This window comes from Xiphophorus couchianus, chromosome 21 (genome assembly GCF_001444195.1).
Source record: "Xiphophorus couchianus chromosome 21, X_couchianus-1.0, whole genome shotgun sequence".
NCBI classification, from domain to species: domain Eukaryota; kingdom Metazoa; phylum Chordata; class Actinopteri; order Cyprinodontiformes; family Poeciliidae; genus Xiphophorus; species Xiphophorus couchianus.
In genome coordinates, this window is record NC_040248.1 from 11429211 (window position 1) to 11551106 (window position 121896).

The 121896-nt window shown below is 40.3% G+C and overlaps 7 protein-coding genes across 10 annotated transcripts; 6 read left to right on the top strand and 1 right to left on the bottom strand.

The window, feature by feature from the left end:
* Window positions 1-3659: 3659 nt before the first annotated feature.
* Window positions 3660-13349, bottom strand: ythdf3 (YTH N6-methyladenosine RNA binding protein F3). 3 transcript variants are annotated; one of them, XM_028005432.1, is made up of 6 exons: window positions 13163-13349; window positions 12821-13084; window positions 12458-12482; window positions 12153-12232; window positions 9598-11256; window positions 3660-4645 (listed from the first exon to the last, which is right to left on the bottom strand). In XM_028005432.1, the coding sequence occupies exons 2-6, from the start codon at window positions 12842-12844 to the stop codon at window positions 4622-4624; spliced, it is 1812 nt and encodes a 603-aa protein (XP_027861233.1). In that variant the 5' UTR covers window positions 12845-13084; window positions 13163-13349; the 3' UTR covers window positions 3660-4621. The 3 variants fall into 3 exon arrangements, with proteins under 3 accessions (XP_027861233.1, XP_027861232.1, XP_027861234.1); XM_028005431.1 differs by having other exon boundaries at window positions 12821-13087; XM_028005433.1 differs by lacking the exons at window positions 12821-13084; window positions 13163-13349 and adding an exon at window positions 12700-12813.
* Window positions 13350-15704: 2355 nt separating this feature from the next.
* abhd10b (abhydrolase domain containing 10, depalmitoylase b) lies at window positions 15705-19558 on the top strand. Its single transcript, XM_028005640.1, has 5 exons — window positions 15705-15859; window positions 16287-16473; window positions 17847-17958; window positions 18595-18732; window positions 18838-19558. Exons 1-5 carry the CDS (start codon window positions 15766-15768, stop codon window positions 19177-19179), a joined length of 873 nt encoding a protein of 290 aa, XP_027861441.1. The 5' UTR covers window positions 15705-15765; the 3' UTR covers window positions 19180-19558.
* Window positions 19559-22330: 2772 nt separating this feature from the next.
* tagln3b (transgelin 3b) lies at window positions 22331-27797 on the top strand. Its single transcript, XM_028005865.1, has 5 exons — window positions 22331-22624; window positions 24250-24481; window positions 25347-25521; window positions 26612-26714; window positions 26807-27797. Exons 2-5 carry the CDS (start codon window positions 24302-24304, stop codon window positions 26946-26948), a joined length of 600 nt encoding a protein of 199 aa, XP_027861666.1. The 5' UTR covers window positions 22331-22624; window positions 24250-24301; the 3' UTR covers window positions 26949-27797.
* A 1531-nt stretch (window positions 27798-29328) lies between these two features.
* On the top strand, window positions 29329-32265 carry c1qtnf9 (C1q and TNF related 9). Its single transcript, XM_028004527.1, has 3 exons — window positions 29329-29694; window positions 29844-29906; window positions 30905-32265. The coding sequence occupies exons 1-3, from the start codon at window positions 29508-29510 to the stop codon at window positions 31672-31674; spliced, it is 1020 nt and encodes a 339-aa protein (XP_027860328.1). The 5' UTR covers window positions 29329-29507; the 3' UTR covers window positions 31675-32265.
* Window positions 32266-33736: 1471 nt separating this feature from the next.
* Window positions 33737-61945, top strand: spata13 (spermatogenesis associated 13). 2 transcript variants are annotated; one of them, XM_028005096.1, is made up of 13 exons: window positions 33737-34201; window positions 44660-46198; window positions 50243-50692; window positions 56852-56996; window positions 57170-57303; window positions 57474-57653; window positions 58076-58255; window positions 59312-59491; window positions 59584-59816; window positions 60457-60586; window positions 60685-61060; window positions 61150-61224; window positions 61318-61945. In XM_028005096.1, the coding sequence occupies exons 1-13, from the start codon at window positions 34193-34195 to the stop codon at window positions 61494-61496; spliced, it is 3810 nt and encodes a 1269-aa protein (XP_027860897.1). In that variant the 5' UTR covers window positions 33737-34192; the 3' UTR covers window positions 61497-61945. The 2 variants fall into 2 exon arrangements, with proteins under 2 accessions (XP_027860897.1, XP_027860898.1); XM_028005097.1 differs by lacking the exons at window positions 33737-34201; window positions 44660-46198 and adding an exon at window positions 46228-48837.
* A 246-nt stretch (window positions 61946-62191) lies between these two features.
* LOC114137198 (uncharacterized) lies at window positions 62192-82094 on the top strand. Its single transcript, XM_028005818.1, has 36 exons — window positions 62192-62315; window positions 64331-64535; window positions 65033-65163; window positions 65240-65307; window positions 65396-65589; window positions 65667-65702; window positions 66365-66593; window positions 67054-67178; window positions 67845-67957; window positions 68052-68158; window positions 68248-68384; window positions 68500-68607; window positions 68741-68848; window positions 68936-69052; window positions 69975-70170; window positions 70280-70548; window positions 71904-72040; window positions 72130-72288; window positions 74249-74438; window positions 74549-74673; window positions 75552-75619; window positions 75710-75903; window positions 75982-76077; window positions 76248-76467; window positions 76549-76691; window positions 76841-76938; window positions 77096-77205; window positions 77941-78074; window positions 78285-78389; window positions 78677-78787; window positions 78877-78990; window positions 79062-79181; window positions 79269-79452; window positions 79541-79812; window positions 79909-80045; window positions 80756-82094. Exons 1-36 carry the CDS (start codon window positions 62241-62243, stop codon window positions 80921-80923), a joined length of 5103 nt encoding a protein of 1700 aa, XP_027861619.1. The 5' UTR covers window positions 62192-62240; the 3' UTR covers window positions 80924-82094.
* A 2358-nt stretch (window positions 82095-84452) lies between these two features.
* Window positions 84453-121562, top strand: flt1 (fms related receptor tyrosine kinase 1). The gene is made up of 30 exons (XM_028005311.1): window positions 84453-84752; window positions 86924-87020; window positions 88626-88831; window positions 91530-91654; window positions 95082-95247; window positions 95339-95475; window positions 96440-96611; window positions 96770-96887; window positions 98288-98457; window positions 98562-98709; window positions 106281-106401; window positions 107095-107203; window positions 108106-108408; window positions 111735-111881; window positions 111958-112089; window positions 113016-113122; window positions 113465-113600; window positions 114026-114130; window positions 114235-114348; window positions 114456-114544; window positions 114840-114942; window positions 115024-115124; window positions 116254-116376; window positions 117242-117353; window positions 117457-117556; window positions 119174-119279; window positions 119373-119464; window positions 119691-119760; window positions 119852-119934; window positions 120610-121562. The coding sequence occupies exons 1-30, from the start codon at window positions 84695-84697 to the stop codon at window positions 120776-120778; spliced, it is 3819 nt and encodes a 1272-aa protein (XP_027861112.1). The 5' UTR covers window positions 84453-84694; the 3' UTR covers window positions 120779-121562.
* The last annotated feature ends 334 nt before the right edge of the window (window positions 121563-121896 follow it).

The following is a 121896-nucleotide window of genomic DNA, read 5'->3' on the forward strand; positions in this document are numbered from 1 at the left end:
GGCTGGATTTTAGTAGTTCCTTATTATGTTTCAAAAATGTGTTGAAATGCCTTCAGGTAATTCAAACAGCCAAAACTCTAATGAAAAATTAAAGGAGGGATCATATTTCTTCAATTTGAACTTTCATGCAATTTCTCGCTTTTAAACCCATAAAAGAATAAGGAATGATTCTTTTGACACATAGAGATATAAATGTCAACGCTGCATTTTTTATTAAAGAACTCCTGGTTGCACTCAGTTCCTTGCGAAAGTGTTCCAATTAAACCTTTTCATTTTTTTTCCCCCAAGGAAAATCATACATGCTATTCAAAATGATGCACAATCAAATATGTGAAGTGTGTGACATGCACTTTGCATTTAGTTCCATGCAAGTTGAAGATTTTTGGAGTATGTCTCCATCAGATTTAGGCAAAGTTACATTTTTGTCAATTTTCCTTTACAACAAAGGTTGAACTTTGTCAGATTTGTAAAGTAGCTCCTGTCAATATAATTTCTTACATATTGGCTGAAATTTTCACTTGGATTTAAATGAAGGTTTGTGTTGATCCAGAACTTAAAATTCCTGAAAAATGCCTTTCTAGCCGTAACATAATAAAATAGGAAAAATATTCATTTAAGCACTTTGGCTCTTTATGTCGTTGCCTCAGATAGAAGAACTAAAAAATATATATTTTCATTGAAACTCTAAGTTTCTACTGTTGAAATCTGCTGTGAATGAGAACCTGAAGCAACTTTATCCATACATTGCAGTGCTTGTTTTCCTCACACATGAAATGACTCCTATATGCCAGTGCACTGAACACCCCCATCACACATTAATGTGACATTTTAGACTTGCAGTATTACCCTGAGTCTGTCTGTGTCATCATAAAGTGGCTTTGTGAGATTGAGCCAAAGCAGCTATAGTTGGAGTAATAATTTACAACATTGCTTTAGCTAAAATATCCACTCAGACACATTTATTTTGTTGAGTAATTTAAATTAAAATGAATTCATATTTAAATGGGAAAGCAAAAAAGTTGGGAAATCTAAATATATTTAATACTTAGACCTGGAAAATAAATGAATTACATAAAGGCTGATAAACACAGCCAATTATGTTAAATTGTTTATGTACAAGCTAATCTTGAGAGCTAAGCTGTCCTGACAGGAAGTCAGGACTGTGAAAGACTAGTTTGGACCGTCCCCAAAGCGTTCCCCGAAACACTTGGCCTGTCCGCGGAGAGCATTTTAAAATTCGTCCGACTTGCCACCCGTCAGTTAACATGGTCATCAATCGCATTAACGTTCAGAGGGACTTCCTGAGTGACAAGGCCCAGAGAGCGAAAGCCTTGCAAACATGGAGGAAGTGCCAGCCCAGAGACTGGAGCTCACCTTGCCTTGAGCCAGAGAGTTGATACGTCTTCACTGTGACTGAAACTTCAAAGGCATTTCATCTCCACATGGAAGATGCTTCTTCTCTCATCTTGACAAAATCTGTCTCAAGAAGGACATGTTGATGCTTTGGAGAGGGTGAGGAGGGGAACAAAAAAAGTTTCCATGAACTCTCTTGAAACAAGCTTGACCACATTAATGATACGGAGGCTGTTAAAACATTAATGAGCTCCTTTCATTCCTAAATGTTAAGAAAAAAAAGGAGAGTAAAAAAAAAAAAAAACGGATCAGCAGTGCGTACAACAAAACAACAAACCTTTCTCTGTAGCACTTCTTTTTACATCAATGCACAAGGTCAAATCTACATCACATCAAAGGTCTCTAATTAAATTACTGTTTTGCACATTTGAGAATGAGTGCATTTTCTCAGGATCACACACAACCAGTAATTGCCACGGCATTGTAAGGCGAATAAATGCCAAGTTTCCTTCCCGGTCTCTCGCTCTTGTGTTCACAGACAAATGAAAGCGGGAGGAGAGTGGTCTTTTCAAAGGGCGCCCGTCGGAAAAGAAAGAAACAGACCTGACAGATGCACAAATTAACACACAGGAGGGGAAAAGTTGTAATCCAAAGCCTCCGATGTTATAATTACAGCTCTTTCTTGCTCCTTGAGACACATAAAGGAGGATTTCTCTTACTCCCCGCTTGCATTTTCTTTTTTTCATCTCCCCTCCACCTCTCACAGCACAGCTTGGCGAGCTGGTATTAATTGCTCCAAAAAAGCTGTGGAAGAACAACAAGTGCTTCTCATCCTGGTATAATTGTGTCTGTAGGAGTTGGGGGGAGTGGAAGGGGTGCTTGAGAAGAAAGAAGGCTTCATTGCTTACAGGAAGAAAAAAAAAAGATTTGTACCAGGTCTGTGGTTTGGCAGGAAAGAAGAGGAGCATTTGGTACAATGTGATATAATGGCGCACTCTAGTGGACAGACAGTGAAGGTCTGTTATTAACAAGTTAAATGAACGCATGTTACGTAACTTCTGAAAGCATCTCTTGTGTATTTAGCTGATGCTCTTGAGTAGAAATTAAGATATTCTACTTTTCAGAAAATCTAGCCACCACTAACACACAGAATAATTTTTACCTACAATCATGTTCAATAAATTATAAGTTCAGATGAGGCCCGTTTGGCATATTAAAAGTACCCTTCAGAATAAACTTTTAAGTAGGCGTTGAGCCTATTGTTTTCCATTAAACCCATATTTCCGTATTATATACGGTAATTGTTTTTTGTTGGTCGGATGTTATATTCTGAATTTAGACGTCATGTTTTCAATGTATGCAAGTGGAAAATTAAAGCATCTTAGCTTTATTACTGAAATAAATTTACAACCTTATTCTGTAATGTGAAAGAAAAAAGATCCACCAACAAAAGTAAAACACCTCCAAAACTTCTAAGTATTATTTTTGATGTGAATGAGATCAAATTTCTCAAGATGTCATCAAACATGGTTAAAGTTTTGAGTATTGATTCAGGAATAATAAATGTACATGTAATCACTTTTTTTTTATTTTGAAAAGAAAAATAGGTCAGTTATTTATCCATCCATCCATCCATTTTCTAACACCCTTGTCCTAGTGGGGTCAGGAGGGATGCTGGTGCCTATCTCCAGCTAATGTTCCGGGCAAGAGGTGGGGTCACCCTGGACAGGTCGCCAGTCTGTCGCAGTCAGTTATTTAGATAATTCTCAATTATGAAAGGAAAAAAAAAAAATCTTTATTGGCATTAGAGCGATCAAATCCTTAGAATTAATGACCAACATTTTAGGATGTTTTCACTCTTATTGTGATGATTTATCTTTGGTGACACTGTGACGTGTTTGAGGCTGGAAGGAATCTTTGCCATCACCCTTATCAGACCGTATTAAATACAGGTTCAGACTCTGCCAGGGCTGCTTCAAAGTGTTAACTTTGCAATAAACATTTTGGTAACTATAAAAGATTAGCTTAAACCTAAATCTGCCACGAGAGTGAATAACTTAAGCCTCAACTACATCCAAGTTCTGTATTTACAGCATGGGGCTTTCCAGACTTGGAGGGTTTTACAGTCTTCCTCTAAAACTCTGGGGTGAGTCAGTTCCAGTAAGTAAGTCGTTTATTTACAGGCACTTACACAAATTGAAATGTATGGATCTGAACTGCAAGGAACTAAAATGTGATACCCTCAGAAAGTACACTGTGTAAAAGTCTAAAGTCTGATGAAAGGAAGTCACAACACAAAGACATTATCAGCGCTAAACTTAGTTCATTTTTTTATTTAGCTAGTGAGTTACCAATAGGAGAAAATAATCACATATTTGCATTTGATGGTTCTTTCTCTTCCTTTTTTTTATTTTTTTGGCTGAATTTCCATCCGGTCGATTAGCTGACCGTGGAGGTTCTCCCAAAAGTTCAACGGGTCATTTAGCACGATCGAACCTGGGGTACAGTTAGAGTACATCCACATCAGAGCAACGACAGTCAACAAGTCTAACTCTGGCAAAGCAGCGGGTTTTCTCCTCGGACAAATGCACTTCAGAATGACAGAACCACAAGAAAGAAAAAAAAAAGAAAAAAGGTGCGTAAGCCGGCGGTTCACCAGCCAGCTGCATAATCATAAGCGTTTTGTACACAGAAAAAGATGCAGAAAGAAAGGGGAAAGGTAGGATAGACCCTACGATTGGTATGATTGTGGCCGCTTCCTATTTATCTCATCCCACACCCATCAATTTCCAGCCCTCAATCTGGCAGATTGAGTCAATTTTCACATCATTAATTCTCTTCGAGGCCAGATGAAGCTCACCAATATCCCAACCATTTGAGGCAGACAGTAAAAATAAAAATAATACAAAGTAAAATCGGTGAAATCAATGTCTTCTCTGGTTAATCTGTTAGAAGCTCACAAACAAACAGAAAATATTCAAAGAACAGAGTTAGATAGTCAAGGGTATTGGCAGAGGCTGCTTAGAAGGACTGAAAATGCTTAAAAAGAGAGAGTTTCGAACAGATTACACTCTTTTTCTTGTGAGACAGGAATACGGGGTCTGATGCACCAATCAATGGATACAGGTTGAGTCCACCGAATGTCGCTTTTCTTCAGATGCATTGTTGTCTCGGGAGGACAGACCGCAACAGTCGCTCCACCGTGGGGTTAGGCTAATTTGATTTAAAGGTCCTTCATCGTTAGTGTTGCAGAGGGTCTGCCTCAAGGTCACTGCTTATTCCTGCTGCGCTCCTGGAGGACGAAACACACACAGATGAGCAGTTAGCGAGAGCGGAGAAAGTAATGTTTCAAAGTCAGCATCATCAGTGAGATTGACACTTTCTACCTCATTTCATCCAATTAGAATTATTCACAAAGGTAATCACTGAGAAATGACACATTCGTTAAACACAGTGATGTGTTTGAAGCAATATCCTGTTAGTTTCAGTGATTCTGACTTACAGCTAATAAAAACCCAAAATACATGTTCTCAGACACTTGGGAGACCAACAAAACAGGATTTTTAATACATAAACAACAGCCTACTGAATGTATGTTCATGTACTGTACAGTTTATGCATTCAATTATAAATTGGGCTCATTGTGCATTAATTTTTTATCATTAAGGTGTGACATGGAGACCCAAAGTTCATGCTGTTTTAATAGTAACCTTCAGCTCATATCTTTGATGTAGAAGCTCTCCACACTTAGTGAAAATCCCCCACAAACTTCTGAAAAGACTGCTTCAAAAACCAATCAAAACAACCAATCAGCAAACTTTTCTTCAACACTTTTTTCTTCCACTTAATTTTCCATCATGCTGCAATAAAGCGCTCTTCGGACAGCTAACTTCTTTAGCAATGACTGTTTCAGATTTACCTTACGGTGAGTGTTAGCAACTGTCTGCTGGACATCTGTCATATCAGACGTCTTTCCCATGATTCTACAGACAATAACCTTTCTGTACTAAAAATCTTATTTTTTGATTAGTTTTTTTGTAATATTGAAACTTTCTGAGAAGCAGAATTTTGGGTTAACCGTAAGCCAGAGACATTGGTATTAAGAAAGACAAAACCTATAAACAACACATGCAAAGAACGTATATAATAAATATATTGTACTTTTAAACTCAATTACTAAAATAAACTAATATTTAAATCATATTTTAGCTTACTGAGAAGCATCTGTAATTTTGGCATTGCTTAAATGTTCAGAAATTATATTATATATATAATTTTTTATATAATTTTATATATATAATTTTTAATTTGTAAACATATCACCTAAACTAGAAGTAATGAAAAGGTAGCTCTTCGTTCCATACCCATGTAAAAATAATAAAAACGCAATTAAGAAGAGAATCAATACTGCTAATAGCAAGGAAAGCACCAAATGGAAGTCTGTAATGGCTTAATGTCTCTTTGCGTGGCTCATAATGCCTTGTATTACTTCAAGACGTACATTTATGAGTCTGTCTTTTTCCTGGGTGCCATTTTTAGGCCGATCTATTTGCAGAAATAAATTTCAATCTTCAATCAAAATGGTTTTCATTTGTTTTGAGATGCATCAAAAAACATATTACAATTTTATTAGCATGCAGGGAGCACTTTCTATTCATCAGACAGCTTTTGCTATATATTGCTCTGGAACAGAAAACTGCTGTTCTTGTTTATTAGGTGTAGGTGGAGTTTAATCAGGCGGGTGTAATTTACACAGCAAGATTTTACTTCATCAAATACACAGCAAATTAGTGTGAGAATTGGACATTCAGCAGGTTGACTAAGATATATTGCTAACTGCAAGTTTTGGTTATGTCTACATAGGATTTTTTTAATACCTTAAAGAGCAATAAGAGTGTTTGCATGTAGCCTTCCAGGGAAATATGTTAATATATAAATTCGATAAGCCACAACATCAAAAGAACTTACAGGTGAAGGGAATTAAACTGCTCATCTTGTTTCCGTCTAAAAATTCATACAGGGAAATGTTGGCTCCATGCATTCATGTGGTTATTACCGCGACACATGCCAGCCAACCAACCAACCAAGCTACACCCCCTCCATGGCAACAGTCTCCCCCGACTTGAGTCTGCAGCATTGCAAAAACTATTCAGGAATGCATGCAGGGAACACAACTACCAGCCCAAGGCGTGGACAGCAACAGATGCACTGGAAGAAGCCAAATCCATGGAGATCCTGAACTGGAACCCAGTGGACCCAGCAGGTCCAATGTCAGCAATTTTCAACGGATCACTACAGGACGTATGAAGATGCCTTCATCTTGAAAATGTGGCACTTAAATTATTTTTATTTTGGTTGGGTTCACACTTGTATTTTATTTTGTTTTGTTTTTTTGACATTTTAATGTTTCAAAAAAACAAAACACCACCAGGACACTCCAGGTGTCATACGCCACTGCAATTTTCAGTGGCGTATTTAAAGGACACATATGGTGTTGATGTTGAGACTAGTCGGAATAAATCTGGCATTTAAAACGAGCTCATGTACATCTGAGATAAAGAAGCCTTTCTTTCACAAAGCATCACAAAAATACGATATTTTGCATACAACTTCACATCAAAAACATCACAAAATTTTCTATAAACTCAGAACACAATTCATAACTATTAAGAAGCATTTTCTCTTAAATATCAAGTTAAAAAAAAACAGCTTAAAAAAATACTTCAATTCCCTACACTTTCTACATGTTTTATTAACATTTTTTTAAGATGAAAGCAGCATATGCATGATACAACCATCACCATGTTTCACCATGGAGATGGTGTGTTCAGGGTGGTGAGCAGTTTGGACTCTTAACTATTTAGGTGAGTTCTGAAGGCTATTGGTAGCTGGATTGTATTAAGTGGTATAAGACAAATGAATGCCACAACTCTCAGTTAATTTTCAAATTACCTTTTGCAATTGTACATCACATTACATGAAGACTCCACAAAACCTACTAAAGTTTATGGTTGCCAACATGACAGAATGTGAAAAAGCACAAGGAATTCTGTACTCTATATTTTATGTTAATTCCAAGTAGTAAGATAAAAATACAAAGTGCATGTTTTAAGTTAAAACAACCATAGAAAAAAACTGACTAGAAAACAGGAGAAAAGAGTTAGATCCCAAGGAATGCACTGACTAAATATTCAGCCATGTTTACACTGTTAGGAAACTGCTGCCACTCCTTTCTGCTCGTAGCCCGAAGTCTCACGTAGTCAGGGATAAAAGGAGGCGGATATTCTAAACAAAACATCATGCCGTTCCTACAATGTCAAATATTCAATGGCTTGCTATAGATTAAAAGAAGATGAATGCCGTGAGTGTCATGTGAAGAACAGCACAGGTACAAAACATTTTTTTCCCTCCCATTTCTCAGATGAAACAGTGCTCTCTTTGAGGTTGACCATATCAGTTCCCTGGGAAAAACGCAGAGAGACCCAGGCCCCAGCAGTAACTCAATCCCCAGATGGCCTGTGACTCGGGACAAAAAGCCTCATGATATTTAGTCTATACAAGGCCTGCAGCTCAAATCAATGTAGTTCTTCGAGTTAAAATATAACCTGACTGAGCAATTCATCACAAAACAAATTATGCAATTCATCTCCTCAAACTAATGAGAAAAATGTTTGTGTAAAGTTATTTTTTAACATTTTTTCAATTCTGAAATTGTGCAAAGAAGCTGCACAGTACCAGCTATGGACATATTAAAAATGGACAAATCGACATTCAATAAAAGCCCCAAATAAAATTTAGACGCAAGGTTATCTTTCCAATCAAAAACAATCACAAAAAGAAGAAGAAAATGAAAAAAAAACACACCTTGAGATGGTGTTAGGAAAAGGTGTTGTTGCACAAGCCTGACATCTCTGAAAGGCTGGGTAGGACAGGCCAAACAACAGGCAACGATTAACCTTGTCAGGTGAAGAAGGGCGAGGCCTCGACCTGCGGCGATCCCGTCATGTAATGAGGGTCAGGGATACAAAAGTAGCGCGGCTCTACGCCTGCGCGACGCGGGATGAAGCTGGCTTCCTACTGACAGTTTGTTTTCAGGAGCCTGAAAACATTGACTTGAAATATTTATGAGAAAGGAGCTGAGTGCATATTAACAAGGTCAACAACAAGGAGTCAATACAGCATCAGTGCAGCACCAACAGTTGGAGAACCAGAGAGGGAGGGGGTCGTGTGGATGTGTTTTATGAATATAGGAATGGATGCAGAAGGACACGACTAGAGATATAATTCACTGTTGTTTTTTTTAAACTTCCATTTGTATTACACCATTACCACTATTGGGATATAATTAAATTTCCCCTCTGATGATGTTAAACCAAGGGTGTTTTTCAGAATGACAGCTCAATGTGATTAAAGAGCTTCATAATATATTATGCAGAACAAAATATAAAAAAACAAACTCTGCTTACTGTGCCAGGGCACAATTTAACCACTTTGGAGCCTGGGAGCTTATGTTGTTAAAAGGCTAATAAAGCATGAGGAGTCTGTGGATGCCTGGGAAAGCTTGTGGTTCAAAAGTAGATCCAACTTTATGTCTGCCTTTGTCTGGAAAAACAGAATGCCAGGAATGTGGGTTATTTCAGGAAACACGACAGTCACCTAACTCCACTTGGGTGACTCTTAGCAATCTTAACAACGCCAGATGGCTGACGCAGGTTCAGGGTTTCCTGAACTTGCTCATGAGTAACGGCGAAGCGTCAATCTGCAGACGGGCCTCGGGGAACTTCCATTTATTCCAGACTGTCGATGCAACCGCTGATGTTACAACCTCACATCAAGTTGAACGACATCAGCTGATTATATTTACAAAAACCAGCAGAAATTCAGAAATACTTGGCCAGTTTGTTTGTTTTTTATAAAATGGCCAACAATTTATATCAAGAATGTGAAGGAGCTGTTTATAAAAAGAAACACAGTGAAGACCATCAAAAGTTTTCTACTACAACCTACAATGGCGGCGTCTGGTCAGCAGCTGATGCTCCATGCCATGGCGCCCAGATATTGTTTTGGGAAATAAACGACTGTTTAAAAATACCCATGACTGAAGTCCAGTAATTGATCCCACCTCGTCACACTTTGCCAGATGGAACCAATCTGTGTTTGAGGTGTCGTTAGAGACATGGAAAATGACAAGACCCACCAGAAGTGTGTTCCCTTTTAGGCTCAATACAAGGTAATTTATCTCACCTTTCTCAAAGCCTCCTCTTCTTCCTGACGTTTCTCATAATGTGCAAAGTCATCAAAGATTGAGGTGGTATGCTTGTAAGTGGCAATAACTTTAAGCACTTGTTTGGCCTTCTCCAGAGGCACTTCCTGAGTGTCCCTGGAGTTGGTCACTGGCTTGTTGTCATTGTTCTCCAACCGGATGTGACGCAGCTGGTTGTTGGGCACATCCTTGATGAAAATCCACTTCACCTCAAACTTGCCCTTCCACTTGTCCTGAGACCAGACGCCTGCATAGGCGTTGTAGTCCACTGGCGATCGCATTTCGGCCACACCGCAGAAGTGCCCACTACCGTTGACGCTGAACAACAGGTACAAAGGGCCCTTGTTGCATAGCGAACGGTAAGCACTATCCAGGCGCTTGTTTCCATGTTCTGTACTGCACCAGATAGAATACTTGATTGAACGGTGGATGTCATCTTCTGAGTAGCTCTTGATAATGAAAACACGTCCATTTTTCAAGTTCCAGTCAAAGTCTTTGGGGTTGTAGTTGTTGACGGTACGGAGTTTCTCCAACACGGGGTGCAATTCTCCAGAGCAAGGGGAGGCACTCAATGGAACTCCACCACCCAGACTAAAACCCTCACCACGGTTCCTTGGGGCAATCCAGCGATTGGGGGGTGGGCCAAGCTGCTGAGGTTGTTGTTGATGAAGGTGCTGTGGGAGGCCAGGTTGGGAGGGGAGGTGCAGGTGAGGAGGGCCATGGGGCAGAGCCTGGGGGTGCTGGGGTGATTGTATAGACTGGAGCTGGAAAGGCTGGTGTTGATGCTGGGGTTGGTGTGGAGGGTGAGAGGGCAAGGGGTTCTGCAGTAAGGGTTGATGCTGAGAAAGGAGTGGGGGCTGCACCAGAGGTTGTGGGGGCATCATAGGCTGAGCTAACGGCGGTTTGTTTAAAGAGCCCTTATCGTCCCAGGTACCAATGTTCAAATTGTGCTTAATTGGGGGTGGGGGAATGGCACCACCTCCCCCCATCCCCATGTTGGCTTTGGTTTTGACCTTGGGCTGGGATTTGGCCGGTTTCTTGGCGATTGCTGCCCAAGTGGCAGATTTAGGTGCAGACGAGTTGACAGATGGAGGGAGATTATTGGCCACTGTGCTGTTCATGCCCACTGTACCCCCTAAAGGTGAGCCAACGGTTTTGGTGACAGCTGCCACCATGTCCGTACCCAGCTTTAGCCCTGTCATACCCTGCTCAATGCTGTTCAGCATTGGGACCTTACTGAGTTGGGTGTCACTTCCAAAGCCCGCCTGTCCATCTGTGATTGCCCGGCCCAGTGAGCTGGGAGCGTAGCCATAGCTGTTACTGTAAACTGAGCTCTGAGTTGACTGACCCTGAGAGACACTGGTACCCCAGGTGGAAAAGTCTGCACTGCCAGGAAAGAAGTTGAAGCCATGTTGCCCGAGAAAGGGAGGAGTGTTTCCAAGGGCTCCTGGCTGGCTGAAAACACCATCAGGGATAAAGTGCGGCTCCCCATTGCTCATTTGTCCATAAGTGGTAAGGTAGGGCATAGGCGGATCTCCAGCTGTGGACCAAGCAGCCTCTCCCAGAGAATAAGGAAACCCAATGGATGGAGCATAGTAGCTGGGCATGTAAGGATCAGACATTGGTGAATAGCTGTTATTCTGCATGGCACAGAAAGACAAGAGAGTGAATATATTATTCCAAAAGGCAGATGCTTTTGCATTTTATTACTGTTTAAGTAAGTTCTATGTAATAAAATTACATTTTAATAAATTTCCTTTTCAACAACTCAGTTTTGTTGTACTCCCTTAGTTTAATGAAAAGCGCTGTTCATATGAATGCATCATAGCATCTGAGTTCACATTGGAAAACATTTCAAAGAGCATCTATTAATATTACCCCGTCAGATTTATATGTAAGGCAAACATCATAGTTTCACCAGTCTTTGTATGGTTTTTTTCTTATTTTATTTTTTATTTTATTCACTGTAACTGAGTTTAAGGTATTCTGCAATGGGTAATGGGCAAAATTTTCTAATTCTAAATTTTACAAATCTGGTTGAAGATGCTACCCCTGAAACCCGTCCCCGGATAAGAGGAAGAAGGTGGATGGATGGAAAGCTGAGGGATGCTCCAAAAGAATTGCAGCTTTAGTTCCAAAAAGCATTGACTCAGGGGACTGATTACTGATTCATTTTTGGTTTAAAAAGATCTTCTTTCCACTTCACAATTACATACTACTTTGTCCTAGACTCGGAGGATATGAATAATATCTAATTGAACTGTATGCTAGCCATGTACAACAGAAGCTAATAACAACATATGATGAGACATTGGAAAATAAAACTCTGAACTTGGAAATAAGCATACAGAAGGCACTTTAATTGAAATACAAAAAGGGAACTCACGAGTTGGCTTGTGAGTTTGATTTTTCTTTTGTTTTTCAGAATTGTGGCAAAATTATTTTGTGAGTTAGGTGTAAAAAACTACTAATTAAAAATGATTGTGGCAATCCTTATCCTAATTTAAGTATTGTGTATTTTAAAAAAGTACATTACCTGATTTGTCTGGCCGCTTAGGTAAGGCTCAAAATCATCATCATTCACACCATCTTTTTGATGCATGGATCCGTTTTGCACTAAATATAAAAAGGAAAAATCTAATATAAGTAATTAGAAGAAGCTGTAATCCCCAAGCAGCCATGATGTCAGATGGCTACATTTTGATCACAGGTACGCTCTGCTGTGTTGTGTCAACAGTGCCCCAGACTGCAGTTTGGACTACAGTTCAACAACACTGTCAGCAAGTAATAGCACAGAATATCATAACCTGCAGTGGCTAAAACTCACAGTCAAAGCCTTACCTTTATTTCCTTGTCCTTTGGTTCTCTGAAACAACAAGTGATACGATATTAAAACACACTGGCAGAGCAGACAGACACGGTCCTACAAATATAACACCTAAGTGAGAGCTTCTGCCCGGATGTTAGCATTTACAGGTTTCTTGGTCTTACTAACCGGATGTCAAACGCTCTGACAACCAGTAAACGGTGCCGCATTGGCAACCGGCTGCAGCCGGTGTAGGTTGGCAGTACAGTTGGCCTACCTTTCAGCTAACAACCACCACATATCAAGTACTTTGTAGCCTGTTTGATTTGGCACAGCAAGCCCGTCAAACAGTGGTCCGTAAAGTCCTCAAAGCTAGCATACAGCGCAGCTACACGAACCTGATCGACTGTGGTCGCAGACATCCTCCAGGAACCGAAACTGCTCGCTGTTTGTCAGACTGTCCGCGGCTTCTCTCCCCTCCCACCCCCCGTGCTTGCTCGTCTCTCTGTTTCTGCACTTCGGTGCTGCTTTCCTGATTCGTCTCTCCTTCTCGTCCAATCACTCCGTGAACGTTACAAGGCGGCGTTTTTTTTTTTCCCCCCCTGCTGGGCTGAGCTCGGACGACGACCAGCCTCTTCCAGCTGCTTGGGGCGACTCGGTGTCTGCTGATGAGAAGGCGTCAGTGTGACCGAGAATGGTGTTTAATCAGTCAATCTGAAAGTGATTGGAATATCCCTTACTATTCCACAATGGCGGATAGGCTCTTTACTCCCGCTTCCGTTCCGTCTTGCTGCTCCGTGACCTTCCGCCTGTGACGCTCTGAGTCATGTTACAAACTAACGCTTCACATGACAGTCACAAACACACAGCAACTTTTCTGCTTATTTTCTTTCCTTTACTGTTTCATGCACTCAGTCTATATCTGTTTCCCAACCCTCTTGAGAGATTCTGCAATAAAACAGTACAAAACTACAGTATTGTATGGAAAGCCAAAAGTGCCAGAATCCAATAAATGATTAGATCATCAAAAGCATCTTAATCTATAAATATCTCACTTTAAACAAGGCCGGAGAAAAGTGCATGAAGAAAGTAAGCACATTTACTCAGAATTATTTTTGTTCAAATTAAAGTTGAGAATTATTAAATTTACCAAAAGAATTAACAAATTGTATTTAGTCAGAATAGAGTGCATTCACCGCTCAAAGTAGCAGTAGATTAGCATAAGTAGCACTAGTTCATTCATATCGTTTTATATAAATAATGTAGCTATATTTACAGATCTCAGACAAACGTTCACAAAGCAGTGCATAAAAAAGTAATAGTTTCTCAACAAACAGACTGAAATATATTTATGGTGGCAAAAGTTGTATTTTGGTTACATACATAGTTGTGGCAATTTATTCCATGTCCAAAGATACGACTACATATAGTCGTTGATTTTTGTTATTTAATGTGTTATTTTTAGTGTATATACATATATATACACATTTATCTTTGCAGGGTCGCAAAAGAGGTGATGTCGCTCTCCAGCGGTAATTGGGCGACAAGCAATGCAACCTGGATATGTCGCCAGTCCTTGTCTGGGCAACACAGGGACACTCAGGATAGGCAACCATGCACATACTTATGCCCAAGGGCAATTTAAAGTAACCAATTAGCCTAGTATGTTTTTGAGCTGTGGGAGGAACCCAGAGTACCCAGAGGACTAATACACACACATGGACTAAATGGCATGCAAACTTCATTCAGAAACTCCATTCTTATGGAGAAGCATACATACATACACAGGTATACTCAGACACACACAGTGTTTAGAATCAGGTGTTTTCAGACATTCTTGATGTTGGGCTGCAGTTGCCACTTTTTATATGTACAAGAATAGTCTACTGTGGATGGCACAATGAAGATGGGAGAAAACCTCTTTCAATTTCACTTTAAATCAGCCTACTAATAACTCCTTGTTCCCCAAGTCAAAGGGAACAAGAGGTTAACCGTAAAATGTCACAAAACGTATGACATTTTGCTACTACAATAAAAAACAGATTAAGGTATCATAGGCATAATTATCAGGGTTATAGTTAGAGTGCTATATTTAGGACATTGAACTGAAACGTGATACACTTGACAGTTTCATTACCCTCTCTATTGGTTATTTATTGGTCATCACACTGGCACATGTTTACAGAAATAGATGGACAACTAACAAACTGTCTAACCACAAACTCTTGCCTTAAAGCATACTCGTGGTTAAAGCAGCAAAAAGCTAAGGGACAAGCTTCCCGCATGCGGCCTCAGAGCCATGGGGTTACAGACCCCCCAGTAGTGATGTTTCGGTCGCGAACGATCCGGCTCTAAGAGCCGGCTCTTTGAAGTGAACGATTGGAACCGGCTCCACAATGGGAGCCGTTTTAGGATCCTATTTGGGAGCCGGGTTTTTTTCTACAGTATATCTCTGTCTCTCCGCCTCCCTGTCGTTGTGCTTGTGCTCTGCAAGTGCCAGAGCCGATAGTTTTTCCCCACATCGTTTTTTTTTTTTTGTCCTGCGGTGCCTCGCTGTCTCTCCTCCCCCTTCTCCCTCTCCTTCGCGTTTTGCTCTTCTGTCAGTGCTAGAGCGGAGAGTTTTTTTTCCCTCGGTCGGTCCACTGCCCTCATGTCAAGCGTGTGCTCCACACATCTGACCAATCACACATAGTTTCAATTAATAATGTGGCGGGAAAACACTGAAAAAAAGTTTATCTCCACTTTTTTTGTGGAAACGGCAGGCAATTGGCCAAGCTGTATAGCGTTCGTCGGCAGGTGTTCATGTACAGACACTCACTCAGCGGTCAAGAAGCACAGAAAGAAGGGGAGTCAGTGTGAGAACTGAATAGGTGAAAATAAATGAGTGACAGAAAACGGAGCAAGATTTGGACTCATTTTAATGCTACATCAAGCTCCAGGGCAGAGTGCAGACTGTGCAAAGTCAGCATTTCCTATCGTGCAGGCTCGACAAACAACCTGCACAGGCACATGCGGACATCACACGCATCGGTATTGCTATAGCATTGTTATGCGTCATTTTTACTCATCATAAGTGCTTAACAATGTCAATAATGAAACAAAATATTATAAAATTAGGTTTAAGCTATTAATTAATTAATAATGTCAAAAATATATATGGGGAGCCGTTTGGGAGCCGAAAGAGCCGGCTCTCCACAGTAAGAAGAGCCATTAGAGCCGCATCTCAAAAAGGAGCCGAAAATCCCATCACTACCCCCCATTACTGTTAAGTTAACCACTCTCTTAGCAAACGAGAGTTGCTGCAGCTTTTCTCGCGATACTTCGTTAGTGTTCGTGGAACAGTATGGCAGCCGTGTCGCTGAGGTCTTGTAGCAGAGGACTTTCACTAATGTTAAGAAATGCAAGAGTCGCAGCTCTGCCTTCTCAACACCTGCAAGGTTTGTGCAATTCCTTTCTACTTGTAGTATTAAATTTACATCGCTCAAGCGTCCGTCAAATTGAATAAATAAACAAGAGGGGGTGTGGCGACTGTGACGTCCTTAAAAATGTAGGGAATCTGAACTAAAGGCGTGTAATATACCGTACCTTCCAACCATAATCACTGCTATTCTTCATTCTGATAACAGCTTTTAACGTCATCTGAAATTATTGTAGTGTTTTTGAACACGTTGTGCATTAATTAACTTCGACTGGGCGTGATAACGTGTTGAAATGCTGCCATGCTTTAACTAATTTTCATAAAATGTCTGCCAGCTTACGCTTTATCCAACACAGTTTCGTCTTTATGCCTTCTTTGTTGCCTTTTGTGTTGACATTTGATTATAAAACGCATTCTTAGGTAACTAATAACATTGTGTTGTACAGCGGACAGAAGACACAAATCAACAGTTCAGTATGCATCCAGACCAGACCTTCCAAAGCTAGCTTACACAAGGGTGAAGGGGAAGAGCCCAGGAGTGGTGTTTCTGCCAGGCTATGGCTCCAACATGAATGGCAAGAAAGCTGAGGCTCTGGGAGAGTTTTGCAAGTCGTTAGGGCACTCGTTCCTCAGGTAAGTCACCCAAACCCATCACAGAAGACGACACTTCGACTACTGAACAGATCTGAACAAAATACATCTGGAACACTCTCGGATTTAGCACAGCATAATTGGTTTTACAGCATTTACTTTTGAACACTTTTGTGCAAAGGTTTCCTGGGCACATTTCACAAGGAGGAGGCCCCTTAGAAGAGCCAGAACTTGCTGGAGGGACTATACACCCCTTTTGACTTGGGGATGTCTAATACATTAAATTAGAAGTTTGTTATTGAGGAAAAGTGTGTTTCGTCTCCGGTGGTCATTGGACAAGACACGGGGTACACACTGGGCAGGCTGCCGGTCCATCGCAGGGAAATGTAGAGACAACCATAAACTAAGGACAATTAAGAGAGGTCAATTAACCTAACAGTCATTATGTTATGGACTTTGGGAGGATTCAGAGTACCCAGGGAGAACCCATGCATGCACAGGGAGAACATGCACAAAGACATCAGGCCTGAAGTATCTTCTTGCTGCAAGGCAACAGTGCTACCAAGTGCACTATAGTATGAGTTCTTTTGTGATGAACTACATATATTTTTCAAAGATAAACATGCTGATTCATTCTTTTTTCCATTACCTTGCTTAACACTCACACCAGTTTGTCTGACTTACCTTGTGTGCTTTCTACATGTCCAATCATGGCCAAAAGCTTTGGAAGTGACACACAATTTGTGTTGTTTTAACAGCTTTACAGTTAATTGTCTCTGTAGACACTGAGGAAAAAATACTATTTATGTAAATATGAAACATTTATTTGAAGAATTAATATTTAGCATCGAGCCTTCTTCTGAAATTCACTTTTACATGCTGAAATTCTAATGAGTTCAGTTCTTGGGCTTGATCACAATTTTGTTAGTGTCTGTAATACACATGGCTTCTCACAGATACATCTGGGAATTTTCTTCTTCTAGTTGTTCTCAGATGATCTTCCCATTCGTTTTTCTTCCCAAAGATGTTGTAGGCTATAAAATAACATTTCTGTTTTGAAAATCTTCATTTTGTCTTTTTTATTGTCTTAATTTTATGGGAAACTAAATTTTAATTGACTAGCTGTAAGCCATCATCATAAAAAATAACAGAAATAAAATATGCAAGATGAAATAAATGTGTTTCACTTTTTAAATAGATTTACTGATATTAAGTTTTTTAGATACATTTGTAAGGCCTGTGACTAGAACTATCCTAGCTGATAGTTATTTTCAACTGATGTTCAAGCATCTGATCACTAATTATTTAAAATAAATATGAGGCATGAGGAAAAAAATGTCCATCTACAAATGGTTTGCCATGTGCTTACAGTCTACTTCTCACAGGCATCTCTTGTTCTGCTTCTGTTCTTTCAGGTTTGACTACACAGGACATGGTGCTTCAGAGGGGACGCTAGCTGACGGAACAGTTGGTATCTGGAAAAAAGATGTTCTTTATGTGTTAGATGAGTTAACAGAAGGACCACAGGTACATATTTTTCATCCTTTGATTTTTTTATTTTATTTTTCCTTTCGAACAATTTAAGCAACATCTAGCGTCATATGTTTTATTTGACACTTGACAAAACAATATGGTAAGGATCTCAAACAGCTGTAGACTCATAAAGGAAAACTCTGCTGTCTTCTAACTGTAGGTTACATCTCAACACAAATACCTTTCAAATTGTAAACTTTTCAGCTTACCCTTTAAATGGAAACTGTATTTTTAAGTTGGGTAATGGGGATTATTGGTCTGAAAGACCGTCTGAAAGCAAGGAAAAGCATAAAAAACACACATAAAACAAAGTGAAATCTAATACAAAATCCTCACACATCTTGAACTTTTCCTAATTTTGCCATTTTACAACCACAAATAATGTTTTTTTGTGGGAGATTTTATGTCATAGTCTAAAAAAGCTAGTGAGATCTTTTTATAAAAATCTTTTGTTGTTTTTGCCATTTCTCCAGAAGATGGCGCTGTGTGGTCACATATTGTATTAGGATTCTGTCACCATTGGCTTCTGTTTGTCTTCTTTGCCTAATTTATTTAATTTTACTTTGTGTTTTCAGATGGGTTTTTTTCTCATATAACTCATTTTGTGGTGTTTTTGCTTCTTCTTTGCAGATCCTGGTGGGATCCAGTTTGGGCGGTTGGCTCATGCTGCTGGCAGCCATCGCAAGACCAGAGAAAATCGCTGCACTGGTCGGCATCGCTTCTGCTGCTGATCACTTTGTCACGGCGTTTAACTCTCTTCCATTAGAGGTGAGACCATGTTGGATCACGCTGTATGTCAGATGTGTTTCACAATCAGTTTTTTTTTTTTTTTTCTTTTAATGTTTTGTGTGATCTCCATATTTAAACCCACAGACTCGCAAGGAGCTAGAGGCAAAAGGGGAGTGGTCACTGCCCAGCAAATACACAGAGGAAGGTTCGTACAAGTTCAGCATGGACTTCTTGCGTGAGGCGGAAAACCACTGTGTCCTTCATAGCCCCATTCCCATCACCTGCCCTGTACGGCTCATTCACGGCCTCAAAGACGAGGACGTCCCCTGGCACATCTCCATGCAGGTCGCAGAGCGCGTCCTCAGCCCCGACGTGGACATCATTCTGAGGCGGAACGGCCAGCACCGCATGTCCGAGAAGGACGACATCAAGCTCATGGTCTACACTATTGACGATCTGATAGACAAGCTGACCACCATGGTCTGAAGAACGGATAGAAGAGATGTTCAGAATATGACTGCAAACTGGGAAGTCTGCCCTCCAGGAAAAATAACCAAACAACGGCATGTTGCTCTGCCAAACGTCACCTATGATGCATCAGTTTTTTTTGTCCTATATTTTGTCTGTCATCACTAGCATCTCGTTATGTTGCAAGCGATAATGAACCCTAAAATTTTCAGGTTGCATTTGTATGTTTCTGGTTGTTGTATTGAGAATTATGATTAGCCATCTTTATTGTCATTCTTACTGTTACACTGTCTTCCCTCTGTCCTAGCATACACAGTTTCCCTGTGCCTTTTTATCCAGTTTTCACCTATTTTTGGCCAATAAAACCTCTGCACACCAGAGTACAGGTCTTAAGCTTCTGAAAGTCGACACACTCTTCATGTAGCTGAGTTAAAGCAGGGTAAACATCATTTACAGAAGGAGCATTTTACAAACTTTGACCTCTATTGTAGAAAGAATAATGGGAATATTCATTTGATTCTATATTTTGGATACTACGCCAAGAGCATGTTTCCATTAGGTCTAAAATTTTAAACGAAGTAGATGAACAATAATTTCTGACCAATTACAGTTTGATACCGTTAAACAGAATAAATGCAGGTTGAAAGAGGGCAAGGACCCAAACTTGTTAAACTATGGTTTATTTTTCTTATGAAATGATAAATAACTTTTGTTTTTTTTTACATGCAAACTGAGCCTTATAGAGTCTGACATTAATAATGCAGGTTGGAAGTTTACATACATTCATCAGTGGTATGAATATCATTAATCTGGAGATTTTGTAGATGCATATTGTTGCATATGATACACCTTAAATGTATGCTAATAACTAATATCAGCTGAATATAAACATTTATTTGCAGAAATAATAGAACTCTTAAATTATTGGGATATCAACGTGAACCTGGCTTTTAGCTGTAATTATAACTTTCTTCGGAAGGTCTTGGTAGGGCATACTCCAAAGGTTCGATCTCACTCTGCTACATCCATTCCCATACTAGTTCTGTTTCGGGTTTTGAATCATTGTCCAATTGGAAAACTTGTGTTCAAATAGCTATATTTAATGTTCATTTCTGAGAACATCAGCTCCTAAGACGGTTATCAGATGTTAACAATGTTTCCTGCACATGCTGTCGCTTACAGATGATCAGTTTATCGTGCGATACACAACTATTGCCTCTTCACTCTCATTTTAAAACTTGTAGAAGCAGCACAAATGAAGTTGCAGTAATCATTTTGGATTAGTTATGTTTCAGATTTCCCATGAACCTTTTAATCTCAGTTGTATTTCGGATCATATGACCAGTGCTTTTGTTGTTTTTTACTTCATCCTTATGAGAAATGAAACAGAATTTAGAAATCTCATACTGTTACTGGAGAAACACAACAAAACCTGATGGGATCTCACCCCAAAACACTGTTTCTGCAAAAACAACTAAATCAGGACATTTTTGTGTCATTTACATCATCACTGAACAATAACATAAAGTGCAAAGTATTTATCCTGACAGCCCTGTGAATCTTGGCTCTGAGATTTTACTATTTGTGGTTTTTTTGTTGTGGCCATCACAGGTTTATTTCTTTTTCTCCACATCCTTCTGAATCCTGCTGTCCTTTAGTCACTGAACGGAGCAGCTGAACAGTTGATTATTAACATGTAATTGTCCACTAGCTGCTCTGTGTTTAATGGAGCAAATCAACCACTTTCTCTCAGCTCCTCTAAACTGCACCGCTGACCTTTAAGTTATGACTGAACTCTGTAGTCGGTCATTTTTTATGCTTATGTCTAACTGTCATTTTACAGAAGGAAGCTAAGGGAAAGGATGAGAGTGTTTTTGGGAAGAAGCTACTGTGCCATCCTCATGGACTGGAACTCCTGGTAAAGATGTGTAAATTCTTTAAAATAAAAAATATATATTTTACTTAAACAGCATATTAAACAGACATCCCATGATGAGAAATAACTTTTACAAAAACAGTTATTGGAAACTCAAACCATTCCTCTAAATTGAAAACAATACAAGCATTTGTAGTCAAACTTTTTTACATTGCTCCTAATTTATTTTGGGGAACTTCTAATTATTAATCTTTAAGGATCAAGGTTTGTCTTGCCTCGGTGACAAAGATGCCAAGGGGAGTAAAAACACTCACAAAGCTCAGAATTAAAGAACTCAGCAAAGAAGGGCATCCTGGAGTCAAATTTCCTTAACAACCATAAGGAGTTGTCTACATGACAACCAGTTGTTTGTGGTTGGAAGAAAATGCCTTCACAAGGAGTTTGCTAAACTCTGCTGGTACTGTGGTTTGAACCGTGTGCTTTGGTCATTTAAGACAAACACTCCATTTTGGCTCAGAGTCAAACAAAAAATGAATATTTAGAAAAAGATGTTACCGCTTCTTTTGAGTATGGTGGCGGATGCTGTGATGCAGTGGGCCTGTTGAGTGCATTCATCATGACGTCTTTTCAAGTATCAAGACGTTCAAAGAAAAAGGTCTGGTGGGTTCTACTAAAGAACTACAACAGAATCTTTCAGTGAGATATCCAAAACTACATGATAAAACTGGCACAAGATTGTGGGGTTGGCGAAAGAGAAGACTGTGGAAAAGACAACCCAGAACTCTTAACAATGTAGAGATTGTCAACAGGAGAAGTGATCAAAATCTTTCTCTCTGCTTTGACTAAGTGAAATGTTATAAGGCGTGGTGTGGGTGTGCCATCTGTGACTCTGTTCTTACGAACAACTTTTTTCACATAATACTTCTTTGTATCATTCCTTCCTTCCTTCCGACTCTGAAAGGCTTGGACTGGAAAAGTTTAGATATTTTTACATTAAAAAATGTGTTCCGAGTTTTTCAGTTTACTGCAATAAAAGAAACATTTCTTACAATCATTTTTTTTACACGTTTTTTTTTGTTTGTTTTTATTTTACCAGTTGTGCAAATAAATGGGAGTGAGGAGCCAGTGATCAAATCACTGAACTGAATTTAGCTGACTCTGAGGATAAGATAATATTGTGGGGGTTGTTTTGGACACAGAGCTGATCAGTATTGGCTTGCAGACAATTGATTTGACGCATTCATGTGGCCTCTGCTTGCTGAGGGCTGAGGGTTGGAGGGGGTCACTTTGCACACAGCTGAGCAGGCACTAACACACTGACCGCCATCCGGGACAGAGGAGTCACGTCGCATTCCGCTGCTGAGCGTCCGCAGGGAGCCCCCCACCTCTCAGCCCCATCTTGGTGGAACTGGTGCATATAAAAACCCAGAGAGTCGCCCCTCCCGGACTGAGTGAGGTCCAGCCTGGCCCGGAGGCGCGCTCGTCCTGCGCTTTATGGATGCTTCAGCACCTCAGCATCATCGCCCTCTGCTCTGAATAAGCTCAGTGTTGGGATACGGGACATCAGTGATCGCTCTTTCCTTTCCAGTAAGTGACACATTTCATTCTTGAAAACTACTGACAGCGTGCTTACCATATGTGAGGCGTCATGTTTACGCAATCGATGCAATATGCCTCAGCTTTGTGTGCGCAGCAGTTTTATATATATATATATTTTCAAACAGTTCGAAGAAACAGCAAAATGCGTTGCAAAGGCTAAAACCGGAAGGTGAAACATTTTAGAAGAAAATCTTTTTTAACTTGGAAAAGCTGCTCATTTCGAAAGATGCAGAAAAGATAACATTTACGTCACAGCGGATCTGACATGATTTTGCACAACACAGTTGCACGTTGTGATGCATATGATCAGCTGTGAACATGGCTGTTCTGTGCGATTGTGAAGTTTCTGCATACATTCAGTGATTTAATTTGCGTCACTGTAGGTCATCTGAAGCAGCATCACTGCGCCCAGCCAGCCGGAAGCAGGTTAGATTGTTGTCATGGCGATAAGAGGGCTTGTCCTCGCTCGGGACGGCAGCCAAGAGACCACACCCTTCTTTTTTCACTGCCTCCACAGATTTGATGGTTTGTGCAGCAGATTTCGTGAAAGTCATAGACATAAAATATTCAATTCAAAGAATTACACGTGTGATAATTAATCACTGCAGTGATTGCTAAATTATTCACTACTTTCATTTAGTTTTATTACAGTCATAAATTCGAGGTTTTCTAGTGGGATTTTAAGTGATAGAACAACATAAAATAGAGAAATGAATATGAATTCAAAGGAAAATTATACGTGGTTTTCAGTTTAACAAAATAAATAAATCCAGTGCAACCAGTAGCATTTAGAATTAGAAATACATTCTCCTGTGAAATCTTATTTCAGTATGAATATAGCTGTTCTGTTCTGTGGCGGGCTCAGAGATTTCTGCACACCATCCCCATGATGAAGCATGGTGGGGGCATCATCATGCTCTGGGTAAGCTTTTCTTCTTCAGTATGGAAAGGGAGGCTGGAAGATCAGGAAGATAAGAAAACCTGTTGGATGATGCAAAAAAGTGAGACTTGGTTCAGAGGTCCACCTTCTAGCAGGACAACCTGAAACATGCAGCCACAGCTCCAATATAATTGTAATGGTCCAGTCAAAGTCCAGACATTCTAGAAATTCTCAAACAGCACTATGTAAAAACTTTTGTCCACAATCTTTATGCAATCTGATGGACTTTGAGCTATTTTTTTCAATTTTTTTCTTAATTTTAGTCTCTTGATTTGTAAAGCTAGTACAGACAAACCCACACAACAAAAGATAAGCAAAGTGGCAGCCAGATTAAAAACACAAGGATACGCATAAAAACAAGTGATGATGCTAAAGACAAACTAGGAAGTGCAGGTCATACAAAATGTACATTTACTGCTGAATAAATGTACCGCATATTTCTAGATTTTTATTTGTAAGAAATATTAAATATTACTCATCACTTTCCTCCACTTCCTATGCACTGCTTTCTGTTGGTTTTGTTCATAATATCTCAGTAAAGTTTCTGTAACAAGACAAAATGGGAAATTTTTTACAACGCATTGTGTGTGAGAAATAACACACAATGCCTTGCATAAGTTTGTTTTTGTTTTTATTCTCACTTAACTCAGTCTGTCACATCTACTTCCTTCAGGACAGCTGGACGTCCACACATTGTTCACTATAGATTCTAAGGAAGGCCTGCCATGGCGAACCGAGGGCCCAGTTACGGACTGAGCCGGGAGGTGCAGGAGAAGATCGAACAGAAGTACGATCCTGACCTGGAGCAGCGCCTGGTGGACTGGATAGTCGCACAGTGTGGAGGAAACCTGGAGAAACCGCAGCCGGGCAAGCAGAACTTCCAGACGTGGCTGATGGACGGAACGGTGAGCGGCTGCAGTCCCTAAAATAGATATACTTTGAATTATTTAAGATACAACATAATAGCGCTGCCACATGATGGCCAATTTATGTGCCCTCTTACTTATTACGCTTAATAAAAATTGTTCTCAAGGTAGAGATTTAGAAAAACTGTTTTACTCACTAAAGGTTTATTCAAAAAATAGAAAACCAAACATATAAAATTTTAACCTGCAATCTGCTAAGTCTTTCTGAGCACATATTTAGGGATTTTCAGAAGTGAAAAACATTATTGTTGTTAAGACTTAATTTTTCTGAACTTCACAACAGGCTGTGTGCTGCTGTGTCTTTTAGATAAATACTGCAGATTGACCTGTTAAAACAAATTTTTCAGAAAAATTAATGAAAGCAAAAAACAGGGGGAAATTGGTTGATTTCTTCACAAAAAAGCAGTCGCTTAAAAAAGCATCCTTCTTGCAAGTTAATTTAAGGTAGCATTATTATTTCTTTTAATTATTGGAGAATTTTAAATAAATTTCTGTTTTAAAAGCCAAATTCAATTTCCTTTTGTGCTCCTCCCTGAGGAGCAGTAAGTAAGTAAGTAAAACTTTATTTATATAGCACCTTTCAGGATAAGATTCACAAAATAACAAATCCAAATTTATGCAAAAGTAGATTTAAAAATATAGGTTTTTAGCTGGCCTTTATATGTGTGTTGTTCTGGCAGAGATTTTAAATTTTAAGTAGCAAAAGTAGAAACTCTGTAGAACAACTGAAACCCTGTGAATTACATTAGATACCAGCAAATACTAAGAGTCTCATCGTGCCTTGGCGCCGAAGGTTCTGTTCGCAGGATGACTAAGGCAGACTTCTGTCCTTCCTCCGTAACAGATTCTCTGTCGACTCATAAACAGTCTTTATCCGCGGGGCAAAGAACCCATCAAAAAGATTGCTGAGACTCAAATGGCCTTCAAACAGATGGAGAAGATCTCCCAGTTTCTGCAAGCAGCAGAAGCTTATGGAGTCACAACCACAGATATTTTTCAAACCGTGGACCTCTGGGAAGGTGAGGAGATGGATGAATGGATGGATGGATGGATGAATGGATGGATGGATGGATGGATGGATGGATGGATGGATCTGTAAACTGCAATTTTCAAGATTTTCCACCGATCTAAATTTGGATTTTATTGGAACTTTATGTAACAGATCAGCACAAAGTTATGTGTAAGTTTGAAGTTGAAGAAAAAGTAGCATATCATCTTTTACAAATGAAATCTGAAAAGTTTTCTGTGCATTTGTATTCAGTCTCTAGTAGAGGGACCCTTTATTGCAGTAACAAATGCAGTCACAAACGCAGCCCTTTAGATGCATGTTTCACATATGTAGCTTGATATTTTTCCATTAATCTTTACAAAATAGCCCAATTTCACTCAGATTGGATGGAGAGGTTCAAACTTTAACTGGGCCACTTTAATACAGTGAGCTGTCCTGCTGGAAGGCGGATCTCTATTCCTATCAGTTGCCTGGTTTTCCTACCAGGACTGTCCTGCATTTAGCTTCATCCAACCTTCTAACAGGTTGGGTCAGCTTTCCTGACCCTGCAGAAAAGAAACATCCCCAAATCATGATGCTGCCACCACCATATTCCACAGTGGAGATGGAATTTTCAAATATCTAAGGCCTTCACAGAACAGGTGTATTTATGATAATATTACATTACACAGACTAAGAGACTTATGGTCTCTTATAATATACTAATTGGGTGACTTCTGAAGGAAGCTGTTTGGAAAGAATCCAAATGCATGCAACATTTTTCATTACTGAAAATCTGAAAACTCTTCCTCCATTTCCTTCATTCAGCTTGGCTCATCTTTGTGTTGGTCTGTCATGTAAAGACTCAACAAAATACACTGAACATGTTTAAAAAATATCAGTACCTATGGATCCAATTTCCCCCAAAACTCTGATCATCTTCTCTATTTCTACTAAAGAAAATCATTCCCACATGATGTCGCTGCAACCATATTTTATTATGTACATTTTCTGTTAATTTATCTTCACATTTGGTGTTTTGAATGTTGGGTAATTTCTTCTTATTTAGCTTTTCTATTATCTGACCCGAACATTTTCTTCCGCATATTTGCTGGTTATAGGAAAAGACCTGGCAGCAGTGCAAAGAACCCTGATGGCTCTGGGGAGTTTGGCTGTCACAAAGGATGACGGCCAATACAAAGGTGACCGTGACTGGTTCCACAGGTACAAAAAAAAAAAAAAACTCTGAAAACATCAAAAACCCACATTCAGAGTCCTCACACACACCCACTAACCCTCTTGATGTACATACGCAGGAAAGCCCAGGGGTACAGACGAGAGTTTACTGAAGAGCAGCTGCGCCAAGGGCAGAGTTTGATCAGCCTGCAGATGGGCAGCAACCGCGGCGCTTCCCAGGCTGGCATGACGGGCTATGGTATGCATCGTCAGATCATGTAGACCCCCTCTCTAATCCTTGATCTCAGACTTTGTTTTTCTACTAATCCCACAAATGCTGTAGCCCTAAAATAAAACTCTCCTAAGCTTTGCCACGCCTGCCATCTTAACCTCAACTTCCCTGTAATTGCTGCTTTTGCCCAACACGGTTTTTCTTCACTTCTTAATAAAATGATGTCAGTTACACTGCAGATTTATGTCTTCATGCTTCTTCTCCTTTTTTGCCTTCTTACCTCTGTATTATACTATTTGGTTACACAATGTGTATTTTGGTTTTATTTAACTAAATACAATAAGAGCCATCTGTACTGTACACTTGTTTACAGAGATACTCAAAGTGACTGTTAAGGCATGGCGTATTGTTATTTATATATTTCCTATATTTTAGTGATCATAGATTATTTTGTTCCTGTGTGATTCTTTAGCCTTAATCCTAGCAAGGCTCAATCAGTGACAAAGTCTCTGCAGTTTTGCCTGAAGACTTGTTGCTGTTTCTTCTGTAACCAAATCAACCTCACGTTGTGCCTGGTTATAGGACTTCAAAGGCTGGGTCCTTGATCTGCTGGTATTAAATTATAGATGAGCGTCATTTGTTCTGAGCCATGCCCTCGTTTGTTATCTGTTACATATTTGTTCATGCTGGGTCTAATATGTGCACGGTGTAACATGTGAATGTGCAGTAGCCAACAGGTTTGACAATAAAAGGTTCATGGTGCCAGGTAAACATGTTGCTTGATTGTGCACTCTTTATGTGTGTTCTGTTTGTATTTTGGAAATCTATTTATATGTGGATGTGTGTAAGAAGGATTACTGGAAAAATAAAGTATGAATACGCATTTTTGTCTTCCCTGAGGTGAGGTGAATGCTGTGTGCTCACTGCAAGCACTGGGTGCTTTTTTTCATATCTTGGCTTTATGTTCCCACTCCTCCTTTGCTGCCATCCTTTTTGTCTCTGCTCACCATGCACAATCTAATAAAGTGTCTGCAGTACAGCACAATTATTTGGATGCTGGTTTCTGATTCGAGCCAGAGTAACAGTAACCTTTTGTTTAGCAGCATGAGTAAGAAATAAAATCTTTCAATGCTTTTTTAATGATGTTGAAGGCTCATCTTTCCTTAATGAAGGGGAAGGAATTGAATCATTTGAGTGTATATGTTGCCAAAATCCAAATTACAATGATCAAAGACCTGGTTTCCAGTTTTTTAAAATTAATTTATAGAACTAGATGCTTTAATTGCAGGCCCCCGAGCTTAATAGGTATACAAACATGTAATTCTAATTTGGAGAAAGAAAAGGAAAGATGTTGTCCAAAAAAAAAACTCAACTTACAGGGGTTAGCAACCAAATATCTTAATCAGTCATTCATAAATCAGCATCATAAATACCAAGGAACACAGCAGACAGGTCAGGGTTTAAAGCACCTTTAGGTTATAAAACAATATCTTATCTCAGAAGATCTGGAAATGTAACAGGTATGGCACAAATACAAAGAACGTGGAAATATTTCAGCTTGTACAAAGATAGTAGAGATATAATATACCCTGAAGTACTATCAGCTGTGAAAGCAGGATGTGGTATTTCTATACATGGCATTGGCTCAGAGGGGCTGAATAGAGGTGCAGGCCACACTTTTCAGATTTTAGGTATAAAAAAGTATAAAAATCATGCATCATTTTTCTTTCATCACCTCTATACAGGACATAAAATTAAGGTTTGTGGTTGTAATGTGAAAAAAACTGAAACATTTTAAGTGCATACGTATTTTTGTACACCCTGCAAACACATGAATTGAACAACACCATAATTAAACGTAATTGGGAGAAGGTGAAAACAAAATAAGCAAAACCCATTGACGCAAGCTGCCATGATTGTTCGATATCAACAGGGAAAAACAGTTTTAAATTAATTAGAAAAGCAGGTGGATTCAGGATGTTTTGACCACAGCTATTCATAGTTGAATGCCTCTGATCCCATTCATGCCAGCTGATCTTTGTGTTGCTCTTTCTTAATGGCACATATGAAGCCAAAACCCTGTTAACACTGGACAAGTAAACAAAGTCTAATTAATGTGGGCCATCAAACCAAAAGGCAACAGCTTTTTAATCTAAAGGTCACTTCATACATCAGATTATTTTTACTGTACAATAAATTAATATGAAATCTGCCAGTGAGATGACAAAGCATGTAACTACTTGCCCAGGGTTAATGTCTTATTTTCTCCTCTGCACAGACAGGCAGCTCAAGTGAAACTATTTGGTCCTCTCTACCTTCCTATTCTCAGACACTGTAACTATGAGCTTATTATTAGCCTCAGACGAACTAAAGAAGCATCTGAAGGGACACAGGCCACGCATAACTAATGGAGCACAGTCAATAACTAAACCATAAACAGTGACCAATGAGGATGCATTTGTTAAGCTTTGCCCAGCCTGTAAATCGTTGGCTTCTCTCATGCACTTTGCCACTGTTGCATGGAGGATCTCGGGGTCAGCCTTTTGGGGAATAGAAGTTACTCTGTGCCATGCTTGAGCTTCTAAAAGTCTAAAAGTACAGTATGTGCAATGTCGCAGATAAGCTTTAGGGTTGCTCTCCTGCTCCTGCTCTTGGTCGTCAGATGTGTGGCAGAGGAAGAAACACCAAGTAAAGGCTGCATTTGTGGGTATCCTGGAATACCAGGAGATCCTGGTCACAATGGCTCACCAGGGAGAGACGGTAGAGACGGACTCAGAGGGGACAAAGGAGACCCAGGCAAGTTCAGAAGAAGACTGTTTAAAGGCTTGACTGTAATGTGACTTGAGCCATATTTAATAAAGTGGAATATGTGTTTCAATATGTTATCGTCAAAGTGTTGATTGCAAACATTTAAAAACAATTTTGTAATGATGTTTCGTGTAAAGGTGAAGTTGGCCCTTCGGGACCATCTGGTACCGATGGCCTAAAAGGAGCCAAAGGAGACACTGGTATGTACTAAAAATAACAACATTGCAAAAGAATAAAACCCAATATATTTCTGTTGGTGTTAAATTATCTGTTTACTTTAAAGCATTACATTGAAGTACCTACCATTTACAATGTCTTCCAAAAGTATTCATGTCCCTTGAAGAACAATTAGAAACTTTACAATGACGAATGTATGTCATCGTACTTTTATGTGTCAGACCATTATGAAGCAGGGTCTAAATTTGTAGAGGAAAAGAAATATCTCATGGCTTTTAACATTTCTCATTATAAAAATCTAAAAGTGTGTCATCAACACCGTCACAACATTTACTATAGAGTTAGCCTGATTAGTGAACTGCCAATACTTTAAAGTACTGCCTTTCACTGAAATTACAGATCTATGTTTCTAACCAGTTTTGAACACCTAAAGATGTCTGCCAACAGAACCTTGCAAGTTTTGAAACAGATTCGCAGTGAGAGTAAAGTCTGGACTTTGGGCCGGTCTAACACATGCACTTGCAGTGATCCACACCCATGTTTAGTTTTTTATAACCTCAAACAGCTTTTACAGGATTGTTTCGTATTTAGCTAACATGCATCTTCTTTTTATCTGCTGATGAAAGATGCCAACATGCATCTTTTATCAGCAGAGACCACCTTTTTTTGTCTCTGCTGACAGAAACCCCCCCCCCCATAAAACATCCCCCCATGACACAGCCACCACCATTTTCCACATGGTGTACTCAGGGTGATGTGCTATGCTTTTCTGCCATAAACAGTATCTCCTCTTGCCACTCTACCCTGAAGTCCAGATTAGTAAGGTTCATGGCTAATGATTGTCCACAAATTCTTCCACCAGAACTGGTGTAAAAATGTTGAAAACGATGCTCCTTTTTAAAAGTTACATACGGCATTGTATTGATTTGTCATGTAAAATGATTAAAAAATACACGCAGGCTTGTAATGAGTGTCAGTTTTCACTCCTATTTTTATTTATTTCTTTATTCATTCTCTCCAGGTGCTATTGGTAATGTTGGGCCTAAAGGGAAAAAAGGAGAAAATGGAGAAAAGGGGTCTCCTGGAAAAATGGGGCCCCAAGGAATACAGGGACCAATTGGCATAAAAGGAAGCAAGGGAGAACTTGGCTTGCCAGGACCCCAAGGACTTAAAGGAGATTTAGGCCCACCAGGACCACATGGTCCAAAGGGGGAAATTGGCCTAAGAGGCGACAGAGGTATTCAGGGGCCACTGGGACCCCCTGGTAAGTCAGGGCCTAAGGGAGAATTGGGTGTGCCGGGTCACAAAGGAAACATTGGTTACCGTGGCGAAAGGGGTGCTCGGGGTGAGAAGGGTGACAGCGGCGAAAAGGGAGAGTCTCCTGTCATCCCCAAAAGCGCCTTCTCCGTGGGACTCACAGCACGTAGTAAACTTCCACCAGCCAACTTGCCGATCCGGTTCGACAAGATTATTTACAATCAACAGAACCACTACGACTCACAGACAGGGAGATACACGTGCCCCGTAGCTGGCGCCTACTTCTTCACCTACCACATCACCGTCTTCTCCAGAAACGTGAAAGTGGCCCTAATGAAGAATGGGGTAAAAATTATCCACACCACGGACAACTACCAGACCAGCGAGGACCAGGCAGCAGGGGGCGCTGTGCTGCACCTGGATGTGGGGGACAAAGTGTGGCTGCAGGTGGTTGGAGGAGAGCTGTTCAATGGGCTGTTTGCTGATGAAGATGATGACACCATCTTCTCCGGGTTCATAATCTTTGGATCCTAATTAAAGATTTTCAACAAAAATCTAAGATCAAGCAAAATTTATTTTTACTTCTATCTAACTATGATCCAATTAAATTAATTTAATTCAAAATTGGGTTGTTATATTTCAAAGTAATTACATTAAAATTAATTTGTATTTTGTTTTCATTATTTCAGACATATACTGATACTTTATCAGTATATCTTCTGCTAAATAAAGTTGAAATGATTTTTCAAATAAGATAAAAGTTATATACAAGTGTAACTATTGGTAATTGTCTCATCTGAAGTTGCAAGTAAAATATTTCCATTGTACAGAAAGGTATATGTATGTATGTAAAATATGTATTTAATTAATTACCAAACTGAGTTTTCATTAAGTCATGATCTGTTAAATCATACTAAATTACATCAATCTGTCCAGGAACTGTAGGTGGAAATTGCCATTTTTGCTATAACCTGGTACCATGCATCTATCCTTTTAAAAGGTTAATGAAGTGTTGTACATTGTCTCTGTGTAAATAAATAAAAAAATGTATAAAGAGTTTACACATTTATTTCAGAAATGTGATAAAATACAAAGCCTATAAAATTCCCAAATTGAAATCTTTAATATTGTCCTGTCATTGTTTTAAGAATTGCTTTGATGTCCCCAGGACAAGAAGGTACTCTCAAAAAATGTATTCAGAATCCACCAAAAAGATGTTGGACTTGTGGCCAGATCGGTCATATGCTGCCTGTTGAACTAAGCTAGGCACCAGTGTTGCAAAAATTACACAAAAGTTTTTATTTTATTTTTATTATTCTAAGTAAAATAGAGATAAGTCACAATCTCTAACAATGATTTTTGGACCTTGGAAACCAAAACAAAGCTGGTTGGGAAGGCAAACATTACATGTACATTATGAAATTAAACCCATAAGGAACAGAACATGCTGACTGTGTGGATTTAATGCCTCTGCTAACAGTGTTACTGTATAAAGAACAGTGAAATTTTGTATTTTCACTGTTGTATGGAAAACTTTTGAATTAAATGAGTTATATCTGGGTCATGGCTGGATCACAATACTGGAACTTTATATGTTATTTTTGCTAGCAAAGAAATAGACAGAGTAGCTATGTTAAGCCATCTGTATCACATATAATCACATCCTATACATTTATTTATTTGCATTTGTTTGTTAAAATTTTATTAGTTTTCATTTTGGTGCCAGTGATGTCTCCTTTTGGTTCTTTATCCAACTATTTACAGTGGAATTGTTTAATACAGTTTTTCTCATCTTGCAATGAACCTAGATTTGGAGTTTAAAAAAGTAAACATGAGTTTATTGAATGATTAATCAGACGACAGGAATGTCTGGATGCTATCTTTTATCTCACCTGTTTGTTGTCTTACAATATAGAACAATCGCCTTGTTTCTCTCTGTGGAATTTTGGGATGGGCATGGAACAGATATATCCATGAATTTAAATTCCACTGGTGTGATTCAGTGACATGACGCGAGAAAGCCAGGACAAAACCAACTGGAAAGCCCAGTCTTTTTTTGTCCTACTCATGTGCAGGAATTGTGGAGTACCAAACGTGCCCCAGTTTAATAAATTGGTAAATTGGCAAACAGTTTAATTTATTAATTTTTGTTTAAATACACTTATAGTGTGACACAAATCTAATTCTGTGAAACATGCAATTGGTGTTTTACAATTTTGTCTGTGAAATCAGTTTCCAAAATCAAAATAAAGAAAAAAAAACAAACAACAAAAAACAAAGAGTTTTTTTATATTATCGTTTGAACTATTACATATATATATATATATATATATATATATATATATATGTGTGTGTGTGTGTGTGTGTGTGTGTGTGTGTAATTTTTGAATTTCTTGAATTGTGGCACTTTTGGTCTTCCACAAGTAAGGCAGCATTGTGCTTCGAAGTGGGCGTGGCTTACAACTTCAAGGGCTTGATTGTCTGATTTACTATTGGCTGTCAGCCGGACGGTCGCACTGTGGTCAACCAGTAACCTCCATCGTAACCTCTCGACGCCCCGCCCACTGCAAACACAGCAACAAGTGCACTGAGGATGCTCTCGAGCTCAAATCCTCTAAAGACTCATTGGAGCTGGACTCCCCACTGAAATAACGAGCTACATCTCAGTAACGTCTCGCTTTAACACGCCGTATGATTCTCACCAGTGCCCACCACTGTTTTACTTTGTTCCGAACGAGTTTTACCGGTTCGCGAAAGTGAAATTAGAAACTGCGTCGCTTACGCAACTCTGAAGAAGTTTATGAGTTAGTTAGCTTCAACTGCTAGCTCAAGAAGTCAAGGAGCCGTTTTTCCTCGGTCTGCTGCAGGGTGACTGAAGAGAGGGGAGGAGAAGAGGGAGAGCGCTTGTTGGGCTTTTTCTGTGCCCGACATGAGCCTGGCAGAAGCCAGCCACCAACCCGCTAGGAGATACAATCTGCTTCGGTATGGATAAATAGCAAAACAGCTGCTCTGTCTTATGTGAGAAGAAGAAAGGTGGAGGACATCAGCGACTATGAGCAGGGTATGTTTTTATTGTTTCTATTCACCAAATCTTTTCAACAGCGTTGAGGCTGAAACACTTTAATTGAAAGTGTCTGTATTGTTTCACCCCTCGGCTGCAGTGATTTCACCCTCTTTGACTGAAATGGGACCTGTGGGGGTTATTGTGGTGCATTACAGGGGTGGTTGTTATAGTGATGTGGGAGATGCCAGGGTGTGCTGGGAGTTAGTGAGGAAAGGAGGGAGGGGGCTGAGGGCCTGCTAATACAAAGAACTCAACCGTTCAAGTCTGTAAATCAATTCACATGTAAAAAAGAGGAAAAAATGCACTTAGGCTCTGAATTTTTATAAGCTTGAGGAAACTTTTCAGTGTAATCCACACTCATGCTTCCAAGACTTTACGTTTATAATTCATTGGACATTTTGATCAGTAAGTTAACTTTTGTAGTTTGGTGTATTTGACAAGTTAGATTAAAAAACAACAACAAACAAACAAACAAAAAAACATTTTTATGCATGCATGTTTATATGTAATTCTTCCATCTTCATCTGGATTACAACCTGATACTTCTATTAAAAAAAACTTTTTTTTTAAGAAAAGAAAGTGGAAATTGTAACCCCATCTCCAGTTAACCTTTTAGACATAAACATCAAAAATAAATCCCTTCTTCTGAAATATTATAACATAACTGTTAAAGTTACAATACAGTTACTGTAAATATGTGACTTATTGTTATTTCATTTGAACTTCATACAAAAACTCAGGAGAAATTATTGAATAAAAGCATGCTAAGTATAGTGGTATTTTGCAGGAGCTTATTGTGCAAAATATTATTCATTTTAGTTGTAGCAATTAAAATTCAATGGCAAAAATTGCTTTGACCTGCAAGCAAAGATTTTACTGATTCCGATTCAGTTTTGAAAAATAATGTCAAAAGATATTGGAACAACATTCAGATATTTTTCCGAGCTTTCTGATGGAGTAGTCACTATGAAACAGTAACAATGTCCGCAGCAAAAACTCTTGCTTTCAACACAAACAGGTAACACTAAGTGTAATGCATTCAATAATAATAAAAAAAAGAAAATTAAACTTGAGGGGTTTTTTGGTTCACCTAGCCAAGAATCAGGGCAAATCAACTTGAAAATTGTCTAATTTCTGGGACTTCTTTACCTTTTTTGACAACATACTCTTTATAGAATAACAGAATACAACAGCTAATATTAGCATGCAATGTTTTTAACAGATAAACTAGTTTGCAAATTATCATTTTGGGCTGGTGTTGTCCTATCAAGAGACATGGGTGGCGCTACTTTAGTTTCCCTTGTGTTATCGTGTTTTTTGCAACCAGAAAACCACATTTGTCTTTCTTATAGGCGAGGAAAAGTGTAGTAGCCTTCTTTAGGCCAGCTGACCTGTAGTGTTCAGCAAGAAGTCGGAGAGGGAGCCATGCACTACTCTGTGCCTTCTACAGTACTTTCTGGCACTTTTATTAAAAGAACTTTGAACCTTATGAATGTTATCAAACAGTGTTTTTGTGGTCTTTAAACCACAGCAACTCAAAACCTTGGTTTAGTTTGACACTAAAAACCATCCCTCCCCTAATAAAATTCAGCAAAATGCTATAAAAACTCAAAATAAAAGGCAAATTTAAATGGACAAACACACGATCAGGTGTAGAACTCTACTAGAATCAAATGTCAATAAAAAAGGGTGGATTTTCAGTGGCTCTTTCAGACTTTCCAATTCAGTAAAGTTGTTTCATAGAATGGGAGTGACCACTACAAAGGATCAGTCACTTCTATTTTCATTGAGTTTGACTCATGGAGCATTTAAAAGCCTTTCATATTTGACACAGGAGTTCTTACTGGAGGATATGAAAAGTTCCTTTAGATAAACTGAGATTAGCCTGATCTCTATGAACTATCAATAAACCCTTTATACCAGTAAAATCAAAGGTCAAAGTCCTTATGCCATGTGTTTTAATACAAAACTTAACAACTACAATATAATTTTAGTGTGGGCTGCTTCCTATTTTTGTAATTTAGCAATAACTAATCAAAAATGAAATGTCAATCAGTCTTTCAGTTGTTTACTCATCAGAAACATTTTGTCTGAAACGCTTTCATGGAGCTACTGTCAGGTTTCTCTTCTGGCCAATGATAAGAAGGCTTGGTGGGGTTTTCTCCTCTCCAAGCCCTGTACATTGTGTGGTTTTGGATTTCTGGTTGTCTGTCTCTGTGACAGTCCTCTGCGGATCAGGTGAAGTGTTTGGCTCCCTAAATGAGAGTGGAGGCACTCCCTGGTTTGACCTCCACCTGTACTTCCCACGCTATAGAAGAAGAGGCGTGGTGTCTCTTGAGCTACGGGGGTTTGCCAGATCAAAACTAAGAAACTGGGTCATGTACAAATATGACACTGTTATTTGTGGTAAATTGATGTTGAGTGATCCAGACGGAACATATTTTAGGATCATATTTCTGTAGATTGTAATAAAAATGTGCAAGTCTGCCTACATATTTGGCCCCCAAATGAAAATCAGAAGTCAAATGGGTTATCTTGTAGCCTTGATCTCCTTCTTTTATTATTATTTTATCGCCGTAGAAAGCACACAGGCCAAGTCGCCCCCTGCAGTCAAGCCCTTTTAGCTCATTCAAGATCCTTGGGTTGCACTAAATAACTAAGTGATTCACCTGATTACACCATCGTGTCGATCAAACAAGGCCTGCACACACACTGGTAAAGCTTCTCTAATGAGATTCAGTGGAATAGAGAAGGATGAGGATAGACACACTCCCAGCTGTGTACACTGCATGCTCACATGGTCGATTTCTACTCGCTGACACATCTCATTCCAACTAGAGGCGGGCTTAAAGGTTGATTTCTAAGCATGAATGCTAAAAAGATTTTAATGTGGATTCACATCAGCACTCAGAGTAATACAGTGTTGCCTAATCCATCAGGACACTTGAGCAATCCAAAAATGTGAACTCATGCGCTTGGAAGATGAAATAAAGCATTTCTTTCTTTCTACTCAGAATACTGTAAAAGCATCTTAACTCACACCAACTACTGTTTACACACAGTGATTAGCTAATCATCGAGTCTGCTGAGGCGACTGTCTTCCTCACTGCTTTGATTCATTATGACAAACATAATGGAGACAGGAATGTTGACATCTGACCAGAAAATGCTGGTGCTCCAGGGTGGTTGTGTCTGTCTGAGAGTTAAGACGGCAATGAAAAGTCCTAAGTGTCCCTTAATGCCTAGCGTCTGGTGTATTTTTTTTTCTCTCTCTAACTCTGTAGCTCAGTTAATTTTGACTTAATGAGTTTGAGTCTCTCCTGAAGCGAGACATACCTCTGCAGAGCTGAACTTTGTTTTAACAGGGTCACTTCACGTTACGCATTTATGATTCCTTACATAACTGCCTGCCTGGATCCTCTGGTCAAACAGGAAGGGAGGAGAGTCTTTCTAAACGCTTTCCTCCCACAGCTACATGGGTGTAGGCAGCACCACACGACTCAAGGAGATGCTCTGAGTAATTGCTTATCTGTTTTTTTGGAATGCAGTTTTAGCTTTTCGGCTTCTGTGTGTATGTTTACATTTCTGTGTACATGTTCTTCCTCTTCTCTGAGAGTCTAATCTCAGGGTGGCTCCAGCTGGTTCCTGCCGTGTGGGTGTTTGTATGTGAGGAGAGATGTGGTGGTGGGGGCTGGGGGGATCCTCCCTGAGCTCTTAATTAACTCTGGACCCGGGCCTGCAGCGTACCGCTCCCATCGGCAGATTAGGGAGGAGAGCCAAGAGAAGCATGTTAGCATTGCTGGAAAGTAATGTAGAAATAGATGTTGGCTTATACATGAGAACAGTGCCTTGCAAAAGTATTCGTACCCATGAGCAACCACAAGTTTCAATGTGTTTCATGATTTGCCCATTTTTCTTAGTCAGATTGGATGAAATGCATCATTTTAAAGAATCTGAAAAGTGTTTAGGTTTGGGGTTTGAGGGGACCGTTTTAAGTCATGTGTACTGTACTTTTATTTCTAAATCCTTTCTCTGTAGCTCTGGGTGCATGTTCAGAGTTTGTATTGCACTGGAAGGAGAACCCCCACCCAATCTCCAGTTTCTGAGCTTTTGCTTCCCTGCAGCAGAAAAGTTTCCTGCAGCATGATGCTGCCAGCACCATGTTTCTGTACTGCAATGGTTCCCAAAGTATGGGGCGCGCCCCCTAGGGATGGGGGGCGCAGGAAGCGGTATAGATGAATGGAAAAAAAAGAAAAGAAAACAAAAAAACAGTTACACAAAAGTGTTTCACTGTAAAGATGGTTTGTAGTCTGTTTTGTTGCAACCTGAAATGTGAAGTAAACTTCAGTGGAGTTTGAAAACAAAATATGTGTATAGGTTTATGTCTGCTTAAACGATGTCTGTGCCTAGTTGATTTTTTTTCTTTTTTGGGGGAAATTTTATTGTAATCCATATTGTAAGGCCCAGAAAATCTTTGGGAACCACTGCTCTACTGCGATGGTGCTTCCTGAGTTATGTAGAGTTTTACTTTTGCTTCAGACAACGTCTTTGCTCGTAGGCCAGAAAGGTTAACTGTACTCTCACCTGAGCAGAGCTTCTGTAAACAAACTGTAAATAATGTATTTTATGACTTTCTTTCAACAATGACTTACTTTTTGCTATTAATGCCAGGTGTGGGGCTGAAATTATTAATTGGATTAATTGTGATTAATTGAATACTGAAATAATCTTCAACTAATTAAGTAATCAAATAATTGTTAACTTTTGTAATGCAAAAAAGGCCATTTGCTGAATGAACAACACACTCAGAACAGTAATTAGGCCAAAACTGTACAATTTGTTTTTACATTTTGCATTCACAATAAAAAAGTTTCTTTGTCTATAAATATGCTCTAGCCATTAATCCTCAAGTGGCATTTTAGCTTCACCTGGTATAAATTCAGTTAAAAAATATTTTCTCTTCAATTATTAATCTTAAATTGAATAATTGAAAAAAAAATAGTAAGCAGGTACTGTACTGATGTAATACAGGAAGAAAGGGCTGAGCTTTCCACATGTTGTTAGAAGTATTTTTAGCTCCAGAGTCATCCTTTGCTACAAATGATCAAGCGTTCACTGAAGGAATACTTTATTGCATTTTAGCCATATTTTAAAAATGAATTTAATTATTTGTTTATTTGTATTTTTTTAATGTTTTTCTAAAATTGTATAAAATATATTGTAGGGAGAATCTGTTGACAATTTTGTTTGATTAACTGACTAATAATTAAATAGCGAAAGGTTCTTGAATTAAGTGAAGCTAAAACTATGCCATTAGAAGAGTTATGAGTAGGACATATTTACAGACTAAGTAGGATTTAAGAAAAAAAAACCTATGATGCAAAATGTATCTGTATATACATGTTCAGTTTTGGCTTAATTACTGTTTTTCTTTCAACAACAGGCATCTTTTTGTGTTTGTTTACTCCAGTTAACAATTAATTCATTGCTAAGTTAGTTGACAATTACAGTATGTCTATAATTCATTCATTATGATTAATCCGATTAATTGTTTCAGCTCTACATGAAAGTAACAAAATCAGACAACTTGCAGGATGAGTTTGATAGAAAACCATCTTGTTTTTTTTGTATTATTATTATTATTAAAAGGTGACCACCTGTCTCACCTTCATTCCTCTAAGCAACGCTGCCAAGAATTAGTGGATGCCAGCTGGTGTGTGACAGTTGGCGCCTGCCGCAGGAAAAAAAGCATCACAGGCACTGCAGGACAGAGCATGTGGTAGAACGGCTGAGTTCTCAAAACAAAAACATGCTACTCAAGCTGTGGGCATTCTTTCCCTATCTTCCCACTATCTTTCAGCTTGGGAGCCATATGGACGTATTGATCCTCTATTTTTCCAGTTGCAACTCAGCATGATTCCTTTGCAGACTGAGTGGGTGAGTGAGAGCACAAGGAGACAATTCAGCGTAGTTTTGAAAGCAGTACATTGTTGGTGGAGGGTGTTCAGTGTCTGTCAGCAGCAGTGCTTGGCAGCGGTGGCTCTGTGTTTACATAAGTGTTCAGTGTGATGGGGCAACTTGGTTGAAGTGACAGCAGATTCCACAGAGAGGTTGCTTGAGAAAGCTCATCTGCTGCTAAACATGCAGAGGAATGCAACTATGAAACGACACACGGAAAAGATTAAATCTGTTTTTTTCCTCCAAATCTGACAGAGTTTGGTTGTTTACATGAACACCATTTTAAAGATCCCTTCTACAATAAACAACTCTCTCCTGTTTCAGTATCTTTAAAAGTTCAGACTTTGATTATGCTGATAAATTTGCATAGTTTGTAGCTCAAGATGTATTTCAACATATCTCTTCTAGGAGATAAACATCCCTAAAATCTGAGATTAACTTTCTTTAGATGCAAGTCAAAGACAGCTCAGCTACATGCTACTTGGCTCTTTTGAATGTGTTTAACTGAGCTAATAGCTAATCTACAGAAGGAGGTATTACACTCATTCACAGTGTCTGTGCTGTCACAAGGTGCTGGCTAATTCTAGATCCCTGCAGAGACCCATCTGTGCTAAACTAGAGCTTTTACTAGAGCCGGTTCTTAGCTCATCCATTAAAATAAACAATTTAGAAAGGTTTGGATGTTCCCCAGTCAGAGACCCAACAAAGAGCCATGTTGTTACATCCCTAAAACATTTAGGTGATGTAATGGCATGTCTCTGACCTGCTTCTCTTGATTCTGACAAAGGATGCAATTTAGCTATTTTGCTAATTAATGTGCACTGTCCTATTCAAATAATTTAAATGATGAATCAAACTTATTCTTAAATGTCTTATAAAAAGCAGCTAAGCACCTATTCTTGCTCTGGAACTTCTTATTTTGGGTGTTGGAGGTGATCTCCATTCCGTCCTGAAACCACTTTTTTACAGTGACCATGTAAAGGGTATGTTTCATAGTGGGATCACAACACACTGCTAGAGCCAATAGGGACATAACTGCTAATTAAGCATTTGCACTTTTTAAAAGGGCACACATCTTTATACCCCGCAGTCAACTTGGGGTTAAGTGTATTGCCATGTGACAGGAGGAAGCTGAAATCAAACCTACAACCTTCTGATCACAAGACGACGACTATACAGAGCCACAGTCATCCCTGAGGACCCACCATCAGTCATGAATCACCAAGCAGTTGTGTTGAAATAATGATTAGCAGTAAAATTATATTAGATCTAAACTGCGGACAGTATATTATTGGCATAACTTATAAAGGATGTAAGAGCCGTGGTAATTAAAAGTTAAAAATAGTCTTATGGTAAATGTGCTACTTGTGTTTCATTAATCCTTTGTTTAGCTGGTTTGTTAAGTGTCTGCATTCCTCAGTATTAGTCGGTCGACTGATGAATAAACTGTTTGCTACAAACTTCTTAAGCATTTCCTCGTACAGCCAGCTCAGCGCTTCCACTTTAGAAGAGCAGGTTCTAAAGTTTTACTTATACTAATGCTGGTATAATTAACACACATGTCTTAGAATTTAAGTATATTAGAAAGTAAACAAGTGACAATCGGAGGCATTGATAAATGCTTTCTAGTGTGATGTGGTTATAAACACGTCAGCAACTTCTAGCTAACATAAGAAATGGGCAATATTCAAAAGTAGGGCTATTTACCATTTTTATAAAAATGGGAACTGTATGTGCATGTAGAAGTATTCATTCCCCTTAAATGTTTTTACATAAACCAAAGTACTTTATTGCAATTTATGATAGAACTGAACAAAGTATTGCTTAATTGTAAAGGAGATTGAAAATTATACCTAATATTCAAAATGTTTTACAGATTCTTACAAAGATCTATAACATGATACTGTTCTCAGAGTAATGTACAGTGTACACCTCTTTTCACTTTGCATTTTTGTCAAAAAGTGTTCAGAGCACCTGAACCAAATATCTGAAGTACTTTGACAGCACGCCATTCAGGTCTGCAGAGGCCTGGTAACGAGCCATTCATTTGATTTACATTGTAGAAGATCTTCCTCTAAAAGTTGCAGGATATTTTCTCTCGCTGACTGCAGTCTAGCAACGGATGGCCCTGTCTTAGTAGGTCTGGTCCTGATGATGTTTTTTTCACTAACAATCTCTTACCAACCTTGGGTTAATGCAGTGCATTGTGGATGTTCTTATGCCGGTCTCTGTAGTCAATCTAACAATCTTTTTATTCCCTGAGTTTTGTTTTCTTTTTTTTTTTACTCATGATATGAAACATTAATTATTGGAGAAAACATATTCTTGCTTTAAAATTATAGTACGGCGTCTTTATTCCTGGGGTCAATATAACTTGTTTTTGTAAATGTTTATTTATTGATACTGCAAGCATTTGTTTTTATTTTTTAATTAATCAATATGTGGTTGTAGATGGTGGTGGGATGTTAAGGTATAAGAATGGTCGCTGGAACAGATTGTGAAATTATTCCATTGGGTTAATTAATCCCTCACTAGTAACACACCCTGCTATTTCATTAGAAAAAGCTTTAAATAGTTGAACACCATGTAGGAAACACAAACCATGGTGTTGATAGGAGAAGTGAAGAAACGTATAAAAACCTTTTTAAAAACTTAGTTTTGAGGACCATTCAACCTTTCGCTTCACCTTTACCTAATCTTCTGTGAAATCTGGAGCAAAAAAAATGGGCAATTTATTGCATTAATCACAATGGATTAGCAGTTTTCATTGCTTAGTCACGCTGCACTTCAAAGCCTCAGCAGCATTAGATTAGCCACTGCCCTGAATCAGACACATGTAAAGCTGTACAACCCCCCAGCCTGGGCCTCTGCTCTCCTGGGACATTGAAATGCAGCACCAAGGACAAATCCATGTTGTGTTCTTAGTAAAATGGCTTTTACTTCTGGAGCCTGTCCTCACTGTGGGACACTCACCCCTCTGTCTCTCTGTTTCTCCTCATCTCTACTCATCCGTGACAAATGAGGAAGATTCCAGACAAATTTTTATGCTGCAGTTAGGGTGACATTATTTCAGTAATATTTTTTCATTGCATGTGGCTATTTCAATCGTAACAATTGTCAGTCACTTTAGATGGCTATAACATCAAACATGGATAATTACTTATCAATAAATGCATATTTTATCTGAAGCCTGACTCAAACATTTCCATGGAGGTTTTAGCATTTGTACTCCTTAATGGAGGAGAAGAAATTGTTTTTAGTGTTTCAGATTTGCCATATTTTCCTGACTATAAACTGCATCAGTCAAACAGTACGTTCATGGAGAGGAAAAAAATCTGAAGTCCCAGGTCAACAATGTATGTATCTGAAAAAATAAATACATAGAATCCAACAGCAAGTAAAGATTATTGGGAGAAATGTCACATTTACTATTTATTAGAGTCTACCTTTAAATAAATAAAATAAAACAAGTCTAAAACAAATAAGCTAACAATAAACATAGTAAGCAAAACACTAGACACTGGGGGAAGACTGAGTTCTTGCTCTCTCTAGAAGTATTAATTCATTGAATGCCTAACTAGGATATTTAATGACCTAACAGTGACTTCAAAGGAGAACTGGGAACAGGAAAGAAAAGGCAGAGATTTACTCAAAAATAAAGAACTTGGGATATGATGCGGAGTGTATGATGGTAAACAAATAAAGGTGTTAGCAGGACTGCTCACACTTTCTGCTGTAGTGCTGTCTGTATGCACCATGCCCGTATTGCAAAAGACTTGTTGAAATTGAACAAGTTGAATAATTGCCGGAATAATATGTCGCCACTAACATTTCCTTTGCCGTATTTTCTCATTTCCTGGAGCCCTCGTTAACACGGTTGGGTTCAGCTTTATTGTGTGATGAAGGCTTTCTTCCTTTTTTATTGCTCTGCTTTGAGGAACACCTTTCCTTGCAGCTGGGCTCACACTTCCACTCACACCATGCCATTGTGCCCTAATCAACCAAAGGGAAACAGTGTTGCATAGATGTTTAGGCAAAGCATAAAAGGGAGTCTAAAGTTAGGCAGTAAAAAAGACTTCAGAGATTAGACCCTTAAAAATGTTTCTTTTTTACCCCAAACTCTGGCTGTTAACAGTTGCTTGGCATTTAAAAAATATTCATCACTGAACATTACAGAAGAAGAGTTACAGAAGAAAGTGCTCCAAATAATGTTCTTTCCTCTAAAAGGAGTCCAATGCATCTTTAGGTTCATTTATATAAAGACATTCTAAAGTGCAATATTCTGAGTACGATAATGTACTACATCTCTAGACTATGGGTTAATTTTAGCTCCATAATCAAAATCTATCAAGATCTTTGGGTATGAAAATGGTCAAGTTTAAGGATCAATTTATGCTACACAAGTTTTTCTCATGTGCTTTAGTTGGCGAGAAAATACAATTGGTGTTTTTTCATTTTCCAGTGTCCCTCAGTTGATAACTTTTGTTTGTTTTGTAGGCAGAACAGAAGGACAAGGTCTTGTCCCGAAGTGAAGACCCTCTCCAGTGTCTGCACCACCCAAACCCTGATCCGCTGATCCGGAGCAGACCTCTGAGTGACGTTTATCCATCGCAGGTCGTCGCTGACAGGAGCTCTGTCCCCTACCTGCTGTCTGGGTGTGGTGCCCAGGTACAGCCGGTGGGTGCTGCTCTGATCTCCGACGAGAACAGAATAAACGGCATCAATCCCTCTGCCTGGTCCAACCCTGTGATAGGTCAAGCTGAAAGCAGACCTCATAACTCAAGAATTATGAGGCTCTTTTCAAACTCCAGGAAGGTTGTCACCCCTCCTAGCAGTCCTGCTGCCGACTGTCCAAACAATGACAGCAACGGCAGCCCCCAGCCGTGGACAGGGTTTTCAGGGCTGGGTGTGGTGGACTCCTTCAAAAAGCTACGATCGTCTGTACTGCAAGGAATTCAGAGTAAAGGGGCAGCAACCAGCAACTTCGGACAGAATGTACCATTGGCGGATGTGGAAATGCCAAATGGATCAGCTGGGAGCAGCTCAGAACGTGAGCCAGCTGACGCTGTTCATCATTTAACGACTGCAGAAGGAAATCTTCTATCAAATGGAAGTTTAGCTGACCAAAAATCAGCAACGGTTGAGCAGTACGGCTCAGATATTGAGGACTATGATGATGAGGAAGCTGAAAGTGGTCTCACACGCAATTCCCGGTTTTCCAGAAGCATGAGGAAAGCATACGGGGCAGGAAGAATCACGTTACTTGATACAAACAATGGAAGAAGTGTAGGAAGTGACAAAAATGACACTAGAAGCACACAAATGTCAAATCACACATCACAGGTGGACGTCCAGACAGAGACCCAGAAGGAAAACATTAATGTGAATGTTCTGAGCAGACTCAGTAAAAGTGCAGAGAACCTGCATATATTTAGACGTAAAAGCCATTGTCCAGGAACTCCATCTCCACAGGAAGACCCTCAGAGGATCACATTGTCAAATGGGACCCCAAGCATTCAAAGGACCGCCAGCACTTCCTCAGTGGACCTCCGAGGTAGGAGGAGCCCAATGAAGAACAAGGGGCCAATGGTCAAGCTAATCGGCAGCATGACTGACCTAACCAGCCGACGAAAGCAAAGTCTGTCCCCAAGTCCCACGTCTCCATCTCCCATGTCCCCCTTGTGCCGTCTCCACGACGACTACTCTCGCCGTTTGCCTTGCCTGCAGAGCAGCGAGCGACAGCGCCGGCCCATAGCCATCACCGCTCAGGTCAGCTCTGTCAGATGCACTCTGCTCATTCACGCCCAGCCTGAAGACAACACAGACCTGCAGTCGCATCGGGGTGTCGCCAACCCACTTTCCTCAGGGCCCAGAGATTCACCAGAGCAGATTTCAGCTGATATCTCTGCTCAGCATGAGCTGCTGGCTGCTTCAACTACCAGTAATTCTAAACAGATGGTCGAATGTGTTTCACCCCCACTCAGCAAGAGAGAGGCATCGCAACAACAACCTGACTTTGCCTCGATACCAAATGAGGTAAGACTGCAAACTTATAAATCACCCCATGTGATGAATGTGATATGAAATAATTTTAACTTCATGGCTCTTTCGGTCCACCTTTATCTCTCCCTGGCTCCAGAAATCGTGTCTTTAAGATAAGAACTTGCTTGTTGACCGAGTTTTTCCACTCCTGATGGGGTTACAGCTCTGGCAAAAAAACAAAAAACTTGATTTTAAGCTTTTATTTTATGGTACAGTGATCCTAATGTTACACTGCAATCAGAATCAGTTCAGCAAGATATAGGAGCTTGTTTTAAGTCAATAATTCCTTAATATTGTAAGTTAGTATTGTCTTATTTCAAGTGCATTAAGATATGTGCACCAGAAACTAGGCCAAAATTTTGTAATTTTGCAGTATGGAAAAACTTTTTTTTACTGTGCTTGTTTTTTGTGTGTGTTTATTTTTTTAATATCATTACAATTCTTTGAATTCCTCTATAGAAGAGATTGTCCCTTTTGTTTTGTGTTGAGTTGCCTGGTCGATGTGTAAGGAAGGCCATGCTTTCTTAGAGTGTCTGGAGATCATTCAGGTTTTGTCTTACAGGGGAATTGAAAAGGCTGCCACACGAATGATTCAATGTTTATTCCAACAAATGAGGGGAAGTAGATGGCACTTCAGTTTGTCTTCAAAGTGGCGCATCTCTAGCAGATGCTACTTTCTAATATGACGTCCTCTTAAGTCAATCTTTATGTAACTCCACACCATATTACGATAGGCTTCAGCAATGTTTTTTTTTTAAACATTCCTTCATCACAGCGTATATTTTTAGGGAGTCTACAGAGCTGGGTGTTCCTCCTGGATGTTGATCTCAAACACAGATTTAAGCTGATTGTGCAATGGATAAATTATGCTAACATTTAACTTCTCATCTGTATTGAAAATGTATTTCCCATTCTTAAAAGCTGGGTTCATAGCAGAAAATTAAGCAGTTCTATCAGTTGTGCTATGAAGAGTGGTCAGATATTCAGCCAGGTATTCTAGAAGATTGGAAAGTAGTTAAATGATGATTCAGGTACAGATTTGAGCCTATTTGTATAAGAAAATATGCTTATTCTTGTTTTAGAAATGTATTGAAGTTATTGTTTCGTAGGATTATTCCGTCCGGAAAAACAGTGGTTCAAAAGCTAATTAAAACCTTTTTTTAATTCTTACAAAATTAGTAAAAATTTGTTTTTTTTTTAGTGAGTGTTTTTCTGGTTTTGGGTGGTCTGGTTTTGTGGGGGAAGGGATAAAAGGAGACTCTCCCAAGGAGGCATTTATGCAAGAACTTCCACTGCCTCAATTTTAAATATTCTCTCATTTTAGTATTGCAAAATCTCATCCCAGAAGATCATCCAATTATACATATTTTCATTCCAGATTGTGTAATCCAGTCAGGTCTCCAATTGATTTTTGAAGCAGTGAAGGAGCTCACTTCAAAGCCTAATCCACACTGTTAAAAATTTTATATTTCTTAGCTTCTGAAGAAATATTTAGATTTACAGTGCATCTAGAAAGTATTCTCAGCTTCTTACTTTTTTCACATTTTGTTACAGCCTTGTCCCAAATTCTATGAATTAATCACTCTCCTCAAAATTCTGTGTATACTTTCCAGAGGTACTCTATGAAAACCTGCCCTTATACATTTTACAACAGTAAAAAACTACATGTATGCCATTTAAGACGGAAAGGAAATTTGTTTTTGACACATTGACATAACCCATAAATGTTTGTTTAACCACAAAGCTAAAATAATGTATATTTTGCATTAACTCTCAATGGATTTGTTATTCTGCTTATAATCAATTAAATGTAAAACACTTTCTTACATTTCAAAGAAGAGTAAATCACTAAAATCTGCTTTTGTTTGACATTTTAGTATATTTTGATCATTAATAACCTTTCTCATCAGAATGGCTGTGACCCTTATCTTAAGTAAAGAAATCTCACTCATCTAAGTGTGAAGTGATCTTTGATATGTTCTCATGATGACGTAATACTTCTGGGTTTACCTCACGTACACTTAAAAAGGAAAAAAAAAAGGCGCAAGTCGTCCAAAGTCCTTATTCATGTCAGATAAATAAGAGCGAGGGCACAACATGGACTGACCCTCCTGTTCCTGTCAGACTTGTTTGATTCCTGCAGCAGAGTCACATGCTGACGTTGGACCCTTGGTGCTGCCAGGCGCTGTGAGGGAGCAGGGGGAGTTAATGATTAGGCTTTGTTTATGATTAGTGGCCGTTGCGCAAAAAAAAAGAAAAAAATCTCTTTGTGGTTCTGTTTCAGTGGGAGGGTTGGAGGCTATGACTGAGCACAGGCTTTCCGTTAGTTGTTGCTCCAGATCAAAGTACAACGACATGAACGCGAGGCCTTTGACAGCTGACAGCTCCCCCAAATACACAGGCCGATAAATGCAGGAGTTTAGTAGAATGATGCACTGAGGTTGGGATTTTGTCTTTAACGATGGATTGGAAAACTACATCCGTGTTCTTTAGACATCAAGGGGCTTCTGAAAGGAATTTGGGGATTTTGCCTTGAGGAGCACCGGTTACCCAGTTTGGCAATGGTGCTGGTACTATGTGTGCCATTCCAGTGTATATGCCGAGTCCCGGACCCAGACCGGGAAAAGCCAGAGGTGAGGTTCAGTTTTACTGGAAGCATTGTCGTTTTACCTGTTGAGAAATCTCACATGATAAAAGGAGTATATTAGTAGAGATTTGTGTTTTAAACTTAAAATGAGCTTAAGATGGTTCTGATAAACAAATAATTCACTTTAAAAATTTTATAAAGGTCATTGAATTAAATCTTTGTCCTGCTTTGAGATCCAGTAAAGTTTTACTTTGTTTTACCTTAGCAGCTTCATGTTTCTGATTAACTAATGTTCCAGATTTCCAGGTAGTTTGATCCAAATCTCTCCAAATTCAAAGTACGACTAGTCAATATATTGTTGGAGGAGTTCTTGTTAATGATCACATTCTATGTTTTGCAGTCCGGTGCTCTTTCTCAGACACATTTTAATTCCCTCCTTGTCCTGAAGTTAAATAATAAAGCTTTAACATAGTTGGGATGAAACAGTTTTGTGGAAATATGTTGATAGTAATACAGTTTTAAATTAAATTGACCAGTTCTGGTGCTATTAGAAGACATTTGATTGTCAAATGAAGCCACAAACAAAAGCAGAAGGCAATGAAATTAAACTGGCACTAAATTTTAAATCTACTGGAGCTTTATTTTTAGAGGCTGTTTAAAAATGTTTTTCCACTTGGTAGTGCAGAAGGAAACATAAGTTTCTTTTTATTTGTCCTTAGCTAAGGCTAAGCATGTAAACGTTAAGTTGTATGGTTTGGACTTTTTATGGTTTAGTTTGTGTCTTTACGTCGTTACCAGCATTTCATGTTTTGTCAACTTCCAGCATTGCACCTCAAGGTCTGCTAATAGTATTACTGACAGAATCATAATCCAAGTTTTTTTTTACTTGAGGCTTTTCAGCATTTATCTGTTTGGCACAGACACAACTTCCTTCAAATCTTAATAATAATGGTCTTAGCATCTGAATCTAAGATAATAAGCTCATCAAAACAGATTACTGGATCTGATTTCTCTTTGTAAAATCAGCATGAATGCTGGGTATTTGTTTGTTTGAAAATGTAATTCAGTCGTGACAGATGTAATGTAACATTACATCTGTTTACCTGATTAAATAAAGGAATATAAAACACAGAAGACATTGTGTGTGGGATAGTTGATAAAAAGTGAAAAAATAAATCATATACACGATAAACTGAATTAAGCTGCATTTTCACAATGAGAAACAAAACACGTCTCTCTCAAAAGAAAATTGTGCAGTAAACTTGTTCAGAAATTGTCCTTTACCCAAAAACTGTTATGCAAGAGTTAGAGTTATGCTTTTATTTAAAGTTATAATTTTACTGGAAATAAATTGTGATTTGGTAAACCCCAATTAAAAGATTATTGAGAAGGAAAAGATGCTGTTTCTTGATCCTTGTTTTGTTTTAAGATTTTTTTTTTTCCCTTTTCAGGTGAAATCCCACCTTCAAGAACAAGAGTCAATTCTCCTAACAGAGAAAGTCCCCCCAGCAGGCAGCAGCCCACCTCCTGACCCACCAGCATGCCTCTCCAACTCACCCGTATTGCCCACACCTCCCACAGACGGAGCTGCAGCTTCCACAGAAACCACCTCCGTCAAGCCCAGACAGAGGAGCGGGCGGCCTAGACCTCGGCCAATCTCCGACTACGCCCAGCTCGTTTCCAGGAAGCACTGCATCCCCGAGGAAGTAACGGAGACAAACTACGAGGAAAGGACATCAGATGCGCAGCAGCAGGAAAACTGCAGCTCCAATGGGAACGGCAGCAACCCTGACAACTGTAGCCTTAACGGGGAGGTTCAGAGACATCGGCCCGTCTCGGTGATCGGGGCCGTGGATCTGTACGCTACAGATACTGAGCTCAAGGAGGATCACCTACCTTCTGTAAGCTTTCACAACTTATCCCCAGCAAATGGTTTTCTTGTTGTACATTTGGGATTAAACTCTCTGTCCAAAAGATTAAAATGATTGAATCATGCTCTGATCTAGTTGCCAATATAAAATACAGTGCATTAAGCGACATTGGGCTTCATTTTGAAGCCGTTTTTGTTAGATACAATATAACATTTATATATATTTTATTTCTATTGGCTACTTGACAGTGATTAAAATATTTAGACAAAGAAGAACTCATTTAGAATTCCCTCTTTCAGGGAGACCATGTTTTAATAGTAGCCCAAAACAGACCATACACACTGGATTTAGTTACATTCTTTTGCACTGTTTACATTTTTTACATCAATGATAGTTTTCTCCTAAATCACAAAGAATGTGGGCCGAGGCTGATTGTAATCTTTTTGTTCTAATCAGCAGCTTTGTGACTTGATCTCTTTAAATCCTGCATGCTGCTTCTTTATATTCCAGGTTGCACTGAGCATGTTGGAACCAAAAACTTTGAGATGTAGTAGATCTCATAAAAATATCTGAGTCTAGAGGAGTGTAGCTTACACTGCTGCAAATATATTTCTCATTCATAAGTATGCAAGCATTACACTGAGATACAATACAACAATGAAATGCAGCAAGTTAAAAACATGAAGCACAAAAACACAAAGATAACATAAGATCATAACATAACACCTTGAACCTGACAGAAAAACAAGTGTGAGGAGCATAATAACAAAAATCAGAACGTCCCTGCTCTGTGAATGTTTTTTTAACTTGCAAAGTGAGCCATGATTACTAACATTCAAGAAAGTAGGTCTGATAAACACAGAGATAGCTTTTGCGGAAAGGCTATGTATGTAAATAATACAAACCTTCTTGTGTTACAGAAAGTCCAGTTTTTAAAATATGGAACACAGTGGTTTGTTTGATTACAGATTATTCTTAAAGTGGTGTAGTGACGAGAATAACAGGGTTTGTCGGTAGAGGATGCTGCTGTACCAAAAATGAAATTAGTCAAGAACATGGTGGAAAATTCCTGAGATTAATCTTTTCCCTGTAAACAGAGGAAAGTTTAACATATTTTAAAGCAAATCCGGTTTTCTGTCAGCTACGTTAACAAAGAATCAACTCGGTTTTCAAAGTTTAGTTTTTCATCAAGTCGGAGGCCCGGATATTTGTAGTCTGACACTCTCAATTATTATTGTGAATAAAAATGATTCGTAGACTTTCATAGTAAATCTTTCTGGTGCTGGTAGAAACCGCTGTTAAATGAAGGAGCATTTCTTGAATCAAATCACATAATTCTTTAAGATTTAGAGTTGTTGAATAGAAAAAAACAGCAGAAAAATACAAGACTTTGTCATCAAAATGACAATGGAATCAACAATCATGCTACAAGATGTAATGTTGTTGATATAAATGGTAAGCAGAGGACAGAACGAAGGAGAACACCCAGAAACGTGGAGAAAATAACCCTGAACACTTTCTGTTCTATTTTAACATGTTATCTATCAGGGAGAGATAGGGAAGTTATTTTAACCGTAGGGAACTATTTTTGTGAAAGTGATAAACACTATTCAGATCCACTGTATGAAGGAAAGCAGCGAAGTATGCTGAAGCAATGTCATTTAAAACTGGGATGCCATCCGAAAGGGGGCCATGTTATTTTTGAATTTCATCCTCTAAGAGACACGAGGCCTAGAGACGACTGAGATAATGCAAAGCAGGGCCTGATCACTTTATCAGCTCCATGTGGTTGTGAAACTCTGCGTTCAGACGTAGTTCTTGCTCAACTCAAAAAATGTAAATAAAACCAAATGAATAAAATCAGCATTCTACATATCTTTTGCTCTGATGAACCTTAATAGAATGACGTCAAAAAATATTTGCCTCCGTTAAATGCTTCACATGAAATGAATTTTGTAGTCCAAGACAACAAAATTCCTGTTTAGTCTGCTTTGGTGTACATTCCTGTTTAGTCTGCTTTGGTGTACATTCCTATGTAGTCTGCTTCAATCAAACTATGGCTTGTTTGTCTAGAAACTCCGGTTCGTTTAGGGAGGTGTTAATGCGTAATCAAACTCTGATGCGGACCAAAATAGCGAACTCTCGTCCGCCCAAAAACATAGATCTCTGTTTGGTTGAAGTGAACTCTGGTGCAGTTCAAATTCGTATGTGAATGTAGGCAGATTGGAGGACGCTCCAAAATCAGGAAGCAGACTATTGCGTAGGGCATTTTGGGTAAATACAACCAAAACAAACCCACTTGTCTAGCGCTAGAGGGAGAAATGGCTTGTGGTCTATTACCAAAAAGAAATCCTCCAATTGCTAAAATCTGACGCTACTTATTTTTGTTTACTTTCATAAAGAAGAAAGTTGGATTCGGTCTTCTTTAGAGGTTTTCACGTCGTTTCCTTCAGCAGGTCTTAGTGCAGCGCCACCACAAGTGAGAGGGAGAACAGATTTTTCCATGTATTTGGATCGATTGACACAGTGGAGTGTGAAAGAGAACTGCACCAGCTGAAAATGTAACAAATATTGCAATTTTGGTTCCCAAACCAACCGAGTATACCGAACCATCAGATGAAAACAACCTAAAATACAGTTTTCAAAACAAATCCCATCAAGACAGCAACCAAATATGAGTAATCCATCCATCCATCCATCCATCTTCTTCCGCTTATCCGAGGTCGGGTCGCGGGGGTAGCAGCTTCAGAAGGGAGGCCCAGACTTCCCTCTCCCCAGCCACTTCTTCCAGCTCCTCCGGGGGAATCCCGAGGCGTTCCCAGGCCAGCCGAGAGACATAGTCCCTCCAGCGTGTCCTGGGTCTTCCCCGGGGCCTCCTCCCGGTGGGACGTGCCCGGAACACCTCACCAGGGAGGCGTCCAGGAGGCATCCTGACCAGATGCCCAAGCCACCTCAACTGGCTCCTCTCGATGTGAAGGAGCAGCGGCTCTACTCTGAGTCCCTCCCGGATGACTGAGCTTCTCACCCTATCTCTAAGGGAGAGCCCAGCCACCCTACGGAGAAAACCCATTTCGGCCGCTTGTATCCGCGATCTCGTTCTTTCGGTCATGACCCAAAGCTCATGACCATAGATGAGTAAAAACATTGGACTTGGTGTTCCCTCGCCCGGACGCGGGTCACCGGGGCCCCACTCTGGAGCCAGGCCTGGAGGGGGGGCACGATGGCGAGCGTCTGGTGGCCGGGCTTTTACCCATGGAGCCCGGCCGGGCTCAGCCCGAAGAGGAAACATGGGCCCCCCCTCCCATGGGCCCACCACCCGTGGGAGGGGCCAAAGGGGTCGGGTGCACTGTGTGATGGGTGGCGGCCAAGGGAGGGGACCCTGGCGGTCCGATCCTCGGTTGCAGAAACTGGCTCTTGGGACGTGGAATGTCACCTCTCTGGTGGGGAAGGAGCCGGAGCTAGTGCGTGAGGTCGAGAGGTTCCGGCTAGAAATAGTCGGTCTCACCTCGACGCATGGCTCTGGTTCTGGAACCAGTCTCCTTGAGAGGGGCTGGACATACTTCCACTCTGGAGTTGCCCAGGGAGAGAGACGTCGGGCAGGAGTGGGCATACTTGTTGCTCCCCATCTCGGCGCCTGTACGTTGGGGTTTACCCCGGTGAACGAGAGGGTAGGATCCCTCCGCCTACGGGTGGGGGGACGGGTTCTGACTGTCGTTTGTGCTTACGGGCCGAACGACAGTTCAGATTACCCACCCTTTTTGGAGTCCTTAGAGGGGGTACTGGAGAGTGCTCCTCCTGGGGACTCCCTTGTTCTGCTGGGGGACTTCAACGCTCACGTGGGCAACGACAGTGAGACCTGGAGGGGCGTGGTTGGGAGGAACGGCCCTCCCGACCTGAACGCGAGCGGTGTTCTGTTGCTGGACTTCTGTGCTCGCCATGGATTGTCCATAACGAACACCATGTTCAAGCATAAGGGTGTCCATATGTGCACTTGGCACCAGGACACCCTAGGCCGCAGTTCGATGATCGACTTTGTCATCGTTCCATCGGATCTGCGGCCGTATGTCTTGGACACTCGGGTGAAGAGAGGTGCGGAGCTGTCCACTGACCACTACCTGGTGGTGAGTTGGCTCCGGTGGCGGGGGCGAAAGCCGGTCAGACCTGGCAGGCCCAAACGTGTTGTGAGGGTCTGCTGGGAACGTCTGGCGGAATCCCCTGTGAGACGGAGCTTTAACTCCCATCTCCGGCAAAACTTCGAACACGTCCCGGGGGAGGTGGGGGACATGGAGTCTGAGTGGACCGTGTTCCATGCCTCCATTGTCGAGGCGGCCGATCGGAGCTGTGGCCGCAAGGTTGTCGGTGCCTGTCGCGGCGGCAACCCTCGAACCCGTTGGTGGACACCTTCGGTGAGGGATGCCGTCAGGCTGAAGAAGGAGTCCTATCGAGCCTTTTTGGCCTGTGGGACTCCGGAAGCAGCTGATGGGTACCGGCGGGCGAAGCGGCATGCGGCTCGGGCGGTTGCTGAGGCAAAAACTCGGGTGTGGGAGGAGTTTGGAGAGGCCATGGAGAAAGACTTCCGCACGGCTTCGAGGCGATTCTGGTCCACCATCCGGCGTCTCAGGGGGGGGAAGCGGTGCAGCACCAACACTGTTTATAGTGGGGATGGTGTGCTGCTGACCTCTACTCGGGACGTTGTGGGCCGGTGGGCAGAGTACTTCGAAGACCTCCTCAATCCCACCAACATGCCTTCCACTGAGGAAGCGGAGCCTGGGGACTCTGGGTTGGGCTCTCCAATCTCTGGGGGCGAGGTCGCCGAGGTGGTTAAAAAGCTCCTCGGTGGCAAGGCCCCGGGGGTGGATGAGATCCGCCCGGAGTTCCTTAAGGCTCTGGATGTTGTAGGGTTGTGTTGGTTGACGCGACTCTGCAATATCGCATGGACATCGGGGGCAGTTCCCCTGGATTGGCAGACTGGGGTGGTGGTCCCCCTGTTCAAAAAGGGGGACCGGAGGGTGTGCTCCAATTATAGAGGGGTCACACTCTTAAGCCTCCCTGGCAAGGTCTATTCAGGGGTCCTGGAGAGGAGGGTCCGTCGGATAGTCGAACCTCGGATTCAGGAAGAGCAGTGTGGTTTTCGTCCTGGTCGTGGAACACTGGACCAGCTCTACACCCTCAGCAGGGTCCTGGAGGGTGCATGGGAGTTCGCCCAACCAGTCTACATGTGTTTTGTGGACTTGGAGAAGGCGTTCGACCGTGTCCCTTGGGGAGCCCTGTGGGGGGTTCTCCGGGAGTATGGGGTACCGGGCCCTTTGATACGGGCTGTCAGGTCCCTGTATGACCGGTGTCAGAGTCTGGTCCGCATTGCCGGCAGTAAGTCGGGCTCGTTTCCGGTGAGAGTTGGACTCCGCCAGGGCTGCCCTTTGTCACCGATTCTGTTCATCACTTTCATGGACAGAATTTCTAGGCGCAGCCAAGGTGTTGAGGGGATCCGATTTGGTGGCCTCAGGATCTCATCTCTGCTTTTCGCAGACGATGTGGTCCTTTTGGCTTCATCAGATCGTGATCTGCAGCTCTCGCTGGATCGGTTCGCAGCCGAGTGTGAAGCGGCCGGGATGGGGATCAGTGCCTCCAAATCCGAGGCCATGGTCTTGAGCCGGAAAAGGGTAGAGTGCCTTCTCCGGGACAGGGGGGGTGTCCTGCCCCAAGTGGAGGAGTTTAAGTATCTCGGGATCTTGTTCACGAATGGGGGAAGAAGGGAGCGGGAGATCGACAGGCGGATTGGCGCAGCGTCTGCTGTCAAGCGGGCGCTGTACCGGTCCGTCGTGGTGAAGAGAGAGCTGAGCCAAAAAGCGAAGCTCTCGATTTACCGGTCGATCTACGTTCCCACCCTCATCTATGGAATATGAGTAATATTTAGTGTTTCATATGCCCACTCTTCTTGCAAAGCTATCAATTCAGTCCTTTGTTAAGAAGCAAATACTTTTTCACAGCATGTCCAGTATTGCAGGAGCCACACATTACTGTATCAAATACACAAGAAGCCCAAAGTGAGCAGCCTGACTCTGTGTAGGAATGCTAACACAGGCTGTGTTATGTGTGTGTGTGACGATGATTTATGGGAGTAGCTGGTCAAAGCCAGAGAAAGTGAGCTCTTCCTAAGTCCCTGGACTTTTCCTCTTGTTATTACTGCAGCCTTTGTCACGACCACCAATCCCCTCCCACAAGGTGCCCCCCTACAGAGGAGTGTCTGCCAGGTTACGACCCTGCGCTCTCTCCCAGAGCACCCCGATCGGACTGGACCGCGTGGGGCGGCGCAAACTCCACCGAGTGCTCAGCGGTGAGAACCGGGCTTGTTTTTGAGAAGATTTAACAAAAAGTTACTCTGTGGGGAAAAAAAAAAGCTGGGGCTGAGGAATGTCAGCAAGTATGTTGGAGGAGAAAAGCTGATAGAGATAGATATGTTGCTTGTTTTCCACACGTGGTCTTATTATCTCTGGATCCGCGTTGCAGCTGGTGTGTCTGAGTGTTCGGCGACGCTGGATGACAGCGTGAGCGAGGAGGAGGAGGAGGAGAGCAGCTTCGAGGAGCTTGCTGATGGAACGCCCTACCTCCAGCCCGGGGTGGAGCTCTCCGTGCTCAACGAGGTGATGCAAAAAACCCACCAATTTATGCTTGTCTCGTTTCCAATCCTTGGACATGTTTCTAAGATGTTTGGCCTCCGCACTGTCCACATGTCTAGAAGTAATCTGACATGTCGGACACAGGCTCAGCCTCCATGTAATTGTACGCTCCTGTCTGCCCGTGTTCTGTGCAGTGGATAATCTCGGGCCATGCCGTGTACGCCGAGGCTCTCTGGGACCATGTGACCATGGAGGAGCAGGAGCTGGCCTTCAAGGCCGGCGATGTGATCCGCCTCCTGGACGCCTCCCACAAGGACTGGTGGTGGGGCAGAGGAGGCGACAGGGAGGCCTGGTTCCCGTCCAGCTTTGTGAGGGTAAGTGGACTTTCTGACCCTGCTCCCTTTGACATGATTGCAGAGAAAAAAAGACTCTCAACCCGGCTTAGGCCCAAACAAACAGCTGAAGGACTGGAACATAAGAGGGTGCAGCTGGTTTCTGTGGCAATGGGAAGTGACTGACAGCTCGGTCTTAATTAGTGAGGCTGTGGCAACCATGGTGAAGTTGTGATTAGCCAACAGTCATCTGCTGTGCAATTTCTTGTTGCTGAATCAATGTTGTTGCCATAATAAAGTAGTCACGGTTCCCCTTTTAATTGTTCAAAACCTGTGGAGACAAATATGAATGCGAGATAATTTCTGTTTTTAGGTCTAATCCTGACTTAAGTTTGCTCTCAAATAGATTTATTTGATTCTGGTTCTCAGGAGGTTTAGTTGAGTTTGCGTTGGATGCGTTTCAGGTCCGTGTGAACCAGGAGGACTCGAGCACTGAGAGTGTGGAGAGTGTGGCGGACCAGGAAGATCCGGCCCCCAGGGATAAACCCAGCACTCAGCACAGGGAGCAGATGAGAACCAACGTGGTTCAGGAAATCATGAACACTGAACGCATCTACATCAAACACTTAAAAGACATCTGTGAGGTATTGTGGTTTTTAATTCATATCATCATTTGAGATTTTAATAACACAAGTGCAGTTTTCAAATGATGACTACCTATGAGTGACCAGTATTTGGAATGCTGATCTGGCAATCTGCCTGAAAACACAAAGTAGGTTAAAAAGATCTAGAAAATGCCTTGATGAAAAGAAATACAAGAGCATATATCACTGCTGTCTGCCTGAAAAGGTTTTCAAAGTTATTTCTACAACTTTGGGACATCAGTGAACCACAGTGAGAGCTATAATGCAATACAGGATAAAAGACGCTGCAATGGTCAACTTTCTCAGGATTGCTACCAAAATTAGTCCAAGAGAGCATCAACAACTCATCCAGGAGGTTGCAGACAGAGCAGAAACAGCATCAATGGCCCAAACCACTTCCTACTAAAAATGAACACAAACGTCATCTCATATTTTCTTTTTAAAAAAATCATCTTGATCTCTTTAAAGCTTTTGGGACAATATTCTGTGGATTGATGAGATAAAAGTGGAAACATTTTGAAAGTTTGTGTTAGATCTGTTGTTAAGCCGGCATCCTTTTAGAAAAAGAACATCAGTCAGTTTTGTGATCTTCAGCTTAAGCTTATGCAGCAGGAGAATGATCTAAAGCACACTAACAAGTCCTCTTAGCGACTCAAAAAAATAAGCTAAATGAAGATTTTGTCTTGGCTTAGTCAAAGTCCGGACTGTAAATCCGATTTAGATTTTGTGGGATGACAGTAAGCAGGCAATTTTTGCTACAAATCCTGTGAATATGGCTGAATTAAACAAAGTCAATTACTTTTCACATAGGATGAGCTTGGTTTGGAAATTTGTTTAGATATAATCATTTTTAAAAACGCATTTTGTATTTACTCAGATTGAATCCGTTTGATTAGAGTACACATACTTTCTTACAGCATCATCTTTGATTGCTACAACCTATGAAAGTAAATCCTGTTCAGTAAAAGTGTGGTACTTTTCTAGCACCCCCTGATGGTCAGAACTAAAACATTTTTAAGGCTTTCTGTCAGTTTACCAGGTCGGTTTATGTTTCAGGGTTACATTCGTCAGTGCCGGAAAAACTCCAGCATGTTCACAGAGCTGCAGCTGAAGACAATTTTCAGCAACATAGAAGACATCTACAGATTCCAGAGGCAGTTCGTCAGAGAACTGGAGAAGAAGTACAACAAGGAAGAACCGCATCTCAGTGAAATCGGCTCCTGCTTCCTCATGCAGGTTGTGACCATGCATGTGCAAAGCACATCTCGGTAGATCATGTCACAGAATCACTTTTAGTCATCCTGAACTGTTTCTCTGCTTCCCTGAAGGGCGAGGGATTTTCGATCTACTCCGAGTATTGCAACACTCATCCTGCTGCCTGTGCTGAGCTGCAGCGTCTCATGAAGATGGGCAAATATAAACATTTCTTTGAGGCCTGTCGCCTCCTCCAGCAGATGATTGACATTTCCATCGCTGGTTTCTTGCTCACGCCTGTCCAGAAGATCTGTAAATACCCGCTGCAGCTGGGGGAGCTGCTCAAGTACACACCCAAAGACCACAGGTAGCATATATGGAAATTAGATAGTATGCATAAGTTCATCTCATTAGACTCAGCCAAGAAACAACTGAAGGTCCATTCTTGACAATAGAAAAGCAGGGCTTTGAGATAAAAATAAAAAAAAAGGTTAAGCGGTATGAATATTTTTGCATTGCGTTGTCTCTATGAAGTCACACCAAGACGAAGAAAAACACTGCAAAACCAAATCTTACCTAGTTTCTGGTGCAAACATCTTAATACACTTGAGATAAGACAAAGTCAACACGTGACTTTTCAGCAAGATTTAGGAATTTGTTTTAAGTCAGTACGTAATATTGATTAAACATACTAGTTCCACTGGCAGGTTTTTTCACTTATAACAAGACATTTTTCCCAAAATCTGCAAGGGGAACTAGTACTTTTTATCAGCATTAAGTAAGTATTGACTTAAAATAAGTTCCTATAACTTGCTGAAAAGATTTTTGTGAGTTAGTTTTGTTTTATTTCAAATGTAACTAGAAACTATACAAAAATCATCGGTAAGATTTTCTGTTTTTGGAGTGAAGGTTGCATAATGTACTATAGCACATAGTTACGAAGAGAAGCTGTTACCCTACATCACCACCTGTTTTTGAGTAGATTTTTACTCCTCTTTTCATTGCAGGGACCACACTGGTGTCAGCCAAGCGTACGAGGCTATGAAGAAAGTGGCCAGTTTAATCAATGAGAGGAAGCGGCGGCTGGAGAGCATCGACACCATCGCACACTGGCAGGTCGCCATTCTGCACTGGGAGGTCAGACTGACCACTTCAGATATCATTTCAGTTATATCCTCTTAACTTTGTGTAAAGAATATGTCCGGCTGTGGTGTAAATGCTTTGACTCGCTGCAGGGCCCTGATGTGCTAGAGCGCAGCTCGGAGCTGATCCACTCCGGCGAGCTGACCCGCGCCGTCCGGCAGGGTAAGCCGCAGCAGCGCAGCTTCTTCCTGTTCGACCACCAGCTTGTCTACTGCAAAAAGGACGTCCTGCGCAGAGACCTGCTGCACTACCGAGGACGTCTGGACATGGACAAGATCGAAGTGGTGGACGTCGCCGATGGGCGGGACTCAGACCTGGGCCTGACCCTGAAAAATGCCCTGCGGCTGCGGCACGCCTCCACCCTGGAGTTCATGTGCATGCTGTGCTGCAGGAAGGTGGAGGACAAACAGAGGTGGCTGGAGGCCTTTGCCAAGGAGAGACAGAGGGTGAAGGAGGACGAGGAGATGGGTGAGTTATTCAGCGCAGGCGGCAAAACGTTGCTTCTGCATCGGGCGACGGAGCAGATGTTTGGATCTGAAGGTGTGTTTTGTGTGCAGGAATAGACATCAGCGATGAACAAAGAAAACAGGCCATTGCTAATGCCAGAAGACCAAAGCATGGGAAGATCAAAAGTAAGGAAAATTATTTCTACAAAGCTGGCAAACTTCAAAAATAATTTGTTTTAATGTTTCTATTTAAATGTTTTCTTTTTTTTTAAATTTTAGCCGTTGGCTATGCCGACTCTGTCCCGCCACACCAAAACCTGCCCCCCCTTCAGCAGCGCCACATCACCATTCCCACCAGCGTGCCTCAGCAGCAGGTGTTTTCTCTGGCCGAGCCCCCCAGACGAAAGCCTTACCACCTGCTGTACAGCATCACTCGCAGCGCCTTCTTCAAGAAATGAGGCTCTTTGGCGTTTGTTCCTTCCGCTAAACCGTCCCAAAAACTCAACGAACACTATTTTTTTTCTAATTTGTGTCAAGTGTTGTCTTAGTGCCTGTTTTTCCTAATGTGTTTGTTTTTATTGCTGAGTGCCTAAAATTTAAAGAGGCATCATAAAAGTGTTAAAACTCTGTCTGTCCTCGTGTTTTTGTTTTTTGTTAAAAATGCTGCTTTTTCAAAAAAAACACCCATCCTGTTGTTTTAATAATTCCAGCTCACAGATATATATTCTTAATTAATGACGTTTTGTCTGCTTTTATTTCCAGAAACAAGGTTTTAGTTTGTTGCACAAAGGCTGGGACATTTTTTTCTTTTGCCGAGTTTGTCAACTCTGAGCACAGGAGGATAAATGAACTCCTCACATTCATATAACTGTGTAATATTGTAAATAAAAACTGATGTACAAACATACCTGATGTGAATGGATGTCATTCTGATTGCTTATGAAGATGGCAGCAGGTGAATGTTAGCTTATAGGGACGTAATGATGAATGAAACCTTAGCCACACCAAACCGGAGTGGAGGTGGGACCTTGTTAAGTTCACCTCAGCGTCACTCAGATCTGGTTTCAGACACCTGTTGGCTGAGGATCCCAACTGTTTCACAGTTTGCCCTCGGCTCTTTGTCCTAAAATAAAGAATAAAGAAACAATGAAGAAACAGAAATCGTGTGTTGGATGATAATGGCTTGATGGGATATCTGTGCCATGGGCACGAAGTGGAAGGAGACGGAGCAGACGAAAGGGAACGATGGTGACAGATCACACCAGGACTCAGCGAGTGTAAGTTTGCGAACCTTTTTATTTTAATTCAGTCCAGTCTAAACTAGAGATAGAGTCTGGTTAACTGTGGCTTTAAGCTGACAGGAGGAAAGATTCTGCCTGAAATGTCACACCTGTTTCATTAGAGAAAATATTTGTTAATGATGTTTGTAGAGTTAAGTTATAAAAATGCAAAACCCTCTTAAATTATTAGGCACTGGGTTTCCAGCTTTTTATTTCTTTGTTATTCTGTGCCTGATCGTCTATGATTTAACATTCAGATACAGTAGAGATTTGCTTGCTCTCATCATTAGCCTGAACTTCATATTGAATTGGAGCTTCTAATTAGTTCTTTGGAAATTTATCCCAGGTAGAATAATAACTATTTAAGTATAAACTTGAATAATTTTTCTTCAATCCACCCAAGGTGAGAATTAAACGTTGCTGCTCTGATCTATTCTCACACCTCTGCTAATATTTGCCTTAATGTTCATGATCTGCAGGTTACAGAAGAATCTCACACTGTTCACAGTGTTCACAGCCATCATCACAGCCTAAATGCTCAGTTGCATTTCCAATATGAAAAGTTAAGAATTCAGTTAACTTAGTTGTTTTGGCTTCATTGTCTTGTTTGAAAACCCAGTTGTGTTCAAGTTTCAACCACCTTGCTGTTTGTTTGATTTTGGATGTAGCACTCTTATTATTGAGTCATCTTTGTGCAGTTCACCAGTACCACTGGCAACAAGACAGACCCTCAACATCATGCTGCCACCACCATGCTTGACTGCTTGCTCAGTTTTCATAGATTTGAAAGCCTTTCCTGGCCCCTTATGCACACCTATTGTGGCTAAACAGCTCAATCTTTGTCTCTTCTGAGGATAAAACATTTCACGTGTCAATGTGGGCAGCAATACATTTCAGCTGAGCTTGAAGGTCGATTATGACATATTGTTCAGTGTCTATTTGGGTTTTCACTCTATAATAGTTTTCCTACTCATGGTAAGTTTTATGACTGCAAGAACAGCTTCCTAGTGTGAAATGCCACTCATCGAATCAACCCCAGATGTATTTCCAGAGAAAAAGCTAATAATTTTTACCAAAATAGGCTCATGTTTTGAAAAGGTCGTTTCTAGTGCTGGTGTACTTAAAACTTTTTATATCATAAAGTTTCTTACAGTAAGTGAGATTATCTGGGATGAGTTAGAGCCCATGAAATAGTCACATAAATTTAAAAGAAATCCTAATTTTAGATCAAAGTGGAACATCAGCTTGTGTAAAGGTAGAGAGGTTTATTTAGGTTTTCAGGTTATCAAAGTTGAATATCTACAGTTGAACTGAATATGAGAAAATGTATCAACTAATTACAAGAGTTCAAGTGAAGTGGAGTAAGCCAAAACACTTATTATTTTGTAGTACTCTAAATAACCTTTATCTAAATAGTTACAAATTATATACACTTCTTATCAGATTCAAAGTTTTAAGCTTAACAGTAATAGTTATTTAGCAGAATGTTGATCAGTGTTTGTTAATCCAGCTTGCTTTCTTAAAAATGTCTCGGATCATTGAACTTGTTTTGTTCGGCTGTGAGAATCTATGCTCTTGTGATGGATTAAGTACCAGCTGCACCGTATGGGATGACCGTGAATGAATAATTCATTTGCATTGGGTAACTCAATGAGTGCTGAGTGTTACATCTGATGGAGATTGTGTTGCATTCAGATATTTCCCCTCCCCAGCATCCTTTTCAGCCGACACAAGTCTACATCACTGCTGATGGGGCAACAGCAGCTGAACTGGACAGTGTACTCTGATAAGCCATAATTCAGGGCGGAGTCACATGAACATTTTTCTCTAACTCTCGTCAAGAGGCACTTTTATGTTCATTGTGTCATTTCAGCTCCATCTACCATCTTCTAATTAGGATCAGGCCTTAGATGAGTGACCACTGAAAGGTCAACACGAATGGACTGCTGCAGTTGAAGCAGTTTCAGATTAATTGGATGTGACTGTGTGCCCCCACACTTTCCCGGCTTCAGATTGCGGATGTGTCCGTGGAAGTGGCCACCGTGGACCACACCCTCCGGAAGCTGCGCAGGATGTACAGGAAGACGAGGCGGAAGCCCAAAGGACTCAAGAGGCTGTGGGCCTACCTGCTGAACGTGCCTCACATCACAACCATCACCGCGGCCGTGCTGTTTGTGGTGGTGGTGATCATATGGTCGCTGCTCTGGGTCTTTATCTGTAAGTGAAATGATTCACAAAGGCATTGTGCAAAAATCTTGAGTCGTCAGTCATTTTTTACAAACAGTGCCTACCTTTACATCCAATGACTTGCAGAAGTAGTCGTTCTTCCTTAGCTTCCTTTTGCATTTTGTCACATTAAAAACACAAGCTTCTGTGTATTTTATTAGACCAGACCACCATAAAATACTGTGTAACTGTGATATGAAGGAAAATAATGTGACAAAATGTGACAATTTTGGCCTGTATTTCTTTTCAGCTTTACTCTGATAACCCTAAATAACACATATTGAATCAAATTACCTGCAGAAGTCACTTAAGTAGTGAAGTCCACTTATGTGTAATGTAAAGTAAGATCACAACTCAACATCACAAACAAAAAAAAACATGAAAGACCTTCAGAAAACTACTAAAGTCTGAGGTGGTTTGATGCATTTCCTGATGTGACTTGTTGGTTCCTAAACTTCTACAGATAGACTTTAATCTGATTTGCTCAGTCCGCAGGGAAAGCTACAGCGGAGCGTATTTTGCTGGGATGTTCCGTGTTGCCAACGTAGAGTTCATCCCAGAGTACCGCCAGGCGGAGTCCCATGAGTTTGTCTCTATGGCAACCAAAATTCAACATGTGGTAGGTGCCAGTGTGACTCTAAACAGCTGGTGCTGATGTAAAGGGGGGTGCACAGCTAAATGCTGGTGTCTCTCAGGTGAGTTCTGTGTACAAGACGTCCTCAGTGGCCAGACTCTACAAGCAAGCGGTCATTTCAGACCTCAGGTACAGGAGGACTGTCAGTCATCAGCACTGTGAGCCGTAAAGACGTCCTATAGGTGTCTGCAGCTCACATCTGAGTCTTCTACCCTAGTAACAACAACAAGGGCGGAGTGTTGGTGCATTTCTGGATGGTGTTCATCGTCCCCCAGATGAAGACCACAGCGATGCGGGAAGATTTCATAGAGGCCATTCTCAGAGATTCAATCAACACCAGCCTGAAGAACCGGTCTTCTGTGGGCTTCCTGCATGAACTTCCAGTTGACATGGACTCCATCCTCATCAACGGTGTGTCTAAGTCTCACTCTGAATGTCTGTGTTTAGATGGGCCTGTACTGGTACTGAATTGATCTGTATTGTTGCAGGAGTTCAGCGTTCAGATTATTCATCAAACACAGCAGGTAGGGAGGAACACCTCAGGTATGTAGGGTTCCTACACAGTCTGGAAAACATGTAATTTGATTTAGGAATTTTACATGAAATGAGATCAAAGAAAATTACTGCATTTTCACACATATATCCCCTTATCTTCAAGTGGACCTGTCTTGCAAAATTCACATTTTGTACATTTTGCACTTCCATTTGGGTGTCTACAGCTTCTAAAAACAATTCAAACTTCTTTTTTATATAAAAAAAAAACAAAAAACCCAGATGTTTTTTATTTTTATTTTATTTTAATGGGACGATGTACATTTACATGCACTGATGTAAATATTTGAACATTTACAATGAGTTTTTGCAGAAAATGTAATGAACATGTTTTGTATAGATCATAGATTTATCCTAACAGATAACAGATTCAGAAAAAAATAATAAGTAGCATTTAAAACTGGGCACATCTTCCCTCCTTCCAACCAACCTCTGACGTTTTCATTTTTGTAATCTTGACCTCCTGCCATACAATCATCAAAAGGTGCCGCATTCATGCTTTCAAAACTGAAATCAAGGCCTGAAAACTTTGGACATTTAAGTCTTGAAATGTATCTCGTTCAGAAATTAATCGTATAGGAACCCTGGTCATATGAATTAAAGATGTACTGCATGTCATTTTTATCTCTCTCAGACTCGCAGTGCGTTGATAAGCTGTACGCCAACCTCCCAGGAGCCAGCGTCCCGCTAAACGTCTACTCATCGTGGGGAGGTGTGAACTGCCACGTGAAGCTGTCTTCAGTGCCCGGCTCGCTGATCCGCCTGACCGTCACCTCGTTCCTCATTGAGCCCACTGGCTGTGTGAACGACGCCCTGACTGTGTACGACGCTCTGCTGCCCATGAGAGGGCGCATTCTGCACAGGTCAGGCTACAGCAGAGGCATACTAAGATTTATTTTACTTCTGGTGATTAAAACATCCCAGTGCTCTGCCATACGTGTTTATGTAAATGTCTTTTTTCTTTTTTAATAATCTCAATATGGTATGGTTTTTTAATAATCTCAATATGGTATCTAATAATAATATTTAATAATATGGTATCTCCATATTCAATATCCTTTGCCCCACATGTTCACAATCCCTCCAGCTTGCTGTATATTGTAACTTTTATTGAGGTTTTTTTTTCGTTTCAAGCTTTCATGAAGACATTCAATGTTCTTATGAGAAACATGGATATGTAATTCTTCACAAATGAAGATGAGGTCCCATCCTTTGTGCATCTATACTTTTCTTGTTTTTCATCTATTTCTTGGTGGCTAAGAAACCCATGCCATCTGTTCTGAAGGTACATTTTTTATGAGTTTTCATGTGTTTCTGCCGCAGGCTGTGTGAGCCGGCGTCCAGCTCCTTCTCCATCGTCTCTACCTCCAACGTCATGCTGCTGTCCTTCAGGATGACCAGTGGCAACAAGAGCTTTAAAGGACACTTTGAAGCCATTGCTGAGGAAAGTATGACACCTTACTCTCTTGTTTTTACAGAGAGCAGGTCAAAATATATAGAAAAACATAACAGATAATATTTTATTGGGATTTTAGTAAAATGTCTGTGGGATCCTTAAAAACATATTTTGAAGCAAATCAAACTTAACATTTGAATCTGACAATTAATGATCAAACCAAATACACAGTCGTCAAAAAAATGTGAACCATGAACTAACCCATAAGCTAAGATCCAGCAATTGTAAGTAAACTGTGAGTAAACTATAAGGAATCTTAAACTAAGGAATGAACAGAATCTGGAAGTCAAAGACTCAAATTCACAATAAATAAATGTACTTACATCAAAGATTGGGCTTTTCTACCATTTTCAGTGTTTAGTTATGCCACTGCTGTAAAAGGTTCATTTATTTTATGGCTTTTTATCTTTCTCAGAGTTGTGAATAAATGTGGGGTGTGCTGTAAAATGTTATAATTTTTAAGCATCTCCATGAAGCCATTTCTGTGTAACACACAGAAAGTGTTATATTTAGGTAAAGCTCAATGAAAATGGTCATTCTGACACTTTTTCCACATTAACCTTTGCAAAATATATACAAAGTCTCTTTGAATTTACTAGAGGGAACATAGATTTCGAGTCAGTTTTAAATAATATTGATTCTCTTGTGTCTTTTTCAGTATGTATGTCTCAAATTGAGACCAAGTTGGAGCCTGATATCAGTGGTCGAATCTACAGCCCATTCTACCCGAGCCTGCTGCCTCCACAGTGTTCCTGTAGCTGGAGGTTTAAGGTAGACATTCTCATTAATTGACATGAAAACAAATGTATGTGCATTGCTTCTTTTTCAGTAAGTGCATTCTACACTTTTTTTTTTTTTTTTACAGACTCCAAACTCTAAATTAGGCGTAGCTCTGCAGTTCGAGAACTACGCGTTGAAACCTGAGGACATAAAAGGCTGCGATAGTGGCTGGTGGAGGGTCAACGAAGTCATGTATGTGGTTGCAGCTTCACCACAGAGAACATTTGGCCATCTTGAACTTGGCTACATGGTTTTCTGGAAACCTGCTTCCTCCTCCGCAGATTTTGCGGCATGTACGTAGGACACCACACCGTGTTTCGGATCCCCGACCACAGTCCACAGATGGAGTTTCGCTGCAGCTCACCTAACTCTGCTAAACCTTTCCTGGCCTCATACCACAGTTACAACATCAGCCAGCGTAAGCACTACACAGCACAAATCTGATTCACTGGAACAACTAAAATAAACACCTGAACACGCACTGAATATTTAGCGAATAACCAAATATGTGCATATGTCTATGTGTCCACCAGCATGTCAAGAAGGCCAGTTCTTGTGCACCACTGGACTCTGCGTGGAGAAGAGTCGACTTTGCGACGGCCTGGATGACTGCCAGGATGAGAGCGATGAGGTCTTCTGCTGTAAGTCGTTTATGGGCTACAGGGAAAGAAATGGGACATTTTTAGCAAGTCTAATACTGGGTTGCAACACTCTTACAAAACCATTTATATTTGCTTGAATTAACTGTAAGAAAAATGGTGCATTTCTTCACAGCAAGGCCCACAATAACCTGCAGCACTAAAAGACCTCCACACCCTTTGTTTGTATGTAATGGAGAGATGGACTGCTCTGATGGAGTTGATGAGATAAACTGCACACAGGGTGAGTGTTCTCCATCGATTTTTGAAGAGAAGCCACCTTGCCTTTATGTTCTGTAGACCTTTGACCTCTCAGAATGCGAAATTTCAGAAACGAGCTGCTTGGCGATCAGATACCAGTGCAGGAGCGGATCCTGCATCCTGAAGAAAAATGCAAAGTGTGACGACGTCCCCGACTGTCGGGACAGCAGCGACGAGGATGACTGTGGTGAGAACGACATCCTCACCACAGTCAGGATGGTGTAAAGTATAACCTATAACCTATATACCTATATAAAGGTATAAAGGTATATAAAGGTATAACCCATATAAAGTATAATCTATATACTTTATAGGTTATAAAGTATTCAACCTATGAACATGTTGGTGGAACATCACCGATACGTCAGATGGCAAAAGCATTCAAACCTTTTGAGCTTTTCTCACTCTGTTCCCTAAACCACAAACTTTGGCATATTTTATTGGTGTTTTATAGCCCACAATTGTGAAATGGAACTGACTCATGTAATGAGCATTGACCTGAAAACATTCGATTACATGGACAATGGTGGTAAATATACCTCATGCTGAGGCAAAGCTTTTCTAAAGCAGGGAAACTGTTTGATGGCAAGACTGGTAAAACTAAATACAGATCAATACTTGAAGAAATCCTGTTAGATGCTGTAAAAGGCAAGAGATTTGGACCGAAGCTCACCTACCAGTTGGAGTCCCAAAAAGGGAAACTCACCTTCCCTTTCTGTCCTTATGACTGAAATTATGTTGTTTGGCAAAGAAGAATCAGCAAATAATTTCAGTGGATGAGGAAGACTGGTAGACACAGGTACCTAAAGACTTGCAGCTGTAATTGCAACACAAGGTGCTTCTACTCAAGGAGCTTGAATGCAAATGCAGCCATCACAAAGTTTAAAAAACATTTATCATTTTTATTCCAACTCAGTGTTATTCTGACGATATATATCACATTAAATCTGAGTAAAAGACACTAAAGTTTGGAAAACTAAAGAAAGAACAAATCAGTATGAATACTTTCGGTAGGATTTTGTAAACATGCTTATGATTTTAAGAAAACATTAACGCCTGCTGGCACAGACTTGAATAAAAAGCTAAACCCATCTGTTCGTCCCTCTCAGCCTGTGGTCTCCCCTCCTCGCTGAGGAAGGTGGGCTCTACGTCAGGCCTGGATCGGATTGTGGGCGGGGTTAGCTCTCACGAGGGGGAGTGGCCTTGGCAGGTCAGCCTTCACTTTGCAGGCAGCTTGTACTGTGGCGCTTCTGTCCTCTCCTCTGATTGGCTCGTCTCAGCTGCCCACTGCTTCAGAAAAGAAAGGTCAGTCTCCCTCATCGTTGATGAAGCAAAACTGTTTCCCTATGTGTCTTTGCATATAAAGTGGCCTCGCCAGAGCTTGTGAAGTGACCCCTGACCTGTGTCCCTGCAGCCTCTCTGACCCTCGCTCCTGGAGTGCTCACCTCGGCATGCTGACGCAGGGCAGTGCCAAACACGTTGCAGAGATCCAGAGGATTGTGGTGCATGAGTACTACAATGCGTACACTTTTGACTATGACATCGCCCTTCTGCAGCTGAAGAGGCCCTGGCCTCCCTCCCTCTGGCCGCTGGTCCAGCCTGTGTGCCTGCCCCCTTCATCCCACACCGTCACAGACACACACCGCTGCTTGGTGACCGGGTGGGGATACCGATCTGAGGAAGGTTGGTGACATGACTTTGTTAGTGCTACAAAAAACATACCATTATTGATAGGAATTCATGTTTTACACTCAAATATTTTTGCGATCAAATTACCTAAACAGTGTCTCTAAAAAGTGTAAGTGACCCTGATAAAATGCAAGAATTTTCTGAAACAACATAAGAAAAGGTTGGGCAAAAAAGAGCATATTTAGTGAAAACACACAAAAATGCATCTTTTATTTGAAGCCAGTTTGCAGAGAGATTCTCATTGCATGAAGGCATCAGTCAGAGGAAATGTTTTCTACTATGGGTGGAAAAATCTCCTTTCTTTTTATATGTATGTTTAAGATGAGTTCTGCATCATCTCAAAGAAATGCTCCCTTTTCAACAGCTTTTCTGTGGCCATAAGCTTTGAGACTGGCTGAAATATTATTGTTCACAAACTTTCAGTGTTTTTAGATGTTTTAATAAGATGATTATATGATTCCATAAAGAGATTTCATACGTTATATTACTGGGAAATTGACTAATTTTATAAGAGTTCAAGGGTTCTCAGTTAGATTAGGATTTAAGGGAGCTTCCTGATCATTAATCCAAATTATGATTACATAATAATCATGCTTACCTTGTCCCATGGTCCTCCATCATGCTGGTAAAAGCATTATTTAATACCAAACTGATACAGGACTCATCGTGGCTTTCAGTGTTTCTTTCCCACATCCGTCAGAAAACTTTTTGAATCTGACTAAATCAGAGAAAATAGCTTTACAAGTAATTATGGTCCAATCATGGTACTTTATTACAAATTTATTTGGAGACAAGTGTCTTCTGTGCACTTCTTTTTAACACGAGAGTGACCAGTAATTCACCGCACTGTGTATGTAGAAACCCTCACCTGGCTGCTGCCTTTCCTGATCAAGTTCTTTACTGGTCGATACACAATCTATTATTGATTGAATCCTCTTTGGGATACTTGTTGGACTTTCTTTGGCATCCTGGAAGTTATTCACAGCAGCTGAAACTCTCTCCTTGAAGGTTTTGATGATTTGAAAAATGATTGATGCTGAAGCCACAGTTGACTAAAACAAATGGGATTTAAAGCTGCTCTTTCTGTTAATGGAGCTATTCTGCTTCCTACTTTTAGTTAACAACCTAGCAATGAAATGATTTAACAGATGACATTAAAATACTTTTCAAATGTGGGGTTTGTGTTTAAATTATACTTAGTTTTCTGAAATTTACTTCTGACATCAGACAAACTGTAATGCTGATAAAACAACAACATTTCTGTGAGTCTTAAAAATTTTTTGGTACAACTGCAAACTGTAAGTAAATCCTGCAGAGTCTAAGTAGTAGTCTAATCCCTCTTTTCTCAGATAAGGTGCTGCCCTCTGTGCTCCAAAAGGCAGAGGTGTCCATAATGAGTCAGACCGAGTGCAAAAAGAGCTACGGACCAATCACCCCACGAATGCTGTGTGCCGGCCTCCCCTCCGGAGAGAGGGACGCCTGCAGGGTAAGGTGGCATTTCATCACCTGCAACTCCATTGAACCTCTTCATTATTCATCTTGTAGATTTTTGAAGAGTCTTTTCTTGTTTCCCAGGGGGATTCAGGAGGTCCTTTGTCCTGCCAGGCCTCAGACGGGGGTCGCTGGTTCCTCATAGGGATTGTGAGCTGGGGGTCCGGCTGCGGCAGACCAAACCTGCCTGGGGTCTACACCAGGGTCACCAAGTTCACCTCCTGGATCTACAGCCATATTAGCTGACACCATCAAACCCATGTATCCTGCTCAGTCATTAATAAAAAACATACATAAAACACGCTCCCTGTGTATGATGCCTCCTGAGTTATTGAGTTCCTTCTGTTAGTTGGAAAGGGTTGGATGCAGCCTGTGGAGCCTGTGGAGTGTCCATGGGCTCCAAATATAATATCTCCTACACGTTCTCCTCAAGCTCTCTTTTGTCCCTCTGATCTGAGACCTTTGCATACACAGAGAGCAAGTTTGCCCACAATATCTGTCCAACGGATGGTTGCTCGGATAGTAGCCTTTCATAGTGGCCCCATTGTCCCTAGCACTGCATTCTGGGGCTCTGTGTGACACCTGCCGCCCTGTTCAGGTAAACGGGAGGCGGTGAATGCACCTGCGTGTCTGAGCTCCTCAGCTCAGATTTCTGCTCCTTCTTTTTGCTCCGTTTTTCTTTTTTTTTTTTTTTTTGGTCAGAGGAAGCAACAGTGGGGATTTCCTCTCTTTTCCTCCCTCTCTCCATCGTTTTCTATGTCTGAGGTATTGTTGCGAGTCACCTCTCTGGAGCTAAACTGGATTGTGCTATGTGGACTCTGCCCCAAAGCAAAACTTGTGAGGTGTACTGTGTCTCCGCACACGGACACCCCGGCTGTCCAGCTACACAGGTAAGCCATAAGAACTTTTCTCTGCAGATAAAAAAAACTTCCAAAGACATTTTGTACTCTGGATGTCTCCCCTTATTCTCATCCTGTCACTGCCTGCTGTTGATATTTACAGTTGCACTAGAAAAGGAATCATATTTACAACCCGTCAAACTAATTGAGCTGCATTTAATTGTGAAATCCACAGGGGTCTCTGCCTGTGACACTTGGACTGAGTGCTGACATTGCAGGCCGTGGGAAAGCAGAACCATTCAGGCATGCTTTCCTTCCCCCAGAGAATATTACCAACTCTTAAATGTTTTAGGAAATCATTAGAGTGTAGAGATCGACATCATTGCAGTCAGTAAATCACTCCCTGTACGGGCATAAAATCTAGTCGTCATCGATTTTGAGGTTCCTTTTTTATTCACCACTCTCCTCTTATACTCAGAAGTCAATAAGAAGCAACATTGGTAGATATTAAACCTGGTGTACAGTCTAAACATTAGCAAAATTGTAAACTGATTACAGGAGTGAAGGTCAGAATAGGTGAGAACAGAATAGAGAATACAACTGACAACTTCTGGAGAAATTTAAGGCTCCCATCTTCATCCCAACATGGAAAACTGTTTGGATGTTTTTCTAAAACTGGAAAAATTTTTGAAAAATATTTTGATGCTGGCAAAAAAATTTTTTTTAAAGTTAGAAATATTTCTGTTCAATTATTTAAGTGTAAAATTAGTCCTATAAACTGCATCTTGCTTAGTAACTGGATGAAACTGAATCTAGTCAGCCTCAAATACAAAATAAGAGCTGAAGTCAGAACAGACAAAACATACGGTCACTATTCCAGTTTTGAAAAAATATGTAATTCACAGTATCATCAGTATACAAACACCTACTATTTAATGCCCTACATCAGGAATCAACGTAGTGAATGCCATTTTACCTGCTCACTGTGATGTATAAGTGATCGTGTGATGTGACAGTTGGAGTCTGACCAGTTTTTTTTTTTTTCAAAGGTGCAACCAAATTCTCTTTTTTTTTTTTGAGAGCTTATTGAACTGAGTTTTTTGTTGTCCAGAGCAGCGGTTCTGCATGTTTTATGTGTTTGCCTTATGCTGTAGCCATGACTTAAATGGATGGCTGACTGACAAGCTTCTGCAGCACTTTGTGACTTGTAATCATTTAAATTACAGTAGGTCTACCCTGAGGACCAATGTTGAGAAGCCTGGAATCACTGCCTTGTTCAGACCATTAATTAATTTTATGGATGCTATAGTTATACTATCTATTTTATAAGATCTCATTTTCTGTCATATCTTTTGCCCTAAAAGAGAGATGAAGAGTTAAAGCAGTCCACCGGCTCACTTGACACCTCCTTGCCAAAGTCTGGAGGTCCGGGGGGACAGAAGACAGAGAGCCAGACAGCGTCATCATGCTGTTCCTGGAGGAGGCTTGTGTTAGGCCTCCTACCATTTTTACCTTTCACTGCTGCCATTACACTGACTCTCAACTATTTAACATGTGAGTTTAGATTCTGACGTTTAATCAGACCTCTCCTGCGTCTTGAACTGTATTTATTTTTAATCTCACTCCACATCAGTCTCATATCTCCAGCGTACCTGTCTCCCCAGCTCCATCTTGCTCGGTGTTCTTCCTGGGCAGCAGCGTAGAGTTCCCAAACTTGACCTTCTCATTAGAGCTGACCGATCCCGCCTCCCCTCAGTTCCGCCTGCAGGCTCAGGCTTTGGACCATTATGTAAGTGGAAATGCTGAGCGAGTCTGTTACTGCATTCCCTCCTCATCTTCTTTTAATATGCTTCATTACAACACAACACCAGTGTTTTAATGTCACTTTCAAAAACACTACTGCCCTCTTCCTCTCCTCTCTCCTCACATTCTTGCTTGTGTGTCTCCTCCTTATCTTCTCCATCCTCCCATGTCTGTTTTTTTGTACTCTTCCCTCTTCTGCCTCACTCTGTCTCTCTCTGTGTCTCTTTCTGATGGTGTTAAATGTAAAGCTGAAACAGGAGCTGTGCATAGTGTGTGTGAGTCAACAGCACCCCAAGGGACCGGGTCCTTTCAGGGGCCGAGGACAAGCCTGGCATTTGTGAGGCCCGCGAGGCCCGGGCAGCGAGAGTGAGAGGAAGAGCAGTCCTTCAATAAAAACATTGTCTGTGAAGCTTTCAGACAATTGGCCACTATGTGTGCAGCACACTACAGAGAGCGGATGAACCAACCGGGGCAGGGCAGTAGGGCAAGGTGGGATGACAGGAGGACAAAGATAACATCCGGGGGTCAGGGCTTGATTTTTGGAGCAAAAGGTCAAGTTGATAGAAGGGAATTCCCAAACTCTGAATCAGCCTAGTTTGGTATTTATGTAACCTCCTGTGAAACGAGGTAATGTCTCAATTGTGTTTACAGGCTATATCACTATATAGGGATAGTACTGTCACTTATTATGCTGTACAAAAGTACAAAACACCACGTGTCATTTTCTCTCCACTTCACACGTAGACACTTCTTTGTGTTGATCTTAAACACAAAATCCCAACAAAATACTTAGAAGATCGTGTTTGAAGCTATAGAAACGGTGAAAAGGTTGCATAACCACTTCTCTGTATTTCTCTAAAACAGTTCTCAAAACTCTACGACTCTACCCCGTGGAGGTCTTACTACCTGCGCTCAGGAATTACTGCCTTCAGGTGAGCAGAGTCTAAAATAAATCCAAGAAGGAATGAAAACATCCTCCTTATCTAGAACATCAATCCTCTTACTTCCTTTTCGTGTGACAGTGAAGGAGAGGAGGGGCTCGGTGTTTTCTACTGGAGTAAATTTTCAGCCCCCCACAATGTGGCCCTGGAAATCCAGAGCTCCAGCCCAGAGAGGCTGCAGCGGAGGCTCCCTGGCACCAACAAGGTGGTGCGGTACAGCCGCAACGAGCAGCACTACTACATGGAGCAGGAGGACGACACGCTCCCCCTGCTGGGTACAGCTCGTTGCTGCATGTTGTAACAAAACTTTTTGAGCTGTAGAGTTTTTTAGATTGCTTTGTGTGTCTTTACAGACTTAGACTCTGATGATTCTGATTCAGAAGACAGAATAGACAAAATGAAAAACCCAAATAGCATCCAGGGAGGAAAATGGCAGCTTGGGTTTCAAGGTGAGGAGTGTAGATTTCCTGTGGAAAAATGACAGGAAGTCATCTTTTCATCCTTTTAAATGTTTTCTTTTTCAATTAAACACTCATGAAAGACTCACAGAAAACCTTTTCACCATCACATCACCAGTTGGGTTTCATCTGGTTAATTTCATTCTTCTGTCACTTTCTAGCAATATCATTTGATCTCTACGCTAAATATGGGAACAACCGAACTCTGAGTCTTGTGAGTCCCAAGAAGCCATACTACCAGTGGCGTCTGCGCGTGCCCTCGGGTCACGTTGTGCGTCTGGTTGTCCTGACGCTTCAGGGCGCCACGCCTGGAAGCTGCACAGCCCACAAACTCTCTGCCTATGACTTCCTGCTTCCTTTGCAGAACAAGATCATTGCCAGGTTTGGAGCGTTTTTGTGAATTTGGACACGTGTTTTCAGATTGTGTTTTCCTTGACACAGTTAAATATTAAACTGTTTCAGATGGTGCGGGCTGCCGGTCTCAGGCTCATCTCCAGTCATGAAGCTGACCTCCTCGGGGAATGTGATGTTGGTCACCTTCTCCTTCAGCAGGCAGAAAGATGGAGCAATCTTCAAAGCTTACTTTCAAGCCATCCCAAAAGCAGGTAGGGCAGGTAGCTCAAAACGAGACCCCACTACCTGATGTTTCAGGGCTACCTTATCTATTATTTCATTCCCACTTGTAGAATAGTTTTTGATGTTGATGTTGCTGTTAATTTGGTGAACTTCTTCATGTTAACGTCGTCCCCTGCAGGCTGTGGAGGCTCAATTTCTTCATGGAACGGCTCCATTTCCTCACCTTACTACCCCTCCTTTTATCCTCCTAACATAGACTGCACATGGACTCTACGGGTGAGCTGAACATCACCGCTAATGCATTCAAGTTTCAGTATTTATTAACAGACTTAGAATGAAGCAGAGAGGGAGGAAACCATCCCTTAGTCTGGCAGCTCAAACACATTCCAACCTCTGAATTGTAATGTTTGGACTTTGCTGTTTACTTTATCAGGTGCCTGTGCCAGGATATCTGATTTCGATGACAATCGTGACTTTAGACATTCAAGATTCCCCGTCGTCTGATAGCTGTGAGAAGGACTGGCTGGACATTGCGGGGGTTAAGTGAGTTATGAAGCTTAAGCACTTTGAAAATGTTAATTTGTTAAACGTTTTTAAATTTTGTCATATTACAGACACAAAATTCAATGTAGTAGATTACTTCATATTAGTACATAAGTGGAAGAATATTGTTGCACAATTTTTTTAAGAAACTGTGGTTTGCATTTGTATTCAGCCCCTTTTACTCTAATAGCTCTAAATAAAATGTAACAAGTTTCCCACAAAAGTCTCTACTAACGTCCATCTGTGTGTAATTTTGTCCCAGTAAAAACGGGGATTAAATGCTTTGTGAAGACTTTTTTAGAGGACATTAGTGAAAAAATAACACATTTTTTTTTAACACTGATCAGTCACCTGAAAATGAGAAGGATGTAATTGCAAAGTTACCAAAACATGGCAACAAACCTAAACTGACAGGTGAAAGGAGGACAACACAGATCAGAGAAGTAACCAAAATATCTATAGCAACTTTGGAGGAGTTGAGGAGCACGACAGCTCAGGTAGAACAATCTGTTGGCAGGGAAATTAAATAAAAAACACACCTCACACTTTTCAGATATTTGCATACAAATTTAAACCACACTGTGAAAACTTCCTTCCGCTACACAAATACTTACCGCTTTTTAAAAAACCGTAATGTGACAAAATGTGGAAATGTTTGAGGAGTGTCATTCTTTAAAATGTTTTATGTACTTCATGCTTTTTGTGACTGATGAACATCTTACTGGTCACATCCAGGCTGTGTAATCCCCTGTCAGAGAGCGGCAGAAAGAGAGTGTACTCCTCTCCTCTCTCCGTCCACTTCCACTCTGATGAATCTCTCACCAACAAGGGCTTCTACTTGCTGTACCGAGCTTTCTCTCCAGAGGGCAGTAAGTCAGACTGGATCCTTTCACTCCACAATTCATATTTGTAACAGATGGGGGCAAATTTGAATACATTTTGCATAAACAAAATAATATTAAGACCATATTTTCACTTTGTTATTGTTATTTATGAATAATAATTGTTTCATTTTCATCAGGTTAGCAGAGTAGAAAAAAAAAAAGCACTTCTCAAGTTTCACTTGGTGTTTTTCCAAGCTTGCCCTCGCCAGTTTCACTGTGGAGATGGACGCTGTATCCCTCTGAGGAAGGTCTGCGACGGAGTGAAGGATTGCTCAGATGGACGGGATGAAGCTAAATGCTGTAAGTGTCACTGAAAGAAAAGAAAAGAACTACACATTGAATAGAAAAAATGTTGCCTTAAAGTACGTCAAACTTTGGTCCCAAACTCCAGTTCTCCAGGGCCGGTGCTCTGCAACGTTTAGATGGCTCCAATCTTAACTCTGTGACTGATTTACGTCCTTAACATATGTGTTTTATTGATAATTATTGTACATGTATTCTTATGTTTAACTGAAAAACACTTTTGTTTCTCTGAAGTCTCAAGAAAATTTGTCTTTTGTTTCTGCACCTTAATGTGAAACAATCAGCATCCTGCAGGCCAGGGGAAGTGCTCTGTGGGAACGGTCAGTGCAAACCTCAGAGCAGCCAGTGTGTTGGTCAGAGCAGCTGTGCAGATAGCAGTGAGGAAGGCAGCTGTGGTGAGTAGGCACACTGATAATGTACCAAAGAGAGCAGGACTTATTGTTTTGTTTGACTGATTTTGCTTTTTTGTGTGTGTGCTTTGCAGAGGTTAAATGCTACCACGTTTGTCCCAACAAGGTGTGTTTACCAAAGTCATCTGTGTGTGATGGTGTGGTCGACTGCAAAGACCGCAGTGATGAACTGAACTGCACCAGAGCATGTGAGCGTTTCAGTGCTGCTGTTTGACACTCACCATATTTCTAGAGGAATAAACTTATGCATTCTCTTCAGATCTCAAGAGTTGCTCCGTGGCGTCCTATAAATGTGCCAATGGAAAATGTGTCAGCAAGGTCAACCCTGAGTGTGACGGGGTTAAAGACTGCTTCGACGGCTCTGACGAACTGCGCTGTGGTACATCTCAGGACTTCCCATTTTTCTCAGCTTTGTCATAGTAAAGATGAAGTTCTTATAGATTTTTTTTTGTTTTGTTTCTGATAGGGTGTGGCACCAGGCCTAAAAAGCGGACTAAGATAGTGGGGGGGTCTGATGCTGTGTTGGGGTCGTGGCCCTGGCAGGTCAGCCTACAGATGGAGCGCTACGGCCACGTCTGTGGAGCCACGCTGGTTTCCAATCGCTGGCTCATCTCTGCAGCGCACTGCTTCCAAGACTCTGATGCCATTAAGTGAGAAAGACAACAGAAACCCCTGGCCTCATCTTTCTGCCTCACGTCTACATGCTGCATTCTGCATTCCCGCTCATTGTGTCTGCAGATACTCTGACGCTCGTGCTTGGCGGGCTTACCTCGGCATGCGTGTGATGACCAGAGGAAGCCACGGAGGAGCGACCAGACTGATCCGTCGGATCCTCCTCCACCCCCAATACGACCAGTTCACGTCTGACTACGACATCGCCCTTCTGGAGCTCAGTGCTCCAGTTTTCTTTAATGACTTAGTGCAGCCTGTGTGTGTTCCTGCCTCCTCACACACCTTCACCACCGGGACGAACTGCTTTGTCACGGGATGGGGCGTTCTCATGGAGGACGGTAAGAGCTGCTCAGCATCTGAACTTTAAGTTGACGGTAACAACGTAAAGTTGTAACCGTCAACTTACTTTTGTTTTTTATTATTATTATTTCAAGGTGAACTGGCGTCTCGTTTACAAGAAGCTTCAGTGAAAATTATTAATAGAAAAGTCTGTAACAAGCTGTACGATGATGCTGTTACTCCCAGGATGCTGTGTGCAGGAAACCTGCAGGGAGGTGTGGACGCCTGCCAGGTTGGTGACTTTAATAAAAAGATCTGAGAGCATAACCCTTGAGCCGGACAAATCTGATTATTTTCATTTTAGTGACACAATGCACTGTCTTAAGCTGCTCTTTTACATGGCATAGATTGTACAGGGTTATCTCTTTCTGGATATTAAAACCCTGCGCATTGTGTCTTTGAGTGTGATCTCAGTACACATCAAATTCCTAAGAGGTTTTGGCAAGAAACTGATCAATTCACTGGAATTATATGTTTTTCTGATCAAGTCAAAGGCCTAATGTACTATGATTTATCAGAAAGTGACTTTACCTCTTAATCAATTTGTCAAATATCAATAAAATATGTTTGTTCTGAATCAGGAGTGTCACGTTTTGAAGCAGTATATTTTCACCAATTAATTCTAAGTCAGACTTTCTAAAAGTAGATGTATTTTATTTTGACTTTTTAACATAAAACATCATACTGTAATTGTAATTGACCATGTGACCCCTCTCTAGTTGTTTCCATAATAAACCATTTTATATGTGAATCACTTTTAAAAACAGCAATCACAGCTGATCAAGGTGATGCCCAACAAAAATGACATAAAATAAGAGAAGATATGTGAATAAAAATTATAGAACAATAAGCAACTCAAACAGTGTAACAACCCAGTTGATTTTTTAAAACAAGAATTGAAAACTTAATATTATCTCATTCACACGTTTTTTGATTCCTCAGGGGGATTCAGGAGGTCCGCTGGTGTGTCTGGAGCAAGGAAGACGGTGGTTCTTGGCAGGGATTGTCAGCTGGGGCGAAGGCTGTGCGAGGCAGAACCGCCCCGGCGTCTATACCCAGGTGGTCAAATTCACCGACTGGATCCGCCAGCAGACCAAAGGTCAGGTCTGACAAAACATGAGACTCTGACAAGGAAATAACTTCAACAGACAGTGGTTTGAGTACTGACGATACATTTTTGTTCAGTCACTTTTTGGGAATTTGTTCAGTGCTGCAAACCAATCAGCATCCTCACAATCTGCAAGAAACAGAATGTTGACATGCACAAACATTTATTTTATACTTGATTAGATTGGCAAATGAACTTAAAACAGGGTACCATAAACACAACATCAAAATGTTACAGCTAGTTTGGTTTTTTTGGAATGGGGTTCTGTGGAGAGGCTAAAGTAGTCAGTATCTTTCTTGCAGAAAATTTTCTGAACAACCTGAGTTTGCAGAAACTTTACTGCAAAGTTGCAAAGGAGTTTCTATTGTATGTATTTGTTGTTTTTTTTTAATGAAAAAAGAGCGCTATGTCTGAATATGGAAGAAATTTCTCACTACTCAACTTGTTTGTAAGAGTCCATGTTGTCTTGTTTCTTATTAAAACATTACGCCTCGCTGTCGCTCTGCTCCTCCTGCTGCAGTTGCTGATATTTTTTCTTATCATGTAAACTAGTCTCTGCCAAACTTGAATGATCAGGATAGATATTTTCCAGTGAATACAATCTACATCGTTTCTATCAAAATCTCATCGAAGCCTATTTTAACGATCATCGTCAATCCTCATCTTGTCAATATTCAAAATATGTTTTTTTCCCCCAAATTAAAGGTCATATCTTGTATTTAATGTGAAAAAGTCGTCGCCAGATGTTCATCTATAGATTCGTTTGGGTACTGTAATGTTACTACGATAACTGATGTACTGTTTTCTTTTGTAATTTTTGTTTGTTTGTGATTTTGCAGAAACTTGAAAATCTCTAATAACTACGTTAACTTAAATTCAATTTCTTCCGTCTTAGCTTTGATTGGAAAGAAATTCAAAATACAGTACTTCGTGGAAACATTATTTTATTATTTATTTACATGTCTTGAAAATGAATATGTTGATAATTATGAAACTTTGTTGTTGCATTTGACAGTTTTTATTCCAGCAGAAGTCTGTGATGACCTCCCCACAGAACCCCACATGAAATATCTAAATAGTCCCTTAAACTTTGAATTTGGTGTGTATTATTATCAATTACACTGCACAGGTCAATATTTTAGCTATGATAAAGAAATTAATATAAAGTTATATGCTAAAACATATGTAGCTCTCAATATTTCAACAAGGAGGTTGTGACAAAACCTCAAATATATTGGAATACATGGATGTAATAAATAGTAACTTCAAATGACTTTACTACGCAATAGCCAAGATGCTTCGTTTGTATGTTTTTGTTGCTTAGTTTATATAATATGAAGCTACTTTAGCCATATTTGTAATTAAAGTGTATCTCCTACAAGCAAACAGCTTGAGACGGAAACAAAAACCCCAGCAGATGCTTGGCTCTTATATGGAAGAGATTTATCACCACTCAGCTTGCTTGTAATGTCTGTTTCTTATTAAAACATTCACACCTCACTGTCCCTCTGATACAGGTGCTGATATTTTGCAATTGGCACCTGAAGTAGTGTCTGCCGAGAGAGAATCATCAGGATAGACGTTTTCCAGTAAATACACGACTCTCCATTCCTTTTGATTCTGTCAAAAAATTAAAAAAAAAAATTATTACAAATTGTTTATTCACTATTATGTGGAAAAAGTCGCCTCCAGATGTGCTTCATCTACACTTGTCTGCGTACTGTAATATTACTGTGTACTGATAACTTCCTGTACTGTATATTTGTTTGTGCGTTGTGTATATGTGTACCTGAGCCATAGCTACATGTTGAATATACTCTGTAAATGCAGGAGGAAGTCGATAAGAAGAGCATGTCTGCCATCCTGTAACTTATTTTATCTTTATAAACAACAATTAGTTGCTGCTTAAAATGAAGTAAAATCAGAAGTGAAACTTATGTCTTTTGCAGGAAAATGTTTTCATTTGCTTTTTCTTCTTCTCTGGTAATTCGGCTCGTATCACTAATTGCTGGCAGGTCTAAAGTGATATCTCAATTAATTAAAACTTAATTCAAGTTGATTTGTATAATTTAGTTCATAAACTCAAACTCATATAGATCCCTTCCATGCAGATTGGTGTATTCCCTGCATTTATTATTTTTTTAATTTTTATGATTATAGTTTATAGATATGGACCCAAAATTTAACAGAAATTTAAGAAATGTTATGATAAAGCATGCAAGACTGCTAACTTCTCAATTGTCAAGCAGACAGTCATGAGGAGTTCAAACCTCACAAGGTCATTGCTAAAGAAGCTGGCAGTTCAGAGATCTGTCTCTAAATACATTCATAGAAAGCTAAGTGGAAGGAAAAAATTAGTAGAGACAGGTTTACAACCAACAGGTTCAATTCAAGAGTTTGTGGGAGATTTAGAGATCTTCGGCAGCAGCTGGAGTCACAACTTGACACACACAGGACATGGGCTGTCACTTTCCTGGAGTTAAACCTTTAGAAATCCACTGAAAAGACTTCTGATAATCTGAACCATCATAAAGTAACGTATCACACTCAGTACATGTATTTTCACCGCAATTTTTCACGAAATATTTAATGACACTATGCTGTTTCTTTTTTTTTATTATTTTGTTTTTGGCTTGTTTTTAAAAACTTTTAAAAATTTCTGTAAGCATTTGTACTTCCAAGAAAGCTGCTTATTAGAATGCAGAGCCATCTTGGATGTGAATCTTACACCAGAGACAAAAAAAGGTGCCTTCCAAGCTTTTAAGGAAATGTCTGTTCAGTTTATGAAGTAGAGGTATCAGAAATACTTCCTTGTTTGCCACATGAGTTAATCATCCTGCGCAGGATGATCACATTTCAGGTCAGGATAGTGAAAAAGAGCAGCAACCAACCATTTTGCGCATATATGCCGCTGCTGCTTATACAATTTTTTGATGATTAAAAACTGCTTCTGCAGAAAGAATGATGCAGGATTTGACTAAGACAGTTTGCCTTTTATTCTCTGTTAAAAACAGCCGTCTGAACTGTCTTGTTATGACATCGGTGTTTACAGAACCATCTACGTGCACTTCGCGCTTACGCTCGCATGCATGTGGCACTGTTTTTTTCCTTTTGTTTTTTTTTTTTAAAGGCATTTTCCGTTTGCAATGTGAGAAACTCATCTGTCATTTTGATGATTGAGGAAGCGAATCGCACATTCCTGGTGCCTACGTGCTGCTCGGCCCGTCTACCAATCAAGGGTGCAAGATGGGAACGCAGAGCAGGTTCATGATGCAACCTGCATGCATTTCTAATAATAATCATCATCATCATCAGATTCCCTAATACAGAGTGGGCAGAATGAAACTTTAACAGTTAGTGCAATAAAACTGACTCATTTAGATGTCATAATATTTTCTCATCAGCACCACACTGATCACTTGACCACCCAGGACTGGGAGGATACTCCTTTTACGCGCAGTGGGTGTGTCAGTGGACGTAACATAAGTCCACCATCCGGTGACCGCAGTGTGGGAACAATATAAAGTGGCAACACAATCCAGAACGATGGGAAAAAGTTGCACTGGAGTTAAAGCTGCGCGTCCTGTTGCGTGATTTCCCACAGCCAGCCTCAGGAAACTCACCGTCTCCATTCACTGACCCATCAGTCCTGCATGAGCGCAACAGCCTGCAGCGCTGCGCCACCGTGGAGGGAGGGTAACATCAGCAGCAGCAAGGATAAAACTTCTTTTGTGTGTTATATATGAGAGATTGCTGCGTCGGATTAAACAGAAATGATGCATTTTATTCTTGTCTGCCTGTTTTGTGGATTGTACGGCGCTTTTGGAAAAGGTGAGAGAATTCTTCACTCTTATGTTTTAAGAAGTAAGCAGGGGAACCACTGGTCATTATTACATACACACGATACATCTACAAAAAGTCAGAACGTGTCTAACGAAACTTTACGCACAAGTTTAATTGAAAACAAACAACAACAAAAAATAAGACAAAACAACATGCGCATTAATGGAATAATCTGCGTCCGGATTTATTAGCCATTTGAGACACTCGTTGTTCAGTCTGAGTAGATCGCGGCTGTGAGCGCAGCGTTTTGAGGGACATAACCGCTCTGCAGTGTGAATGAGTGTTTGGATAACTTGGATAACCCTGCGCTCCGGCTCCTTGTGCGCTTGGCCCCAACTGAATGGAAACAAAAGCGCGTTCTTTCCTGAGTCTATTGCTTTTGATATAAAGGAAAGAAGGGTCACGATCACCCGGAGCTCAATAAGAGGAACTAGAGGTTAATTTCTGCAATTTGCCAAAAAGCCGATGGGTTGTTTCTGCGCTCAGAAGATCTCTGGAAAGTTTTTCGAAGCATTTGGAGAATGAAACATTTTATGATAGCCTAATAAATAAACAAATAAATATGGAAAACGCTAAATGAGTTAGTTTTCTAAGAAAGGACACACATTTTTCACGCATATTAGGCTTTTAGAACGTTTCTTGCAGTTGATGTAGATGCACAGATAATGCCATTTCACAACAAATGCCATCTCCGGACACTTTACAAGACAAGTCCAAATAATTTCTGAATACAGAATTTAATCAATCAACACAATTCAGTAGAGACAAAATAAACAGATTTAAATATAAGAAATATGTAGAATAATCAATGGTTATTCTTGTTGCTATTCTTTTGTTGTAATAATTTAGGAATTATATATATATATATATATATATATATATATATATATATATAATTTTTTTAAGTACGTGATTATGTGTCCAAAATTATGCTAATTTATCAAGATTTTCCAATACCACGCACAATGTTACATTTCCAAAGAGTTTCATAATGACATGCACATTTTACACAAAATGCAATATATTCAAATATGACATAAATACGTGCAATATAAAGATGAGTAGCGAGCAATTTTCTTTAAAGCCTTAATTTTATATGTAGACAGATGAAAAACAAAGTTTGGAGCCTTATTGGTTGATTATTAACTTTCTGACCATAATTAAAAAAGGAAGCAACTGCATATTTCAGATTCCTCAAGTGGGGACTTTCCAGCTGAAAGTGCTGGGAAACGTAACACCATGTTTATTCTTGTCAAATCATTTCCCTTTTCTTGTAGGCTTGTTAGACATCAAATGTAACATTTCTCAAGTACATTAAAGCTCCTCATAAAAGGTGATGCCATTCCTGCTTGCATCAATATTTTTAGTAGCTACCTGTCCCCGCAGAGGCATAGGTAACTAGGCCTAACCTAGCAGTAAGGCATATCCTCCGAAAATATCTCTGTGATTGGCCAGTTTCAGTGGCCTGAGCAGATGATTTACGTTGACTCATGACAGTCTAACTCCCTCCTCATTGGGAAAATGAATGCTGAATTAATCACTGGTGGTTTTTCTTATCTTCTTTGGTCTGGATGCAGCAGCTGCATGTTAAGTGTGTGCAAAGATATTTAAGATTTAATAGAAAATCTGAAGTATGAATATAACTGCCAACAAGCCTCCCGCCCAAAAGTAAAAGTAAAAAAAAAAAAAAACATGTAGGAGATTAGGAGATCACTAACTTCCCCTTCATCTGTGCTCTGTGTCATTGTTTGTTGCCCCCTCACACTCATCACACTCAGAAACCCAAGGAAATAGTACAGGAAGTGCTTGCATTGTGAGTAACACTAAAATGGAGCATCCACTGGGAACAATTGACAAGTAATAACTCAACTAAATGCCTTAGCAGTGATTTAACCACTAACAGAGTTACAAGATGGTTGGGATTTGGGCCAGTGACAGGAGGCATCTATTTCCAAGTGAAGGATGGATGTTTCCCATGTTCTGAGGAAGGAAGGGTGGACAGATGAGTGTCTTCAACTCTAATTAATACATGTATGAGGTCAAGTGGAGAAAATGTTTTAGTTGATAAACAAGAGGGACACTGCTTACGCATTTCCACATGACCTGGTTGATTGGAAAGCAGAGAGTCATGCTTCTCTCGCTTCTCTCTCCGTCTGCAGGTAATGAGCAAAAGGTGAGATTCAGCGTCCCGGTCCTGGATGTCAAGAGTACACAGCTGGTTCTGGAGGCCAACCAAACTTTGGCGCTCAGATGCAGGTGAGTTTCAGGTATTAGAAGCAAAAACAAAACAAAAAAAAAATGGTAACTGATGTGGAGAAAATTATCTCAAAGTCACCAACGAAACTGACCTGGATAGACATGATCTTTTTTTCAAGACTTTAGATTCTGGAGAACCTTGAAAACCAACTTTATTTAATTTATGTTTATTGAGTGAATGCTTAGAAATTTTCCTGAGTCTTTCTGAATTACTGCAATTTTTGTTCTCACTTTTTCATCATTAAAGACGTAAGAAACCAGAAATTTGATCTTAAATAAATGCTTCAAGAGTTTTGAAGCAAGGTCCTGTTAAGAAGTTGAAAACTGTTGATGTCTCTCTTGGCAATGCTCTCTTTGCATCTTCATTTAGTTTAAGATGTAAAATAAATGAAGCTACCAACAAATTTGAGATTTTGACCATTGTAACACAACTCCAACCTCAAAGGAAGTGGTGCTTTGCATTGGACGTTTATTTAAACTGAAGCTGATGATTGCTATTTAATGAAAGATCATTAGTGGTACCTGGCTACTTCCTCCATTTACTAAATAACAACCCAATTTAGACGTGGCAACACTATCTTGGTACCATCATCTTTGTGCAAACTCAGATTAGTTGGTTCTGGATGCTGAAGATGATCGTTTGTATATAAGAGACTTTCATCGTCTTAAAGCAAGTTTTAAGCTAAGGCTACTGTATGTACTTTAAGCTGTCTTCATGTTTGCATGGGGTAATTATTTGCATTGAAGTTAAAAATGCAAATAATTATTAACTAAAACTTGACCTGAAAGGGAGGTTAGAAGTTTTCATTAGAAGAACAAGCATCACCCCCTAAAAGATAATGTCAGGTCTCTGTTCCATATCCAAAATGGATGTATTACATGTATAATCTTGCAACTATAGCTCTTTTGTTAGCTTATCTGATTATTTGTTTCTTGTAAGCGTAGTAGTACACAGTGCTGCAAAACATTTGTTTCCTTGGCGTTTGAAGACGTAAAGTGGAGCAAAGACTTCCCAGACAGAGGGAACAATCCACATTGCATAGGAAATGGGGGGCAGTTGTGGTACATCAGTAATGAGCTTCCTATGAAAAGTGATAAACGGAACTTGGATTGTGTTTATAGTCAAGGCAGCTAAAATAAAAGTGAGGCCCTGAAAAGAGCAATGTCTTTTTTTACTTTGTCAAAAAAACAAAAACCCGCAACATTTTCTGTTGTCAGTACATTTTTCCAGTAGATCATTAATGGTGCCACAACTAAAAACCTTGTGAAAGTGGTTTAGTAGTTTTCATGAAGCACTCCGTTTTTGAGACCCAACTTGTTTTTAGATGGTAAAAGTTCAGTTTGGCCTCTCAGAGCAGCCATAGACTTCAGCGTCAGATTGCAGCTAATTAGTTTTTCTTCCTATTGAAGACACGCAGAGAGTTACCTACAACCCAATTGAAACTCTCTCCAAAAATCCCAAACTATACCTCCAAGCCTCACATTAATTTCAGGCCCACTGAATGCAAATGTTCCTCCTTGTCGGTTCTGAATGGTGAACCATTCTTAGAAAGTTTTCAGGGACAGATGAAAGTGTTTTCTGACCTTGGTGTAATGTCTGTCCAGGGGTGACCGGGAGCTGTCCTGGGCGTTCCCTGGACGCTTGGACCAAGATCAAGTGAAAGTGGTCAACTCTCGTTGTGGGAAGACAAGCCAGCAATACTGCAGCCACCTGCGGGTCAGCCGCAGCCAGGCCCGGCACACCGGACAGTACCGCTGCCGCTACAGGCACCAGACCCAGAAACAGCGGTCCGTCTATGTATATGTCACAGGTAAGACAGAAAGTGTCCATGATTTCATATTTAGCAGCTTTCCACCATCTCGAGGAAACCCCTCGCCTCCTCTGGCCTATTGTGTATTCCCTCAGGTTAAACAGGATGTAGTGTGTGCTAAATACAGACCAATGCCAGAGAATCAATTATATCTAAACACTGTTTGTCTCAACAATACATCCTCCGAGTTGGCTCTGGCACAGTTTCACTCCATTCCTCCCCGGCCGCTCCTCTCTCCTGACAGCTATATATAAAATCTTTTTTACTTTCGTTTACGTGCTACCTCGTGGCCAGGAATAGCCCAGCTGCTGAAAGGCTCGGGCCCTGGGCAGAGTTTCCCAGGGCATCAGCCTTATCTGCTCTGCTCAGCCTTGCTTGGAGCATCCTGTGCTTTGGGGAGGAGGGAAAAGGCCCAGAGGGGGAGGGGGTGCTGGGAGGAGATGTTGCTGTGTCTCTCCAAGGTGGTGGTGAGGCTGTGTGTGTGTGTGTGTGTGTGCGTGTGTGTGTGTGTGTGTGTGTGTGTGGAACTGAGCGGGATGAGATGGATGCCAGTGATTCGGTGGTATGCAGGGGCAGAGGAGGCACGATGTCTGCCCCGGCCCGCTCCTCCCTGTCCTGGAAGGTGACGCTGCTCAGCTCAAGCTGGGCTAGATGCCAGGGTCACGGGGCATGCTACTGTTTGGCCAAAAGGACTCTCGGGGGTCGTCAATCGCTCGGGTCACCATGTCCATTAAGCTTCAGACTTGGCTTGCTGCTCCGTTCAGACGTTGTCTCCCTCCTCAAGCCTTCTATTAGGAATCAAAGCGGGAGAAGGAAGCGTTCAGTCTTACTAGTCCTTGGGGTACTTTTGTTCGAAGGCTCAGAGATTTGCTTTCCTTGAATAACACCCTATGGTCACAAACAATGCTAGCAAGTAACACCCACACCTTTGAATGGCAAAGAACTGTGACTGTAGGCGAGCTGAGAAAAGCAGAGCAAACACAGAGAGGCTGTTTGATTGCTTCTAAACAATCTGCGTGTTTATTGTTGACAGCATGCAGTCGTTTTCAGAATGGGGTTTCGATGAATGGGTGTGGAGGACCGAGTGTCTGCTTGTTTGTTTTCAGTTATTGTTAAAATACTTGGAAGTCCATGTGTGATTGTTTGTGTGTCTCAGCTATTTTTTGCCCTGCATGATAACAAGGCTTCATTTTGTGAGAAATTAGAAAATCTTTCACATTTCCAGGTAGTAAGGGAGTTGGAGGCATACTTCACAGGTTCTCTGTTAAGGTTACAATCTTATTTCTGCAAGAGATGGGTCTCTTGGGATGCCTAAAGTAACAGCAAGTTCAAGAGCATCCATGACAAAAAAATAAATAAGCGCAACTCCAATCGCAAAATTATTTTCGTAGTTTGTGATTATTTTCCTGTATAAAACAAATGGAACATGTCAAATGTTTGCAGTTAAAAATGTTGTCAAACGGAAAAGAAAAGTGGTGTAAAAAGCAAAAATGTCAGGTTTTCAGCTTTCGTTTTCAGTGCATGTGTCACACAGGAAAATGTGGCCACCACCTCCACCGTTGATGCAAAATTATCAGCTTTCCTACGGGTAACGTCACAATGCAAACTTGTTAGCAGGTCTAAATGTTCATAAAATAAACCACTCCAACATTTTAGATTGGAATTGTTTTAAGACAGTTGAAATACATTTTGGTTTTAGCTGCTCTGAGATCAGCAACTAGACGAGATTACTACTAGATAAAGATGCTAACAGCATTATCTACTGCCGATAAATTACTGATTGGTTCTAATCTTTTAAGACAACCTTGCTTCCTAAGAACTTGAGCTATTTCTTAAACTTCAGTTGATGCACCAATAAGTCAATAAAATCCATGTCAGCATCAGAAAAATGTTGATGACAATTTAAATTGTTCAAAAATAGCATTTTATGAAGTTTAAGTTTGAACTTTGAGGTGAAAATGTTGATGTTTTTGGCAATTCAAATCAGAATTCCTCTTCTTTCAATTGAAGTTATGTTAAAGAATCACAAGCATTGTGACTGTTTTTACATCAGATTAATTTAAAAACTAGTGATGCACATTTTTGCTATCACTTTCAAAAGCTAAATCTGTTCTGGCCTCATTTTAGAGATATGAGATCCTGATGAAAGATATTTGCTGCTGAATTCATAATATAGGTTTAGCCAATCAGCAACAAGGAAAAGGAATGGATTAGCTGCTCTGCAAACACCAGTCATAGTAGCACTTTACCCTGGTGTTTCATCTTCTTGCTCTATGAAAAAATAGGCAAATTTTCCACAAATAATTTGGAGCTGTGTTGCACAGGAAATATTTGAACAGGTGAATTTGTGAATAGTGTTATAAATAGGTAGTGGATTACTCTACCTTAAAAATGGACATTTCTTCAAAAATATGGCTCGCATATATACTCAGCCCTCTTTACTCTTCTGCCATCCATTGAATTCAGCCTGAACGATTCACCCTGTGCATTACTGAATCTCAGTAAAATGGAAACTTTCTTGTTAAGGTTTGTTAGAAGCTTTTACTGCTGCTTAGAATTATGTGCTGTGTAATTCTAGCTGCCTGCTGCTTTAAATTTAGCTTGTTTTTGACACTGTGGAAGAAAATGTTTTTGTGCTCATTTTGTAAGTTTCTCATGCCCGCCATATGTGTTCCTGACCGCAGTGTTTGGGTTTCAGACAGCCGGCAGCCATTTGTGGAGCACACCGACATGAGTCCAGCCGTGTTGTACATGAAGGTGAGGGAGCCGCTGGTCATCCCTTGCAGTGTTACCAACCCCAACATCACCACCACTCTGGTTAAGGTCAGTCACCTCAGTATGTGGACATTTTGCCAAGTTGGACTCTCTTTTAAGTCCTTTTCCTCTCATGTCACACTTTGTCCTCCTCTGCTCTACCACACCCATCACGCTGTATGAACATCTCAGTTTTTCCATCAGGGTTTACATTTACACACACCCACACACAGACCCCCCCCCCCCCCCCCCCTCCCACACACACACCCCAACACACAATACACTATCCAGTTGTTTCTACTCGTCCAGATCATTCACCACATTGTTCTTGTCTTGGCAGCCAGTTACTATATGGACTTGCGTGTCCATTTGTTTGCGTGTATTTGCGGATATGTGTGAAAGTGTGTGCGGATATGTTTGTGAGTGTTGGCACTTGACTGCTGAGTGAAGAGCGGAGTGGGGGGGGTTGTAGAGAGAAGTGCTCAGTGCGCTTGTTGTCTGCATGAGTGGGTCGCGTTCCTGTGGACGGTGCGTGTTTTGTGCCCCGTGCCCGTTGTTTCACCAATGACTTCCAATCAAACAAAAAGCGCGGTTAGCAGGGGGGGTTTTACCTCTGGAAACAGGATGTTGGCTTCAGGGCAGTAGTAGGGATGATAATTGATGACTTTCTCCATCTGATGCTTTAAACAGATGGCAGAACTGGCAGAGGAAGCTGAGGTGACTACTGTTGACCCAAGAGTACAGGCTATTCTCTTCAAGCACGGCACTAAATCTGATCTAAATAATCCCAGTTTTTACTCTGAGCAGACCGATGACCACACCAGAGTGAGGAGCAATAATGTTCAGCAGAAGGTTCAAAGATTTCTCAGCTTTGAACATTAGCATGAGAATAGTTTAATCTACTATCTGAAAAAATGTTCCCATTGGTTTTATGGTTGTGCTGAGGTATTAGTCATGCATTACACACCTGCGACCTTAATGGAAGAGTTGCAAGAAAATAAATCTGATCAGAGCACCTTGTTTTGGAAAGTGCTCTGATCAGATTTGCTTGCTTGCATCTCAAATGTAACGTTTTAGGGTTGTGGAAAAACTCCACAGTCCTCTGGAGATGCAGAGCAGACCAGAACCAGAAGACCTTAGTGTCTGGGAGGCTGATACGACAACAATGTCTTTTTATTTTGTGCTGTCATTGAAGAACCAGAGAAACATCTAGGATTTGATTTGCAGGAAATGCATCATCAGTCCCTGCATGTTACATTCACAAATACACACACACATGTTTTTGTCCTGCCTCCATCTCCTGATAAAGTATTTGGAACCACAAAGTAATTCGTCTAAAAATAACTTTCCCTGCTTCCCCCGCGCTTCGCCGGTCTGAACCAGGAATGTCTTCCCTGTCGCAGCTTCTGGAGTGTTTTTTTCCTGAAAGGACTTTGCACTCTGCCTGCGCCTCTGCTGTGACCCTTCTCAGCATGAACAATGCCCAGGAGGCTCTGCTCTCTCACTTACGCCGTGAAAGCCGGGCCTGGGACATTGGGGTTGAACCGGCGTTCCAGTCCAAATGTCTATATCCTGTAGTAACAGGATGCAAGGAGATGGACTGGAGTCACGTTTCACATATCCTGATGCCTTTTGCTCCTCCTCACCATCCCACCGCTCCGATCTCCATCCTCCTCTCCATGTACAGTACGGGTGAGAAGATGGATGTGAGAGGGGCACAGAGGGCACTCGGGTGCCTGGACGGGGAGTCACTGGGTTCAGAGGGAGGATGTAGAGGGAAGCATCGACTTCACAGGAGAGAGAGGAGAGGGCACAGAGGTCAGCGGCGTCTTAAAGGGTCGCCTCTCTGTGTCGGAGAGGGGCTATCAGCTAGTTCACACTGGTGATCCAAGGATGGGGAAAGTGTGTGTGTGTGTGTGTGTGTGTGTGTGTGTGTGATGGTTCTGGTGACGGGGGGTCCAGTCCCTTCAGAGAGGGTGGGAAGCTTCCACTATGTCACAGAAAAAAAACATTTCCTTGTAGCTGATTCAAAGAAAACAGGGTTATCCAGTTACACAAGGTCCATGGTGAAGACTTACAAAACCAACATTGAGGCTGATGCCAGATTTGTTCTCCCAGATGGGAGAGGCCAAAGGGGCCAATTATGAAACCAAAGATTTGAGTTTTTCAAATGAGGCGACCATCACAGATCAGCTGCAAACTAAAGGGAAATTAAAATAAAGGTAAAACCTGAATCAATTCAAAAGGAGGTCATTTTTTTTCTTGAGTCTTGCAGTCCCAAGTAAGTTGTGAGGGATGCAGTGAACATGCGGAAGAAACGACTTTTTGGCCTAGGTGCTAATGACACCCTTCCCATCATGAAGCACAGCAGTGGCAACATTATGCTGTGGGACAAGATGGGAAGTGGAATGTAGTTAGAGTAGGACGATTTAGACTGCGAATGAAAGCAGAAGGACAACTGTAAACAGACAGCGAGAGCAGCAGTGGAAAGATATAGATCAAGACATGTCCATGTGTTACAATGGCCTAGTCAAAGTTCAAGCCAAAACCCAGATGCTCTCCATCCATTCTGACTAAGCTTGAGATTTTTTTTTTTTTTTTTTTGGCATAAGAATTAACCTAAATTTTAATATCAGTCTTTTATTTGTAAAATATTTTAAAATCAAGAGGTTGTTTTGATTCCACATTCCAACTTGTTTTGGTTTATCATATAAAACATCAATAAAATGGAAAAAATGTTTCTGGTCGAGTCAAAGTGCATACCTTTGAAAGACAAAAGACAACATTTCTTGTAGCGAAAATTACAACCTTATTTGTCTCTTAGCTGATGCCAAGTTATTAAATCTAACAGGAATGAACATCTTGTGGTGATTTTTCTTACTTAATCCAAATTAAGTGACACACCAATTTGGCAGATTATTACAATATATAATAAATATGTTGAAACGTTTTATCAACAAAATTTGGCTTTATTTTTTTGACCAGAAAATGTGTTTAATATCAAAATGGAGACAGCTTTTTACAAAAATGACAAGTAAATAAAAGTACTTTACATAAAATAGCATAAATATTAACTCACTTTAAAGTGACTGACCTAATTCAGCAGAGGTCCAGTCAGTGGGTGTCAGCTGTCCCAGCACAAGTGGAGTGCAGAGAGTGTGTCTTAAGTGAAGATTTATGCAGTCACTTATTTTACGTTAAATGTTTTTATTTGTGATTCTTTTGCAGAAATCAGTTTTCTTTTTGACTGAATTTTTTTTTTCATACAACATTGTTTATGATTGGTTTGTAAAACCAGAAAAAAGGCTAAAAAATCCAGGGGAGTGAATACTGTTTGCAGGCACGGTTTTCATGCGTAAATATCACATAACCACTGAATTTCATTCTGTTGTGACTCGACTGCTCCCTTTTCTCATGTCTTTGTGAGTAATCAGATTTACTCAATGACGAAGTAAAACATGCGGTTGATCCCTTCCTTGGTTTGCCTCCTCCACAGTATTACAGCAGGCCGCTGAGTCAAGACCAGAGAAATGTTCTCTGGAACAGCAGGAAAGGTTTCACCATCCAGACACCCAACTTCTCCTACATCGGCCTCTTCCACTGCGAGGCCGTCATCGACGGAGTCAAGCACAACTCGCGTGTGTACTTTGTACACAGAACAGGTCGGTCTTTGCAACTCTCTTTTCTAAACATATTAATGTTCCAAAGGTTTGTTCTCTAAACTATTCTGTGTTTTTTCCTCATTGATCTCAGTGAGTAACATCACAGAGGTTTACCTGAACACCAGCGGATCTGTGCAAGCACTGAAGGGGGAGAGGCTGGCTCTGAACTGCACTGCCACTGCAGAGCTGAACACCAGAGTCAACATCACCTGGGACTATCCTGGAAAGGTCAGAGCTGCTTTCAGCCGGCATAAAGCGGGAAACAATAGAGCTTTGATTGGGACGCACCAGAAACTGTAATCCTCCTTCTTAGTCTGTGGGGCCTAAAATGTTACATACTGTGTGAGGTCATTGATTATTTACATGCATATCTACTATTAGGTCAGGAAGACCAACAAGAATAAAATACAAGAAAAATATAAATGGTTACAGGTTTGTGTGTGATACTTATGAGTAGTCACTATCCTACTTGGAGTTCACAGCACTCAGAACAATCTAAATTTTTATTAAGATCTTTAAAGTGCCAACAAAATCAATAAAAACCCATAAAAACATCCCCAAAAGTATCACATTTAATACAGATTTTACCTTTAATACACGAGACAATATGAACTAAAATCAGTCATTTGCTTTATGTCTGTATTAAAGCAATATCTTTAAAACTAACTTTTTTAACGTTTTGCTTTTTGTTGTCATTTAAAAAAGACTTTATACTTCATGAAAACTGTTGTTAAAATTTTTCGCTCTTAGCTCCTCCCAAAGAGGGCACATCCCACCACTTTTCTCTCCTATCAGCTAAATTCAAGTTAATATAGTTTGCTTAAACATTGCAATTAACAGTTTTAACAGAGATTGACAACATATAATTCCTGTGATGCTAAAGTAAATGAAGAACCTTTTTATTAATTCATCAAGTCAGTCAGAAATTTATTTTATTAGACAGTTTAGCCCTGTTTCATTCTGTTTAGATCACCAATCTGAGTTGAATTGAACATTTACACACGTGTAGTTTTTAAATGTAGTACAGCATTAGTACATGAAAATAAAAACTCCTTAAAACCTAAACTTGACTGCATGGTGCTTGGTTTGGATGCAGATAGAATAGAATAGAATATACTTTATCGATCCCCACGGGGGAATTGCTTATTTGATGATGAGCGGTGTGTTAATTTTGTTACTGTTCAACCTCTAGAGAAACAACGCGGGCTCCAGCTTTAAAAGGCTGGTGAAGCACCCGATGCACATGCTGTTCTACAACATCCTGACCATCCCGAAGCTCCGGCGGTCGGACCGCGGCCTCTACACTTGCCGTGTCACCAGCGGCGAGCAAAGCAAACAACAGCAAGCCATGGTCACAGTCTACAGTAAGTCCCTCGTTATCTCCTGACATTTTGATTATCTGGCCATACTAATGTGTTCAAAGTCTATAGAAAGAGATGCATTTTTAGCTTTACTTCTGCTTTCTGGGTGTTATTTAAAACTGTGAGTCACCCATGGGTTTTCTGTGTCTCTGCAATTTCAGATCGCCCATTCATCCGTCTGAAGCCTAGAAATGGATTGGTAGTGGAAGTACAAGCGGGACAGAAATCCTACAAACTTTCCCCAAAACTTCGGGCATTCCCTTCCCCTGAGGTTGTATGGTAAGGATGATTTTTAGCTTTCGTTAGCCAGGCTTCCTTCTTGAGTTAAATATGCAACTATGGAATTCTTAAAAATCCTGCAATTGTACTTTTCTTACTTTAAATTAAGCTGGGTTTTTTATCTGAAAATGTTTGGAGCACAGTTGTGTTTAATCCTCATAAAAATAAATTACCTTCAGAATTTGCCAAATTAATAACCAGTTTGTTTACTAATTAAACCTTGCAGCTTGTTAAATTGAAAGGTTGGAGCATCATGGAAGAAGGTGCTCTGGTCAGAAAAGGCCAAATTAGTGAAGTGTGGACTGTATGCAAACATCTCTCCCAGATGATATCAGCCTCACGTATGGTGGTGGCAGTGTCATGCTGTGGGAAAGCTAATCGACAAGCAAAGTGAAGCTGCTCAGAAGTTCTCCATTAATAAGGATAACAACTCTAAACACACAGCCAGAGGTACAGAGCAATGGGTTGAGATCAAAGCATATTTGGCCTAACCAAAGTCCGTTCGTTAGTCGGATTTAGGATATCGGGCAAGACTTCAACAAATCTGTGTTAACAGGAGCTCTCTATCCATTCTTACAAAGTTTTTACTGTCTTGAAAACAAAAAATGCACAAAATCTTCAACGGGGTTAAATATGAATGTCCACAGCACTTTTCCAGTTTATTCATTTAAAAAAAAGAAATTCAAAACCATTCGTGATTGTCCATCCACTTCACAATATCGCACTATTTTGTTTAGGGTTGCAACTAACAATTATTTTACTTTATTACTTTATACAATATTAGAAATACATTAAGATGTGTAAATAAATATTTGAATTCACTTTTTAAAGACGAAAACAAGCATTTTATTGCCCAAAATTTAATAACATACAATTTTTTGACTACATTTGTTGCAAAAGGATGCATCTGCAGTTACAAAATACTTCTAACATCAACATGTGAGGAGCTCAAACCTTTCTGCTTGACTTAATGTTACTACAGTGTATAAATAATCTGTTGACTATGATTTTGGGTTAATTGATTAATGATTGAACAGCAAATGTGCTTGGCAGATTTTATTTTAGTTTTTACATCATTTGAACCAAGTGAAGCTAAAACTATCCAATACCATGTTAGTTGACTATTATTAATAATACAATAATACAATAATAAATTCATCATGATTAATCCAATTAATCATTTCAGCCCTAATATTTAGTTGGACATGACATAAAGGTCTAATAAAATACATTTACTGGCTGTAAAGCAGAAGAATGTTAAAAGTGCAATAAGTGTAAATATTAAGGAAAAACTGTGTATTTTTAAGTTCCAAATGATTTCTATCCATAAACACTGACATATAATGATATTCAGGTTGTCATAGAGCACTTTGAGGAGGCTCACAGCTTGTTTCTGTCAGGTTGAAGGACGGCCGGGTGGCAGCAGAGCAGTGCTCCAGATACCGCATGGACGGGACTTCCCTGGTCATCAGGGATGTTGCAGAGGAGGACGCAGGGAAATACACTGTCCTCGTACGGATCCAGCAACATGCTCTCTATCAGAATCTCACTCTCACGCTTCTAGTCAACGGTGAGGTCCGAGAAATTTATTGGAACATGAGAGCGAACTTCGTTCTTGCAGCTATTAAACCGTTTTTTTTCTTTCTCTCTTGACGTTTGCTTCTTATTGCACAGTGAGTCCTCAGATTGGTGAGAAAGCAGTGTCGTTGCAGAACCCGGGCTCCGTGCCGCGGGGGAGCAAGAAATTGCTCCACTGCACATCCCACGGAGTCCCCCCTCCGCATATTCAGTGGCTCTGGCATCCGTGCCCGTCCAAAGGCCTGTGAGTAGCCCAGCAGAGCAAACGTCACTGAAAGTCCAGATTATCATCTAAAATATGTTAAATGAGCTCAACTCGAACCAGTAAACATTCACGCTGAGCTCTAACATTCATAATTTGACACAGTAGACTTATAACTAAACAAGAAATGAATCACAGAAAATGGATACAGCATTCAATATCTAATTTGTCAATGGATTTTAAGATTTTATGTGATAGTCCAACACAAAGCGGTGAATAATTCTCTGTCCTGTTGTAAGATGAAGAACAGGTTGTCTCCCATCTATTCCTGCTGCAGAAAAGCATTGCTGTAGCATGATGCTGCCACTGCTGTGTTTCCTAATGGAGATCTGTGCAGCTGCTCCAAAGTTATCATAGAACATGGTTTTATGACCTAAATCTGCTTTAAACTTCTCAATATCTTTCTCTCTGACCATTCTCCTGTGTTCTTTGGTCTTCATCGTGACTCTTGTTCACTATTTTCTAGCAAACATTAGAAGTCTTCATAGAGCAGCTAGATTTATATTGAGATTTAATTACACACTGTTGTGCTCTATTTAGTGATCATGTGACTTCTAAGCACAGTTAGCCTGAATCTTAGGGTATCAAAGTAAAGAGGGGCTGAGTACAAATGCACACCACATTTATGAGATTTTCCCTCCACTTCATAATTGGCTTTCTGTTGGTCTATCACATGAAAATGGCAATAAAATGCACTGAAGTTTATGTAAGTTAAAAAGTGTGGAAAATGTAAGGTGTACAAATACTTCTACAAGTCACTGTTGATGTATAACACATCTATATTTTGACTGCAAAAGCAAAAAGTAATGCTAAGATGTTACAGAATTGTTTTACTGTACGTTAGTTAGCGTAAGTGGGACCGTTTTTGATAAACGAGACATGTTTTGTCTAAGTCAGCATGTGCTCAGACAGCGCTTCCTTTTTGTAACCAGAACAGATGCTTTTTAGGGCCTTTTAAGTGCTGGAATGTGTGTGTGGGTGTGCGCGTGTGTGTGTTAATTTGTTTGTTTGTATGCGTGTTCCTACATGTATGCCTGGGTGTTGTCATGCTTGCGTTTGTATGTTTGTTTGCTCATGCTGCTCTTTTCCCATATGTTACGTTCTGTTGCTGTCCAGTCTGTTCTTTCCCATATGTTTGCTTAAGCGCACCTACATAAGCAGCCATTTATACGTGTGTGAATGTGTGTGTGCGCCTACACTCACAAACACGGTACACAGTGTATCTCAGACTTGAAAGGACAGGGAAGAAAAAACACACTTCAATGGAGGGCCAGTTCCGTGCTCTCAGTCACGATTTGTTGGTTTCCAAATCAAACGCTATGATTTAATGAATTTCCTGCGCAGGACGCAGAGTGAGAGGCCTGTTTATTATTGTGATTGCACACTGCATCCTGTGATGCTTTTTCTTATATCTGACACACACTCTTATATACAAAGTTCTCATGAGAAATGGCCCAGCCCGGTGATGGAGAGAGACAGCCACTGAGTCAACACTGAGTGTTAATGCAGCCACCTTGGCAGGAACACTGATTAAATCGTTCTTGGAGGTCAGAGGCTCATTGTGTTCCTTACGACCCAGTCAGAAAGGTTAAGTATTACCTGAGAGCTTCGCAGCAGCCGCCCACACTCTCTTCCCTCCTCTGAGACACACTGACATCATCAGTGTACTTGACCTGTAACCCTGGCACTCTCACTTGGCGCCACACCATGATGCCTTCACTTTTCTTTCAGAGGACCTCAGATTGGAGGCATGTAGATTTTATTTTCAAACCCAGTGACAGTAAATAGTAATAAAACGTCACTGATACGATAAAGTCTCACTAAAACAATGTAAAGTTTTTGTTCTCTTAACCTCAACTTTAAAGACTCATAAAAAATATTAAAACCCACAATAGAAACAGAGTTTAAGATTGAAATAATCCCGCATTTGTTGTGTATTTTGGTTGTAAAAGTAAGTGTCTTTATTTTTTTTAAGATGTCAAATGCAATCGGTTTCATGTAAAACTTAAAAACCCATTTACCTTAGCATTTGGTTAGCATTAATCCCATTTTTACCATCTTTAAAATCATCATCACTTTGCGATTAAAGGAACAGTTAAGAGTTTTTGATATGAGGTTCAATTAAAAGGTTAAACAGTAAATATTTTTACCTGCAGTAAATTAGTCTCCTGGAGTTTTTATTTCAAATAAATCTAGATTTATTGGACCAGAAGGCCAAAACCTTAGCGGACCTCGAATCTGAAAATTTAATAGAAGTTTAAGCTAATGTTAATGTATGAACCTTTAACCTGTTGTGAGGTTTTTGTTGGGTTGCATTGTTATCTCCAAAGAGCCAGATAAATATTTAGACAGAAGAATGAAGCTAAGTGGTGTATCACCAATGCTGTTCCTGTATGAAACTTATAATGGGACCATAATATTCAGAGCACTTCCAACCAGTAAAAATGTTTAATTTCAACCTAAGGTGAAATAAAAAGCAAAAATACCAGCGGATTTTTTTTTTGTCAGTTTTATTAAGTAGCAATGTTAACCAGAAAATTTTCACATGCTGCGTTTTGTTGCTAACAGGAAGTTCTTCTGTGTTGCACTGCCTCTTAGCTACATTTGCTATGTAAATCACACAACTGAAAGGTTTATCATAATCATTTTAACCACTCCGCTTGTTTTTAGATTTGAGGGGTTTTTTTTAATGAAGATAGAAGTCTATTTTGATCTGAATAAAGCTTACTTTTTGACTTGAAGAACCCCAAACGTCACAAGAACTTATGGGAAACACAATTTTATTATCATGTTTCACTAGACGGTTATTTACACAGAAATTGGAAATGGAGAAAAAGAGCAGTGCATTATGAATGATCTTCTTGTCTCAAATATGCACTCTGACTGAAAAAAGGCAACTATTTCTGTTCAACCATCAGACATAAAAGTAGAGCAGTCCAACAAATAGAAATACATATTTAGCAGTTTGAATAAATGCAATTTCATTGGTTCTGATACAGTCTTACTTTTTGTGGCATGTTTGTTCTCAACATGTTTCATACAGGAAGGTCGCCATTCCCCAAGTAAATTATCATTGAGTCCAGAGTAAAATGAAACTGCAAAATGCAATAAAATTGAGTTCTTTGAGCTACTTTGAAATTTTTGTTACGGGAAGTAAGATATAAACCATATTGAACCTTTTAATAGAACCTCACTTTTAAATTCACCTCGAAATAAATTAAGTTAGCTGAGGCCAAATGAAATCTGAGACATTCAACTTTTGTAAGACACATTGTTTAAGGTCCTTTGTGAAAGTTCTGTTCTGGTTCTGTTACAGTGTGTTGTATTCAGTGTGTTTCTTTAGATTATTAGTTTTGGTTGGATCCTCACAAGGCCCCTTGTTCTTTGCAGCCCCGCTGCACCACAAGCCTGACGCCGTGCTGGAGGAAGCCCAGGGACCGTGGGCCAGGCTGGGCCAGACTGATGGGTGGCCTCTCGCCTGGGTCCTGAGTCCACTCCTGGGTCTGGCCCTGGGAACCTCGGCGCTCTTATCTGGCCCTGGCAGGAGGCGCACTGGGCTTCCTGTGCAAAAATCAGAGCGCTTTTCCTCTCGTTGTTTGGCTTCCTCTCCGACGCGAGACGCTTCCCAGCGGCGTGATTGTCCCTTCGTCTTCAAACGTGGCACAGTCCGCTTCCTCAAGAGCTTGATCTATTCTTGAGTGCTCCCCCCACACCCCTTCCCCCGAAACTTTGCTGCCCCCCACATACCTCTCCAGCCTCTTCCCTCACCAGCTCTGCCCTCCACAGCAACCCAGCATCCTCCACCTCCACTGAGGAACAACTCCCCAGCTACTTCCCACACAGGACCTCTCCTCCTTACACATCCCCACTACTGCCTGAACCCTCAGTGACAATACCACCTTGTGATTATCCTGCTGAACTGTAAACCGAGGAAAGAGACTTGAAACACTGCTGAGCAGTGAAGACCAGGAAACACAGGAGGATGGCGTTAAGCAAGCCATAACATTAAGGATATATGGACACCTGCTTTACTAGTTATTTATTTATTTACATGATTTGCCAAATCCAAGTCTCTCCCCTTTGCCCGCCTGCCCTGTAGTTTAATGCTTCTTACATTTTACACACTATGAGCCAGAATAAGTGCAATTCCATCTATTCCACCAGCTGCATTTCTCAGAGCTGCTTTGCTTTTTTTTTGTGTCCTAGAGTGGTACTATATTGGGTGCACAAACAATGCTTGCAAGACCCTGATCTGATTCCGACATCCACAAAAGCTGTGAGTTTCTGTCTCGATTTGTAGCAGCCCCGTTGAAGGTTAAACACATTTTACCTTTGATGGGTGAAACGGGGGAGAGGACAAAGCTTTGTGTCGTTCACTACGGTCTGCCTTCAGTTCTCTTTCAAACAAAAGACTGACGATCTGCAGAAGCCTACCATGTAGGAGGTCTGCACCGACCAGAGACTATCCTGTGTTATCCCACCCCATGTTAAAATGTTTCCTTTTTCTATATCAAACGTTGTCAGTATAGCATCCCTGTTGCATTTGTAATGGAAGTTAAATAAAACCTACGTGTCTGGGTGATCCTACAAACCAGATGATGAGTGTCATGAAGCTTTCAGCATGTCCATCCGTGGGTATTTGCGCAAATTTTGTCAGTGTGCCTGTGCCGTATGCATGTGTACCATTTTACGGGTGTCTGCCAATGTGATTCATTCTCTGTATACAGATGTTTCTATGAGTAATATATGAATCTAATATTTAATAATTTTATACAACTAACTTACATAAGACAAATGTCAATATTTGCCGTCTCCGTATGAATCTGTTCAAATGTATTGAAGTGTTATATCATTTATTTGTGGTGTTTTGTTTTGCATTAAAACATGCTCATATTTGTGTACTGGTTTATTTCCTCGTGTGTTTATTTTTGGATTGAGACGGGAACATCCAGGGACATCCAAGTGTATTTCAGGCTGCAGGTTAGGACAGGAAGAGAGGACAGGAGATGACCACACACACACATAAATACACATCACCATCACACACAACTTGGATCAGAGTCCATTCATGTTTTCAAGCAGCGGCTTCTCACCCTGTTGGCAGGCACATGCTGTATGAATGTGGTGTGTCTGCATCACTTTCTGTGTCTAACTGCCTGCACGTAAACTCATCCATCCAACTAATTTTACTTTTCAGAGCTAACTTTGAGAGTGGATGCTTTTCCTGTGAGGTGTGAGAGTGTAAGTTGGTGAGGCTGGTGAGGGTGTTTGCTCATGCGTGCGCGGTGTCATGCACAGGGTGGGTCGTTTGTGCAGCCACACACACTATCTTGATGCCAAAAGGAAGAGCAATCAGGGAGCAGAGAGGAGCCAAGCTTAGGGAGGAGCTCGGGACAGATGGAGCAGAATGACGACAAAGAACCAGAAAGAGACGGGGAGCAGTGACATATCCCTAAACAGGCAGAGGATCAACGAACAAAGTGGAAGTGATGGTTTACAGTGAGGATGTCTAAATACAGAAGGTTGAGTTATTTTAGGCTTTAGCACCCCCAGGGGTTCTGATTATTATGACTCTTCTGTGACACTTGGTACGGAAACCCCTATCAAATGTTTTAAATGATATTAAAACAAGGATTTAGTTACGTATCCCTGGTAAGGAGTAACTGTAAAACACTTCATTTAACTTTACATTAAAATAAGGTCATTTACCATTCAATGAGTTTGAAAAAGCTTTGAATTTTATTAAATTTCTTCAGCCAGGCTGAAAAATAACTCAAGAAATAATTGTTCCCAATAGAAAATCTGTGTCTCGTTAATTGACACCAAAGACAATTTCTATTCAAAGAGAATTTTTTTAATTATCTTTGAGTGCCTGTGAAATTTTTATTTTAATCCATAACTTCCCTGGGGTGTTAATATGACAAGACACAGAGAGCCTTCTTTCACTTAGCCACTCCGCAAAATGGGAAAGATAAGAAAACACACAAAACTATACAGGTTGCGAGATGTTTTCTGGTGAGATGAGATGATTACTTATCCTACTGAACCAACAACTATTATGTGTGCTGGAAAAGTATGTGGTGAAAATCTACTCAAGTACTGAGTAAATGATCAAATTATCAATCACTTAATATTTAAAAATCAGTCAGACCAAAATATAAAGTTAAGTGAACATTTTGGTAAAATGACAATAATTCATATAAGTAACAAAAAATAAAATCCCAATTGGTTTCTTTCAATATAAACTTTAACAAAAGCTGCAGGTGTGTGACTGGCAAATATTTGGTTAAAACATGCTTTTTATTATTATTATTATTATTATTATTATTATTATTATTATTATTATTATTATTCAGTGGTTAGAGAATCCAGAAGTTTTACACAAGTAAAAGTAGAAATACTTTATAATAAAATTACTCAAGTAAAAGAACAAAGTACAACATAGTAAAAATACTCCAATAAGTACTTTTTTTTTCAAAAAAGTCACTCAAGTAAATGTAATTGAGTAGATGTAACTAGTTACTACCCATCTCTGCTGCTCCCACAAGACTAATACATCAGTAATAATAATCTATTAGCATAAAGCTAATAACTAGTTAAATCTGGATGTGTTTTATTCCAAATATTAACTAAATACATGAGAAATAATCTGTGAAATTAGACCTAAACAGAAGTCAAAAAGCAATGTTGAAATGAGATATTTGGTTTTAAACAGCCAAGTTGCATATTGATTCTTCATGGGTGTCACTAAGCATATTTTCAAAAATTTGGAAGAAGAGTTTTATGTCAAAACAATAAAGCCAAGTTTATGTGTTTGAGTCATAGCATTAAAATCATGTAAAATTAATTTTACCTATTGCTAAAAAAAAGGAATTTAAATACTTGCTAATACTTGTTTATTGTTATTATTAAAGACATGCAGTTTGTCTTTTTATGTTTCTATGTTATTTGGTTTAGATAAATAAAGCTGGTCGCCTTCTTAAACACATTGTCACATTTTCCATGTCAAGAACAGAACACGTGCATTTCCAGCATCAACCAAGCACTGGGAATTTTTACGGTTCTTCCCTTGTTCCTGTGCCATTTGGTGAACTTTCCTCATCGTGAGTTGGCATGCGTAAAATGGGCGCAGCAGCGCTTCTTGCGTAAGCACCGGTTTCCCACCGGTAGGATGGTGCGTAATCTATGGATTGAGACGTGTGAAAGTCATTGAGGGACTGGAACTCCTGTCCTGGAAATGTGGGATGAGGTTTTTTTTTAAGAATGGAAGGAAGCTTAATGACAGAACGACAATACCAGCCCGCATCCTTCACAGTTGAACTAGTGTTACCTTGGAGTTCACAACACCCCCACGACCAGCTTGCCGAACAGGGAGAGCGCACACTCTGCAATTAATATGAAACGGTTTGGTGATGTTGGATCTCATCAAGGCATTTTTCTCCCCTGCTGAGCACAGCTGGGAAAAATACACCCACTCACACACATGGAATTATCATATAATGTCTTCTGTCAACACAGCTGAGTCTGTGTCCTCCTCCTGCTCTTCCTTCAAGGTGTCCGACATCCTCCTCCTCGCAGTGGAGCCCCGTGACGGAGAGTCTCCCTGCTGCATCTGCGTACAACCACATCCTGAGTGTTACTCACACACAGGAAGTCCTTCAGGGGAACAAGAAGGTAGGAGAAGCCCTAAAAAAATCCCAACACGCTGGAGAAATACGGCTGTAGTTTGTTATGTTAAATAGAATACCTATTTGTGTTATAATTTAAATATTACATATATTCTGAGTTTTATATACACTTACAAGTGCATTTCGAGAAATTAGCAAAACATCAAAAAGTTCATTTGTTTCCCATATTCTATTAAAACTCTAAAACTCATACAGGTAGATCTCCAAAAATTGGAGTCTGTCATAGTCTATAGTTACAGTACAAACTGTGACATACAGCTTAACGCTTTTTTCTTCCACTCAACTTTCCATTGCTTTGATACAACACAATGTGAACAACCAGGTTCTCTGACAAATTGTTTGGTTCTTTTGAGGTCTTGTGAAATCTTCAAATCTTCTGAGAAAAGGAATATTTTTCAATTTTCACCAGCTGTCAGGCACAATCATCAACACTAACAGAAATAAATCTCTAATTTCATCCTTCTGGATGTGATAAATCTATAATTGTCTCAACTATTTGAAGTCAATCCAAAAAATAATCCCTCCAAGTGTTAAATGATGACCATAAGTTGGACAGGAAGTCCAGCTCTGTTTGTCAGGTCACTCTATGGAAAAATGGGCCACAAAAGAGAAACAAGTCTGGGTATTTAATGTTCTTTATAACAGCAACATGTTCATGAGGATGTTTGGTCTCCGACAGACAGTGGGGGTCCTGACTGTTGCAGAGGCCTCGGTGTCTGGAGTGTACCGCTGCATCGCCTCCAACTCTGCGGGAACAGACCAGCTGGATGTTCCCTTCTACGTCACAGGTGACTGAGTCAAAATTTATTATGATGTAGCTGTTGTATTTTTACTTGCAGTACACATGCAGAAGCCTTTTAAGCTCTTTTCTTACTGTCGTTGTAGAAAAATCCAATTAAAAACATTAAACTTTGTTTCCATTTACTCTCCTCACTTTTGTCTAAGAACGTGAATGTTGTTTTTGAGAGTGTTTCACCACGATGTTAACTCAAAAAGGCAATGTATGTCATTGCAAGTGCGATTTTGAAAAAATGAGTCAAACAGGTAAAATAGGAAATACAGGAACGTGAAACCGAAAGAAAACTGCTCACAGATTTGGGGAGGAACAGACCGACTGCTGCGAAACATCTAAAGTTCAGAGATCTTAAAATAAGCAGGTATATGTGGCACACATGCTTCACTGCACTTTGCAGTGTTGTTTGCACTGAAAACTACATTTGGGTCAAGCAATGCACGGTCAAACTGCTTTCTGTTTTTTTGAGTGTTTTAATGGACTGTGTCTAAGTCTGGAGGCCCGACTGCCTAAATGTGAGCAAGAGCGTAACAGGAACCTGGGGCTCTTATCGTTCCACTTCCCTGTGCAGCGAACTTCCTTGGACTGGCAGGTCCACTTTATTTCGGGAGGCCTTGGGGTGTTCGGTAAAGATAAACACTATCTGCCATCAGGAAACTCTCAGGCCGTTTCCACGGGAAGTTTCAAATGGCTAAAGTAAATAAAAAGCCTTTTCACTGTATTCCACTCGCTGTTTTTGCTCACAATAACCATTCAACATTGTCATCAAAGGTAAGGAAAGTGGAGGAATCTGCTCCGCTGGTGTCAGGAGTCATGACAAGAAACTGAGAAGGCTTTTTCCCGTCAAACAGCAGATCTGTAAACTCTCCTCATCAAGCGTTGCTCCTTTTTCCACAGACGTCCCAGAGGGCTTCAGTGTAAACCAGCTGGAGCCGGCCAGGGAGGGCGGGGACCTTCACCTCACCTGTTCTGCAAATAAGTACCTGTACACAGCATTGTCATGGCGAAAGCTGAATGACACAGGTGAATCCCGCACTCCGGCCTGGAACATCCATCACCTGGAACCGGGGGAGTTCTCCAATACTGTGGTCCTGATGTTGACGAACCTGACTAGCGGGGACTCTGGGGCCTACAGATGCTCCGCCCAACATGTCACCAGTGGGCGGGAGAAGCACCTGGATACCCAGGTGGAGGTCACAAGTGAGTCATTGTTTCCTCACGTTCTTTTACCAAAACATTATTGGAAATGTTTCAGGTTTTGATATAAATCAGTTTTTGATTTTTATCAAAACCTGCAATTTTCTGAAATTCAAATTCACGTTCAGTTTTAGTAAAACAAAAAGAGAAGCAGTAAAATGTGACACCTTTTTACAAACTGAGGAATAAATACAAAAGCTGTTTCTAAATCAATGCTCAGCAGAATTTAAACTGTCAGGCTTGTCTTTCAAAGTCTGACTGCTTAGCACTAAGCATTTCACTTTGTATTCCCTGAAAAATAACATTTAAACACAACACTAAAAGCATATTAGTGGTATCTATATTGTACAATTTCAGCACAGGAAGCACCATTTTTTAGCTGATTTCTAATGTATTTTTCTAATATGTTGAAAATTAAGCAGATTTGAGTGATCATAAACTTTTGCTATGTTTTTTTAAGAGCTTTTTTGCTTGTTTGTTTGAGTGGCGTTTATTTGAAAGTGCTAGGACAGGAAAGCAGGTAATGAGAGAGAGAGAAAACATGCGGCAAAGGTTGCCAGGCCGACTAAGACTTCCTCATGTGGGTTCCACTTAAACCCTGCGCCACCACAGCACCGCTGCTTTTACTGTCTTAAAACTAAGATAAAATAATTACAGTGCTAACATTTTAAACTGCTCTTATTCTTCAAATGAGTGGTTCCAATTATAAAAACAATAGTTCAACTTAGCGTTGAGTTTTCCAAGAGGTTGCCAAGATTTCCCACAATAACTTGTTCTGTGAAAACCTGAGGTCAAGATTACAAAAAACTTTGATTTCTCTCTTTAGATTTACTGTCATCTGCTAAATGTTTTGCTTTCTCTCACTCCTTTGCAGCCTGTGTTAACTTTCTCTACTCGTCCACTGAGCTGCCTGCTTGGCTGGTGACTGGGTTCGTGGCGGCACAGGTGGCGTGAAATAGAGTTTGGGGTTGGGAGGCAGTTGAGGAATTGAAAAGAAAAATATTTTTTTTAAAAAGATAATAATAAATTAAATAAATGCTTCATTTGATTTTATTTCTATACACATCACTCAGGCAAGAACTAAATAAGGTCAAAGTTCACCAAGGTTCTTAAAACACTATAATTTTAGAACCGCAGGAAGCGGTTCTTACAGTTTAAAATCAGTTGAATTAGATATGAAAGATATGAAAGAGAAAGTGTTGGAGTCGCTGACGGTTTCTCTGATATGCAGAGCTTTAAGAAACATGTTTCCGTAGAGGATGAGTGCAGGATTACCAGAACAAATAGCCAGACTAAATAAAACAATTAATATTAGCTTCTTAGCTGGTGTTACTCCGTAAAAGGCAAAAATATTTACAAATTTTGCTTAAATTTGTGTATCAGAAGAAAAATAATAGCTAGAAATATGTAGAGAATATGTTACTATACGTCTAATAATTAATATAATACATTTTGTTTTACAACAGTAGAAATATTTGTTGTTTTATTGGTGAAATTACTGTTTCACCTCCAGTTCCTGAACCTTAATCTTTAAACACTAATGTGAGCTACATGGTGGACAATGAGGTTGAAGAAAGGCTCTTGTGCATTTTGCTGTGTGTTATTTTTATTGCGTCCTTCTAATTCAGTTTTATATTCTCTGTTCAGAATAATAGGTAATTTACTTTTTGTTTTATAAGGTCAAACCCTTGCATGCAATCAACATCCACACTCTCCACTCTCGTGCAATGATCTTGTTTCTTGGGAATCGGGTTCACCTCAGCTTCCTGGGGCCCCACCCAGACGTAGCTTTGCTCCTGCGCTCCAGCTAAGCACCTCTTTCACGTGGGAATGAGCTTTTGTGCGGAGGAAGAGCACACAATGGCACTTCCCACAATGCCACATTTACAGGCCCCTGCACAGAGCTGGAGGAACAATCAGCCAATCAGACACTGTCAGGCTCCCCCGGCCCCCGCTGACAATCATCAATTGTTGTCCAGGAGGAAGATAGGGGAAACAACAATCAGTCGCAGTGGTTAAGTGACTTTTCTCCATGTCTTTTACTGCTGTTCTCTACACAATCAGGGTAAACACGTCAGCTTCCTCCCTCAGGACCCCCACAAGGGAATTACTAGAGAGGCAGAGGGTGACCGAACAAAAAAAAAAAAAAAGAATAAGAAAAAGCAGGCTGCTGGGGATGGAAAGAGGAAAAGGGGGAAAAAATAAAACCATGGGGATTAAAACATTTTGGGAACAACTAGTGGTGTGTGCATTGTGGTTTAATTATAGTGCATGACAAGCTGCATTCAAGTCACTGTGAGCCCCATCCTTATGCTGAAATAATGCATTGTTGTTGCTCTGGAAAAAAAAAAAAAAAAGATCCCATTTTAAAAAGAAAGAAATTGCCCAAGAGGGCTGAAACTGCAGCTGACTCACAGGTCAAAACCAAGGTTACTTTTCAGTGTGCAGCAGAGGACAATTATTATGAAAAAGTGGCACAGGTCCAGGAAAGAGAGGGGGGGAGATAACATGAGTCTTATTTAATCACAGTTAGCATTTATTCTATGAATAACTCAGTCAGTTATAATATAACTAATATATTAAAGATTATTTAAGATTAAATTAAATGCACCAGAAGACAAGCTTAGTCTTGCAGTTCACTTATTCTCACCAAGTCCTACTGTAACTAACGCATTTAATGAAACATGTTGTGACACAATAAGTCCCTCACTGCTTTCTTTTTCTCAGAAAACCATTAAAATACATGTTTTCTAATGTCTAAATTAGCTTCCCTAATTTTGTGACTGCGGTTTAAATAAGTCAAATACTTTTTTAGTTGCCTTGCAGATTTGAAAAAGATAAAATCTCTTATATTGAGTTATTTAATTGTGAAGTGGAAGGAACATGCTGCCTGCGTCTGGTGACCAAAATCACACTTATGTGTTGGCATTTATGCAAAATAGTATAAATGTCAACTGAACTGACTGAGTCACACTGCAGTCAATTCAGTTCAAATTCAAAAATACTTTGTTGATCCAAAAGGGAAATTAAATGTTGCTTTAACTCATATTAATTCAAAACTCTTCAAAAAGTTATTGTAAGTTGCAATGGCTGTGAGCAGGAAATATCTTCTGTAGCAGCCTTTATTACAGTGAATTTGAAGAAGCCTCTGACTGAAGACAGACAACATTCTTCCCTAGTGTAAACACATGGTAGTGGCAGCATCATGCACATTTTGTTATAAGAAGAGAGAAGAATGTTTCCCGATCTGATGAGTGATGTTTTTCTGCAGTCCTACGTTAACTTCTGCCTATAATCTAAGCACTGCGTGCATCTCGCTCTTCTTTCAGCTCTGGAGCCTCCTGTGCTGCTCAGGAATTTGACTGACTGCACCGTGAACGCCAGCAGCTCCGTGATTCTCATCTGTGAGTCTGAAGGAATCCCACCGCCAACCATCACCTGGTACAAAGACGAACAGGTTCTGCAGCAGGGGTCAGGTAGGAAAAACATCTCAGACATGTACCTTTGTAGGCTGTCGTTTTTAAGCCGTTTCCGTCCCACTTCCCTTATCAGGAATCGTCTTATCAGAGGGAGATGGGTCTCTCCACATAGACAGAATAACGGTCGACGACCAGGGTCTGTATACGTGCCTGGCCACTAACGACAGGGGGTCTGCACAGAGCTCTGCCTATATTCGAGTCAACAGTAAGTGAATAATGTGTTTCCTTCAATGACTGGCTGCTTGCTGAAACGTAAAGCTAGCGGACCTCCTTATGTGAGCATTTCTTATTGTGCATTGTTCCCAGCTGTATAAAAAAAGTCACACAGTCTCGATTTGAACACACAGTGCAGAACATAACCCTAACCCTAACCCTAGACTCGGAGGTGAGTTGTGTCAGTTCTATTAATGGGAGATGATGAATGTCATGTTTCTGAGTAAACATTGATCAAAGTAGGTTCTAACATAAACGCATTCTGCCTTTTGTTCGGTTTTCCTTATTCACACACATATGTACACACACGCACGTATCCGGAGGTGGGAGAGGAGATGGAGCTTGCTGGAAGCACTAGTGGCGGACTCACGTCCCAGTCCAGGTTTAGATAGAGAAGTGGTGTGTGTGTGGGGGGTCAGGGGTGTGTGTGTTGTGTCCTGATGAGCCAGGAAGGAAGCTGTCTCCCGTTTTTATTTCCTCTGGAAGGGCCGGGCCCGCATCTCACAGAGTCGCCATGCTGGACTGAGCTGGGCATTTCTTCACCCTCCCATTAAAAAAGTCAATAATAAACTGGGCGAGTTAGTGGGAAGAATGGATGGAGGTTTTACAGATTACACCTTGATGGTGAAAATGGCAATAAAATCAGGAAGGAAAATATAATCATTAAGGGATAATGTGAAAGGATTTGTCTTCTCTCTTTTGTAATCTGCTGTGATAGGAAAAAAATATCTTTAATTTGTAGTTTACACTCATAAGCATGAATGTGTACAAATTTTGGGTTTTTAATTTTATTTAAGCAAGGCGTTTCAGCAATGGTTTTGTTCTCAAGAGGCCTTGTCCTGCCGCTTTTCGATGCTCAAATGGCTGAATTACATTCTCAACAGTGGAAATTTTAATTTTTTATTTTTATATGCACAGGTGTATCAGAAGTCTCTTTTCTGGAAATTCCCACTCTAACCTGTACGTGTGTGGTGGCCACTCTCTTCTGGCTCTTGCTCACGCTCTTCATTCGGAAACTGAAACAGGTGAGGGACAACAAAAACATTGTTTACAATTATGGCATCTTTTTTTAGGGTGGATTTGTCATGGATGCATTCCAGTTTATTTTTTTATTTATTTTTTTATTATTATTCCTATGCAAGGCTTTCATATCATTTGATCCTTTTCATATTTTGCTAAGCGTTACAACAAACTTCAAGTATTTTCCTAGAATGGAACAGTTTTGCATTTTGTACCGCAAACCAAAAGGGAATAAAGGTTTAAGTCAGAATCTTCATTGGCTTTCAATTCAGATATTACTTTTTTGTTTTCTCCTGTGAATATCTTGTTCATCTGAACGTGGTTTTGTTTCTCTTTTTGCTCCAAAGCCCAACATTTCCGACCACAAAGCAGACTACTTATCAATCATAGTGGATACCGGAGAGGGGCCCATAGAGGAGCAATGTGACCGCCTGCAGTATGACCCCAACCAATGGGAGTTCCCTCGGGAGCGTCTCAAATTAGGTACGCTTCTTTAATGTATTAAAGACGTACATTTATTTCTGTGTCGTAGTCTTTTGTGAGATCAGAGCGATGTTTGGAGCTCAGTGGGGAAACGAGGAAGGTGTTTGTGATCGCACAACTGATACAAGGATTTTCTCATCGGTCTTATCTGGTTATTGTTGGGAGTGACTCTCATTCCGTTAATCAGACTCTGCGTCTGTGTTGTCTGTGTTGGGCTAATCAGCCGCAGCGTGGAGTATTCAACTGGTGTTTACTGGGAGTAATCAACTCCCTCCATGATCAGGGAGGGACCCGGTTAGACCAGACAGTTGATGAGGTCTCCTATCAGCGCCTCCCATCTGGAATGGATGTGATTATTAGTAATTAATTGACACACCTCTTGTTTTCCGCGTCTCTCCTACTCTCGCACGACCCCTCTTCGACAGGGAAACCTCTCGGCCGCGGAGCCTTTGGTAAAGTGATCCAGGCGTCCGCGTTTGGTATCGACAGCTCTACCAGCTGCAGGACTGTGGCGGTGAAGATGCTCAAAGGTGCTCACCTCATCTTTTTTTTTTTTTAACTTGACTTCAACTGAAATAAAAATAAATAAATAAATAATCTGTCTTGTTTTACTGTTCTACCTTTTGTCCACCAGAGGGAGCCACAAGCAGCGAACACAAGGCTCTAATGACTGAGCTGAAGATCCTCAATCACATTGGAAACCATCTGAATGTGGTTAACCTGCTGGGGGCCTGCACCAAACCAGGAGGTGCTTTGGTTCATCCAGCTTCCATGCATGCTTGTTTCTATGTGCAAAGGTCAGGATTTCAGCTGGCAGCTTCTAACTAAAGGTCAATGTGTTGCTTTTGCATGCAGGACCACTGATGGTCATTGTCGAGTACTGTCGCTTTGGAAACCTCTCTGCTTTCTTAAAGAACAAGAGAGACATGTATGTGCACGGCCGGGTAAGTGTGAACAGCTCTGCAGCTATTTTCTGTGGTTTCGAGATAAAGCTCAATGCCTTTTCTGGTATGCATAATTGCAAAATCCGACCCTTAAAAAACTCACTTCTGCAATTTGTTTGAGGTATGAAAATGTTATCGCGCAGAACACGAATTTCCTTAATTGCTACACGCATTTCCAGATAAGTCAAAGAGTTGTTGTGAACCAAAATGCTCCAAAACAACTCTAGTTTCTTTTAAACTATATGTAATAAAACTGAAATTTAATAACATGAACTGTCTGTTTCTCCTACTTTAGGAGGCAGGTGGGACAGATGCAGAGCTCAGTTTTGTTTCAACCCTCTTTGACAGCAAGAGCAGCATCAGTGCTGAGTTTGGTGACACAGAAGACAAATTCTCTGGTAGGACCATACCTTTCCAGACATCTTCCTAAATTTATACTTAATCAGAGTGTTTTTCATCCCAGTTTTGTTCTCCTCTAGATCCCAAATCACTGTCCTCCTCCTCTCCTCTCTTCCTCGAGGATCTTATTTCCTTCAGCTTTCAGGTGGCGAGAGGAATGGAGTTTCTGGCCTCACGCAAGGTTTGATGTTGCACAAGCTTCAGTTTAGTGAAGTGTTTCTGAACTGACTTAAAACAAATTTGAAATCTGAAACTGTAAGAAAAAATATTGTTCTCAGTGTCTGACATTTTTTGTTTCGCTTTCTTGAAATTCAGAAGTTTAAGTGAATTCCATTAGTGGTCAAACTTTTTGGGTCTCCTTTCACAAGCTTGTCACAATAGTTTGCTGAAGTTCTGCGACAGAACTGGTGCAGCTGAGTCCGGTTTGTAGACTGCCTTGCTCTCACACCACCTTTTCAGTTCTGCATACACATTTTCTATATATAAGATCAGAGCTTAGTGATGGTTCCAAATGAAACACTGACTTTGTTTCCCTTTTCTTTTCTAATTTGCACTTTGTTGCACAATACTTTGACATACTGCTTTAATATTCCCACATGATGTTCTTTTCTCATAAAATCATCTACTTTGTGAAGTCCACCAGTCCCTCCTGCAGCAAAAATCATCTCAACATGAAGTTACTGCCGCCATATGTCACTGTTGTAATGGTGTGATGGTTTCAGCAAGATATAGGAGAAAGTAAATAATTCCTTAATGGTGACTTTTAAAAAGTACTAGCTCCTCTTGCAGATTATTTCACTAATAAAAAGACGTTTCTCCTGTAAGTTGAATAATGTGCCAGTCAAACTAGCACACTTCTTCACCAATATTAATGATTTATCAACTTAAAAGAAGCTGAAAAGTTACTTGTATGTTAGTTGTGTCTTATCAAGTGTACTAAGATATTTTCACTAGAATCTAAACCAAAGACGCTTGACAAGATTTTGTGTTTTTGCGACCGTTTTTTAGCGCCACGGGACCCATTTCAGTGTTGATGACATTCTCTCCCCAGTGTCAACCAGCCACTTCACAAGATCCATTCTGGGATCGACTTACACATTTTGCACCAACACATGTTTATCTTGTTTTCTCCTGAATGAATATTCCCATTGTGCTTCTACTAGAATAAAATAACCCTTAATGTGTTTTAAACATCTGACTCTGGAAAAACAATATTTCTCTCATTATTTAGGAGACATTAATGATTTTCAATGCCCTAAAACTGCATAATGTTGATTTTTACTGAAGTGCTTTCTGTATGCCTTCATCAGTGCATCCACAGAGATCTGGCTGCCAGGAACATTTTGTTGACTGACAATAAGGTGGTGAAGATCTGTGACTTTGGCCTGGCCAGAGACATCTACAAAGACCCGGACTACGTCAGAAAAGGAGATGTGAGTAGAGGAACGCTTTTATTGTACACTTCTTCTTCTTCTCTGTTTGGTTCTTAAGAAATCGGACGCAGCTTTCATTTTCTCTTGCGCTGCAGTGTTCAAAGCATTCACACCTGAAGCGCAATGATCGAATGCAGCTTAAAAACAAGAAATTAAAGTTTTGTGACAGTTTTATAAGTGCCGACTTCTGTTTAAGTGTGACATTAGTTTTATCACGTACACAAAACTAATGCATTTTCTCAAGACAATTGACAATTGAAAGCCTAGTCTGTCAGTTAGGCAACATTTCAAAGAATGTTGCTTTGCTTTGGTGAAAAAACAGTCACATCTTAGAAATCTGAATTTTAAACCCTTGTAATACTTACACCATTACAAGGGTATTACATCCTCGTCACATTTGATACAAATTTTGATACAAATTTGACACAAGTTCAAATTTGTGTCAAGTTTGACGCAATAGTTACATTTTGATTTTCACTTTAAAACTTTTACTTCTTTTCACCCTCAGATCTTTCACCTGATCATATGCCACTCAATTTCAATGAAAGCAAAGATTTTGTTTGCTTTTTTCAGTTTTAAACCCCGTTTCTTTCTAGATAGTTGCTTAATCATTGGTTTCTTCATATATAACGTTGCACTGCAGACATAACTTTGGTTCAGCACCATTACAACATTTTTTAGAAAGGATTTGTTTTAAGCCATAGACGTCTGCCTTGGTCTTGGTCTCACACCAGTGAAATCTAATCTTTATGCTACACCAAGATGCGTTGTCAGCTGCCGTAGGGCAAGATGGTAACTTCTTATGACCTTTTGAAGAAATGTGCAGCTTTTTAAATATTTAAAATAAAATGTGATTGGCTCACAGGCCCGTCTCCCTCTGAAGTGGATGTCTCCTGAGTCGATCTTTGACAAAGTTTTCACCACACAGAGCGACGTGTGGTCCTACGGCATCCTGCTGTGGGAGATCTTCTCTTTAGGTAAGATGCCTATGGCTGTGCAAATCCACAGCTCTTTCTGTCGTGTTGTAATCACAGGATTTATTTTAAAGTTGTTCTTAATGTGAGCGTTTTTGTCCAAAAGGGGCCTCTCCTTACCCCGGTCTTCATATTGATGAGGAGTTTTGCCACCGGCTGAAGAGTGGAACAAGGATGCGAGCGCCAGATTACAGCACACCTGAAATGTTTGTATATTTATATATATATATATATATATATATATATATATATGTGCAACTATCATTCTGAGATCAATAAAAACTAAATGATGATATGAATTATTATAACATAGTTATTTCACATTTCTGGGATCAAAATAACGTTTTCTACATATTTATTTTTGCCAGGCTTGAATTTTCCTCTCATGATAAAATCAATCAAAACACAAATGGAAACATTTAAAACACTAATTATTTTATGGTTCTGATGAAAATATAGTTTCCCATGATGTTGACAAGGGTATAAATAATTTTTAACATTACCATTTAAAAATAAATGTAGAAAAAAGTGATCATACTTTTACAATGTCTTATCTTTTGAGAGAAGCTGGTTTCATTTCCTATCAGAAACTTCGTCTGATAGGAAATATTTTAATTCAATACTTTAATATTGAATTAAATATAGATCGGACAGGGGTAAGAATAATTTTGGACGTTCTGCCCTCTTTACCTTTCTGCAAACTTGAGATAAGCGGTTTGCAGAAGTCTGAACATTTTTTCAGGCCAATCAACCTCAGTTTAGCAGATCTGATATTAATAAAACTCCATACTGAAACTGCAACAAAAAAGTTATTATTTTTTTTTATTTTATTCTGCTAAAACATTTGTTTATTTTACTGTTGAATGATTCAAAGAGTAATTTTTTTTTTTTTTCACGTACCAAACACCTGGCATTTTAAAAGCATTTTAACCCTCTATGATACGCATAATGATGCAAGTTGGAAAAAAATGTTTGGGATGTTTTTTTTTTTTGACATAAAATAAACCAAGTAAACATCATAAAGGCAAATTTTTTAAAAATATAATTTTTACTTCATTTTTTGTTGACGTTGCCATTTGGCAACACTGTACCATAGTGGAAATGAATGAAAACAAGAAAGTTTGGCTTATCAATGTAAAAACTTTTATGTAAATCTAAATAGTCTCCAGTAGCAATAATAGTTAACAATGAAACTCATTTGAAAGCTAAAAACAATTTAATTTATTGGCATATTTCATTGATATAATGGTTTTCATTTGATTTGACTGTCTTGATCCTGCTGTCTTTGTCTTACTGCTTGTGGAAGCTGATGAAGCACTTCCTCTCCTTTATCATTATTAAATTATCAAATACAACACAATGAATGACAGAATGGTGAACTTATGTCATTTATTGTTGAGTATGTATTTCTTTCCCAGTCAAAAATCCTTTTTTTCATGATTTCCGAGGAGTCAAATGGTGAGGTCCCTCCCAGAAAATTATGTGACAAACATTATACCATAGAGGGTAAACAGAACTTTATCATTTTTATTGTACTTCAGAGACTTCTTCTTTAGAGCATTTTTTGAAAAAGGAAGAAAAAAGACAAAGTAGGTGTGTCGAGTAAATATGTCGCTAAATACAATCTACACAATGTTTTAAAATCTAAGGGGAATGTGTTACCTGCAGTACTTCTAATGGCGTCCTCGATTAGACACAGTCCAGATTCGAAATGTTTAACATGAGCAACAAAACACATAAGATTTGATCAGAGTTCCAGCATAATTAGCTAAACATGTTTTTGTTTCTTCCGTGTAAAAGGAAACGTGTGTTTTTGTGTGCAGCTACAGCACAATGTTGGCATGTTGGGAGGCAAATCCTTCAGAGCGACCCACCTTCACCGACCTGGTGGAGATACTCGGAGACCTGCTACAAGCCAGAGTCCAGGAGGTCAAGCATAAAACAATTTCAGCCTTTTCCTATTTTGTTGCAAAACCCCTCCAAACATTTCTAAAGTTTAACAAATATCCTGTTCTCCAGCAGGATGGGAAAGACTACATTCCTCTGGGAACCTTTGTGAATGGAGCCCGCTGTGAGGCCTTTAAGGAAAACTCAAATGCAGTCACGAACCTGAGGTAAGCTAATGTGGTGAAAATGTGAGCCATCATGCTTCTGCTTGGAACATGTATGAGCATAAAAATGCCAGAAATGCAGGTGAAATGTTGAAAAAAAAAAAATTCCAGAAAGGGAAGTAAAGTGAAGGAAGTGACTGTGAGGTAACCAAAACTGAAAAACAGAGATGTTGAGAAAGTAGAGAAAAATTCAAACCTTGTTTTGACCTCAAACCTCCAATTTCTCCAGCTACATGAGGGGCATGGCCACACTTCAGACTTTTGAGGAATTACCATGTGAGGAGCAAGACAGCCGTGATGTAAGACAACACTTTCACATCTGCTCGAGGTATTTCCTGAAAACACAGAAACCGGTCTGATGAGCTGAACGTTTGAATCTGTTCGGTTTAGGAGGAGCAGAGCGACAGCGGGATGGTCCTTCCTTCAGAGGAGCTGAAGCAAATGATGGAGAGTAACACCAAGAAACTCAGCAGGTGCACATCGCAAAAAGCATCTGCACACCTTTTTACGTATATAGAGTAAACAGAGTCCAGCTGTGTGTAATTTAAACCCAGAAAATGTTCAATGATTCTGTGAAAACATTAGAGGTTTGCTAGAGAACAATAGTGAACAGACAGCATCACAAAGATGGGAAGAAAGACGGAGCTAAATGCAGTGCAAACAACCCAAAACGTACAGCCTGAGGTACAATTAGATGGTTTGTGTCAAAGAAAATGTGGACTTTAGAATGGCCTAGTCAAAGTTCAGTGCTAAATTGCAAATTTTGTAAAGGACAAGTAAAGATTTGAGTTGCTGCAAGCAGAAAGTTGGTAGAGAGAAACCCCAAAAGACTTGCAGCTGTAAACTCAGTGAAAGTGGTGAAAAGTCTTTAATTCAGACAGTTGGATACAAATGAAAGCTAAAATCATGCATATGTTCTCCTTAGCAATAATGTACATTGTGTTGGTATATTATCAAATAATTCAATAAGATAGATTCAGTAGTCTGTGGCTGTAACTGTTGAAGGAACAGGTCACACTTACAGTATGTGGCTCAGCAGATTAAAACTAAGCGCACAAGAAAATTCAAATTTGCATAACATTGCCACACATAAAGTCATCAATATATGTGTGTGTGTGTGTGTGTGTGTGTGTGTGTGTTTTCTTTAGGTTATTCATGTTTTCCAAGTGTAGAGACAACCATCCATCCTTCCTGCGCAGCAATGTCTCCGGTCTCCGTGAAGACGAGCCTGCCATCTTGCCCGCTGACTGGGAGTCCGACGAGGGCTGCTCTCCTCCTCCAGACTACAACTCTGCTTTCCTCTACCCTTCCCTTTAGCTTCTGGCTCCCGGATGTGTATAATCCTCCGACATCCTCCAACAGAGTTCATGCATCAATAACCAGCCATCCAAAAACTTGCTCTGCTTTCACACTTTGCCTTTTGGGTCCTCTACCTCATAGTAACGCCTGCTGGTATTCCCATAACGTCCTCTTCTTTACATCTAAAAATAAATCTAGAGCAAGATTTTTTAAAACCAGAAACAAAAGAAAGAAAAAATCTCCATAAGTATGAAGTTTCACACCAATTGTTTTCTCTGTTAAGAGCAGCTAATCTTTCAGATCTTACATAGAGCTTATTGTATTGGTACCTCCTGCTTTGTGAAGAGGAGCATTGCTGTATTAAATAACAGTTTGTCTTGCACAACTGCCATATGCTGGAAAAAATATATTATTGTATTCATATTAGACAGAATGAATATCTGTATTTATTTCTACTTTGTAGAAAGCATGTAAGCATTTAAGCATTTATGTATGTATTTTTATTATTTAATTCAGAGTTTACACTGGATTATGTTAATGTGCCTCTATATCTATCAGTTCAACACTAAAATCTATTTTCAGTAAAGTCAGAAACGGAAATACAGATCATTTTTAATCTGAAACAGTCACCATGACATTTAATTTCTTTCAGCAAAGTGCCATGAATAAACTGTCAACTGAGAGACAAATTAAGATTAAGGAGGATTATAAAGATGCTATTAGTTGCTGTAAAATATCAAATGTCTCACGTTTTTATAGCTTCATTCACAGATATTAAATAAATGTATAGAATGCCATTCTTTTCAGCTTGTTGATTTCATTTTCCTACATCTGTCAGTAAGATATGAATGTTCATGTCTTATCAATTGGGGGATTTTTTATGATGTATTTTGACCATAAATCTCCCAGTTATGAAGCAAACAATGTTTACCGTCTTAGAAAACAAGGATTAGAAGCACATGTTTAGATTTCTGGTGGATTTTCTTAAGTTATGCAAAAAGGCTAAAATATATAAATAAACTCCTGCTGATATTTGGCTAAAAATCCATTCACAAGTTCCATATTGATCCCCGAGCTTCTGGTCTAATTCTGGCTCGATATTTGATTGCTCTTCCTATTAGAAATGTCAGAGCTTG

Excerpts from the sequence above, each read along its gene's own strand:
- ythdf3 (XM_028005432.1), bottom strand. The coding sequence starts at position 12,844 with ATGTCTGCGACCACAGTCGATCAG. Across the intron at positions 12,483-12,820 it reads CTGCGACCACAGTCGATCAG|AGAACCAAAGGACAAGGAAA; the intron begins GTTCGTGTAGCT and ends TTGTTGTTTCAG. Across the intron at positions 4,646-9,597 it reads AAGAGGAGGCTTTGAGAAAG|GAGCGCAGCAGGAATAAGCA; the intron begins GTGAGATAAATT and ends TTCGTCCTCCAG.
- abhd10b (XM_028005640.1), top strand. The coding sequence starts at position 15,766 with ATGGCAGCCGTGTCGCTGAGGTCTTGTAGCAGAGGACTTTCACTAATG. Across the intron at positions 17,959-18,594 it reads AGTTAACAGAAGGACCACAG|ATCCTGGTGGGATCCAGTTT; the intron begins GTACATATTTTT and ends TCTTCTTTGCAG. Across the intron at positions 18,733-18,837 it reads TTAACTCTCTTCCATTAGAG|ACTCGCAAGGAGCTAGAGGC; the intron begins GTGAGACCATGT and ends TTAAACCCACAG.
- tagln3b (XM_028005865.1), top strand. The coding sequence starts at position 24,302 with ATGGCGAACCGAGGGCCCAGTTACGGACTGAGCCGGGAGGTGCAGGAG. Across the intron at positions 24,482-25,346 it reads CGTGGCTGATGGACGGAACG|ATTCTCTGTCGACTCATAAA; the intron begins GTGAGCGGCTGC and ends CCTCCGTAACAG. Across the intron at positions 25,522-26,611 it reads AACCGTGGACCTCTGGGAAG|GAAAAGACCTGGCAGCAGTG; the intron begins GTGAGGAGATGG and ends TGCTGGTTATAG.
- c1qtnf9 (XM_028004527.1), top strand. The coding sequence starts at position 29,508 with ATGTCGCAGATAAGCTTTAGGGTTGCTCTCCTGCTCCTGCTCTTGGTC. Across the intron at positions 29,695-29,843 it reads AGGGGACAAAGGAGACCCAG|GTGAAGTTGGCCCTTCGGGA; the intron begins GCAAGTTCAGAA and ends TTTCGTGTAAAG. Across the intron at positions 29,907-30,904 it reads AGGAGCCAAAGGAGACACTG|GTGCTATTGGTAATGTTGGG; the intron begins GTATGTACTAAA and ends CATTCTCTCCAG.
- spata13 (XM_028005096.1), top strand. Across the intron at positions 46,199-50,242 it reads TTGCCTCGATACCAAATGAG|GTGAAATCCCACCTTCAAGA; the intron begins GTAAGACTGCAA and ends TTCCCTTTTCAG. Across the intron at positions 59,817-60,456 it reads TACACACCCAAAGACCACAG|GGACCACACTGGTGTCAGCC; the intron begins GTAGCATATATG and ends TTTTCATTGCAG.
- LOC114137198 (XM_028005818.1), top strand. The coding sequence starts at position 62,241 with ATGGGCACGAAGTGGAAGGAGACGGAGCAGACGAAAGGGAACGATGGT. Across the intron at positions 76,078-76,247 it reads ATGGCAGCTTGGGTTTCAAG|CAATATCATTTGATCTCTAC; the intron begins GTGAGGAGTGTA and ends GTCACTTTCTAG. Across the intron at positions 76,939-77,095 it reads ACTGCACATGGACTCTACGG|GTGCCTGTGCCAGGATATCT; the intron begins GTGAGCTGAACA and ends TTACTTTATCAG.
- flt1 (XM_028005311.1), top strand. The coding sequence starts at position 84,695 with ATGATGCATTTTATTCTTGTCTGCCTGTTTTGTGGATTGTACGGCGCT. Across the intron at positions 106,402-107,094 it reads TCCTTCAGGGGAACAAGAAG|ACAGTGGGGGTCCTGACTGT; the intron begins GTAGGAGAAGCC and ends GGTCTCCGACAG. Across the intron at positions 112,090-113,015 it reads TGCCTATATTCGAGTCAACA|GTGTATCAGAAGTCTCTTTT; the intron begins GTAAGTGAATAA and ends TTATATGCACAG.